At 42.1% G+C, this 144,179-nt stretch overlaps 1 protein-coding gene across 7 annotated transcripts; it reads left to right on the top strand.

Annotated features, from left to right (window-relative positions):
• Window positions 1-33,428: 33,428 nt before the first annotated feature.
• Window positions 33,429-132,455, top strand: LOC140131432 (transducin-like enhancer protein 4). 7 transcript variants are annotated; one of them, XM_072150894.1, is made up of 22 exons: window positions 33,429-34,104; window positions 35,050-35,147; window positions 36,685-36,748; window positions 36,950-36,994; window positions 65,350-65,412; window positions 68,743-68,817; window positions 78,094-78,295; window positions 78,413-78,429; window positions 102,897-103,064; window positions 107,218-107,337; window positions 108,864-108,917; window positions 109,055-109,207; window positions 109,888-110,017; window positions 111,014-111,204; window positions 113,143-113,219; window positions 114,079-114,328; window positions 115,719-115,966; window positions 121,035-121,182; window positions 122,176-122,326; window positions 122,970-123,046; window positions 124,628-125,116; window positions 131,694-132,455. In XM_072150894.1, exons 1-21 carry the CDS (start codon window positions 34,060-34,062, stop codon window positions 124,733-124,735), a joined length of 2,484 nt encoding a protein of 827 aa, XP_072006995.1. In that variant the 5' UTR covers window positions 33,429-34,059; the 3' UTR covers window positions 124,736-125,116; window positions 131,694-132,455. The 7 variants fall into 7 exon arrangements, with proteins under 7 accessions (XP_072006995.1, XP_072006994.1, XP_072006996.1 ...); XM_072150893.1 differs by having other exon boundaries at window positions 78,091-78,295; XM_072150895.1 differs by lacking the exon at window positions 68,743-68,817 and having other exon boundaries at window positions 78,091-78,295.
• The last annotated feature ends 11,724 nt before the right edge of the window (window positions 132,456-144,179 follow it).

Here is a 144,179-nt window from a genome sequence, read left to right as displayed (position 1 = left end):
TGAGTTTTTACTCACTAGAACAAGTCAAATATAAAAAGCTATATAGATGCCATAACCGTACTGACCCATAGAACATAAGTAACATGTTATCTATACTATCTGGTGAATAAAACATACACACAAAAATTAAAAATCAATTACAGAATATATTTTGCACCATCCACAAAATAGCTAATAAAGGTTAAACAATGGGGTTTTGCATCCCCAAATATAGTGTTGTTGCAATCCTCGAGGGTTCTAGTTTTAAAAATAGGAGAACGTTTTTACTGCCCTACTATCTTAGGTGTTCAGCAAATAAGACATAGCACCTGAAATCTGTTCCAGCAAAATCCGCCAAAAAACGTTCATTCCCTTTTAAGCTGCATTGTGCACCCATATAGAATTTTGTAACTATGGTGTGCATTTTTTCTTTAATCCCTTATAAAAATAAAAATTTAGGGGGCAGAGCAAGTTTTTTTGGAAAAAGATTTTCACTTACAGGAGCAAATGTAAATACTCTCTATAAAATATCTTTGGTGGTAAAAAGCTCAATATAAACTTTGATAAATTCTCTGGTGGTGTAATTTCCAAAATATCATTTCCAAAGGATCATTTCTACGAAGGGGGGGGGGGGGGGGTCACTGTTCTCATAGCTCAGGAACCTTTCAAATGTGTAATGGCATCTGAAAACAACATAATCAAAATCTGTCCTCTAAAAGCTCAATGGCTTCTTCCGTTCTGTGCTCTGCTCTGGGCCACTAAAGCCCCTAAAGCTGTTTGTGAGAAGTTTCTAATATATAAAACTTTGAAAACCCTTATGAAGAAGAATTGTCGTCGAAAAATTTGAATCTGTAATTTATTTAACAATTAAGAAAATCTCTGGTTGAAATGTAAGCCTCCTAATGTGCTAATAAAATAAATTAACATATAAAAAATTATGTCTGCATAAAGCTGACATATGGTTAGTGTTAGTTAGTAACCAATTTGGGTGGTAAGACTAACTGTATGATGAGCATAACATTTAGAAATCAGAAAATCCCAAGTTTTTCAAAATTTTCACCAAATTTCCATTCTTTTTATAAATATAAACAATGTTAAAGGGAACCTTTCACCGTTGTTCAAAAAAAATGGGCTAAGGACAGCTTCCAATAGAGTCCTCAAGTCCCACACTCACCCCTAGTTCAACTAGCAAGATCGATCCTCACAAAAGCAGAAAAACACTTTTTATCCGGTACCTGGTAACTATGGATGGAATCAAGGTAGTCCAGCGGGGCGTATCTTATCCGCCCGAGTCCAAATTCCTCCCTCCTCCACGTCCGTTTGTGCACGCCTCTCTAGTCACTCGGCTACTCGGCCGAGTTCTTGCGCATGCGCACTTCCGTCATGCGCAGCGAACATCGTAGTACCCGCCAAAGCCGCCGGCCTACTGCGCACGCGCGGCGATGCGCCCTTTGTTGCTAAGCACTGAGGTATACGCAACTCCCTACGGAGTTTGCGTATCTCTCGTCCGGCGCCTCTCAGTCTAGACACTGTACTCGCAATGAGTGTAAAACTTTGTTTGACACTCATTGCGGACTTGTCTTGCCGAGAGGTAAGATGTCTCATAAATGGGCAGTGTATAATGTATTTTCTGAAGCCTCTGCCGAGTTTATTTTACAATCGTGGGGGGGGGGGGGCAGAATTGTATATTGGCTGACATAATAATGTTTTGCTGTGGTGGGGGGGGCGCAAATTAGCTGGGATTACAGGGGGGGGCATTGGTGCTCATATGGGCTGGCATAGTAATGTGATGTTATGTTTGGGGGCATATTAGCTGGGATTACAGGGAGTGTGGACTTTGGGGGCATATGGGCTGGCATACATAGTAATGTGATGGTAAGTTTGGGGGCTTATTAGCTGGGATTACAGGGAGTGTGGACTTTGGGGGCATATGGGCTGGCATACATAGTAATGTGATGGTAAGTTTGGGGGCTTATTAGCTGGGATTACAGGGAGTGTGGACTTTGGGGGCATATAGGCTGGCATACATAGTAATGTGATGGTAAATTTGGGGGCTTATTAGCTGGGATTACAGGGAGTGTGGACTTTGGGGGCATATGGGCTGGCATACATAGTAATGTGATGGTAAATTTGGGGGCTTATTAGCTGGGATTACAGGGAGTGTGGACTTTGGGGGCATATGGGCTGGCATACATAGTAATGTGATGGTAAGTTTGGGGGCTTATTAGCTGGGATTACAGGGTGGGGGGTCTTTGGGGGCATATGGGCTGGCATACATAGTAATGTGATGGTAAATTTGGGGGCTTATTAGCTGGGATTACAGGGTGGGGGGTCTTTGGGGGCATATGGGCTGGCATACATAGTAATGTGATGGTAAGTTTGGGGGCTTATTAGCTTGGATTACAGGGTGGGGGGTCTTTGGGGGCATATGGGCTGGCATACATAGTAATGTGATGGTAAGTTTGGGGGCTTATTAGCTGGGATTACAGGGTGGGGGGTCTTTGGGGGCATATGGGCTGGCATACATAGTAATGTGATGGTAAATTTGGGGGCTTATTAGCTGGGATTACAGGGTGGGGGGTCTTTGGGGGCTAATGGGCTGGCATGGGATGTTATGTTTGGAGGCATATTGGCCATCATTGCATATTGTGTGTAAATTTGTTGAACATGGTGATAAGTTAATACACGTCCATTGTATGTGTGTGGGGGGTTGAAACTTTGCTCTTTGGGGGAGTGGGACAATATATCTTTTTTTTTTTTGTTAGCCTATTCATCATGCCTAGTTGTCTTATAAACCAATGCAATAGTAAGACTGGTACAAAGGGACAGCAACCAGGCGTAATTTTACATTCTTTTCCGCATGATTTATCACGAATCAGAAGATGGCTTGTCAGCACTGGACAACAGTTTTCTGATATTGATAAGCTAGCACAACGGATTAAAGACGAAAACAAGACCAATAAATTTCGTTTGTGCTCTAAACACTTTGCTCTTGATGCATATATTTTTAATGCTTCTCAAAGAACCCTCCGCCCGGAAGCTGTACCAACAATTTTTACAACTGTGGAAGAGGGGGAATGTCTTATTGAGGAGTCATTGAAAAAAGCTGTCAAAAGAAAGAGAATTGTGGAGACTTCTTGTCAGGTACCTACACCAGAAGCAAATTTGGAGAGTGCAGTTTTTGAGAAATACAGAGAAATATCTACCCAAACAGATTTTGATTTATTGAACTCAACAATAATGTATAATACAGAGCCACCCACATTATCCGAAGAGATGTCCGCCATTGCTCCTCTTATCCATCATTCTCAAAGAGGTAGTTTAGATAGAATTCTGTTGTTATCTACTCCAGATCCAAAAACTACAGATTCACCCCAAAAAAAAAAGGCAAACCGAAGTAGTGGCGATAAAGAAGATTCACAAACTTTGAATACCTTTTTTTTGGAAGGCATAGAACCACTCTCTCCTATTCAAGAGAAGGATACAGATATTGACTTTGCAAATTGCGACTATACTTGTGAAATGTCTGTAAATGATACAAGCTCATCATTTTTTGCACAAAGCAAAATTCAAGATGATATGAAGGACAAAGATTTTTGCCCTCTGGAACAGACATTAAATGAGTCAGAATTGAATCTAATGGATTCCATCATTGGAGACAACCAACAAATGCCAACATCACAATTTGGATCTAATCTGATTGAAGCAGAACAAGTTACAGAACGGAAACTTTTAATTTTTGAATCATGTCTGGACCAATTGTTATATAAAGTCAAATGTCAAAAATATATCAATTGTGCAAGCCTTGTTGAACATGTGACCAAAAAATTTGATGGGAGCTACTGTTTAATTAGGGCAAAGTGTTCGAAGGGGCATGCTTTCAACATTATGGAAACACAACCCAAAATTGGACAATATGCTTCAGGTAATCTGTTATTAGCCTCAGCCATTCTGTTCAGCGGATTGAATTTTCAGAAAATAAAAGAGTTCCTGACTTTACTCGGTGTTGTCAACATATCGGAGACTACCTATTACAGATACCAATCACTTTTCCTGTTCCCAGCGATCGATATTTCATGGAAAAAGGAGCAAAGTCAATTATTCAACAACCTTCAAGGAAAAAATGTATGTATTTCAGGAGACGGCCAGTGTGACAGCCCTGGTCACAGTGCAAAATACTGCATTTATACATTGATGGACTGTGTTACAGAAAACATAGTGGACTTTGAAGTGGTTCAACGCACCCAGTGTTCATCATCAGTAGCTATGGAGAAGTATGGATTTGGTGTTTGCATGGAACGGATTATTGATCAGGGATATAGGATAAAACTTTTTGCGTCCGACCGTCATGTCAGCATTCGCAAATTAATGAAGCAAAATTACCCAAAAATTATACATCAGTTTGATGTCTGGCACTATGCAAAGTCTATTCGAAAAAAGCTGACCCAGGCCAGTAAAGGAAAATTTAACAAGCAAATTTTCCCTTGGATCGAAAAAATTAACTTGCATTTTTGGTGGTGTCTACAAACATGTGACGACAATGTTGAGCTTCTCAGAGAAAAATGGCTGTCTTTGTTATACCATATTTCAAATGTCCATTCTTGGGAAGGAAATCTCTACACTGCATGTGCGCATGGTCCCTTGGAAACTCCTGATGCAGATGATAAAAAGGTGTTGTGGTTAAATCCTGATACCCCGCCATACAAAAATATTGCTAAAGTTGTGACAAATCAACAACTTTTAGATGATTTGCCAAACTTGGTACACAATTGCCACACTGGTGCCCTTGAATGCTTTCATAGTATGGCATTGAAGTACCGTACTAAAAGAATCCACTTTGGAGTCGACGCCATGGAAGCAAGAACTAAGCTGGCAGTACTTACACACAATTTTAATACTGGACGAGAGCAAGCAACAGTCAAAGTCCAGCGGAAAAACACTGAACTTATTGGCACCGAAAGAACAAAGTTGATTATCCCAAAGGGTAAAAAAAAATGGATAGTTCGTAATGTGTATGAGAAATTGTCCGTAGACTATCTAGAAGCAATCATGACTGATGTTCTAAGGTTGTGCAAGGGGGAAATTTCACACAACTGGCAATCCAGGGCTCCTTCACTTCCATCAAATTTGGCTAATTTGGAGAGACCAAATAAAGAGCTTATAAAAGAAATGCGAATCGCCCGTTTTCGGAAAAACAAACTTGTCAATAGTTTTGATTTCGAGGTAGATTTGACTGACACTAATCTTTTTGAATAGAAACTGTTGTATTCACAGCTGTACCTAAGAGGAAGTTATGGTGTTATCTTATTATTGTGGGATTGCAGGTTTTGTTATTCACTGTTGTGTTTATAGTCATTCCTATCAAAGTTTTTTTCCTATCAAAGTGTTTTATAAAAAATTATCTGAACAAGTAATGTAAAGCCAAAATGGTTCTTTGGATTTGTGATGATTGATTAAAATGTGTTGAATTTTTTAAAAAATAAATGTTTCATCCAGTGGTATGCTTGTTTCATTCAATAAATTTAATATGAACTTTTTAAATAAATGCAATAAGAAAAAATAAACATGTAGAATAATTTTACAGTATAAATTATTAAATATTAAAGTGACGTTGGATTTTTGAAAAACCTTCAAGTAAACAAATAATTGTAACAAATCTATGTCTATTACTAAAATTTTTGTTTCAGCCAGTACAGTCACTAATTGGGTTAATTATCATCTTTTTGTTGAGCAACACTCAATTTCAACATTATCATTAGCTACTCCCATACATTAGTGTTGTATCTTGTAAACAGATGGTTTGATGTAAGTTATCAAGCTTTTTTTTTTGGATAAACTATAACACAGAGGACAGTACTGGCTGAGACAAACATATCAATAGCAGTGCTTCATTCAAAAGCCATGAACTCGGCCACCCCGTCGTTGCTTGCTTTGTAACCCATGTATTCATTGTTTGGGTCTGGAAATGCTGAACGTACCAAATGTACTACACATGAAGGAATGGGTCATCTGTTTCCCATTCCTAGGTACCCGTGTACCCATGCAGTAAATGCACGGTAGGCTGTTTTTCGATGTAACCTGAAAGAAAGACATTATAAAATATTATATTCATAATATTTATCTAATTTTTTTATACATTTTAGTTTACTAAACAACATGTTTTTATATATTAAATTAGTTTAATACTAAACTCCAAAATATAATGACCGTTGCTGTACATTTCTATTATGAAAAAATTATGAAGATTACATTATACTGAACATTTTGCAAGAAGTAATAGACAAGATGGCTGGCTCACACAGGTTTCATAAACTAGTTATGTATAAATTATGTAACTACACATATGTCTCAAGGCATCTCAATCATTCCACTTACAGTCTGTGCTTTACAAGCTCACATATGATTAAAACCAGCACAATGGGAAAAGCCAAAACTAGAGATAGAAACTTTCAGATAGGCTTGTTTGACTATTATTTATAACAATAGTAACCTAACTTTATTTACAGATTTCAATGAATCACTTTGAGGGCAAAATTACTGTTCTAAAAAGTTCATTAGCAGCTCTTTTATATATGAATCACGGTATATTCTCCAAGTTATATGATGAAAAGCTCACCTATTTTTCGCTTTCTCCAGTGGGGGATTCATTACTTGTCCGATAACTCTTAATATAATATTAACTGTGTCAGCTCTCTGACAAAATATTCTAGTATTCATGATCTATAATACATGTATGATTAGTGACGTAAGGGATTGCATTCTCAACTTCAAGGCAGCAAATTGACTCAATGCTTGTTGACATGGGAACACAATTATTGCAATTACACCAATTAACATTTCCGATTCTCTCATTGTTTTCTTCTATTTCCAAATCAATATATTGGGAAAAATCGACTCGCAGAGGATTTGAAGGAAAGCATGGCTCATTTGTTTGGTTCCCTCCAAACTTGGATCTTAATTCGACCAGCAAATCGGAAATCTTAAAAAAAGAAAAAAGTTGTTAAAAAAATGGGGTTAATGTTAACAACAATCACATTTTTCAGTTTAATTTTTAATCAGTTTAATATTATGTAATTTTTAATTAATAGGGCATTATTACAGTCCCTTGAAAATTGGTAATTGTTGTAAGGGGACTGTATCCTTTATGTGGTATGGTTGTTTAGTCATCAACTAATGTGTAGTGCATGACAGCAATTGGATGACCACACTTGAGTAGAGAGACACAATGCATTTCTTTAGTCTAACAGCCCCTTGTGACAGACTGCTACAGAAGACCAGCAGAACAAATCTCCCCCAATGTGCTTACATCCTCTTCATCTTCAGTGCTTGTTGTATTATCCACAGTGTTTATTTGAGAGTGGCTACACCCTGGTATCTGAATGTTGCCAGTAGCAGCTAAAGAGATGGCCTCCTCATTGTTGTCCTCGTTTTCAAATAGTGCCTTTATCAAAAAAATACGATTAATTACATTTTTTTTATAATACGGGCTCAAAGTCTCAAATTTGGGAAGGTATTTGCTGTGGGGTTGTATTGTTACATTACTGTACCCTGGGGGAATACATATATTTAGGTTGTGGGTATCCATCTACAACAATTAGAGAAGACGTGTAGTAACAGAATTTTTGTCATGCATAAAGTTACTTACTTGAATGTTGTAAGATTCTCCATCATCCGATTCAACTATACAAGACAGAATGTTGTAATTGGATTCCACCATAATGCTAGAATCAGGCATACAGGTAAGATTTATCACCAAGGATTCTTCGACAAGATTATCTACCACCATTGGTATCTATATGGGATGTAGCAATGTAGAATATTAATCCAAAAATTAGTGTTAAATAATACAATTAAACAAAACATAATTATGAGACTTACATAATCTTGATCTGCAAAAAGGTTGCTGTCTTGTTCATTCTCCATTTTATTGATATGAATGTTTGTTTCTGATACTTTATTAATCTTTTATGAAAAATAAATTTAAAAACACATATGAGAGACAAGTTGGTCATTATAGACCAGCAACATTTACCACTACCACACAAACAATGTCAATCCTGATAAATTTCCAACCACACTAATTGCGATATCAGCCACTATGAACCCCCAAAGTTCCCACAACATTCGTTGCTAATATGCCCCCAAACATGCCATCACATTACTATGTATGCCAGCCCATATGCCCTCAAAGTCCACACTCCCTGTAATCCCAGCTAATAAGCCCCCAAAGTTACCATCACATTACTATGAATGCCAGCCCATATGCCCCCAAAGTCCACACTCCCTGTAATCCCAGCTAATAAGCCCCCAAACTTACCATCACATTACTATGTATGCCAGCCCATATGCCCCCAAAGTCCACACTCCCTGTAATCCCAGCTAATAAGCCCCCAAACTTACCATCACATTACTATGTATGCCAGCCCATATGCCCCCAAAGACCCCCCACCCTGTAATCCCAGCTAATAAGCCCCCAAACTTACCATCACATTACTATGTATGCCAGCCCATATGCCCCCAAAGTCCACACTCCCTGTAATCCAAGCTAATAAGCCCCCAAACTTACCATCACATTACTATGTATGCCAGCCCATATGCCCCCAAAGACCCCCCACCCTGTAATCCCAGCTAATAAGCCCCCAAACTTACCATCACATTACTATGTATGCCAGCCCATATGCCCCCAAAGTCCACACTCCCTGTAATCCCAGCTAATAAGCCCCCAAACTTACCATCACATTACTATGTATGCCAGCCCATATGCCCCCAAAGTCCACACTCCCTGTAATCCCAGCTAATATGCCCCCAAACATAACATCACATTACTATGCCAGCCCATATGAGCACCAATGCCCCCCCCTGTAATCCCAGCTAATTTGCGCCCCCCCCCACCACAGCAAAACATTATTATGTCAGCCAATATACAATTCTGCCCCCCCCCCCCACGATTGTAAAATAAACTTGGCAGAGGCTTCAGAAAATACATTATACACTGCCCATTTATGAGACATCTTACCTCTCGGCAAGACAAGTCCGCAATGAGTGTCAAACAAAGTTTTACACTCATTGCGAGTACAGTGTCTAGACTGAGAGGCGCCGGACGAGAGATACGCAAACTCCGTAGGGAGTTGCGTATACCTCAGTGCTTAGCAACAAAGGGCGCATCGCCGCGCGTGCGCAGTAGGCCGGCGGCTTTGGCGGGTACTACGATGTTCGCTGTGCATGACGGAAGTGCGCATGCGCAAGAACTCGGCCGAGTAGCCGAGTGACTAGAGAGGCGTGCACAAACGGACGTGGAGGAGGGAGGAATTTGGAACTCGGGCGGATAAGATACGCCCCGCTGGACTACCTTGATTCCATCCATAGTTACCAGGTACCGGATAAAAAGTGTTTTTCTGCTTTTGTGAGGATCGATCTTGCTAGTTGAACTAGGGGTGAGTGTGGGACTTGAGGACTCTATTGGAAGCTGTCCTTAGCCCATTTTTTTTGAACAACGGTGAAAGGTTCCCTTTAAGTACAAGATGAAAAAAAAACAGTCTGATAATAAGATAAAGTAAGATAAGTAACAATAAGATAAAGTGTTCCAAAGTTATAACTGCATATCGTGACACAGACAGATTTGAAAATGAGCTGGATCCTTAAGGGGCTAAAATGGTTTTCCAGGCTATAAATGACATACAGTATCCATAGGTTTGCCATGGGTATTTCATCATTTGTGGTGCAATACCTGGAACCACCAGTTGATTGCAGCAGTGCTCATGGCACTCGTAGTAAGAGTAAAAGTAGCAGCTTACTCCACAAGAATGAAAAGAATTTCTACTAAGAAAAAAAATGCTATTCTGACATAGAAAAGAACAATTAAAAGCCTTTTTCATTTTAATTTGCAAAATGTAGGAATACATCAAATGACAAGTACCACAGACACCCGAGTATTATAAAAATGCCTGTCTGAAAAATAAATGGGTTTAAAACTAGTTCAAAACTGTAAAATGGGTGAGACAATGAATTTCATAAAAGTTTATGAGCAAACATAAAAACATATGTCATGTAATTGTCATACTCAAGATGAATCCCAATATATATCCACATGACTTGTGTGTCTACCTTTGAAAATTCTTCATACCCTAAGGTTGCATACCCTTCCCCTCTCAATAGGGATGGATGGAGTCTGGCTGTACTTAGAAGAGAAAGAGCGTTTGTGTGCCACGGTACCATGGTCGGGTGCCATAGGCGTCAATGGGGAAGTATATTTGTGGCCGGATAAATGTCCCCATAATGTTTGTGTGTAATGTAGAAGTGGCCTGGAGACCATCTATGGAAATCGTTGGTGTTTCAGATGTATGGTCAAATATAGAAAAGGAGACAAGAAAGCGCTATCCTAGTGTAGTAAGTAGAGTGGATTATCAGGCTATTAACTGGTAAATGCTCTCACTTTGTAGCACTTATAAAGCGCTTAGTCTCTCCAGACTATGGTTGCTCAGCAACCAACCAACGCCAAGGCTCCCATCGCGTGGCATCACTTCCGTTTAGCGGCAAACCAGTGAACGCTGGTAACTACCCCCCGACCTCCACTTCCGCTCAGATTAGCGGCATTAGACTGGTTGCCTCAAAACCAAGCGCTCTCCACATTTCATACTAGATTGGGCCTATATATTTTATTAAATATCTTTTTTAAATATGATTTTGTAATATATATGTTTTTTATATAAAACCCTTTGTTTTATATGTTATCCGGTCAGGAATCAGGAGTTTTTTGATTTCTTCCGGATTTTAAAGTTATTTTACTCTGCTCCTCATGCCTGACGGAGGCTCGGATTCTGAGCCGAAACACGTTGCAAAAATAAGAAATCTTTGTAAGAAACTGATTCGAAGGATTTTGTATGCCTGAGCACAAGGAACATCTGATTCCTAAACCATATTTGGGTCTTTCCACTGCATAATGTTTGTGTGCAGGGAGCCTTCAACTTTTAAACATATTGCTACTAAAATTAAGAAAAATCAAGTTTTACCGGTCCAATTCAAACTCAATACCACATAATGAACACATGAAAGTAGAATGTTAGAAATCTTTGCAAATTTATTAAGAATGAAAAACTAAAATATTGCATTCTTTAGTGATTCCAGCCTTTAGTTTTATTGGGTATCATGCCAAAAGGTTTGCACACCCGGATTTGGAGATTTTCTGCAATTCTCAGCAGATCTTCTCAATCTACATATTGGTGTGGAGAAGGTCTCCATTTTACTGTCTTTAGAGCTGTTTGACTGGTCCAGGTCAGGATTCTAGCTAGGCCACTCGGGAACGTTCACAAAGTTTGCTGTGAGACACTTCTGTGTTGTCTTTGTTGCGGCCATGGGATAATTGTCTTGTTGATAATTGAACCATCTACACAGTATGAGATTAAGAGAATTCTGGATTAGGTTTTCATTTGGAATATCACTGCACTTTGCTCGATTCAGGTTTCCCTCAACCCTGGCCACTCTCCCATCCCTATAGCATGATCCTGCCACGACCATGCTTTACTGTAGGAATGGTACTTTTTTTAATCATAAATTTGAAAAAAAATCTATTATTCTTTAACATTCCTAGTCCAGAACCTTGGATTGCGGCCGTACCTGCTACCCGACAGAGACCAATGGGCACTTTCATCAGTGATGGCAGCGCTCATTGGTCCAGGGGGACGGGTAGCAGTGAGCACATAACAAGTGCTAGCAGCTGTGGACCTCTTCTGCTGCTCTAGATCCTAATGCTGGTTATATGCACCAGCGTCAGGAGTAGGTGCCCGGAGCAGTAGAAGAGCCAAGAGCAGCTGTACTCAGTACTCACTGTTACTAGGTCATCTCCTGTTTAGGATGGTCTGGGTTCTGACGCAGGTGCATACAACCAGAATCAGTATGCAGAGCAAAAAGCTGCAGTGTAACCAAGCGGGGAAAGAGGAGCAAGTGGAAGTTGAATATTACATTTTTTTTTCCAGGGGCTCTCCAATATTGTTAGGGGTGCACTGGGGGGTCTACCATATTATTAAAGGGCTCATGAGGGTCTCCAGTATTATTTGGGGGTCTCTTGTATTATTAGGTGAGCTCTTGGGGGCATCAATATTATTAGAGGCTCTTGGGTGTCTCCAGCATCATTAGAAGAGAACTTTAAAGTTCACCACATTTTTCACAAATGCAACTAGTGACAAGTTCCCATAATGCCATATTAAATGACACTTCTTTTAGCTAAAAATTGTTTTCTTGGGGTCTCCATTACTGTATGCTCTGGGTTCACTATTATTCATTTTCTGGTTTAGTTGTATATATTGTCTGGTCTATTTTATTATTATTTTATTAATTTTATTATCTTGTTGTGGTAAATGTTTTCTAAGTTTGTATATGTGGCTGTACTGTTGTATTAACATTTGGGGTCGCTTTTTAAGTTGTATTGTGGTTGTTGATGGGTATTTGTTTGGCCCCTTGCCTAATATAAGTCAGTTTCTGACAGTATAATACAATCCACTACATAAAGGTTGTGTGTTAAATCATGAAAGCAGTCAAAGTTTTATTTAAAAAAAGTATATATTTTTATTGTGAGAAAGAATAACCATGCCAAATGAAAATATGCTTATGCTACCATCATGGACACACAAGATATAAGTTGTTCATATTCTCTTTATTGATAGATAATAAATGGATAATTGTGAGGAAAAGAATAGCTAAATGCATCTGAATGAACGCTTCATATTCAGAAAAAAATTATATTACTGACTTTTAAGCTGACATTTGATAGTAAAATCACTTTTATAGTAGATGCACTAATAGAAAATCATTTATGAGGATAGCTGCCCAGCATAGAATAAGCCTGGACCTTCATCAAGTGCCACAGCTGCTGCCTTGCAGCAATGCAATTTCTGCTAGCACGTTATATATTACTGCACGTGGAACATAAGTAAAAACTTAGCTTTACAAATGTTAAAGTGAATACCATGGCAAACAATATTAAAATATGTGGGTTTTCTTTCATTGGCAATAGTAAGGACAAATCCACATATTTCCATATAACAGAGGTATAGCTTACCTCTGCTTATAGCTTATAGTCTCTGCAGCACATTCTCAAATATGTGGCATTTCTTAAACTGTAATGAGTTAATAATAGTAATCAATCTCAACTTTAAGACTGATCACTGTTTTGCCAAAAAAGCAACAGTTATAAAAGTAATTTTCTCGCCTACCCACAACTTCTAGCATGGGCAGACTGGGAATTTACAGTGGCCCTGAAAAATAACTCTAAAAGTGTCCCCATTCTGCGGGAGGGTCAAAAGATGTAGGCGTGGCCACATGACATGTACAGAGCAAAGAGCAAAGAAAGAGAAGACTGATGCCGCCTCCATTGTAGAGGAATAAAACTAATATATCACTATTAGAAGTGATACAATACACAACAAAATATAGTGCCCCCTATGTACAATAATTTATTATAATACTATTATAATACTGCACCTATGTACAAGAATCGCACTACTATAATACTGCCCCCTATGTACAAGAATAGAACTACTATAATACTGCCTATGTACAAGAATAGAACTACTATAATACTGCCCCCTATGTACAAGAATATTACTACTATAATACTAGCTCCTATGTACAAATAAATGACTACTATAACACTGCCCCCTATGTACAAGAAAATAACTACTATAATACCGTCCCCTATGTACTAGAATATTACTATCATAATACTGCCCCTATGTACAAGAAAATAACTGCTATAATCTTGAGTTCTAAACACAAGATTAAGCTCAAGCCACCACACAATAGGACGCTGTGTGCTCGTAATCAATCCAAGAACCAAGGGTGAAAGCAGAGCAAAGAAGGAGGAATCCGGCACTCCAAAAATCCATTAAAATAATAATGCCTCTCTATGTACAAGAATATAAATACTATAATACTGCCCCCTATGTACTGCAATATAACTACTATAATACTGGCCCCTATGTACTGCAATATAACTACTATAATACTGGCCCCTATTTACAAGAATAGAACTACTATAAAACTGTTCCCTATGTACAAGAATATAACTACTATAATACTGGCCCCTTTTCCAAAGACAGCATGTTACCCCCAGTTTGCCTCCTCTCTTAGGTAGCCCCCATGTAAAGCCATTCACCTTTCGTAAGCGGAAGGACCTGAGATGGTTAGATAGGGCATGTAAAAAATTTCATATAATGTGTAGGAGCACCTTAGTATAGCACTGCCTTCACTTATGCATATTTTTACATTTCCTTACATTTTTGATCACCACATTTTCATCTGAATAGGGCAAAGAATTCAATATTACATAACCATATATTCACAGATTTCCACTGTATACAGCAAAATCGTATAGCATTCTCTCTACCTTGCACAAATATGCAGCATTCTGAGAGACTGAATGGTGTGCACTCTGAATGCATCCAGTGTTGCGGTAGCCATCGTTTTTTTGGCTGACCTGAAAGTGCGGGTGGACCTAGAGATATAGAACATTCACCACAGATTGAAGTCCACCACAGATTAAAACAAAGGAAATAGCCAAATTGGGCGCTAACTAGGGCCAAATGCATAGTGGATTCAAAAAATATAGCAATATAGTATAGCAATCAATTTTCCCAGATTAAAAGGATTGTAGAACAGAACTTACCCATTCTTATGGATGATATCAAATTAGCTAAAATTTTACAGGGTGGATGTAAAGTAGTACCACGTAGGGCACCGACATTAGGCAATTATGTTTCCCCAAGTCTATTTTGTGAACATACAGGTCATAACAGCAATCCCACGTGGCTGACCACTAAAGGCTTCTACAGATGCGGCACACACCCATGTACTACATGCAAATTTGTTAAAGTTACAAAAAAATTTTCCAATACGGACAATAAAATAACATATGACATTAACAAATATCTCAATTGCAACAGCAATTACGTAATATATGTCATCAGATGCAGCACATGTGCAGTCATGTACATTGGGTGCACCATACGGAGATTTAAAGAGAGACTGACTGAACATCTCAAAGATATTACCAATATCAGAAAAGGAAGTTTCCATACCAAACACATGTCAGGAGCCGTTAAACACTTTGTTGAGGTACACCAGGGTAACGTTTCAAGTCTAGAAACTTTTGCAATAGAACAGATCCATAAGGGAAGGGGGGGGGGGGGGACAGACAGAAGACACTGCGAAATAGGGAAGCATTTTGGATCTTTTATTTAGATACAAGAATACCAAAAGGCTTAAATTACAGACATGAATTTTTATTTCATTAATGATCGCTTCCTCATTGGTGTTCTACTGTCATCCTCCTCCCTACTTATGAAAACATTTTTATATTTTTATACTTACATGCAAATAATTGAATAATCTATTGGATCTGTTCTGCCATTCATCATTCATTTTTTATGAGGTGCTAGTGGTGCGATCTGAGGGGTAATTGAGTACAGTTTATTCCGTGGGTGTATGGCCGCGTGGTTTTTAAATGATACGTACCTGTTGTTTCATTATCTGGGGCGGCAACTGTATCGAGCAGAAGGATATGTGGTTTCCAAGGCACCGCAAACAAATGGTACATTGTAACACAGGCGCAGTGGACATAGCATTGATTGATCCGCTGTGACCCGCAGTCCTCTATAGGAATGTTAACCATGCATGTTAATGGAAAGCCTTTTGGGTTCACGCATTTCCTAAATTTAGATTTCATATTTTCCATTATCTATAATGTAATAAACAGTGGGTATACCTTCATCCTATTCCATGCATTGTATTTTATTGTGATGTTTTTAGGGTCGACGTGCCGATTCCGGATGTACGTGTTTTACGTCACCCGGTTACCGGCATATTAGACACACACCTTATTCCATTCAGTATGCCATGACTAAGGCTACATTCACACGAACGTATGGGGGACGTATATACGGCCGACGTATATACGGCCGATATACGTCCCCCATACACTCCTATGGGCGCACGGCACCCTACGGGAGCGGTACGGTGCAGCACACGTGCGGCACCGTACCGTTCCGTACCCGGGAAAAAGATAGGACCTGTCCTATCTTTTCCCGTAATACGGGGCCGTGCGCCATTAATTCCTATGGAGAGGGGCGGGGGTGAGTTGCGCTCACCTCCTCCTCCTCTCCCCGTACACTGCCGTTGCCCGCTACGGTACGGTACGGGCGGGCAACGGCAGTGTGAATATAGCCTAAGGGTGTAGTACACACCTGAAACGCGTAGGCTCCGTTATTTCCACATTATTTGTACTTGGTGATGCGTTAATGGATGTTTGCAACTATTTTTATATATTTTTAGATTTTTGGACAAATAAAAAGATTGGAAGTTTTAAAGAAATCCTCTGTGCCGGAGTGATCAAAGAATTTCTTTTTCCTCTAAACCCACGTCAAGGTCCGGACGTACTCCTGAAGCACGAGTAAGGATGCAGGTGAGCGGCTAACTTTTTTCTAATCTTGCTTGCTCTTGATCTATCCGTAGGCCAGCTGTGCATCCGGAAAGATCTACGCCAGGTCTCGCCTAGCGCCCCAGCCTCTTGATCTATCCGCGGGCCAACTGCACTGCCAGAAAAATCTACGCCAGGTCCAGCCTTGCGTAAAATTGCTCTATGACCTGCAGCAGGAATGAACACAGGCTATAGCTAGAGCGCCAGCCCTCTTCACAGTCCGGCAGACTCACACAGTCCACTTGGTATGGAGTTGGCCTCATGCTGAAAATAGTCACAATTCCTGAGTGTGTCTATTATATACTCTCCAGTGTGACTATGAGAGATTAGGAATTGCATGTTTGCTGTGACACCAGACTTTCCTGTGTGGAATCAGCAGAGATAAGTCGCACACTACTTACCTTTTTGGCTGATTTCTTCTGAAATTGGGCCAAAATCAAGCAAAATTTATTTCAATGCATGTCGCAGAACTTATTCGTAGACTCAGTACCAAAGTTAGTGTTTAATAAAGGGCTGTGCAGTCAGGTAAGCAAAATCAGCAAAACCTCTATTTTAACAAATTTCTTCCTAAAAAGCAATAACAAATTTTCTTTATTGTAAAAGTAACATTCAGGTATTACATCTTTTTGCATACTACAAAGAAATTCATTATGCTATAATTATAACACTGTATTTTTACAGTTAACCTCTTCATGACCCAGGTCAATTTTTGCCGTTCTGTTATGTGCTTCTTTAAATGACAATATCGTTGGAAAACACATCAAACAAATTTTTACTTTGTTTTTTTTCATGACATGTGAAACTTTAATAGGATATTTTTTTAATTGCATATTTTTTCTTTATATATAAAATTACTATATGACTACACATGTGAAAAAATGCTTTTTTGTAATTTTTCTGATTAAAGGGAACCTGTCACCAGGGACCTCATTTTCTCTAAAGATAGATTGTAAAAGCCAATGACACCTGCAGTGCAAAAATGCCTCTCTGCCTTTTTTAAGCATTTGCATTACAATATAATTGTATGTTGAACTTACTCTTGCATCCTGACAAAACCCTGGGGTAGTCATAGAGGCTAGGCTTTGGTTTGGATGCATTTCAAAAAACAACATGTGATTTGTCTGTGCTGCAGGTTGCCTCCATCTTTGTGCTCCTGTACAGCTCTGTCCCTACCCCACTGATGTCATCTCACCAGGCTGTGACCTCTGAGAAGGAGCAGGAGGTGGAGCTGTACAGGAGCACAAAGGTGGGGGCTAAGATCTGAGGAGTGAGTAACACAGACAAGGCACATGTTGTTTTTTGTAATAAGCTTCTGCAACATGTCTTTAGTGAAAATGAGGTCCCTGGTGACAGGTTCCCTTTAAAGTTTAAAATAATGTAAGAATAAACTAAGAATAAATAAGAATAAACTTTTACCAAAGTATGTTATAAATATGTACAGCATCATTCCATCACCCTTTCTGCAAGTTCAGCTATAGATGCAGGGGCGTAACTAGAATTGATTGGGCCCCATAGCAAAACTTTGGTAGGGCCCCCATCCCTTACTGTGCCTATTAAATGTAATATCCTATCTTTATCTTAAACGGGTATTCTCACGAATACAAGTTTCCTTAATGTACTCAGGAAAACAAAATGACACATACTCTTATTCAATCTTATTAACAAAAATACAGCATTTCACAAATGGAAGTACAACCTGTCTCTATAAGTCCTTGTGCACACAATTTCAGTTGCCCCTAGACACAACCCTGTAACTTCTGATTTTAGGGTCGGCAGCCATCTTGCCTGAGGCTTCACTGAGCTTCTCTCTCTGTCTGCTCCCTAGCCATGCTCTCCTGCTGGCACTTTAGCCATGTAGTCATGTAAGAAATGCTAAATATTTGGTGGTTTCTGCTGATCGCATAGGTTTCCTCTGAAACGCTGATGCAATTGGCACAAGCCCCTCCCTGTTCCGTTTGCAATGCTTTCATTCGGAACATGTGTCCACACTTTCAAAGACCAATCTTTCTCCTATCAGTAGGAGAGAAGTGTTGGGGATAAGCCAGGCCCCACATTATCTCTGTACTCTACCTTTGTTAATAAAGGATTTTGCACACATCGGTGAGTGCTGCTTTCCTCTTTTTGCTTGATGTGTTGGGGATAAGTGATGTGGGAAGGGGAGCAGGGCACAGTAAAGGAGCTGGAAGCACATTACAAAGCCATACCTTAACCCCTTAATGACCGCGGGACATCAGGTCCTGCAAGTGCCGGTGTCGGGCTGTGATATCACAGCCCAGACCCAGCACTAACACCCGGGATCGGAAAAACTACAATCCCGGATGTTTAACCCCTTACACGCCGCGGTCAAGCATGACAGCGGCGTACAAGTGTCCACACCATGGATCGGACCCCCCCCCGGAGTCTGTCGGCTCCTCTCTGTGCCGGATTCCGCTTCCTGGACGGACCCGGTTGTGTGTAACTGAGCATGCTCAGCATACTCAGTTACTTACACAATACAAGTGTATTGCAGTGTAAGGGCTTGAACAAGCGATCAGATGATCGCTTGATCAAGCCAAATAGTAGAAAATGTAAAGTTTTAAAAAAAAGATTTAGTCATTTTAGAATATAATTAATTAAATAAAATAAAAGTCCCATAATCTCCCCAGTTACGCATAAAATGCAAATAAAGTATATAAAACACAAAAACACGTACATATTTTGAATCACCGAGTCCGTATCAATCTGTACAATAAATCTAAATCAATATTGAACCCACTCGGTGAACGACGTAAAAAAAAAACTCGAAAAACTTCCCGTAATATACAATTTTTCATCGAACACCATCACTAAAAATGTTCTAAAAAGTGATCAAAAAAAGTTGCATACCCTAATATGATACGACTGAAAAGAACAACTCTTTTTGCAAAAAGTAAGCCCCCAACCAGATCTGACAACAGAAAAATACAGAAGTTATGGCCCTAAAAAGTTGTCAGTAGTAAAAACAATGCGATTTTCTCCAATATTTGTTTTGCTCAGGAAAATTGAGCAAAGATAAGAAAAACTATAAAAATGAGGTATCACTGTAATCGTAGTGAACCAGAGATAAAGATAAAATATTATTTTTCATTACGGTGAGTGGGGGCGGGGAGGGGGGGAATGCTAAAAATCCAAAATAAAAATTGATGATTTTGTTTGTGTCCCCCTTGAAATAGTTAATAAAATCTCATGAATAAGCTTTAGACTCCCAAAATGTATTATATATACATTGTATCTCATCCCGTAAATAATAAGCCTCATATGTTTGCATTACCAAAAAAATAAAAATTTATAGGTCGTACAATGTGACAATACAAATCTGCTGTGAAGGGCGCCTCCATTCATTCTATGCCCGGCCGTGCGCCCATACAGCAGTTTACTACCACATATGGGGTACCAATACACTCGGGAGGAATTGGGCATCAAATGTTGCAGTGCGTTTCATCATTTAATTTATTCTGAAACTGTCAGTTTTGGCCTAAATGAATGTATTTTCCCAAAAAAATTGAAAGTTTCTAAATCGCAGGTCCATATTGTTTTAACCCATGTGAAACACTTAAAGGGTTAATAGACTTAATAGAAGTTGTTTTACAAACGCTGAGGGGTGAAGTTTCTATAGTGGGGTAATTTATGGGGTTTTACTATTATTTAGGCCTTTCAAAGTCACTTGGTAGCTGAGTTGTCCCTTAAAATGTGAGTTTTGGCAATTTTCAAGAAAATGAGAAAAATCGCACCTAAAGTTCTGTGCCTCATAACATCCTAGAAAAATGAGAGGATGCATAAAATATCATCCCAACATAAAGCAGACATTCCATAAATGTTAATTATCAAGCTTTTTGGGTAGTTTTGCTTCCTGTCTGGAAAGCAGAATATTTCAAACTTGGAAAATGAAGAATTTTTACAAACTTTTGCCAAATTTTCACTTTTTTTCAGAAGGAAACGCAAAACTTATCACTTAAATTTTGTAACTAACATGAAGTACAATGTGTCACGAGAAAACAGTCTCAAAATCACCTGGATACGTTAAAGCGTTCTGAAGTTATAATCAATTATCAGGAGCACAAAGGTGGGGGCTGAGATCTGAGGAGTGAGTAACACAGACAAGGCACATGTTGTTTTTTGAAATGCATCCAAACCAAAGTCCAGCCCCTGTGACTACCCCAGGATTTTGTCAGGGTGCAAGGTAGGTAATAACACACAGTTATATTGTAATGCAGAAAAGGCAGAAATGCGGAAAAGGCAGAAAGGCAGATTTGCACTGCAGGTGTAATAAGCTTCTGCAACATGTCCTTAGTGAAAATGAGGTCCCTGGTGACAGGTTCCCTTTAAAGTTTAAAATAATGTAAGAATAAACTAAGAATAAATAAGAATAAACTTTTGCCACAGTATGTTATAAATATGTACAGCATCATTCCATCATCCTTTCTGCAAGTTCAGCTATAGATGCAGGGGCGTAACTAGAATTGATTGGGCCCCATAGCAAAACTTTGGTAGGGCCCCCATCCCTTACTGTGCCTATTAAATGTAATATCCTATCTTTGTCTTAAACGGGTATTCTCATGAAGACAAGTTTCCTTAATGTACTCAGGAAAACAAAATGACACATACTCTTATTCAATCTTATTAACAAAAATACAGCATTTCACAAATGTAAGTACAACCTGTCTCTATAAGTCCTTGTGCACACAATTTCAGTTGCCCCTAGACACGACCCTGTAACTTCCATAAATGTTAATTATCAAGCTTTTTGGGTAGTTTTGCTTCCTGTCTGGAAAGCAGAATATTTCAAACTTGGAAAATGAAGAATTTTTACAAACTTTTGCCAAATTTTCACTTTTTTTCAGAAGGAAACGCAAAACTTATCACTTAAATTTTGTAACTAACATGAAGTACAATGTGTCACGAGAAAACAGTCTCAAAATCACCTGGATAATAACATCTAATGTATATATATGTTACATATGGCACATTAATGAAACTGAATGTGAATGCCCAGACGAGAATACCCCTTTAAGGGTTAGAAGCCAGAGGGTCTTTCTTGTATATTTTACTTCTCATCCTTTCTCTCTCCCTCCTCTAACTCCAGCACTTGTCACAACTCTACACAGTGGGGGTTGAGGGCCTCTCACTACAGCCCAGCACCTACCTCTGCCAAAAGTTGCTTGTGAGGGAGCAGGGTTTGCTGTGAAAGTTCTCCGGAGGAAGAAGGAACTTGCAGAGGCCCAGCATGCAGCAGATGGTACCTATAGGTAAGTGCCTGGCTGCATGCAGGAGCTCTGCTAAATAATACTGTGCCCTACACGCAGATCTGCCCTATCCCCCTAGCTCTCAGCCTTTTCCTTCATGCTACCCACTCTCTCTGCCACTAGAGGTAAACAGACAGTCCTGAGCGGACCCTCCCTCTGTGCGGGCACTGCAGCAGCTGCTACAGTGGTAGCTCCACCACTGAGTGCATGTACTTCTACAATTCTGCAAATTGCAAGCTAAGTCTTTCCTGCTGAGTCCTTTACATTTAGCTTACAGGATGGAGATGGATCTGACATCTCAAAAATAGAAAGCGGTATATAAAAATCACATTTCTTTACTACAACTTTAGAGTGGATATCTCTGGTTCTATGAAGCATTCCAGAATACACATTCCAGATATCATATTTAAGATTCTCCTGTTTAATTTGACACCAGAATTGTGTCACTAGGTGCCAGGGTTCTGGTGGTATAGGCGTTTGAATTTGGTCACTGTCATGGCATTTATTAATATCCTTTCTGTATGGGGCATGTGCAAATAGGACATATATAGCCATGTGGCAACCGTGAAGGTGTTAAAGTTTGTATATTTCTCCAGACCACACCCAAAACTGACAACTCAATCTAACAATAAGGGCTGAAATACTTAGTGCGGCCAGCCTCATCCAATTAACACATTTTGCCGATAATCCCTTACACGTTGATTTGGTGACTGATGTTTACAATACTTAATACAGTCACTAAATGACAATTTTGTAATGATGTGATGTGATGCTAACTGAACGATTACAACCATCACATGACCACAAACATAGAGCCTGCCTTGCTTGCTACAAAGTAAACCCCTTTTAACTTTCTATTTTAATCTTATGTTGATAGGAGGGATTGTGGCTTTAGTTTTCAACATTTTCTAATGCACAAAACAAGAAGTCAAAGATGGTGACCAAATTAGACATGGCTTAAGGTTTCAACTGGTTAAGGCAATCTTCCTGGAAACCACGGTCTATGTAACAGGCAGCTTGCGAGTCAGAAATGAACACATATATAGACTTCTGTTGACAGCTGTCCTCTTACACATTTTCTGTTTTCCTGGCTGTCCTCTATTGATCTATTAATCCCAAGACTCTATATGACCAAGTAGCTGAATAAACAGCAGCATGAGAGCTAATATGGCTGCCCATGTAAGATATCACACATGTACATGCTGATAAAATAGCTAACATAGGGCTAAAGAAAAGACTGTGCTCAGCTAAGTCATCAGAACACTTATTTGCTGTAAATAGATTGTCACCGACCTTTTCCGTCTTCAATTTTTCCTACACACTTTTGTACTTCGAGTATCTTCGGGTCAAATTTAAAATATACCTAGCCCATTAGGAACCTGCCTATTCACCGGTTTAGTGTGGATATTAAAGCTTCAACTCCAATTCTGCTTCCAGGCCTACGTACTTGAATTTGCCGCATAAAAAGAGATTTGTGAAGCAGTCTAAATAGTTAAATGAGGTATCTGAGAATTAAAAGAAAAGTTGTATATGGCTTGGGTGGGTGGGATAAACAATAAACATACTTACCTCCTCCGGCGCGCCTGTTCACTCATGCCACTGTACATGACTCCCACGCCTTTGTTTCTTTACAGAGGCTGGGGAAGCTGTCCCACCTACAACCGTACACCGGCTACAGCATTAGTTTCAGGCTGTAGCAGGCATACAGCAGTGGTCTGGACCACACTGCCAGCCCCTGTAACCAAACAAAGGTCTATCATCAAAATCAAGCCAGGAACACTTACTCATAGATCCAGGCATTGTAACTGTGGTAATCTTCTTATATTTGTTATAATCAACTTTTCAATTATGCTAATGAACCTAAAAGGCTACTAGGGTGGATCCGGGAGCCCCTACATGCTGCTGATTCACAGGCTGTTAGACTGTATTACCCTCAACACTCCCCTCTCCCTCTGCCTGTTGTAATCTCATCGCAAGACAAGATGTTCCAACACATGAGGGGGGTGGGGGGAAGTACTCTTTACACAATGTAACAGCATGTGAATCTGTAGCCCCTTCAGATCATTATCATTTTAAAAGTTGAGTTTAGTGGGATGCCATGAATACTAAATAGAATTATATTACTACAGTCACCACAGTATTGCCTGGATCTATGAGTAAGTGTCCCTTTATCATGCTTCACGATTTCCTATAATATTACCCAAATCATATACAGCTTTTTTTTAAAAAAAATCCCAGACAAACCTTTTAAAGGAAAAAAGATGTTATGATCCAAAGGGTTTTGGATATTCACACCCCCTTTCCCTAGAATACATAAACTGTATAACAATAAACGTTAGGTATCCCCATGCCCCAAATGCTCAATCTAACAAAAAAAAAAAAAAGCAATTATCCCATGCCAAAATTCCAAGAAGGCACAAATTTCAAAGTTTTATCATTAAAAATGTCATCTCATTGCACAATGTCACCTTGCTCGTCTCTAAACACTTAGGTATAAAAAAGTTACGAGTGTGAGATTATGGCAACGCAACTATGTGTAACTATGTTTTTTTCAGAGTATCATAGTTTATACTGTTGAAAAAAGACACATATCCATCAAGTTCAACCAAGGAAGGGAATGGATTGCATGAGGAATGGATTTATGGGAAACAACTCTTTATAACATAACCATCAATGTTATTAAAGTGTAAAAAGGCATCTAGACCCTTCTTGAAGCTCTCTGCTGTCCCTTCTGTGACCAGCGTCTGAGGCAGGCTATTCCACAGATTGACAGTTTCATAAAATGTTTAATTATTTTCCAGCTTCCCAGTACATGTCACATAATACTAATTGGTTCCACTAGAAAACCCAACATGTCCCGCAGATAACATGCCCTCAGATAGCTTTGTAAATGGAAAAAATCTTTAAACTATGCAACCATGCTAGTGATATTGCAGGCTTGTGATGTGGAGGGTGCATAGCTCCAACAGCTGATCAGCGGGGAACCTGGGTCTCAGACCAAGCGATCCAATTATTAAAGTTACAGAGGGTTTGAGCACGACTGGGCCCTGATCTGCCAGACAGTTGATCACTGGTCAATGGGGAAGGAAGAGAATCAATTGTATTTGTATCTCTAAGACACACACAGTTGATTATGCGAGCATTGTGGGCAGACTTCTGCATCCACGCTGTATATATCACAGGTGGCGCAATGACATCATTGGCCACCTGTGTTCTTTACTCGAAGAAGCCAGACAGAAAAGGAAGCTGTGGGATCCTTGCCACACTGGCGGTAAGTAATAAAAAAAAGAGCTGCTGAACACTTCATAAGGGTACTGCTGAACTCAGTATTAATAAGGGAGGCTGTTATGCTACATATTAATTACTGAGATGATTGTGTGCTACATTCTCTTTAATAGGGGGTGCTACTACACTACATTTAATGTGTTTATATTAATTAACGAGGTGGAGTGCTGTTGTGTTACTTATCAATTAATAAGGGGGTTTTGTGCTACATACTGATTACTGATGAGGTGCTGCACTACATAATATAATAATAATAATAATCTTTATTTATATAGCGCCATCAAATTCCGTAGCGCTTTACAAATCATAGGGGACATATACAACTATATTACATTACAAAGAACAAACAGTCATATGGAACAATAGGAGTGAGGGCCCTGCTCACAAGAGCTTACAGACTATGAGGATGAGGGGGTGACACAAGAGGTTGTATAATGGTCCAGCCATTCTTTATAAGGGAACAATATAAAATATTTTAATAAATAATTTACTAAACAACGATGTTGCTGCTTGAACCAGCCATCAGCCGCCATCTTATTTACAGAGTCCTAGGTGAAAAAGACTGCAGAGAAGCCTGGAGCTTGGTATATATCTGCTGTTTGCCAGATAACAGATGGGAGATAGGACATAGGATGGATTAGTAAAGTGGAGTTGACATTTCATGCAGTTAGCGAGTGTGATAGGCTTGCCTAAAGAGATGGGTTTTAAGAGCATGTTTGAAGCTTTGGAGGGTGGATACGTGCATGGGAGGTTCGAATTAAGGTAGAGATTAATCTAATGTCACTGGCAGATCGAAGAGCACGGGAAGGGCGATAGACTGAGATGAGAGAAGAGAGATAGGGAGGTGCAGCATTATTCAGAGCTTTGTGTATTAGGGTTATTATTTTAAAGTGAATACGGAAGGAGACAGGTAGCCACTGCAGTGATTGGCACAAACTGGAGGCATCCGTGTAGCGTTTGGCCTGAAAGACGAGCCTGGCTGCTGCATTAAGAATAGATTGAAGAGGAGAGAGTTTAGAGAGTGGAAGACCAATTAGTAGGGAGTTACAGTAGTCTAGTCAAGAGTGAATCAGAGCAACAATTAGCATTTTAGAAGTCAGAAACGGACGGATTCTGGAGATGTTTCTGAGATGCATACGGCAAGAGCGAGCAAGAGATTGAATATATGGTAAAAAGGAGAGGTCAGAGTCCAGCACAACCCCAAGACAGCAGGCCTGCTGCCTCGGTGCTATAGTGATCCCACAGACCGAGATGGAGAGGTCAGGGTTGGGTTGGTTAGTAGATGGTGGAAAGACAAGAAGTTCAGTCTTAGAAAGATTAAGTTTCAAGAAGAGAGAGGACATGATGTTAGAGACAGCAGAGAGACATTCACTAGTGTTCTGGATTAAGGCAGGGGTGATGTTACGTGCAGAAGTATATAGCTGGGTGTCATCAGCATAGAGATGATACTGGAAACCAAATCTGCTGATGGTTTGTCCAATGGGGGCAGTATAGAGAGAGAAGAGGACCTAGGACTGATCCCTGAGGAACCCCGACACTGAGAGGAAGATGAGAAGAGAAAGATTCAGAAAAGGAGACACTGAAAGTGCGGTCAGAGAGATAGGAAGAAAACCAAGAGAGTGAAGTGTCCTTAAGGCCAATGGAGTGAAGCATCTTAAGGAGGAGCTGGTGGTCCACAGTATCGAACGCTGCCGATAGATCCAGGAGAATGAGGAGAGAATAGTCACCTTTGGATTTTGCAGTGAGGAGATCATTGGAGACTTTAGAAAGAGCAGTTTCATTGGAATACATAGAGCGGAAACCAGATTGTAGGGGGTCAAGGAGGGAGTTAGCTGAGAGATAGCGGGTTAGTCGAGAATAGACCAAGCGTTCCAGGAGTTTGGAGATGAAAGGGAGGTTAGAAACTGGTCGGTAGTTAGTAGCATTGGATGGAGGTGGGTTATTGCTGCACTACAAATGAAGGACTGCTGGCTCTGCATTTGAATTCATGTGGGAGCGCCAATGCTGTACATAAATTAATTACAGGGTTGCATTGCTGTATAAAAATAAGTGGATGTTGTATATAAATTTGGGCATAATTGTTAGCCACGAGACACTATACTGTAAGTCACTGTGGTAACTTTAGGGGTACAGTGTGGAGTCAGATTTTTTTTAAAGAGCTGAAGACACAAGGGTAGAAAAATTATCAGTAGTATATTGTGGCCACTATATAGTTAGTGTGGTATAATCGTTTATAGGATACTGGTAGTGTTTTACATGTATATGAGTATCGTATATAGGGTGTCGGTGTGGGAGGGGAGGGGGGAAAGAGTCTTGATGAATTCCTTCCTATAGTCTCATACAGACAAATGTGTAGTCCTTGGGATTGGGATCACTGCTTCTACACCAGCTTTCCAGCGTAAAGACAGTGATATAATTGAAAATTCTTTCGCACTGCATGATTTTTTGATGAAAATAGTGAATACACTACCTGCACACCATGTGGGCGTATAAAGGTCGTAGAGGGGGGTCCTTTTGAAAAAACAGCAAACTTTCATTCTCTGGTTTTTACACAAAACTACACCAGGTGGGACCTGGCATAGGTTTGCTTGTCCGCCAGCAGATGCATCAGGTGTGGCACCGCTGCGTATAATACATCTAATAATAATAGATCCTTAATAAATACAGCACACCTAAACATATACACAGCTCCACTCAGAGCTTGCCAAATCAGTCCCTGTCCCGATAGGGGCTCACAGTGTAATCATCCTACCGATGTGTGTTTGGATTGTCGGAGGAAACCCACGCAAACATGGAGAGAACATACAATCTCTTTGCAGATGTTGACCTGGATAGGAATTGAACCCAGCGCTGCTAGACTGTAGTGTAACCACTGAGCCACTGTGCTATAGCTCCCTCTATGTGTGTTTAGGTCTGTGCAGCATTTATGTGTAATCTTATGTATGACTTGCTGGGTGGAAACTGCATTTGGGATTTACAGATTTGCACCAGGGCCCACTGAAGTCATGTTACACCTCCCCTTCCACTGATTGTAACTGCATGCCCCCCTCCCTCCGCTGGCAAGTCATGAGAGGTCACCAGAAATACTCCTGCTTCTAGGGCAGTGATGGTGAACCTATGGCACGGGTGCCAGAGGTGGCACTCAGAGCCCTTTCTGTGGGCACTCAGGACATCGCCCCAGTACAGAGTTCACCAAACAGGACCAAATCCATCAAATCTTCCTGCAGTCCCAGGAAACTTAAGAGATGCTTGAAAAGTAAGAATGTGTTGAAAGAAGTGCATTCTTCCTGTACAGAGAGACCCTGGAGAGAAGCTACAATGATAATCTGAATTTGCCCTCCTTCTTTCATCTGTATTGGTGGCCGATACAATTGAAAGATGTGGAAGAACAGGTAGCAATAAGTTACTGCTTAAAATACCATGTTGGCACTTCACGGTAAATAAGTGGATTTTGGTTGTACTTTGGGCACTCTGTCTCCAAAAGGTTTGCCATCACTGTGCTAGGGGGTAGTGTGACCCATCTCTTCCAGCTACTACACATGGTCTTTTTTTTTAAATAATTGTATTTTTATTTTCATTTTCAAAACAGTATAACAAATAATTTGCACGTATTTCACATTAGAATTTTTCAATAATGGTACAAACAAAAAGAAAAAGAAACCAAGCATTGTCCCCAATGATAATGACAGCTCAGATTCTCTATTAACATAAGGGGGTGTAAAATTTAACAGTGTAATATTATCCTAATGATAAACTAATTACCAAAGACCTCTGAGGCCTCATGCCCAGTAGGTCCAGAAAAAAATGGGGGGGGAACTGACAAAAGACATTCAGACTGACTCACCACGACAACAGTTAACATCCGGGTAGAAACAATAGGGGTGACCATTTTATTCTCCTTCTCCTGTCCGCTCCTCTATCCAGTATCGATCCCAACATTCCCAGGTTTTGTCAAACAATGGGAGACGATTGTTCAGGGAGGCAGTCAAGTATTCCATACTTCTAGTCTCCCTTATCCTAGCAAGCAGGTCCATTCGGGAGGGGGGGGCTTGTCTTTTCCAAAACTGCGCTATCAAGCATCTTGCTGCTGTTAGTATGTGCAGGCTCAATTTTGTGGCCGTCTTAGCCATGGGCTGGGGGGAGACATTTAGTAAATAATATAGTGGGGAGAGTGGAATGTCCACTGCAACAACCTCTCGGAGAAGAGTCTTTACCTCCTGCCAGAAGGGCTGCACCAATGGGCATGTCCAGAAGATGTGTTGAAGAGTTCCCCCGGGCGAACCACATCGCCAGCAGGTATCCGGCGTGTCTGGAAATAATCTGTGCAACAAGGACGGGGTATGATACCACTGCAACATCAGCTTGTACTGATTCTCCTTATGTGTAGCGCACAGAGAGGTTTTAGCTGCCCTATTCCAAATCATCCGCCACGTATCTTGGGATATTGGACCCCCCACTATACTTTCCCACTTGGCCATATACGGATGTGCTATGGGATCATCTGATCTGGGGTGTAATAGTATCATATAGATGTCTGATATAAGACCAGAGGTGTGGGTAGCAGTTTTGCAAATGTGCTCAAACGCAGTGGGCACCGAGACCATTTCAGTATTGCTTAGGGATTGCAGGAGGTGTCTAATGCGAATGTAGTAGAAGTTGGCTGTGTGTGGAAGATGGAATTTATCCTGCAAGGCAGGGAACGGTAAAATCTTCCTATCTCTGTAGTCTACTATGTCTGCGAACCTAAACAATCCCTTCTCGTGCCATGGCTTAATTTCCTGCCCAACTCCAGCCTGTTGCATTAGAGGGGTGTGTAAGAAAGACTGCATAGGGGAGCATTGGGATACCAGCGGAAACCTGGTCACACAGGTCCTCCACAATTTGATCGTGAATGAGATGGGACCCAATTGGGGTTCAGGCAATGTAGGCGCCTCCTCAGGCCATAGGTAAGAATTGGGGTGGAAAGGAGCCATCCATAGTTTCTCAATCTCCATCCATTTGGAGAATGCCGGCAAGGTGGACCACGCTGGAATTCGTCGCAGGTGTGTTGCCCAGTAGTATCTGGTGAGGTCCGGCACCGATAATCCGCCCCTGGATTTATGGGATATTAGCACAGACTTGGATACTCTGTGTCTCTTTTTGGCCCAAATAAAATGTAGAATTGATGCTTGCAGGGATCGTAGGGCTCCCAACGGAACCGGCACCGGCAGGGTTTCAAAGAGGTAAAGCAGCTTAGGTAAGATGGTCATTTTTACCGCTGCTATCCTGCCAAAAAGGGAAAGGGGAAGACTATTCCAGTTGTCCAACAGAGTCCTTATTTCTCTGAAACTATCAGGGAAGTTCTGTCCATAAAGTGTGTTATAGGAGGGGGTCAGGAGTATCCCCAGGTACTTAATAGCTTCAACTTTCCAATTATATCGGAATGTTGCTTGCAATTGATCCACCAATGGTTGGGTAAGGTTAAGGGGTAGCGCTTCTGTCTTTGAGGTATTTACTTTGTAACCAGATAGACGACCATACTGCTGTAACCGCGCTTGTAGGTTAGGCAGAGAGATTAGGGGTTGAGTTATAGTGAGCAGGATGTCGTCTGCAAATAAGGACAATTTGAATTCCCTATCTCTGACCATAATACCATGAATATTAGGGTCTTGTCGGATAGCGGAGGCCAGGGGTTCAATGCAAAGTATGAATAAGAGAGGAGAGAGTGGGCAACCCTGACGAGTACCATTCCTTATCTGCAGAGGTGGGGAGGATGCGTGCGGAAGCTTAATTTCTGCAGTAGGGTTTGAGTACAACCCCCTCAGAGCCTGGAGAAAGGGGCCTTTTATTCCAATATGTTCTAGCACTTGAAACATGAAAGGCCAGCTGAGGCGATCAAACGCCTTCTCAGCGTCTAGACTAAGAATCAAGGCCTGGTCGTTTTGTTTGTTAACTATATCAATAAGATCAATTGTTCTCCTCGTGTTGTCGCCACCCTGACGCCCCGGCACAAAGCCCACTTGGTCTTTATGGATAACCTGGGGGATCCATTGGATCAGGCGATTGGCTAGCAATTTTGTGAATATTTTCAAATCAGCGTTCAGAAGTGCAATCGGCCTGTAATTAGCACAGTCAGTCGCATCTTTCCCCGGCTTGGGGATAAGGGTGATATAGGAGTGGGTAAACGTTGTAGGCATGGGCTCGCCTTGTAAGAACGCATTAAACACCTTTGTCATATGCGGCAACAACACAGGGGAGAAGGTCTGATAATAAAGATATGTGAGTCCATCCGGACCCGGAGATTTCCCGTTGGGCATTCCTTTAATCACTTCCTCTATCTCCTCCAATGTTAATTCTGAGCCAAGTGCCTCAATAGCCTCCAAGGGGAGACCCGGAAGGGAGCAAGAGTTCAAGAAATCTACTAGCAGCTTTTTCCTACTGCCCTCATCCAATGGCAGGGTATTTGGTAAGGAGTACAGTTTGGCGTAAAATTCTTGAAATCGAGAGGCAATAGCCCTCGGGTCATGCAAAGAGTTGCCTCCAGAGTCTCGTATAATATGGGGAATTTGGTGATCTCTTCTCTCCCTCAGCTGCTTTGCCAGGAGTGAATGGTGTTTATTTGCCTGCTCATAGTACCGTTGCTTAGTAAACACCAGCAGTTTCTCTACCTCCTGGGTCTGGACCTCACGCAACTGTTCCCTAACCTCAATTAGCTGTTTAAGCCTTCGCCTTGTTGGTTTGGCCAACAAGGCTGCCTCCTGCTTATCGATTTCTTTTCTTAGCTCTTTCTCTAAATGGGCCCTATTCTTTTTCAACCTGGACCCCTGCTCAATGTAGTGGCCTCGGAAGACCGCTTTATGAGCTTCCCACATCACCGGAATGGAGGGAATCGACTTCTCGTTAAACTGAAAATACTCCCGCAAGGCCCCATTTAACTCATCTCTGACCAAGGGCTTCTTAAGGAGAGATTCATTCAGGCGCCAGTGACATACCCTCGTTGTAGTGAGGCCCTCTCTAAGCTGCAGGAGGACTGGCGCATGATCTGACCATGATATGTCCCCCACCTCTGCAGTGTGCATCATTCGTAAGAATTGTATATCTCCTACACATGGTCTTATACGTACTCCATTGGTGCCCAACATTTCACCGGATAATACCATGCAGCATGCTGGGTTATGTAGTCCGCCTTTTTAAGGAATTTATGGAATTCTCACTACAAATTCTCCCTTAAGCTCCATTTTTAGGTTTTTTTTTTTTTTTTTTGCAGTGTAGTTCGTTTGGCCACTAGATGTCAGTATAATTTTTTTTGATTTTTATAATTTACTAAAACAAAAGAAAACATTTTCTCCTAAGAGGCTGTAGTCATTAGATGTGCCCCGATAATACCGCAGTGCAGTGTGAATGGAAGCGTATCGTGTGAAGGGTCAGGACCTGAGATGTGCTGCCAGTGCCCGGGCACACAGGGCCACACGCATCCAGCCGTACAGGACGAGGCTGGCAGCCGGTGATGCGTGCAGAGCATGGCACAGCGAGTCAATTGAGCCCCCCTCGGGCGGGTTAGGGGCGCAGCCATCCGAGCAGCTTGTTGGGGCTGTAAATAGCACAGAACAGCTTCTCCCTCCTCCCCCTCTTTTTTTCACAGGAAAATTATGGCAGCTCCAGTGGCGCGTAAAATTGGTATGAGCCAAGGGAAGTGGCTTCTACCGGATCCCTCCGCGGTGTGTGCGCTTAGCATGGATTTCTCAGCACGCTGCACAAGGCTGCTCTTGTCTCTTTAAGGAGACACCGGACTCTAATTAGCCAGCATTCCTTGATGTGGCTGATAGCTAACATAGGACAAGGGAGGAGGACGTGCGGTAATGGAGGAGTACAAGCCCCCTCCTCCCCTGCTCCTCATGCCTCCATGCTTGTTTTCACCACAGATTGCCACACAGAGCAGCAGCAGCTCATCCACACACTAGCAGCGAGAGCGGCCCCACGTTACTTTGATTGACAGCCGGACAAATGTTTCCCCTGTTCGAAGGCTCGTTATGAGAAGTTCCAGCCCTCGTCCCACTTATCACACCGCCCAGGGAGGGGCTTATGTCAGACTCCGAAGCCCATTGGACTAAGGAGGTAGGCCGAAGAGGAGAAGGATAAATTGGATTCGTCTGTACCCCACGTGGGGGTAAGCCACTGACAGCTGCTCCTCGCCTTCCTACTATTGGAGCAGCTAAGAAATGATAGGCAGTCATTGGAGAGCGGCGATTAACGTTCCTATGCTTCCAATTGGTCAGCGAGACTAAGTGTTGAGGTCCTTGGGCGGGACTGATTGTGGCAATGAATCTTGGGAGTTGTAGTTTAAAGCACGTATTACACGTATACTAGTCATAGCGGAATGGCCCGTCTGCGAACTACAAGTCCCGGCAGGAGTGGGTGTCTCGCCTCAATGTTGTGAATATGTATCAGAATGTTAATGATTTGCTGCTGCTAAATTTGGTCATAGAAGTCACCTACACAGAGCGTGTTGTTGGAGCTGCTGAGAGCGGTAGCCTGGCTTGTGTGGGGCTTTTTTTTTTCCTCCAGGCGTCCCCCCTCCTCCTCGCCTTCATTTTACCTCCTCTGCTGATTTGTGTGTGGCTGGGGCTGAGCGCTCGCGGAGACCTGGGCTGAGTTGGAAGAGAGAATAAAACAAGAGAGATTTCAGCCGATGATTGGGATTTAAGGGTTGGAAAGATCGGACGACGCTCCATCTGCTGCACACGGGAACGGACGGGAGGAGAAAGCCGTCAACTTGGTCGCCGGAAAGTTCTCTGCTTTGTTCGGGATCTGTCACACGGAGCAGACAATGAGAGCGGGGTCGTCGTGAGCGATCCCTCCCCCGTGGAATGTGGAAGGTTTGGCTCGGGGGATCCTCCGGCTGCTGGGCAGTAACATCGCTATTAAGCCGGGGGCAGCTGTGTCATTAGCCGGATCACACGCTCCCTCCTCCGCCTCCTCCTCCCTGTGTCTCTGCTCCCTCTCCCCGCTGGGGATCCCCCTCTCCTCTCCGCCAATTAGTCAATGAACCTCCGTGCTCCTGGGAGAGGCACCTAACCAGCGGCTTGGATGATTCGAGACCTGAGCAAGATGTACCCCCAGTCCAGGCACCCGGTGAGTAGCTGCCTTTGTGTAGTCGCCGGTGGTCCTGTGTGCAGTCGTGACCCCTCCCCTCATGTCCCTCATCTGCAGCCATTATGTGACAGCAGGGACGGGACAGAAGCCATTGTGCCCCGCTGGAGGGTATGGGGCAGCTCTGCCCCCTCCCCTGTGCTCATGTTGGCTTGTGTGCTTTCTCATCTGCCACCTCATTTCCATTGGAGTTTACTTTCCATCTGGTAGAGATGGGCACCTGGATGCCAGGGGCAGGAAGTGAATTGAGTCCAATAGCCACAATGGAGGCCGCGTCCTAGCAAGTTGGGTCCGTGCGTTTCCGGCTATTGCGTCCAATGTAATTGAAACATAGAGTGATCCTTTAATACACTATTGTGTAGCCAGGGAGACGTCCCCCCGCCCAAATGATCTGATCTTCTCTCTCTGGCAAATGACCTTAGAGAAGGAATGAGATGCCCGCTTGTAGCCATTTTCATCTGAGACAGGAAAACCTTTCCCCTCTTAGTGTATCTCATCATTACCTATGACAGGTGGCGGACTTGGGTGTATGTACACATCATTTATATAAGTATATCGTGTATGAAATCATGGGTGAGGTTTTCTGGTAGAGAACAGGTACATCTTAATTATTTGAATACTTTTGATACGTAGATTCCAATATATTTTTCATACGTCCCAGGCTGCCAATCTTTATTGGACTCTCCAAAATCATTACGCCCCCCCAAACATCTGTCTCTTCCATATGGCCTTTTATTCATTTATTATATGGTTATGATGATGGGGGGGGGGGGATGGAGCTTTTGTGCTTGTAATCTCTTTACAATTCGTGGACTTTGGTTCTGTGCAAAGCGTCTAATCCTCTGGTTTTTATAAGACATCCCCACGCCTTCCTGGCAGAGAAGTAGCCTAGCCCGATCATTTCATAATTAATATTTATTGTTTTAGGCTCCGCATCAGCCAGCTCAGCCCTTCAAATTCACCATATCCGAGTCGTGTGATCGGATTAAGGAGGAGTTTCAGTTTTTACAGGCTCAGTACCACAGGTAATACTGTTTACTTTAGCTGATCCTTGTATTTGCTTAGCCCTTGTTGTCAGTTTTTTTTATGTATGTGTACTTAAGGCGTTAACCGTTGAAAGGGTTTGGCCTTTTCCTATAGGAAATACGAGTTAAAACACCTTCACTCCTCAAAGCCAAATATGTGGTAGAGTATAGCTATTATGTGCTATTATAAACTGCTGAACTGTTACAACAATGGGACAAATGCACTGCTGAAGTTTACCTGGAGGTGATCTCACCTGTGTGGATTACCTCCTCCAGTGCTTAAGATCAGAGGTGAGTGCTTTAAAAGGCTCGCTGGCTCTCCATGGTAAACATGATTAAGCAGCCTTTGGCAACATAAGAGTGGGATGTAGTTGATATCCTGCTGAGCAGAAAAAAAAATCCTTGGCATTCAATACTGGATACTAACTGGAATTAATAAATAAGTTACATATAAGCAAAGGGAAAAAAAAATCTGCTTTATGGCACTTGGGAGTGCAATGTAGCATAATTCCAGATTTCTGTGGAATGCCATATATATGCTAGAATAATGATGTAATAACAGAGATCCCCTTTATTGCCTGTTTCCAAGCTGTCCAGCGTAAGACGAACGATTAGGATTTCATGTAGGTCAATCGATAAACTGATCTGATGAAGACGATAGTTTACACATAGATATAACTCCATAAACTGACACTCCTTGATCATTGGGGAAATGGCTACATGTAAATCCAACCTATTACACTTGTCAAATGATGACAAAGGTTAACATCAAAGTAACTACCGGCAGTGGGAGGCGAGTATTATCCTGACAGGTAGTAGATTAGCCAAGACTTGTCATGATAATCTCCCACATACACACAGAATGGCGTTAATTACTTTGATGTTATTCCCCGCCTCCAATGGCCCAGTGTAATAAACAGGTCTCATAGACCGTGCCATGATCTCATGGATATTATGCTCATGATGGGTAGATGGTGTTCCTTATGCTTTCTCTGTCATTGGGGGAGGGGGTATTCCAGCCTAAGAAAGGTTACCTCAATCAGTGAATCTTTCATTCCTTCTTCTGTTTACAATGTTGGATTACATAGTTTAATCCCCTTTGATTTGAATAACATGCAATACATGCCACAGCAATAGTGAAAGGATTAAAGGAATTGGGACGTGCTGGTAAGATGCTCCAATGAGATAAATATAGAGATGGATAGAATGTGTATATGTTACCCTTCTTTACAATTGTAGGGCCATTTACCCTTCTTCAGGAGTGGCTGTTAATGGTGGGTGGGTTGTCAGTTGTCGATACCCACAGCCAGCCTGGACAGCTTGTTGTCTGAAACCCCATCTCTATGGCTGTCTGTAAGGGACTTGAAAGAAGAAAGGGTTAATTGCATTTTGATCATAGAGGGAAGACGTTTGGAGCCAGTACTTGACGGGAACATAAACCAGCCCTAGTTCTGTGTGGTTGATGGCAGCGCTCAGATCGCTGTGGTAAAAGTCAGTGCCGTGTAAATATGACCATTTTTGTCATTGCTTTGTGTAGCTTAAAGCTGGAATGTGAAAAACTGGCCAGTGAGAAGACGGAAATGCAGCGGCATTATGTGATGGTAAGAAGGAATATGTCCTCTTCTATTTCTCTTTTAAGCTTTTTACATACCAGACTCGTGTTGCTGGAGGCAAGAGCTGGATTATAGGTTAAAGGATTGTAGATTCGGTGTGGTCCTCTGTCATATCCTAGCACTTCTAAGAAGCCGTCGTCACTCCAAGGTTGTCTAATGGGCTTTCTCTTTCTTCTCTCCCCCCTGTAGTATTATGAAATGTCGTACGGGCTGAATATTGAGATGCATAAACAGGTACGTTGATCTACTTCCACTTCCTCTGGCTGTGAATGTATTCCCCGCACATTCCTGTTAATGGACAATTTTAAGAATTTGGGAGAAAAAAAACCAGAAGGTTGAAACTTTAGTTTGCCTTGTGGGCATCCTGTAATATTATCACAGGTGTTAAGAGACTGCACTTGAGGTAGATTACGGCTACTGTGGAATGTTGGCGTTTCGATTATTCTATGGAGACGTGGAGCTACCCTTACCAGCGCGCCTCATTTGCATCCCTGTAAATTTTGGGTGACGCGTTTTTTGTGTTGTGGCGAGCTCCGTTCTGTTTGTATGTCTTGACAGCTGGATTGCTGCAACGTGGGTGAAGAAATGTTTATGAAAAATGCATGTGTTTTAAGGAACGGAAATAGAAGAGCGTCGCTTAAAGGGCTAATTGTGCTGAAATCAAAGCAATCACACCCCATTGTTGATTCCGAATTTGTGAGATAAATGACATTTTAATTCCAAACATTGTAAGAACAATTATGTGAAGGGTTTGCGCTTGCACTTTAATGGGGAAGTTGTATGTGTAATTATGATTGGAATAGAGGATTAGCGCGGATTAAGTTTAATTAGAATATAATTTTCCATTACTGTCGTTTTTGTTCAAATTAGTAATGTAAACAAGGCGGTAATACTTGTGGACTTCATCAATTCCTGATGGCCCCAGTGAATTGCTGCATCAGACCTGCTTAGTAATTATCAGTGTTTAGCCGTGATACCCGCTCTAAATTCTCCGTGTCACTGTTTGCAGCCGGGAAATTAATTAGTCGCTTTAAGGAGTTTAATGATTTAAGATTTAGTGGCTAATGTCATGTTGAATCTTGTTTTTCCAAATATGTTTTTAAGACGCGGCGCAATATCATTTCCCTTTATTTATTTATTTTTTTCCCCCTTCCTATTTCTTTATGAGGGAATTTGCTGAATTTTATGAGGCAGATTATGCTGTCATATTTCCACCCTGCCTTCTTGCTTTGCCTTGATTTTTACAGCTTAAAAGAGAAGCTTCATAATCTCCCTTCTACTCCAAAATTGATCTTTATACAGCCTTCCTTAAATGCAATCTTACACAAAATCCTGCAGGCTGTTTATCGCATTAAGAACTACAGACAGCCCCGCAAAACCACCTACTTACTATATTCCTTTTTAATCTTCGCTTCCTCCTCTTTTCACCAAAGCCGAAGAGGGAAGGGAGGGGACAGAGGGGGAAGGGAGGGGGGGTTATATCTGTCTTTGTTTTCTTCCACTAGACAGACGGCCTTGGTTCCTCTCAGGCACTCATCCAGATGTACTTACTCGATACCCTTGTAATAGAAAGCAGGTTATAATTCTGTGAAGTTGCCCTGCGGCATAATTGGACAGAGTGCTACAGATCGGGCCAGGCTTATTAGATTTATGCCTCTCAGGGTTCAAGAGCAGGGTTCTCCAGAGACCCCCTAGTAATTGGTGACCCTGCTATTTTAAACCTATTGCGTCTTGTGACTTATTTCTTTTCTGTGAATTGTATTATGAGGTTATATATATTTATTTATTTTTTGTTCCTCCTCCCTTATTTATTTATTTTTTGTACTGATGGATATTATTTCATCAGGACTGAAAATGAAGCCTCGTGATTGAGACTTGGCAAATTGATGAAAGGATAACCGCGCGGCTGTGGCTATGTGGGGGTCGATGTTTTGAGCTGAGCCCTCCCCTTGTTTTGATGCTCATCATCAGTCATCCAGTGTTGATTTTGATAGAAGACTATTAAAGCGAAACCTATGGGGAATTTGTCATTCTGAAAGGAAAGCTAATGCAATTAGTAGCAATTAAAGTACATTTAGTAAATTGGATTTAATCTTAATTAAGCCTGTGTAATGTTGCCAATTTTTAACAATTATGTTTGAGAACATAATTAATTTAAATTTTGGAAACTGAGTAAATAGCAGCAGCCCTGAATGGAAAATGCACGTAAAATATATATACGTAAGGCTTGGTTGTGTCTGTGTCCTGGGATGGCACACCTCCCTATAGGATTATATAAGGGATACTGCATAGAACCCTGTATAGCAAAGGAGTCCTGTCCGTTTACCTTCTCAATATGCCTGCAATAAATAGTTAATGTGCGGCTTCGCTATTCTGGAAATGTCATACCCTGGGTCTGACATGCTGAGTGCAAGGGGTTAAATGCAGCCGTGCCTATTGAAAATGAATCTGTTGCTCTTGCCATGTAAATTTTATTGCTAGACCCGGGCAACAGCCATTTTGAAGTGCTGCTGAAATATTAATTGGGCAGACATGAAAGGGCTCGGCAGCCTGATAGGATGTCATAATTGTAGATGCAGCAGTCGATGGCAAATGATGATAAATGGCATTAGAATCCTTTTAGCAAACTGTAATAACTTGAAGGAGGGAGGCTGTATGGATTTGCTTTATATCTGATACCCTCTAGTACCAAGTGGATTGCCAATACTGCTTGTTTAGCATTTTCTAAGGGCTATAGGATATTGATTTTTGACTTACAAGGAATAGCTCTATTTTCACCATTGAAAAGTATTGCAGGTTGTTAAGAAGAAATTGACTTGAAGAGGGCTGACTGCTGCCCATCATGGAGCAAATAAAGCAAAACTGCCGAAGCATAGTGAAGCAGCGAGCTGGGCCCTCAGCAATTTGTTGCTATTAATTTACCATGCTCGACAGCAAATCAATCGGCATCTACTTCATCTGCTGGAGAAAATGCTGTCCAGGGCAGATAAAAGGCCCTGCGTCTTCCACTGAATAGACTGGATTTTCCAAAAGGAGGCTGAAGTTAATGTGTAAATAAGCTAAATCAAAGCCGCGGCTGCACAAGGAGCTGGTTTTAATTAGGTTGGGCTTTTTTTTAGTGAGGATTTTTTTTTTTTTTTTTCTCTCCATTTCCTTTTCTCTGTAGAAGCAGCCTGATACATGAGTCCAGTTAACCCATGCAATGTAATAACTTGTTTCAGGGTTTGTAATTAGAGATGAGCGAGCACTAAAATGCTCGGGTGCTCGTTACTCGAGCCGAACATTTCCAGATGTTCGAGTGCTCGTTTCGAGTAACGAGCCCCATTGAAGTCAATGGGAGACCCGAGCATTTTTCAAAGGGACCATGGTTCGGGAATAAAATGTGTTAATTAATTTAAAAAGAATGTCTTCTGATAAGTTAGCAGATGTATGCAAACATCTGCAATCTATTCTTCACTGTTCCGCGCGTATATTATCTCCCGACAAGTTAGCAGATGTGAAGAACAGTGAGGAATAGAATAAAAACAGTGAACACAGGATCATTTAAGTGAAAAACACAGTGAAGAATAGATTGCAGATGTTCGGCACATCTGCTTACTTGTCGGGAGATACGCTGTCTCCGTGCCCCGCTGTCTCCGTGCCCCGCTGTCTCCGTGCCCCGCTGTCTCCGTGCCCCGCTCTCTCCGTGCCCCGCTCTCTCCGTGCCCCGCTGTCTCCGTGCCCCGCTGTTTCCGTGCCCCGCTGTTTCCGTGCCCCGCTGTTTCCGTGCCCCGCTGTCTCCGTGCCCAGCTGTTTCCGTGCCCAGCTCTCTCCGTGCCCCGCTCTCTCCGTGCCCCGCTCTCTCCGTGCCCCGCTCTCTCCGTGCCCCGCTCTCTCCGTGCCCCGCTGTCTCCGTGCCCCGCTGTCTCCGTGCCCCGCTGTCTCCGTGCCCCGCTGTCTCCGTGCCCCGCTGTCTCCGTGCCCCGCTGTCTCCGTGCCCCGCTGTCTCCGTGCCCCGCTGTCTCCGTGCCCCGCTGTCTCCGTGCCCCGCTGTCTCCGTGCCCCGCTGTCTCCGTGCCCCGCTGTCTCCGTGCCCCGCTGTCTCCGTGCCCCGCTGTCTCCGTGCCCCGCTGTCTCTGTGCCCCGCTGTCTCTGTGCCCCGCTGTCTCTGTGCCCCGCTGTCTCTGTGCCCCGCTGTCTCTGTGCCCCGCTGTCTCTGTGCCCCGCTGTCTCTGTGCCCCGCTGTCTCTGTGCCCCGCTGTCTCTGTGCCCCGCTGTCTCTGTGCCCCGCTGTCTCTGTGCCCCGCTGTCTCTGTGCCCCGCTGTCTCTGTGCCCCGCTGTCTCTGTGCCCCGCTGTCTCTGTGCCCCGCTGTCTCTGTGCCCCGCTGTCTCTGTGCCCCGCTGTCTCTGTGCCCCGCTGTCTCTGTGCCCCGCTGTCTCTGTGCCCCGCTGTCTCTGTGCCCCGCTGTCTCTGTGCCCCGCTGTCTCTGTGCCCCGCTGTCTCTGTGCCCCGCTGTCTCTGTGCCCCGCTGTCTCTGTGCCCCGCTGTCTCTGTGCCCCGCTGTCTCTGTGCCCCGCTGTCTCTGTGCCCCGCTGTCTCTGTGCCCCGCTGTCTCTGTGCCCCGCTGTCTCTGTGCCCCGCTGTCTCTGTGCCCCGCTGTCTCTGTGCCCCGCTGTCTCTGTGCCCCGCTGTCTCTGTGCCCCGCTGTCTCTGTGCCCCGCTGTCTCTGTGCCCCGCTGTCTCTGTGCCCCGCTGTCTCTGTGCCCCGCTGTCTCTGTGCCCCGCTGTCTCTGTGCCCCGCTGTCTCTGTGCCCCGCTGTCTCTGTGCCCCGCTGTCTCTGTGCCCCGCTGTCTCTGTGCCCCGCTGTCTCTGTGCCCCGCTGTCTCTGTGCCCCGCTGTCTCTGTGCCCCGCTGTCTCTGTGCCCCGCTGTCTCTGTGCCCCGCTGTCTCTGTGCCCCGCTGTCTCTGTGCCCCGCTGTCTCTGTGCCCCGCTGTCTCTGTGCCCCGCTGTCTCTGTGCCCCGCTGTCTCTGTGCCCCGCTGTCTCTGTGCCCCGCTGTCTCTGTGCCCCGCTGTCTCTGTGCCCCGCTGTCTCTGTGCCCCGCTGTCTCTGTGCCCCGCTGTCTCTGTGCCCCGCTGTCTCTGTGCCCCGCTGTCTCTGTGCCCCGCTGTCTCTGTGCCCCGCTGTCTCTGTGCCCCGCTGTCTCTGTGCCCCGCTGTCTCTGTGCCCCGCTGTCTCTGTGCCCCGCTGTCTCTGTGCCCCGCTGTCTCTGTGCCCCGCTGTCTCTGTGCCCCGCTGTCTCTGTGCCCCGCTGTCTCTGTGCCCCGCTGTCTCTGTGCCCCGCTGTCTCTGTGCCCCGCTGTCTCTGTGCCCCGCTGTCTCTGTGCCCCGCTGTCTCTGTGCCCCGCTGTCTCTGTGCCCCGCTGTCTCTGTGCCCCGCTGTCTCTGTGCCCCGCTGTCTCTGTGCCCCGCTGTCTCTGTGCCCCGCTGTCTCTGTGCCCCGCTGTCTCTGTGCCCCGCTGTCTCTGTGCCCCGCTGTCTCTGTGCCCCGCTGTCTCTGTGCCCCGCTGTCTCTGTGCCCCGCTGTCTCTGTGCCCCGCTGTCTCTGTGCCCCGCTGTCTCTGTGCCCCGCTGTCTCTGTGCCCCGCTGTCTCTGTGCCCCGCTGTCTCTGTGCCCCGCTGTCTCTGTGCCCCGCTGTCTCTGTGCCCCGCTGTCTCTGTGCCCCGCTGTCTCTGTGCCCCGCTGTCTCTGTGCCCCGCTGTCTCTGTGCCCCGCTGTCTCTGTGCCCCGCTGTCTCTGTGCCCCGCTGTCTCTGTGCCCCGCTGTCTCTGTGCCCCGCTGTCTCTGTGCCCCGCTGTCTCTGTGCCCCGCTGTCTCTGTGCCCCGCTGTCTCTGTGCCCCGCTGTCTCTGTGCCCCGCTGTCTCTGTGCCCCGCTGTCTCTGTGCCCCGCTGTCTCTGTGCCCCGCTGTCTCTGTGCCCCGCTGTCTCTGTGCCCCGCTGTCTCTGTGCCCCGCTGTCTCTGTGCCCCGCTGTCTCTGTGCCCCGCTGTCTCTGTGCCCCGCTGTCTCTGTGCCCCGCTGTCTCTGTGCCCCGCTGTCTCTGTGCCCCGCTGTCTCTGTGCCCCGCTGTCTCTGTGCCCCGCTGTCTCTGTGCCCCGCTGTCTCTGTGCCCCGCTGTCTCTGTGCCCCGCTGTCTCTGTGCCCCGCTGTCTCTGTGCCCCGCTGTCTCTGTGCCCCGCTGTCTCTGTGCCCCGCTGTCTCTGTGCCCCGCTGTCTCTGTGCCCCGCTGTCTCTGTGCCCCGCTGTCTCTGTGCCCCGCTGTCTCTGTGCCCCGCTGTCTCTGTGCCCCGCTGTCTCTGTGCCCCGCTGTCTCTGTGCCCCGCTGTCTCTGTGCCCCGCTGTCTCTGTGCCCCGCTGTCTCTGTGCCCCGCTGTCTCTGTGCCCCGCTGTCTCTGTGCCCCGCTGTCTCTGTGCCCCGCTGTCTCTGTGCCCCGCTGTCTCTGTGCCCCGCTGTCTCTGTGCCCCGCTGTCTCTGTGCCCCGCTGTCTCTGTGCCCCGCTGTCTCTGTGCCCCGCTGTCTCTGTGCCCCGCTGTCTCTGTGCCCCGCTGTCTCTGTGCCCCGCTGTCTCTGTGCCCCGCTGTCTCTGTGCCCCGCTGTCTCTGTGCCCCGCTGTCTCTGTGCCCCGCTGTCTCTGTGCCCCGCTGTCTCTGTGCCCCGCTGTCTCTGTGCCCCGCTGTCTCTGTGCCCCGCTGTCTCTGTGCCCCGCTGTCTCTGTGCCCCGCTGTCTCTGTGCCCCGCTGTCTCTGTGCCCCGCTGTCTCTGTGCCCCGCTGTCTCTGTGCCCCGCTGTCTCTGTGCCCCGCTGTCTCTGTGCCCCGCTGTCTCTGTGCCCCGCTGTCTCTGTGCCCCGCTGTCTCTGTGCCCCGCTGTCTCTGTGCCCCGCTGTCTCTGTGCCCCGCTGTCTCTGTGCCCCGCTGTCTCTGTGCCCCGCTGTCTCTGTGCCCCGCTGTCTCTGTGCCCCGCTGTCTCTGTGCCCCGCTGTCTCTGTGCCCCGCTGTCTCTGTGCCCCGCTGTCTCTGTGCCCCGCTGTCTCTGTGCCCCGCTGTCTCTGTGCCCCGCTGTCTCTGTGCCCCGCTGTCTCTGTGCCCCGCTGTCTCTGTGCCCCGCTGTCTCTGTGCCCCGCTGTCTCTGTGCCCCGCTGTCTCTGTGCCCCGCTGTCTCTGTGCCCCGCTGTCTCTGTGCCCCGCTGTCTCTGTGCCCCGCTGTCTCTGTGCCCCGCTGTCTCTGTGCCCCGCTGTCTCTGTGCCCCGCTGTCTCTGTGCCCCGCTGTCTCTGTGCCCCGCTGTCTCTGTGCCCCGCTGTCTCTGTGCCCCGCTGTCTCTGTGCCCCGCTGTCTCTGTGCCCCGCTGTCTCTGTGCCCCGCTGTCTCTGTGCCCCGCTGTCTCTGTGCCCCGCTGTCTCTGTGCCCCGCTGTCTCTGTGCCCCGCTGTCTCTGTGCCCCGCTGTCTCTGTGCCCCGCTGTCTCTGTGCCCCGCTGTCTCTGTGCCCCGCTGTCTCTGTGCCCCGCTGTCTCTGTGCCCCGCTGTCTCTGTGCCCCGCTGTCTCTGTGCCCCGCTGTCTCTGTGCCCCGCTGTCTCTGTGCCCCGCTGTCTCTGTGCCCCGCTGTCTCTGTGCCCCGCTGTCTCTGTGCCCCGCTGTCTCTGTGCCCCGCTGTCTCTGTGCCCCGCTGTCTCTGTGCCCCGCTGTCTCTGTGCCCCGCTGTCTCTGTGCCCCGCTGTCTCTGTGCCCCGCTGTCTCTGTGCCCCGCTGTCTCTGTGCCCCGCTGTCTCTGTGCCCCGCTGTCTCTGTGCCCCGCTGTCTCTGTGCCCCGCTGTCTCTGTGCCCCGCTGTCTCTGTGCCCCGCTGTCTCTGTGCCCCGCTGTCTCTGTGCCCCGCTGTCTCTGTGCCCCGCTGTCTCTGTGCCCCGCTGTCTCTGTGCCCCGCTGTCTCTGTGCCCCGCTGTCTCTGTGCCCCGCTGTCTCTGTGCCCCGCTGTCTCTGTGCCCCGCTGTCTCTGTGCCCCGCTGTCTCTGTGCCCCGCTGTCTCTGTGCCCCGCTGTCTCTGTGCCCCGCTGTCTCTGTGCCCCGCTGTCTCTGTGCCCCGCTGTCTCTGTGCCCCGCTGTCTCTGTGCCCCGCTGTCTCTGTGCCCCGCTGTCTCTGTGCCCCGCTGTCTCTGTGCCCCGCTGTCTCTGTGCCCCGCTGTCTCTGTGCCCCGCTGTCTCTGTGCCCCGCTGTCTCTGTGCCCCGCTGTCTCTGTGCCCCGCTGTCTCTGTGCCCCGCTGTCTCTGTGCCCCGCTGTCTCTGTGCCCCGCTGTCTCTGTGCCCCGCTGTCTCTGTGCCCCGCTGTCTCTGTGCCCCGCTGTCTCTGTGCCCCGCTGTCTCTGTGCCCCGCTGTCTCTGTGCCCCGCTGTCTCTGTGCCCCGCTGTCTCTGTGCCCCGCTGTCTCTGTGCCCCGCTGTCTCTGTGCCCCGCTGTCTCTGTGCCCCGCTGTCTCTGTGCCCCGCTGTCTCTGTGCCCCGCTGTCTCTGTGCCCCGCTGTCTCTGTGCCCCGCTGTCTCTGTGCCCCGCTGTCTCTGTGCCCCGCTGTCTCTGTGCCCCGCTGTCTCTGTGCCCCGCTGTCTCTGTGCCCCGCTGTCTCTGTGCCCCGCTGTCTCTGTGCCCCGCTGTCTCTGTGCCCCGCTGTCTCTGTGCCCCGCTGTCTCTGTGCCCCGCTGTCTCTGTGCCCCGCTGTCTCTGTGCCCCGCTGTCTCTGTGCCCCGCTGTCTCTGTGCCCCGCTGTCTCTGTGCCCCGCTGTCTCTGTGCCCCGCTGTCTCTGTGCCCCGCTGTCTCTGTGCCCCGCTGTCTCTGTGCCCCGCTGTCTCTGTGCCCCGCTGTCTCTGTGCCCCGCTGTCTCTGTGCCCCGCTGTCTCTGTGCCCCGCTGTCTCTGTGCCCCGCTGTCTCTGTGCCCCGCTGTCTCTGTGCCCCGCTGTCTCTGTGCCCCGCTGTCTCTGTGCCCCGCTGTCTCTGTGCCCCGCTGTCTCTGTGCCCCGCTGTCTCTGTGCCCCGCTGTCTCTGTGCCCCGCTGTCTCTGTGCCCCGCTGTCTCTGTGCCCCGCTGTCTCTGTGCCCCGCTGTCTCTGTGCCCCGCTGTCTCTGTGCCCCGCTGTCTCTGTGCCCCGCTGTCTCTGTGCCCCGCTGTCTCTGTGCCCCGCTGTCTCTGTGCCCCGCTGTCTCTGTGCCCCGCTGTCTCTGTGCCCCGCTGTCTCTGTGCCCCGCTGTCTCTGTGCCCCGCTGTCTCTGTGCCCCGCTGTCTCTGTGCCCCGCTGTCTCTGTGCCCCGCTGTCTCTGTGCCCCGCTGTCTCTGTGCCCCGCTGTCTCTGTGCCCCGCTGTCTCTGTGCCCCGCTGTCTCTGTGCCCCGCTGTCTCTGTGCCCCGCTGTCTCTGTGCCCCGCTGTCTCTGTGCCCCGCTGTCTCTGTGCCCCGCTGTCTCTGTGCCCCGCTGTCTCTGTGCCCCGCTGTCTCTGTGCCCCGCTGTCTCTGTGCCCCGCTGTCTCTGTGCCCCGCTGTCTCTGTGCCCCGCTGTCTCTGTGCCCCGCTGTCTCTGTGCCCCGCTGTCTCTGTGCCCCGCTGTCTCTGTGCCCCGCTGTCTCTGTGCCCCGCTGTCTCTGTGCCCCGCTGTCTCTGTGCCCCGCTGTCTCTGTGCCCCGCTGTCTCTGTGCCCCGCTGTCTCTGTGCCCCGCTGTCTCTGTGCCCCGCTGTCTCTGTGCCCCGCTGTCTCTGTGCCCCGCTGTCTCTGTGCCCCGCTGTCTCTGTGCCCCGCTGTCTCTGTGCCCCGCTGTCTCTGTGCCCCGCTGTCTCTGTGCCCCGCTGTCTCTGTGCCCCGCTGTCTCTGTGCCCCGCTGTCTCTGTGCCCCGCTGTCTCTGTGCCCCGCTGTCTCTGTGCCCCGCTGTCTCTGTGCCCCGCTGTCTCTGTGCCCCGCTGTCTCTGTGCCCCGCTGTCTCTGTGCCCCGCTGTCTCTGTGCCCCGCTGTCTCTGTGCCCCGCTGTCTCTGTGCCCCGCTGTCTCTGTGCCCCGCTGTCTCTGTGCCCCGCTGTCTCTGTGCCCCGCTGTCTCTGTGCCCCGCTGTCTCTGTGCCCCGCTGTCTCTGTGCCCCGCTGTCTCTGTGCCCCGCTGTCTCTGTGCCCCGCTGTCTCTGTGCCCCGCTGTCTCTGTGCCCCGCTGTCTCTGTGCCCCGCTGTCTCTGTGCCCCGCTGTCTCTGTGCCCCGCTGTCTCTGTGCCCCGCTGTCTCTGTGCCCCGCTGTCTCTGTGCCCCGCTGTCTCTGTGCCCCGCTGTCTCTGTGCCCCGCTGTCTCTGTGCCCCGCTGTCTCTGTGCCCCGCTGTCTCTGTGCCCCGCTGTCTCTGTGCCCCGCTGTCTCTGTGCCCCGCTGTCTCTGTGCCCCGCTGTCTCTGTGCCCCGCTGTCTCTGTGCCCCGCTGTCTCTGTGCCCCGCTGTCTCTGTGCCCCGCTGTCTCTGTGCCCCGCTGTCTCTGTGCCCCGCTGTCTCTGTGCCCCGCTGTCTCTGTGCCCCGCTGTCTCTGTGCCCCGCTGTCTCTGTGCCCCGCTGTCTCTGTGCCCCGCTGTCTCTGTGCCCCGCTGTCTCTGTGCCCCGCTGTCTCTGTGCCCCGCTGTCTCTGTGCCCCGCTGTCTCTGTGCCCCGCTGTCTCTGTGCCCCGCTGTCTCTGTGCCCCGCTGTCTCTGTGCCCCGCTGTCTCTGTGCCCCGCTGTCTCTGTGCCCCGCTGTCTCTGTGCCCCGCTGTCTCTGTGCCCCGCTGTCTCTGTGCCCCGCTGTCTCTGTGCCCCGCTGTCTCTGTGCCCCGCTGTCTCTGTGCCCCGCTGTCTCTGTGCCCCGCTGTCTCTGTGCCCCGCTGTCTCTGTGCCCCGCTGTCTCTGTGCCCCGCTGTCTCTGTGCCCCGCTGTCTCTGTGCCCCGCTGTCTCTGTGCCCCGCTGTCTCTGTGCCCCGCTGTCTCTGTGCCCCGCTGTCTCTGTGCCCCGCTGTCTCTGTGCCCCGCTGTCTCTGTGCCCCGCTGTCTCTGTGCCCCGCTGTCTCTGTGCCCCGCTGTCTCTGTGCCCCGCTGTCTCTGTGCCCCGCTGTCTCTGTGCCCCGCTGTCTCTGTGCCCCGCTGTCTCTGTGCCCCGCTGTCTCTGTGCCCCGCTGTCTCTGTGCCCCGCTGTCTCTGTGCCCCGCTGTCTCTGTGCCCCGCTGTCTCTGTGCCCCGCTGTCTCTGTGCCCCGCTGTCTCTGTGCCCCGCTGTCTCTGTGCCCCGCTGTCTCTGTGCCCCGCTGTCTCTGTGCCCCGCTGTCTCTGTGCCCCGCTGTCTCTGTGCCCCGCTGTCTCTGTGCCCCGCTGTCTCTGTGCCCCGCTGTCTCTGTGCCCCGCTGTCTCTGTGCCCCGCTGTCTCTGTGCCCCGCTGTCTCTGTGCCCCGCTGTCTCTGTGCCCCGCTGTCTCTGTGCCCCGCTGTCTCTGTGCCCCGCTGTCTCTGTGCCCCGCTGTCTCTGTGCCCCGCTGTCTCTGTGCCCCGCTGTCTCTGTGCCCCGCTGTCTCTGTGCCCCGCTGTCTCTGTGCCCCGCTGTCTCTGTGCCCCGCTGTCTCTGTGCCCCGCTGTCTCTGTGCCCCGCTGTCTCTGTGCCCCGCTGTCTCTGTGCCCCGCTGTCTCTGTGCCCCGCTGTCTCTGTGCCCCGCTGTCTCTGTGCCCCGCTGTCTCTGTGCCCCGCTGTCTCTGTGCCCCGCTGTCTCTGTGCCCCGCTGTCTCTGTGCCCCGCTGTCTCTGTGCCCCGCTGTCTCTGTGCCCCGCTGTCTCTGTGCCCCGCTGTCTCTGTGCCCCGCTGTCTCTGTGCCCCGCTGTCTCTGTGCCCCGCTGTCTCTGTGCCCCGCTGTCTCTGTGCCCCGCTGTCTCTGTGCCCCGCTGTCTCTGTGCCCCGCTGTCTCTGTGCCCCGCTGTCTCTGTGCCCCGCTGTCTCTGTGCCCCGCTGTCTCTGTGCCCCGCTGTCTCTGTGCCCCGCTGTCTCTGTGCCCCGCTGTCTCTGTGCCCCGCTGTCTCTGTGCCCCGCTGTCTCTGTGCCCCGCTGTCTCTGTGCCCCGCTGTCTCTGTGCCCCGCTGTCTCTGTGCCCCGCTGTCTCTGTGCCCCGCTGTCTCTGTGCCCCGCTGTCTCTGTGCCCCGCTGTCTCTGTGCCCCGCTGTCTCTGTGCCCCGCTGTCTCTGTGCCCCGCTGTCTCTGTGCCCCGCTGTCTCTGTGCCCCGCTGTCTCTGTGCCCCGCTGTCTCTGTGCCCCGCTGTCTCTGTGCCCCGCTGTCTCTGTGCCCCGCTGTCTCTGTGCCCCGCTGTCTCTGTGCCCCGCTGTCTCTGTGCCCCGCTGTCTCTGTGCCCCGCTGTCTCTGTGCCCCGCTGTCTCTGTGCCCCGCTGTCTCTGTGCCCCGCTGTCTCTGTGCCCCGCTGTCTCTGTGCCCCGCTGTCTCTGTGCCCCGCTGTCTCTGTGCCCCGCTGTCTCTGTGCCCCGCTGTCTCTGTGCCCCGCTGTCTCTGTGCCCCGCTGTCTCTGTGCCCCGCTGTCTCTGTGCCCCGCTGTCTCTGTGCCCCGCTGTCTCTGTGCCCCGCTGTCTCTGTGCCCCGCTGTCTCTGTGCCCCGCTGTCTCTGTGCCCCGCTGTCTCTGTGCCCCGCTGTCTCTGTGCCCCGCTGTCTCTGTGCCCCGCTGTCTCTGTGCCCCGCTGTCTCTGTGCCCCGCTGTCTCTGTGCCCCGCTGTCTCTGTGCCCCGCTGTCTCTGTGCCCCGCTGTCTCTGTGCCCCGCTGTCTCTGTGCCCCGCTGTCTCTGTGCCCCGCTGTCTCTGTGCCCCGCTGTCTCTGTGCCCCGCTGTCTCTGTGCCCCGCTGTCTCTGTGCCCCGCTGTCTCTGTGCCCCGCTGTCTCTGTGCCCCGCTGTCTCTGTGCCCCGCTGTCTCTGTGCCCCGCTGTCTCTGTGCCCCGCTGTCTCTGTGCCCCGCTGTCTCTGTGCCCCGCTGTCTCTGTGCCCCGCTGTCTCTGTGCCCCGCTGTCTCTGTGCCCCGCTGTCTCTGTGCCCCGCTGTCTCTGTGCCCCGCTGTCTCTGTGCCCCGCTGTCTCTGTGCCCCGCTGTCTCTGTGCCCCGCTGTCTCTGTGCCCCGCTGTCTCTGTGCCCCGCTGTCTCTGTGCCCCGCTGTCTCTGTGCCCCGCTGTCTCTGTGCCCCGCTGTCTCTGTGCCCCGCTGTCTCTGTGCCCCGCTGTCTCTGTGCCCCGCTGTCTCTGTGCCCCGCTGTCTCTGTGCCCCGCTGTCTCTGTGCCCCGCTGTCTCTGTGCCCCGCTGTCTCTGTGCCCCGCTGTCTCTGTGCCCCGCTGTCTCTGTGCCCCGCTGTCTCTGTGCCCCGCTGTCTCTGTGCCCCGCTGTCTCTGTGCCCCGCTGTCTCTGTGCCCCGCTGTCTCTGTGCCCCGCTGTCTCTGTGCCCCGCTGTCTCTGTGCCCCGCTGTCTCTGTGCCCCGCTGTCTCTGTGCCCCGCTGTCTCTGTGCCCCGCTGTCTCTGTGCCCCGCTGTCTCTGTGCCCCGCTGTCTCTGTGCCCCGCTGTCTCTGTGCCCCGCTGTCTCTGTGCCCCGCTGTCTCTGTGCCCCGCTGTCTCTGTGCCCCGCTGTCTCTGTGCCCCGCTGTCTCTGTGCCCCGCTGTCTCTGTGCCCCGCTGTCTCTGTGCCCCGCTGTCTCTGTGCCCCGCTGTCTCTGTGCCCCGCTGTCTCTGTGCCCCGCTGTCTCTGTGCCCCGCTGTCTCTGTGCCCCGATGTCTCTGTGCCCCGATGTCTCTGTGCCCCGATGTCTCTGTGCCCCGATGTCTCTGTGCCCCGATGTCTCTGTGCCCCGATGTCTCTGTGCCCCGATGTCTCTGTGCCCCGATGTCTCTGTGCCCCGATGTCTCCGTGCCCCGATGTCTCCGTGCCCCGATGTCTCCGTGCCCCGATGTCTCCGTGCCCCGATGTCTCCGTGCCCCGATGTCTCCGTGCCCCGATGTCTCCGTGCCCCGATGTCTCCGTGCTGCTCCGTGCCGCTGCCTGATGTCTCCGTGCTGCCGCTGCCCCATGTCTTCGTGCTGCTCCCCGGTGTCTCTGTGCTGCTCCCCGGTGTCTCTGTCCTGCTCACCGTGTTCTGCAATGTCTTCTTCACACATATATATTGTTCTTCACATACTATTTTGTTCGCACGGTTCCGCGCGTATCTTCCGACAAGTAAGCAGATGTGCCGAACATCTGTAATCTATTCTGCACTGTGTTCTTTACTGTGTTTTTCACTTAAATGATCCTGTGTTCACTGTGGTCACTGTTTTAATTCTATTCTTCATTGTTCTTCACTGTGTTTTTTTAATTAAATGCTCGATCTCGAGCAGGGGAAATACTCGTCCGAGCAACGAGCCGTCTCGAGTACCTTAATGCTCGAACGAGCATCAAGCTCGGACGAGCATGTTCGCTCATCTCTATTTGTAATCCATTTCTAAGTATATGTGACTTCTTCAAGGTAACGAGTCACGTGACAATACTGACATTGTGCGCACAGTATAAAAAGTTATTTGCATTCATATTTTGATGTTGAATTGGTGCTGTTAGATGAATGTCGGCCATTTTGCAGCAGGACCCACACAATCATTTGTGTGGGGTTGTTCTGACTCTGTGACCGTAGATGTTTAAGAAAAGATTGCATGTCTTGGATTTGGGAGATAAGTCGGTGTCATAGGAGCCTTGTTGCGACCTATACCACGTCACCCATTCAGAACATACACACTTGTCTAAGCAAAGGGGCTGTTTGTCCATTACTAAATGGTGTTTCCTCCTTTAGGGGTGCGTACACTTTTTGTGTAAGGGTATAGCTGTATTTTATTGCTTATATAGGGGTGCGGCCTATTTTGTGGTTTGTGTACATTTTGTCAGGAGTATAGGGGTGTGGTCTCCCTTAGGACATGTCTACGGAGCGCCGAAATGTAGCAGAATTTTCCTGCAATGAAGAAAAAAAAAAAATCTGCTGCAAACTTTTCATGTTATACATTTTGGCTTTGAAAATTGAATGTCCTTTTATTCCTTTGTGATTCCATAGTGGGAAATACACCACATATGGACATGCCCTCACACTCGCATGAACCCATTAGGCCGCTTAATAACAATTCTGCAATTTTTTAATACAAATATAGGAAATGTATGACTCTGCTTGCTCATGCTATTCTGTAAGACTCTGCACAATCCCATCCTCTCTCAAAATCTCATGCTATTTAAACCCGGCCTAGTCGGAGCTATAGTTAGACTTGTGGTTTTTAAGTTGTCTTTAGTTAGGAGGATTTTCTTTCCTTTTGACACTGGTGACCACAAAGCTATTTGCTTGTGAGTAGGTTATAGAAAAACCCATAGTTAGTTTGTCGGACTACCCTTTCACCTCTCCACAGTTTGTCCTACTGTTGCTGTGTGCATTACATTTTTTCTTAAATTGGTGGTGGGGTTGGGGGCCTAACATACTAGTAGTCTGTGTAGTCTGTCTCCTTGCCAGCAGTGTTCGGTAGGCCATGACAGAAGAATAGCTGTACTGTATTTCTAAACTGGGAGCTTCTATGGGTGGCAAAAGGGTGCTGAAAAGTTTCACTTCTGTAGTGGTTCAGTAATGCTCACAACAGTATTTCCTGGAAAATAGGAGAAATGAAAATTGCTTACATTTGCTGTGGTTTTGTGCGAAAAGATTTTTGTCAATCTGACTGAAAAAAAATTAAATGTGATAGTTTACAAAATGGCTTTTTTTTTCATTAGTGGTGTGAATTTTTGGAGGAGACTTGTAATTACCTAATTTTAATTTTTGACCAAAATTTGTCGTATGTGTTTTGCAGTCTTCTATGGACACCTCATAAGTTAAAGCAGATGTAGTGTTTTTTCTGTTCAATAAACTTTTATTGAAATTGGCAAATAACAAGGTTCAAAGTAACAACGGTGAATCGGGTACTCATCATATCAGCATGTATATCTTAGAGTACATAAGACAAGTGTCATACAACCAATGGTACAACTAACATAGTATGGATAGCCGCTTCATGGAAAGCAAAAGCATTGTATGAGTGCCACAAAAGAGGCCATCCCTATATGAAGATCCATATTTAAGGGTATTTTGAAAGACCAATTTTGATTAACAAAACTAACAACATTAACAAAAAAAAACATAAAACGAACATATACTGGGAAAACACATTAGGAACAATGGGAGGGGGGGGGTTAAGGGGTACGAGGATTCGCCCACTTGATCCTAAGTTTTACCTGTTCAGTCTATACTCCCTCTGTCCAAGAAGCAAATTCCATTGAGCTGCGGAACTCTATCCAAGGAGACCAGACCTTGGTGTACCTATCCAGATGTAGTGTTTTTTATATTTTGTTTCCCCCCTACTGTAGGGGAGGTGTGCATTACCCTCCAAGACATTGATCTTATTGGGGGCATGATCTGGCTGCACAAATTGTAGCTAAATCATGGCCCCCCCCATATAGATGTATTACACCCAGTCATGGTGTGTTGAGTACAGTGACTGAGCCTGGCTGCTCTGTGCTGCCCCCTTTCTTCACTTGGTTGTGTTCTTGGCATGGGCACAGTCCCTTTTAATAGAAGTAAAATAGGTTATAATAGAGATTAGACCCCACTGCGTATCTATATCTGTTAATTTTGGTGCATTCAGCTTTTTGATGCATAATTCCTATGCACTTCTGGGATTTTGGATGGAATCTGCGGTGGATGCTCTTGTACGGACCTGAAGTATTTTTTTTTTTATTGTAATAAAGTCTTAAGTCGAGAGGCCCTTCCAGTGGGTTTATTGGGCATCGGGGTATCCAGCTATTTTAGGGTTAGTCTGCACTTCTGGTTAATGAAGATGTATGCTACTTCTACCTTACCATGACCAGCCCTTTATTTCCAAATGTTCAGTCTCGCTGCGGGTGAATGATGTTGGACTGTGTGACATGGTTGGCCTTCTGCGTTTCAAGTTTTATATCTGTGTGGGCTTCCTTAAATAGACCTACGCTATGTTAATAAGCAGCGGTTCGAGGATTGGAGCACACAGTTGGTAAACCAAAGTGACCATGGATTTGGCCATGTTTCTTCTGAGATATTTGAGGCAAGCTTGGCTGTGTAGTCTGCATTTGGTTTCAAGTAAAGGTTTCTGTAACCACAGCGGAATGCTAACTATAGGCTATGTGTTATTCCTTTAACTCAAATCTAAGGGAAGACGACCACACAGATAAAACATTCTGTCATCATTTTATTTTATTTTTTTTTTCCCTTCTTTCTCAGTTATAAATTGACCCACAAAATTATGGAGTCATGGTGAGGATCCTTCTTTTTCTCAGTTTTTTTTTTTTTCCTGGAGCAAGTGCAAACAGCAAGTGGTGATTATCTTGAAACAACTTTGTAAATGAGTAGTTGAGCGAGTGTACAGCTCAGTCATTGATATGCTGGCAACCTTCTTAGATAAACATACTAGTTCTAATCTTCCTCTAATTGTCAAGCTATAGCATTGCCAGCATTATACACTGAAGCCACCTTTCATCTGTCGGTTGGCTTTCTACTATATTGCCCCCTCCCCCTGTTTTTTTTTTTTTTTTTTTTTTTTTTCAATTTCTCACAATTTAAGAGGTCTGGAAATTTTAAGAGACCCAGACAAGACTGTTTACTGCATTTTGGTAAACCAAAGTATTACTCAGTGGCTTTGAGCCACATCCATTAAACTGTGCAGAACTGTGGTTTTGCAGTCTTCAGCAACCAAGCAAAACATGTTGTGTCTTCAGATCTTGCTTTCAGTTCCTTTTTTTCTTCTTCTGTTGTTCAGCTTATGAACCTGTATCATGTATAATTTTGAGTAGGTACAGAACTGAAACTAATTTCTAATTATTTTACCTGTGGTTTGTAGGCAGGCTGAGATAAGGTTTTAATCTTCCACATGCCAGAGAATTTAACCTTCAGTGTAACAATAGATGTTAAGAGGGTTTCTGGGCTAAAAATATGGATCCACTTATAGCATAGGTCATCTTTTGAAAATGACCTAAGCTGCAGTGACTCTGTTCAGCCACTATACTGAAAATGGGGCTTCCTGCTGTATTCTGTGAACAGGTGAGTGGTGGGGGTCCAACACCTGGAACCCCTAAAAATCTGATATTGTGGACCTATTCTATTATATGTTAGTATTTATAGCCCAGAAAACCATTTTTTATGTCCATTTCAGGGTTCACTTTTTCAAGTGAATTCTCAGCTTATTCTCAATTTAATGTAGATTTTTCTGTAATGTGTATGCACTGTCGCGGTGAGTATGTATATAGACATAGGCTGCCAGTGATGAGTGACATCACACTAGATCAGATGTTTGGAGAGCTGTTCAGAGAAGTATAGGTTCTTTGTTACATAACCACCTTGGGCTAATATAATCCTAGACAACCTCCTTTGGTGTTGCTGCCAGACATATTACATACCAAGTTTTAAGATTTCCAGTTGAGTTGCTGCCAGTTTTTAGGTTTGCAGAAACTCAACATGTACCTACATCAACTAGAACAGTTTTCTATAGACCTGCTGTACATGAGCGAGTTGGTTCTAACAAACTTTGTCTGTGGGATTTAATGGCCCAAGCCTGCTATGTGCAGTTTGGTTTACCAGTTCTATTGGGGAGATTGATCGGAAGTGTCTGAGAGCAAAACTGTTCTAGTTGCTCACCGAAGCATATAAAATGAAAGCTGAGCTCTGATTGGTTGCCATCAGTAATTGAAACCGCTTTGCTTCCAGACACTTCTGATGAATCTCCCCCAATGCTCTCACTGGTGAATCCTGAAGAGAAATGGATTTTTTGTCTGAACTAACTCTTTTGTATAACCGACCTAAGGCCTCATGCACACTTGCATAGGGTGTGAACTGACTGCATAAACTGTGGCCCACTCACGGCCCCCAGAGCAGCCACGGTTAACTGGTAAAGTGAGGTGCATACGCCATGACTGAGCCAGGTGGTCGTGCTGCCAAAGATCAAGCAGTTCCTGTACCCTACCCGTATAGCGATGCCCTTTCTGGGCTGCCTATGGAGATTTGGCAGGTTGTGGGCTGAGGAGGGCCTGCCACTTCCACCTGGGTGTGGGCTTTGCCCAGCTTCCAGCCCGGGTGAAGCATACAACCATCTGCTTCGGGCTTAGCATGGTTATAGTGCTATTAACTTGGTGGTGCATGGTGCTGCCATTGATTGTGTCGATGGGTATCCTTGGGCTCCTTGTACACGAACGTATTCTCGCCCGGGTGAGCGTACAGCCACACGCTGGTGACAGGGAAGAGTGCAGCCCAGCCATACATGTGGGCAAAGAGAAGGAAATAAAAAGACAGAACTAGTTCTAAGGTACAGTGGACAATACATTCATTCTTTGAAATGAATGTGGCTCTATGTTGCCTGTACCAAAAAGGTACTGTTCGGGTTTCCTTCAGCTCAAAATATCCGTTTGTGTGCAAGGGGCCTTAATGATACTGCGTTATAAACAGTTTATGAAGAGCTTTTTCTTTAAAATGTATTTTGAATGTTGTTCCTTTCTAAAGTTTAGTAGTCATAAAAGCCTGCAGAAAGAAGTTGGCACAATACCAATAAGGTTCTTAATACTGTCATTGGGATTTTCTGACTGTCAGACTAGAGGTGAAGGAGTTTCTTATTTACTGTGTCTGGGTGTTCTCGAGACAGCGGGATTTTTCTGTTTTATAGCGGTGTGACATGGGCGAGACACTTCAAGCCATTCTCTTGTAGCTCTTGTTGCCGCATTGCCAGGAGGACTTGTAGATGCTTTGCATAGGTGGAGGCGGCATAAATCTAACTATGACAGGTTCAGCTAGTTCCCATTCTCTTACATTAGTCTGTGTGCACTACAGGCAATTGGTATGTAATGGAGCATGATGCTTTGTATTTATTGTAAAGCTAACAGGACCGGTATAATGTAACATGGATTTGTACGTTATATATGTATCTGACATGTGATAAATCTTTTTATTTAAAGGGAACCTGTCACCAGGAGACCCATTTTTAGCACTCCCTCAGTCCCCACAGAGCATAGTACATACACTGCCAAAGTGTTTTTGTATAAAAAATAGGTTTTACAGAAAAAAAGATATGTTATATTGTATTTTTCATTAGCATCTGCTGTGTGACTAGGCAGTTGCCCAATAGGAGGGGCTCGAAAGGAGCAGTTCCCCCCACCCTTGGGAAACATGTGACCTTTTCAAATATATGAATAACTCCCCACACTCGGGATTGGCTGTAGAGGAGCAGGGGGCGACGCTAAGCCAGGTGATGGGTGTTTTCATATACGGAGTAGCTGTTCCCCAAGGGTGGGGGGGGACTGCTCCTTTTCAGTCCCTCCCATTTGGCAACTGCCTAGTCACACAGCAGATGCTAATGAAAGGTACAAATAACGTATCTTTTTTTTCTGTAAAACCAATTTTTAATATAAAAACACTTTGGCAGTGTATGTACTATGCTCTGTGGGGACTGGGGGAGGGCTAAAAATGGGTCTCCTGGTGACAGGTTCCCTTTAAGTTTCTTCTTGCAGTCCCTGTTGAAGCTCATTCCTTTTACTTTATGCACATTATACAATTCTCGGCAGTGGAGATATTCTATACAGGAAATGTCGATTTCTGAATAATCTTGGTAAGAAATGAGCACAGTGACATTCAGCTTTCTTCCACTTGCTGCTCCATCTCTAGGTTACTGTGATGACATTGCCTATGCATTCTTCATACTTAAGTGTTCAGCTAATTTGACCTTGCATTAGGAAGGCTGGCACCAAATTCTGTAGTTCTTAACCTTGGTAATGCTCTGTATTACATTCAATCATTCTTAACCTTTTGTAGTAGAAGAAAAGCAATGTTCCTCTACAGTTGAAGACGTCCAAAATGATAAAATCTGAATGTTCTATATTTCAAGTTGTATTTACAGCTGGTGAGAAAATAAATATACAATAAATTTCCTATACTTCACTTTAATCTTGAATGTAATTTACTTGTTCGGTGACTAAACCTACAAGAGGAAAAACTCCTTATACAAGTGGGTTGTGATCTCTCATAGATGCTAACCCACCACCCATTTTATGATGTTTTGGGTGACCAAAAATTAACCTTAATTCTTCTACTGGTGAATTTGGGGAGCCATATACTTTAGATGACACTTGGTTGAGCACTATACCTCTTTACCACCATCCACATTTGCTTTGACGATCGGAGGGACCCTTTTTTATCAGGTAGGATAGACTGCCCAAAAACGTACAGTCATATATTTGGAAATCCATCTCTACAGACTTCTGCCTATATTCAGAGTAGGGAGGGATCCCAAATAACTGACAGATCCTCACATAATTGACCAGATTATGTTGTCAGTGGCCGTCTCTCTTCAGTAATTGAGCACTGATCTTTTACCTCTTGGTTGTCTGAATGTTTGTTTAAGGAAATTGTTGACCTTGTGAAACATACAGTATATATTTTTATTGCATTTCTTCTGACATTGCAATAAATGTTGATTTTTATGTAATTTTTAACTGATCTTTATGACTTGTAAATAACTGTCCATATAAGCATTGACAAAAGTAACTTGGCTTACGTGTACAGTTTACTCCGGCTTATCAGCTTTTATGGTATGTTAATCTTGTGCGATTAAAGGTATATGTATTTTTTTTCCTCCTTGGACATTGATTGACTCGTAAGCAAACAAAGACAAAAAGCACTTGAACACTCTTGGTTTAATCAGTTTGCTCAAGCACTTCAACAAGCTGTCAGATTAGAAAGTTTAAGTTCAAACGTTTGTCCTTCAGTTTCCTTTGCAACTCGATCCTGACAACACGTTTTACTGACGTGTAGGAGTGAGGTAGCACATTTACGCACATGGCAGGGTTGGCCTCCTTGGGGTACGTCTTCAGCCTCTACATTAAGTCAAGCCCCAAATCCTAGAAACATGTGAAAACACTGGCAAACTATGGTAAGCTGAACTTTCAGTGAAGCCCAAAAATTTCAATGGTCCCTCCCCAAACATTGAGGTGACTGGAGACTTCATGGCTGTCAAGGTGAACCAGAATCTTTCTATTCTCTCCTACAGAAATGTCATTTGAGTATTGTAGGCATAGGAATAATGCCTACAATGTTGTAGGCTTTCATTGGGATGTGTGTGTGTGTGGGGTTTTTTTTTTTTTTTTTTCTGTTTTCTGGCCATATAATTGGGTCCATTTAGCTTCCTAGTCCATAGACCCAACAGACTGGAGATTCATTGAGGACCTTTTATAGACACGCCCCAAGGACCTGTATGATTGTAATCCTTGTAATAAAGATAAAATAATTTATTGAAGTGATTACCATAGTGTATGTTGATGTCCATTATATGTCAAACTGTTTTTAAGCTTGATGGTCATTGTGAAAACTGCAGGGCACTAAGGATATTTAAAGATAAATACAACATGGCAAGATAAAGTTCTTAATAATATTTTGCTTAAAGGGGTATTCTCGTCTGGGCATTCACATTCCGTTGTCATTAATCTGCCATATATAAACATTTCTTCAATTAAATGTTAAAAAAATGTTCCTGTGTGAAAATAATTTCTCAGAAATGTAGCCATGTTGTCCCTTAGAAACGAGATAGCTTCCTCAGATATGGCCACCTCTGCTGGAGGGATTGCGCAAGGAAACAAAAAGTTTTTGTATATGAAAAGACCCGCAAGTTGCTGTGGATCCCACAGCCGTCCTGTGGCAATAATCGCTGAATCCAGGGGGTCAGGCAGGACTCAATAACACAAGTCTGGCCATTGCTGCCAGAATGTGAGGTGGTTGTAACCGAGGAAGCCATCTCGTTTCTAAGGGACCACATGGCTACATTTATGAGAAATTATCTTCACACAGGAACATTTTTTTTAATAACATCCAATTGAAGACATGTTTACATATGGCAGATTAATGAAACGGAATGTGAGTGCCCAGATGAGAATACCCCTTTAACATTGGTCATCATGACCTACTTCTTTTAGAGGGGTTTTCCAGGGAAGATAATCTGCCCATTATTGAATGGTGTCCCATGCTCTAGAGGTGGGTCCCTTTCTGGTGCTTCAGGATTGAAATCTGATCATCCATATGTTGTCCTGGCTTTTTATTGAGGGGGGGGGGACATTCTGAAGGTGGTTGTTTGATATGAGAGCTGCGAGATGCAATTGAATATTTTGGGTTAACTGAAATATATGCTAATTGGATTACTGATGAGAAGTCCAACTGGTTGGTATATAGGTTGCATCTATATGTAGATATATATTTAATTTTAATTTTTTAAATTAAGGTTTGCATTATACATGTGGTTTACAGATTGCGAACAGCAGTAAGCACAAAATGGCAATGGGGCCATCATTTCATGTACTTGGACTTGGCAGTGAAGTATGTTGTTTCAGCCCTCTCCAGCCTCTTGGTGACACGCCAGCAGAAACATTCCTTGTTAAATGAAGATGGTCCTTATCGATTTGACCCATGCTGTTCTCATCCTTTGTCACATTTAGAGGTGTGAGGATCAGGGTCTGGATGGTTTCAGTAGTATATGTAACAGCATTGCCATTTCCTCCTATTGATTTTCTTTCTCTTCCCCCCCCCCTCCCCTTCCCACACCTTGTATTATATATTTTGTTCTCCTTAACAGACTTGCCATTGAGCAGTGATGTGCATTTTCAAAGCAGAAATGGTATATTGATTGAGCGGTTGACAATCCTTTTGTTTGATTTTTCATATTTGAATGGTGTAAGGTTTTTCTTTTCTTTTTTGTAAAATATGTGCATGGTGAAATACAATATAAAAGGGCTGCAGTTGGAACACCTAACATCCTATTATTTATTTTTATTTTGTCCCTAGCGATGGAGATATAGATGTAGATATAATTAATAATATTATTATTATCAAAATAGATTATCTATTTTTTTTTTGTGTGTGTTACACATAGTGTATTGTGAGGTTTTCTACCATCACACCGCATTTAGCAGCAATAATTTAGCAGCTGTTGTTACGGAAGGTTCTTAATGCTTTGGCCGGCTTTAGAAAATGTAGCAAGGCCTAATAGCTTTCTGAAATTTGGATTGGGATAAACGGAATCTTTATGAATGTATGTGTTCAGAGATGCATGACCCACATAACCTACAAATTTGATTGGGTTGGCATCAACTGATGGATAGCAGATTAGAATCCCGTGGTTTGCAGGCTACAGATTTGTTGTCAAGCAAGATTTATCAGATGCAATCAGAATTTCAAGAGGGTAGACAGGAATTCCTAGGCACGGGTGTTTTTTTAATGTGTTTTATTTTTTCCTCGATCACCCCCCTCCCCACCTGTGTAGATGGGTAGTAATGTATTATATGAATGGTGGGAGAGAAAAATGTATGTATATTGGATGAATCTTCTCTCCCTAAAGCTGTCTGTCTGTTGTTCATCAGAAAGCAGGTCGCAGCTCAGTGAGCAGAAGAAAAGATTTTAATAGAAGTTGTGCCAAGGGCTGTAATGCATCATTTTAGGGCCCTAATTACATTACAATGACAAATATCAATGGTGACAACAGCAATAACCTACATCCTTTAATGGCTGTTCTGGAAAAGCAGTTTGGGCTCTGCGCCATTAGTTTAGACTGGCTTTCAAAATCATAGACCATTATAAACACGTTTCCATAGTGTTACTGTACAATAACTTAAGCTCAGTAGTATGAATTGTAAATTTCTCTCCATAGCGGTGTCTCTTGGGACATCAAAGTTGCTAAGGCAACATGTACTCTGTGATGAAATAGTATGAGGTTAAAGGGCTTCCAAGATGAAGCTACAAAATGATGCATTATTAAAAGGTCTCTCATGCCAATAAACATCATGCCAATTAACAACTGTCCCTAGTGCATTGTCTTGCACCAAGATTCTCGTCAATCAAATGGATGTAAATCCATCATATTGCAACAGATTCCCAAAGGAGAAGTTTTGCATGGATCCTCTGCAAAGTAACCCTGCTGGTTCCCCATATCAGTTCTAATGTGTCTTCTTAGTCTGCCTAAAAATCTATAAATAGATAGACAAATGGGTGTTGACAGCAGGGTTAGCGTTCTTACACAATATATTGGTGTAGACCATATAAAACTAGTTTGAGATAAACCAGTATAAAGTTGAATGGAAGCGGACTCCTGTGACAAAAGACATGGCAACTTCAATATGTCATACTATGTGAAATTTACCATAATTCTAACCAGGAAATGTACAAAGCAAAGAGAAGATGTAGTTGATATATTGAGAATACAAGTATTTACTAAAAAGGATGTTGGGAAAGCTACATGCATATCTCGAATTTTAGCCAGCATTTGTAAGGATGTGTTCGGCAGTTTTCTAGAGTGTCCGTTCAATGGAGGAATAGAGTGTCCGTTCAATGGAGGAATAGAGTGTCCGTTCAATGGAGGAATAGAGTGTCCGTTCAATGGAGGAATAGAGTGTCCGTTCAATGGAGGAATAGAGTGTCCGTTCAATGGAGGAATAGAGTGTCCGTTCAATGGAGGAATAGAGTGTCCGTTCAATGGAGGAATAGAGTGTCCGTTCAATGGAGGAATAGAGTGTCCGTTCAATGGAGGAATAGAGTGTCCGTTCAATGGAGGAATAGAGTGTCCGTTCAATGGAGGAATAGAGTGTCCGTTCAATGGAGGAATAGAGTGTCCGTTCAATGGAGGAATAGAGTGTCCGTTCAATGGAGGAATAGAGTGTCCGTTCAATGGAGGAATAGAGTGTCCGTTCAATGGAGGAATAGAGTGCATCCCACTGTATGCTCACACAGTAGGATACACTGTCCTGCTCCTTTACCCTCCCCTGAAAGCGGTGGAAAAGTGAACATCGGCAGCAGCCAGTTATTGACTGGTACAGATGTTCAGGGTGTTTCCCCATTGATGTAATATCACTACGGTCCTCCCAGAGCATAAGCTTAGCGGCCAGGGCCGGATGCAATACTTTGTTTGAATCCATCCCCCCATAGACTGTTATAGCCTACACTCAGCTTCGCTAAGCAGGAGGGTACAGGATGGAAAGTAGCTTGCTACGGCTTTGCATCCTGTGTTTACTGCTGGATTTGATGGAGGTGAAAAGGATGCCCTGACCTGCCAGTATATGCCTGGCAATATTCTCTGAACATATCTGTAAAATGAGATGTGAATGTAGCCTTAATGTATTCTTTAGAAGAGACCCATACTGTAGCACATGGTAAATATGGGTAGATCTTAAAGATGTTTCTCTAGGTTTCGTTCAGGAAGTGGTGAAATCACACACATGTAGACACCGGCCTAGTTTATTTTTTTCTTTAACCTTTCTTTCTAGTTCTGTAAAAGTGTAGGTGTGTAGAGTGAAAGAATGACACTTGAATAGGCCTTGCGTGCTGCTCAAGTGTTTCAAAGGTGTTTGTGGCAATATGACATGTTAGCTGTGGTTAGCTGTAGGGCTGAAGCTGTTTATAGGCCTTAGTGCTGAAGATGAATATCCACAGGAACTGAGGAACGGTTCGTGTGAGGATGTTCTGCCAGAATTTAATACTTGCGGTAATCACATAGAATTGAAAGTACAGGGTTCCCCTAATTGCTGGGTTATAACATTTTTTTTTTTATTTTAAGTAGTTATTTAAGCTATTAAAGTATAAATAATGTAAACTCCATTCATCCTTTCTAAAAGGAAATGATAAATCTACTAGTTTACATAATATATATACTCGAGTACAAGCCAAGTTTTTCAGCACAAAAATTTGTTGAAAAACCTCACCTCGGCCTATACTCGAGTCAAGAAAAAAACAAACTGTGTACTCTCCTTCTGAGGCCCCCCGCAGGTCCTATTCTATACTGTAATGCTCCGGCATCGGCTCCGTGTCACAGCGCTGTCCGTCACAGCCACTTGCTGACATTCTACTATGTGCATTGGCCCACACTATGATGGCAGCAAGCTATTGACATTGTGGGGCCTGCAACGTACTGCGCGGGGACACAGAGCCGATGCTGGAGCATTGCTGTATAGAAGAGGACCTGCGGGGGGGGGGGGGTATAGGGAGAGTCGTCTGAAGTAGACTGTTTGTTTTTTCTTACAGGCATTATATTGGGGGCAGAGGCTCTCAGGCTATATACTGGGGGGAGGCTGTGACCAATGCATTTCCCACCCTCGGCTTGTACTCGAGTCAATAGGTTTTCCAGTTTTGTGTTAAAATTAGAGGTCTCGGCTTTTACTCCTGTCGGCTTATACTCGAGTATATACGGTAATTTACTTTTGTTCTATATTGCCATAGACCTATGTGTGACCTCCTCTATGGTTTTCTGGGAGCTAAAAGGGGTTGTCTCTTCTATCAGTTATTCAACATAATCTGTGGATGTGTCATAAATACCTGAGGTCGGAAAAATCCCTTCAATTTGACTAGAAAAGTAGTTTGTCTTAAGAATAGAAAAGCAAAAAATATTTTAACCAGGAATAAATAAAGTACAATTTTTTAATGAATCTTGTTTAATCTTCTTTTTAATCTATCTAATAGCCCTTTTACCGTATGATAGCCTATTGTTTACATCAGTGGGTATATTTCTACCCTTGATCAGGCTTAATAGTGCTGTATTCTGCATTGTTTATCACTTTTGTATAATATCTTCTATGCTTCTGATGGTGTGCTACAGGGAGATGGTGAAAATGGATGTTTTTCTCTGTTTTGTAACAATTGGAGAGGGAGGAAAGTCGTGGAAAATGGTGTTTCTCGGATAGGCACCCATGACCTCTTTAAATACACGATTGGCCTAGGAATGGCTATATTGCTCATCATTTCTCTATTATAATGGAGGATTGTTGGATCCTCACAAGGTCATAGTATTGACAAAAGAATAGAACCTGTAATATTCCTTCTACCCTTGAGTTGTGTTGAGTTTGTAAACAATATTGTGCATATGACTGCATAGTATACGTTATGTTTTGTGTGTCTTTAAAAACCACCGGAGTCGCAACAGATGTGTTTATGTATTTTTGTATTTTTCACTGGTCACAAGTATTAGTTTTATTGTCTCTGTGTAATTCCTTCTGTGCAGTTTCCTAGCTGCGTGCTAGATGAGCTATAGATACTTGAGCCACTAACTCATTGGATGGTGTCAAATGCCGTGTGGATGTGCTCATTAATGTGTCACTGTCAGGTTTCAAGGCTGACTTGGCAACCTCTGCAGTTTTTTCAATGGTCTACTGATTTAGCTGTAAACACGTGAAAAAAAAATGCAAATTTATCAATCGAAATTTTGGCTGTTCTTTTCATTGCAACTTTTGAGAACTGGTCTTATTAACATACTGCTGAGCTGAAGATTTTGGACCTACTGCAGATTTGTGGCTCCTCTCACAGCTCTGGGTTCGCTTGCTTTTCCTTCCTAGGCGTTTATTTAGAGGCTTCGTACTTGATATACATATTTTAATATATCAAATGTTAATACTTTCTATCCGTGGGAAGAAAGGGCCTGTGAAATGCGTTTCTTAATGAAATGCTCTTATTTTTTTTCTTTCTCTGCAGGCTGAAATTGTCAAGAGACTGAATGCTATCTGCGCACAAGTCATTCCTTTTTTGTCCCAAGAGGTAAGCGAGCTTCATTTGTAGTCACCTAGCTAAGTAATGCCATTTAAATGACATGTGAGTTATAAAAAAAAAAATCCTCTAAGTATTTTCTCCTGCCTCGTATCTTGTGGTGCTTGTATTTCATTTTCTTGCTGCTCCACTCATTTCTAGCGCGGCGTCTTATTAAAATTCAAAGCAATATAATTTAAATGCACTTATATAGTGGAAAATGTTATAATGTGCTAAGCGTAATGCAGCTGTTTTCTTGTCATGTACGCGCAGTGTTGCTCAGAATTATGACTGTTTGTCAGAATGGCATCTAATAGACTAGATTGAAAAATTGCCAGAAGAGGTAGAGAATTGTTCTCCTCTCTTGATGATAGGCATTAAAGGCTTGCAGAGTTGAGGTTAGGCATATCAAGTGCTGCTAAAAGTAAACAAAGTGAATGGCGTCTTGGCTAACCGGTGCTGGAAGAATGCAAAGTTGTCACCAAGTAGGAATTCTTTTTTTTTTTTTTTTTTTTTTTTTTTTTTTTTTTTTTAAGCCACAATTTCCTTACCCTACAGTTACTAAAGGAGAACAGTCTTCACCTTGTTCATGTGTTTACTTTGGAAACTCCACTAGAAGCCGGTCAATGTGTCAAATGGTTGTTACTTGTTCCCAACTTTGTCCCTAGTGGCGCTGGTGTCTTGGATTATGAGATGAATAATCCATGGCAGATATGTTGGATCCAGCCAGGATTATAACAAATCCTATTGCCTTGCAATGGAGCCCTTGCTCAATGATAAACCAGTGTAATCTGCAGGAAGCATGTTATAGAACAGGGGTTGAGTGGAGTGATTTTGCAATGTATTCACTTTCTTTGCTGAGAAGTCAAGGAGGTGATCCCCACAGAGATCAATGTCAATCACTGATGGTAACACCTGCATCAATTTCTAAGTAGAGATGGATGGAGAAGTAACAAGTTGTTATACAGACTCTTTCCCAAATTACTCTGTATAAATATGCTCGGCTTCTCCTGCTATATACTGTGAACCATTTCCCATGTGACCCGTAAGGAATTTCCTAGACTGTAAACCTTTCTTTTGGGTCAGTCTTTCAATATGTGACTCTTGCTCCAGAATTTTCTATTACATTGTTACATCTGTAGTTCTCTTAGCTTTTTCATCTTGGTGTGGCCTTTTGATATCTGTGTAGTCAACCATGGCATATACACTTCGATAATGAGCACTATGTGGGGATACATCTATGTACTAGTGCTATGGGTGGCATGGTGGCTGAGTGGGTAGCACTTCTGCCTTGCAGCGCTGGGGTCCTGGGTTAGAATCCCACCCAGGTCAACATCTGCAAAGAGTTTGTATGTTCTCTCCGTGTTCCTCCGGTTTACTCCCACACTCCAAAACATACTGTTAGGTTATTTAGATTGTGAGCCCCATGGGGACAGGGACCAATTTGACATGCTTTGTGCAGTGCTGCTAATCTGTAGGCGCTATATAAATTAATAATAATAATAATAATAATAATAATAATAATAATAATAATAATAATATTATTATTATTATTATTATTATTATTATTATTATTATTCACAGCAATTTTCTGATCACAAGATTAAAACCAATAGATGGTATTGATTAAAGCTTTATTTCTTTAGCGCCATCATATTCTGCAGCTCTACAAATCATGGGACACGTGATTACTGAGTACAGTATTTTTCGGACTATAAGGTGCACCATCAATAAATGCCTACTAAAACATCTAGGTTCATATACAAGGCGCATCGGATTATAAGGATGAATGACCAGCAGGTGGCAGACCTGTGCACTGTTCAAGGCAGCTGTTGTCTGTAAGTTCATATATATATGGCGCACCGGGCTATAAGGCGCACCTTTTTATTTCTGAGAAATTCAAAGAATTTTTTTGTGTGGCTTATAGTCCGAAAAATACGGTAATGGCATGGTCATATGAAATAATAGGAATGAGGTTCCTACTCACAAGAGCTTATAATCCATAAATATTGCCTTCCTTCAGGCCAGAATTGCAGACGTGAACTTGGGCCCTTAGTGTTGGGAACCTGTTACATGTCCGTTTCAGGAGATCACTGGCCTTGGCGTCTTGTAATACAAGTTTAATGTGTTGTTGCATTCCAAGTTCTAGCGCTGAAAGTTAACCAGTTGCTGTCAGGATGATTTCTATGCCCCATAGTCATGGGGACAGCAAATATAATCTGGGGAATGCAAGCACAGCACTTTGAGGACATGCATAGCAGACCGCCTTTTCCCAGGACCAGGTCTTTTTATGTATTGATATGTATTTATTCCTTTTTCCCTTTTTTATTTTTATTCTATTCCATTGAACAGATTGTACCATAATTCTCCTAATTGGCCCATGCTGACTTTAATTCCGCCTCATTAACCAATACTTCAATCCTGTTGCTTCCAACTCTGATATGCCTGCAAAGAGAAAAAGTACCTAATTAAAATGACAGCAAATGTTATATATATATTTTTTTTTATTTATTTTTTTAGATTTTAGTTTAACTCATTAGTTCTTGATCTGTCATACCACCCTAAACAACTCCATATCTGGAACGGTTACTATGCGAGACCAAAGCCTTTCCGTTTCTATTTATTCTGCGTTTTTATGGTGGTTTACACTGTATCACTAAACCCACATGCCTACATTTCTTGCCAACCATATAGAAAATCCCTACTTTGTTGATGTATTCCTTGTGTAGTGTTTTGTTTGAAGTTTGCCCTGCAGATCTGTCTTAAAAGGCAATTCTAGAACATCCAATGGTAATCCATTATAGGAGCAATTAAAGCATTTACACTCTTCCCTGCTGATCTGTGGTAAACCACTTATAGCCCTGCTATTTGATGAGGTCATGAAGGAAATTGCCCATGCAGGGACCTGTATACTCAGCATAGAGCTCTGTATATGCGCAGCAGGAGGATGTTTACTTTGGGTACTTGTTGGAGGAAAGGTTGAGGTTAATGTTGATTAAAGTTCTCTAATTATTTCCTTATGGCAGGATCTTTCCCCACACCTTGTTAACTTGTGCACTATCTGCAATGAAAGCATAAACCAACATGCAGTCCCCAGTATGTTTACATATTGTGGGGAGGAATTTCGAGTAAACGCTAGGAAGTGCTGCCGGGGAGCATACAGTAGCCGTACTGTGTTCTACTTGACATAGAGGCTTTCTGAGAGCTGGCAGCTGGGTAAATGCCCATTCATTTACCACACTGTCAATAGAACTGAAAAGTTATATAGCTGTGTGCAGAAATCCATTAGGGGAAAAAAAAATGTCCAAAAAATTCTAAATTGCTTTGTTTCTCTCTTGCTAGCACCAGCAACAAGTGGTACAGGCGGTGGAACGTGCCAAACAGGTGACAATGGCAGAGTTGAATGCAATCATTGGGGTATGTCGTCTTTTCATCATTTCCGTGGTTTATTTGTTATATTTTCATTTATTTATTTGTTCTTCTCGTTTTGATGCATTTTTACCACTTTAATTTGTAAAATGTGTCGCCATGAAAATCTTGTTGGATGAAGCTTTTGATTGACTTGGAGCTTGGAATAGTATGGCGCATACTTGAACTTCACATGTATTGGTCACTAGAGCCTGGAGGAAATGCATTTATTAATCAGCTAAATTTATTCGACCTATTGCCCATTATATACAGCTGGATATTTTGGATTATAGTGTGTACTCCTTCCTTTTTAGTAGAAATCTCCCTATATATTTAAGCAAAAAAAATAGTTTTTTTTTTTTTTGACATAAGGAAAAGATTAATTGCATCCCTCACTGTTACCATGGCTCTTCATTTCCTGTATGTTCGAAGGAACCAGGAAGTAATCTGTCACTCACTGCCTGCAGTGGTTACTCACAATAACAGCAAATGATCAAGGAGTACTTCATACATTTTGGAAGAAACTCTGAAGTAGAGGGAGGTGGGTAATGCTCAACGGCAGCTGGGGGTGTTCCACATAATGCACTTTAGGGCAAGCTTGCGGCTTGGCCCCCATAGACACAAGCGGATGTATGTGAAATATAGGCTATATTAACAAGCTATATATGTCTGTAGCACGGTGGGCACACGTAGTCGCTACTCACCCCCGCACTTTTCCATAGATATATGGTGCACCGCGCTGTATTCTCTGGAAAGAAGGAAAATGTCCGATCTTTCTCCCGGCTACGGAAAGGTACCAGTCCCGTACGGTGCTGTACACCCATTGCCGTCAATAGGGACGTATTTATGGTGTATATACGTCAGCTATATAGCAAACAGTCTGATTGTGGAGCAGTACAGCGAGTATAATGGATCAAGTCCAATGGTGGGTGCACACCTCCAACAAACCCAATCCACCGGTTTATAAGGTCAGATATAAAAAAAAATGCAATGAGGAAGCACTCCAGTAAGTATAAAGGTGATCTTTATTCACCCATAGAGCCATTATCAAGCATGGCTTGAGCTGAAACGTTGCACCTTGTATTGCCATGGGTGAATAAAGATCACCTTTATACTTACCGGAGTGCTGCCTTATTGCATTTTTTTGGATACGTCAGCTGTACATATGTCCCCCATACGGCTGTGTGAATGGAGAGATGCATCTTTCTATGTTTTTCCTCAAAGATATGACCTATAGTAGCGCCTCTGACAGGTTTTGTATATGGATACATTTAATACGATGGGAGCTTTTCTGGCGTATACAATGAGCATATCCAAAAAGATGGAATTGGAGTAAATTCACACAACCACTTTATCATAGTGTAAGAAAAATACAAAAAATGCAGAATAAAATATTAAATATATATTTGAATAAAAATAATGGTACACATTTTCTTCGGCTAATGTATTTGGTGTTTTCATGAAAATAAAAAAAACATTCTATTTTTTTTTTTTTTTTTTTTTTTTTTCTCCCTTACTCTCTCTCTTCTTAAAAGTGAAGAGTATCTAAAAAGTACAATTCCTCCATATGTTGGCATTGGTAATGGCAGCTGCAGTCACGTGTTCTGTCACTGTGGAACTGGGCAGTCATTTTGTTTACATTGCCTCTAAAAGCGAAGGAAACAATGAAATATTGTCTGTTTCGCATCACAATGTGGAGGTGAGAAATCATAGTTTAATAACACATTATTCCCATCTATAATTATACAGCTGGTGCAAGCCGCTAAGTTATTCTAATGAAGGCACTACAACTGTACTTTTCTTATTCGCCCCCTCCCAAATGCTTTTTCTTTTGTGTATAGATTATACATAAAAGTCTTTTCCTCTTTTATTCAGTGTATCAAACACACTTTGAAATGCTAATTATTCCATTTACTTTCATTAAAATTCAAATTGCTGAGTGAAGATGTGGATAAGGGTCGCCGAATAATCAATCTGAAGTGAAGATATTGCCTCAATTATGCCTCTGTCTTTTAACAAGGAAATCAGCACTCTCTGATCCTTGCTGACGGAGGTAGAGTGCAATGTTCTGATTGTGGCCTGCATTTAATGGGCTATTTCTTATTCTGTTTTGTGCCCCTTTGACCGCAGGAGAATACTGGTAGTCAATTAAGGGTTATAAATGGAGAAAAAGTAACCTTTTATTTCCTGTGAAGTTCCCCAATAAAAAAGACAAATCTGGGAAGCTGTGTTCAGCCATGAATAACATTTGCTGCAAGCTCTTCAAGCACAAGGGGGAGGTGAAAAGGCCATTCCCCCTTTACTTTCCAGACGCTGGAAATATTTAAATAAAATGTCTTAACTCTGTACTATCGTGGAAAGATTTCCTGAATCCAGGGCAGCATAAAAACAAGAGTAAATTTCTTGTTTTTAATGCACTCATTTCTCTTGATCTTGTGATGTAAAGATACGTGCTTACACAACTGAGGACAAATGTGTCTCCATAGTAACAGACTACAATCTTATAATGTGTAGTCAGATGCTGCAGTCCCACTCTCTTGTCCACTGCTTCTTGGTAAATGTTGTAGGTAATTAAGATATAGGAACAAGATGGTGCCATGTGAATTAGCGAAGTGGGAAAATTTGATTTTTGATTTATCCACAAATTATAGCTAATAGGGATCACCGAAGAGATAGATTTGGTAATGATTTGTGGCTCACTGGCAAACATCGCTTGAACTTCCACCTGAATAATTTTGTTACCATTAAAACGTGTTGAGGTTCATAGTTTTAAGTTTTTTTTTGTTTTTTTTTTGTTTGTTACAATAATATATTTTTTTCCCATAATCCAATCTCTCAAACTGTTTAATGGTTCTTATGCCTCCATACAGACACCATCTCTGATTTTGTTTTATTGCAGAAAAGGGTCATAAATTTGCTCAAGCACCCTTTTGCTTTAAAACTCCCAATTGTGAGCCTGTTTGTTTTCATTTCTATGCACTTTTTTTTCTTTTTTCCTCTTCAGTCTGCAATTGGAACAGATTGCATGTTCTGCACGGTTGATTTTCATAGTGCAGATCTTAAACAACAATTTGTTTGCAGGCGGTGAACAGTCTGAAAACAGAATGTTTTCCTGCAACCTGTAAAGGTTCTGTTGTAATAAACAGTTCTGTTTGAATATTGGCATACAGCTGTCTGAGCAGAGTAAAAGCACAACCTGTGTGTTTTATCTTCCCTCCTCCGGTGTTTGTGTTTTGAGAAATTCATTCTTAAAATCTTATTTTTCCAGGCAAAACCTGTTTTAACATTTTTGAATGTTATTCATTTTTTTTTTTTCTTGATTGAAGGGTCACCAGTCTATTCATTCACATGATACATACCATTGCCTCTCATAGAACAGGTCTGAGCTATCAGTAGCTCTGCTGCTCCTGGGTCTTTAAGCCTATTGAGCTTTCTGCTCTTCTCATTAAGTTGCTTCACAGCCCCTTTCCACTGCTTCTGGTTGTATACTACAGCAGTGGTCATGGAATATGAACAGTATATTACAGAAAGTTTTTCAGCACCAGAACCCTTGTGGGAGCCATTGACGTGGGTTAAAAATTCACTCCACAGTCCTGCTGTTCCAGTTCCAATACTTTACACTGTTGATAGTTTTGACTGGTCAAAACTGCTGATTGTTTCCCTTTTTTTCCCCCATTTTTAGTCAACATCATACAAGCATGTCATTGCTGCGAAATATTGCATGGGCAAAATTGAATTGTCCTCAACAAGGAAGTCCAAAATACATTTTAGGTCATGGTTCCTTTTAGGCATCCATTAAGTAAAAGCTATTAGTTCAGTAATGCACTCTGCATTTGGGGGGACATTGATCATGGCCCGTTGTACTTTACTTAGTCTTGGTAAGGTTTGCGTATGTAGGAACATATGTTTACTTTTATGATCTCTCTTAAAACACAAATTTTGCTAATGATGTTAATTTTATTAGTGTTCTTTTTTTTCCTTTTGTAAGTAATGCTTTGTTTTTCCAGAATGTTCTTCCATTCTGCCTTTGTTCATAGAGCAGAAGGCAGCCTTCCAAGCACTATCCTTAGTGAATGGGTCTTTGTCATTATTTTCCCATCACTAATACCAGAATTACTGTTGGATTTTCTAGGTCTGAGCTAATGTCTCAATCAGAACGTTTATAAATCTTTATATACTTTGAAGCAACTGCTGAACAGACAGAAATCGATCAGATGCGTATTATATCATTGCAGGGACTAGTGATGCTATTCATTAGTTCCAGATATGTGCCTAGCTTCTGCTTCTAATATATTTGACCTTGAAAACTAGGCTTTGTGTGGGTTGCTATATTTTTCTACAACCCACAACTGTTCAAAAAAGAACACTAAAATAAAGGTTCTGATTCTTGATCAAAGCAAAGGCTATTTTAAAAGCTCCCTGCCTCATATGTAGAGGATTATCTGTAGAAGCCATTGCTTTTGCAGAAATGACTCTGCCCTCCCAGTTTTTTTTTTTTTTTTATACATAAAGGAGCTGTCCCACAGCTGGAGGCAGCCATCTTGGAAGCACACTTTTCCTGTGTTGTTGGGCAGCATTTGCTTTATGCCAACTGCAGTAAACATTCTTTAGTTGATACTACAAGCTCATTACATTTGTCTGTGAGTGTATATATTCACGCTTGTACCTCAGGAAAAGATGAGAAGATGTATATAGAGTCTTGTCTGTCTGTAGTCCTATTGTAAAAATCTTATAATTCGGTGATGGTTAATGTAAAATTCCAGTGTGTGAGTGTGGACTCTAAGCAGAAACTTCATGATCCCTCTAGTGCTGTGAGTTTATCTGCACTTATTTAACTTCTGAACATTCTACTTATAAATGACACCTAGAAAAAGAGTTGAGAGATCAGATGCATGAGATGGATATAATGCACAATGACACGCTGAGCTCTGCTCCCTCACCTACTCAATACAACAGTCAATTCTACTTATCTATCTGTAGCTAGTAGAGTCTCTGCACACTGCTCCTTGCTGGAAGGAAGTGCCTGTGTCTGAGCTGGGGCAGGGAGCACTGCAGTGTGCAGATAAAAGAAGCTATTCATGAGGAAAGTCTAACTTTAGTCAGAAGATTTTAGTCTGATCCAGGGACAACCAAAATTGTAAACAGCAGGACTGATAGACAGGTTGGAATTATATCTTTGAAATTCTGTATCTTTTTTAATAACTATAAATTAGAGTGTTATTTTGTTATTCTGAGCAATTTTAAGAATCTTGTCTTTATGGGAATATCCCTCTAAAAGCTTTGAAATCACAGCCTACAGCCACATTGGCCAATGGAATGCCAGCATAATCTGTCTGGTTTATGCATTGCCTTTTATGCATCTATGAAAAACCTTTCTGAACAAGCGGGCTGGCCGAGTTGGGGGGGAGCTAGACATTTTAGTGCCACATATGCTCAACCTCCATTTTTAGCAGTGACATTTTAATGATAGGAAGTCTGCAAAATTATTTGCCATCAATTGTGAAGGCAATAACAAGCCTTGGTGGTTTTTCACACTCTCTGTGTTAAGTGCTTTCAGAATGACAGCGTAAACTGTGTTAGAGAACTCCAAGGAAGTAAAACTGATTAAAATGTTCATGCTTGAATGCGGCTGATGGAATAGTTCATTTGGACTTTCCATACCTCCTGCAGCTCAAGCTGAAATATTAAAATTCAGTGGATTTAAATCTCTCTCCCCTCAGCTCGGGAAAAAAACATTACATTTTAATAGGTTTTAAACTCATAATTCATTGGTTTGGAGCAGCACATATTAAATCTATTTAAATATTACTTAGGTGGTGACTTAAATGATTTTTTTTTTATGCTTTTCAACATTCTTTGTTCAAAATTACAATTTTTTTTTTTCCCCCTCTACTGTACTGAAGAAAATACTATTGCCATTAAAATGTTTTATGGCGCTTGCTAAATAATTTTTCTTTATGTATTTTTTTTTTTTTTTTTCTCTTTTTAATATGTGTCCATTGACACGGAAATGTTTCCAAGATACACTAGATTACCCTGAATTATGCAATGGATTCATGGAAGCTGCCACCTCCAGAAAGAGAAATGTTTCCCTTCACAGCAAATGTTGCATATTTATGTCCAAAATGTATTGTTATGTATAAACTACTCTAAGTACGTTATATGAACACATAAAATAGTGTGATTGCCTATAATATATTAAGGCACACATTTAAAAAAATTAAAAAAAAAATCTGTAATTCATGTATGAATGCACATTATTCTATATATTGTCTCCAAAATGGCTCTATTCTTCTACAATAAGATTTTCTGACAGTAGGTTTTGAAATAGAAACTATTTCTACCAATAGAATTATATTTCCTACATTGTGCATCCCAAAATCAGACACATTTGAGCTGAGCTAATTGATTGGTTTGGTTTCTTTTAGACAACAGTGCCAGTAAGGAGGTGTGTATGTTGGCAGTACATTTCCAAAGTGTTTTTCAAAAAACATGTGACTTGTCTGTGTTTACTCACTCCTCAGAACTTATCCCGCACTCATGTACAGCTCCTCCCTCCCCCACTGATGTCAGATCACCAGGCTGTGAACTCTGTGAAGGAGCAGGAGGGAGGAGCTGTACAGGAGCATAAAGGTGGGGCTAAGATCTGAGGAGGGAGTAAGGCAAGTCACGTGGTGTTTTTATATAACACTATTTTCATATAACTTGTGTTCTCTTCTGTTATCATACCTTGTTCCAGGACAGGATTTGTCCATAGGTAATGGAACATTACTTTGTCCGCACTTACCCTCCAGTTATATGCTGTCATTTCTTGTTATATTTTCTAACAAGGAAATGGCTTGTCTGCTTGCTGCATTTCAGGCATGTCATTGTGCTAGGTGTCACATGTCTGTGACTTACGGTCTTCATAAGGAAACAAAGACTGGCTGTGTTCTCACTGACCTGCTGCAACACAAACTGTAACAAATGGCATTGTCAGAAAGCTAATATTTCTTTTAATGTAATGTGCCAGCTCCATGTGTCGCTACTCAGTGTATGGCATCGATGGATACATGTTGTTAGTTAGTAATAGCTTGAAGAATACAGAAGTTTCACTTCTGGTCTTTTCCTTTTCTATTCATTAGAGCTGGTCTATTTGCTGTTTGGAATTTGATTACCGTAATTCTTTTTAGGCCAAAATATTCAATGTGGACTTTTGCAGACATTTAAATGTATAAAAGTTTATCACAAGGTGGTCACTGTTGGAGATCATGAGATAAGCTTATCACAGGGTGGCCCAATGTTCAGTTTCCCTAAAGCTGCACCGCAGGAGAACATTACAGTAGCCCTTCAGATATGATGCTCTTTGTAGACAAGCTTATGGTATTTGGGAAAGTACACAAATTAACAAGGTTTGTTGCTCAATATTTTGTTGCTTTTCTGAAGCTTTTAAGTCCTTGATAAGACTATGGTCACGCTACAATTTCAGCCACGGCACTGAAATATTACATGGTATTCTTTCACTAATTGCAGCTAATAAATGTGAATATATACCCATTGCACTTTGTGTAAATGCCACAAATTGATGCAGGTGATGTCCCAACAGGACGACACTCTGTTTCATTAGCTGCCATAAATGGATCAATGCCCTCCAACCGTTGTCTGAAGGCTGGGTAATGTCCCAATGCTAGGGTTTAGCATAATTGTATCTATACATGATTGTCTCTGTATAAAAGGGGCTTCTTGGAACTCGGATGTTCAAATAAACTTGACAACTAGTTACCAATGGGGGCTGTGTCCTTGCACAGTCATGTGCCTTGTCTGGTGCCTTTGCCAGACTGTATAGAGACACACCGATCTGAGAGTGTATGGTTGCACCCAGTTGCCAACCTATTTATAACTACTTGGGAGTAGCAGAAAAGGCTCAATACAGTTTCTAAAAAGTATTTAAAGTATTTACCTACTGTAACATAAAATTGCTAAAATTCTGCACCAATACCTAAACATTATTTACCCCAGTAAAATTCTACATTATTGCTTATACTTCACAAAATTTTCGATTCATGCATTTGGTCAATAGTGTTTCAAGAGACATGCAATACAAAGGGTCAACGCATATGTAGAATAATAGAATGTATATATTGGTGGGTGCTGAGTTGGAGACACGAGTCGGTATTGGCTGAGGTCAAATGCTCCCTACTCTAACCTCTCCAGGGCTTTCTGTATGTGTTGCCAGTATGCTGGTAAAAATGACTTTAAACTCTTGTCAGCACAGTTACTGGTGCATGCATCACAGTCCCACTCAAATAAACCTGTCACAACACAGAGTCGGCAGCAAGAGAAGAGTACAAGGGCAGGCCTCTAGCTTTTCATTCGAGCATCACTAAACGTGCACAGAGTGCCCAATTATTTCAGCATTATTGAGCAAGCCTACAGGAGAACCCATGCCTTGCTACATTAGATTTTCTTTAGTAATTTGCTCAAGTACCGCTGAGGACACTTAAAGAGCTTAAAACGGTGGCTGCAACCAGTTCCCTTTCTGAGTTGTTAATTCAGGTTTTTGCTTTCAAATTAACTCTCTCTGCATGCTGTGCAACAGGGCGAAGACTGTTCAGCACTAATTTTCTCAATTTAGACGTTTCCTCTTTGCCATCGCTACATCTGCAATGTATGCGTTTCCAAAATTTACAGGTTTCTTCTGTTCAATATTTTAGGTGAAATTGTACTAGCTTAATATATCAACTTGTTAAAGGTCAGCTTTGCTGCTATAGCCAATCCATATCCACAATTACACTAGGTGCTGAGAAATCTGAAACTTTACTAGATCGTGCCTTCACAGTGCACCACTATTATGCTCACTAAATTGCCCATCAACTCCAGTTTTGGTGGGAAGCGGGAAGAAAGTTGAGAAAAAAAACATTTCACTCTTGTTTAATTCGCCAACTTTGTTGGTTGTCGTTATGTTTAATAATTTGAATCGGTTGTGCTAATTTGGGTTTAGGAGAAACTGATGGCCCCTTAATTTTCCTTTATGAAATGTAAAATCTATGCTTTATTTTATTATATTTTTATTTGCATATATTTTTGTGACCTACAGTAGAGTACCATGGCCTTTGTCTTCTGTAATGTGCAATCTTTTGTCAATGAAATCTAGTGCTAAACTCTTTTTTATAGTGACACTTGGCCATTGATTCATACAATAATCTAGTCTAATGACGATATCCATGATTTATTTTATGTAATTTTTTTTTTTTTTTTTTGTTCTATCGAACAAGTTCAAGATCTCTGTTTACTTTCTCACAGCAGCAACAACTCCAAGCTCAGCATTTATCTCACGGCCACGGTCTCCCAGTGCCTCTGACTCCGCATCCCTCTGGCCTGCAGCCTCCTACCATCCCGCCTATAAGCAGCAGTGCTGGATTGTTGGCCCTTTCCAGTGCCCTCTCTGGACAGTCCCACCTTCCAATCAAGGATGAAAAAAAGCATCACGACAGTGACCATCAAAGAGGTCAGAGAGGGAAGAAATGTGATATTATTACAGGTGCTAAGTGGTTGTATACATCTGTGACCTAACTTTTTTCTCTATTTCATTTTATTTTTTTATACTGTGAACATCTCCTTGCAGACAGAGATTCCATTAAGGTAAGTTCTCTTTAAATATTGGCAGATTTATCATCAATGTGTAAATAAGTTTGTTCTAAGGCCCATGTACAGTCATCCCGTTACAGATTTCAGTCTGTCTAGTTTGCTACTTTCACCCTTCTCTATTAGGACTGAATCAGTAGGTGCAGCTTAGAACTAATTTCCAGTCTACCACAAACCCACCAGGGTATATATAGGAAGAACAGCAATAGTGGTAAAAGGTATTATTTGTAACTACAGCAAAAATCTCTTAGGCTGCATTCACACTAACGCAAAGGGGGCGTATGTAAGGCCGACGTATATAGCAGCACCCTCCTCCTCTCCCCGTGCGATGCTGCCGTGTGCCCGCCGTGCTACAGTACGGCGAGCAACGTTAGTGTGAATGCAGCCTTAAACACATTTATTCAGGGAATTGGATAGCAAGTAGTAATCTGTATTTCATATTTTCTATAGAAAATTACATCCCATGTAGGCATATTCTTGATCTTCACATAGGGGTCAGTAATGACATCTAATTGGATCTGTAATATTTTCCAGCGCAGTAGAGGTTCCTTATCTGTGTGCCACAGTATTGAGGCATGTGTTGGAGGGGAAACTGTGCTTATGGCATGTCTTGTAGTATATGTTGCTCCTACTGCTTAAAGCCGATAAGTATGTACACAGTGAATGGCCAATTGATAGTAACTCTTAACCCTAGTGCTTCCCTATATGGAAATTTTGTGAAATGCGTATGGCTGAACTGTATCAATGTTCGTGTGAATCCACCTTACAATGGGAAAATCTCACAATTTATGCAGCTTCAAAAGAGGCATTGTCATAATCTTGCTAGAATAACCAGGTCCACTATTTCTAAAACGGACAGACGTGTGGGGTTTTCTAATGTTCTACTGGCACAACCTATATGAAGAATGAGGTAATGCAGAAAAATGTCCAACCAAAAGGGAACCTGTGGATGTAAACCTCTTTACCTGGAAGGAGCCAAAGGAGGATGTCAAGAATCATTTTGAGCATTATTCAGATAATTTTTGCTAAAATCCAATTTTGGTGCTCAAAGCAACATGTCTGAATGCATATCCCATGATTCCATATCACAGGGAGGCAAAACTCCAACAATTTGAAAAAAAATCTTACCTGGGCATATGAATCTAGATTTCCGGTGCACCACGCTAGTGAAATGGTCAGAAGTTGGCAGCGTTGATGAACCAATCCCATCCAGTTTCGGGTTCGAGCTGTTGGGATGTATATAATGCTGTTTTTTGGAATTTTTTTTTCTGCACACCTTTTGGATCATTTTTTTTTGGGCATCAGCAGTTATCTTGGCATCCTGGCTGCTCAAGTTCATCACTTTTTTTGGAACAAGGACACTTTGAAGACAACCGAGAACAAGCAACAGGAGTTCTGGTCATGGAAAGAAAATGTTCCTCTCTTAAATTTGTGAGGAACTATAATGTCCTCAAGGGCTGGTAGAATCATTCCATACCACAATGTATGCCTGCCACACTTCCAGATACAGGTCTCTCTATACAGCAGTAGTTGTCCTTGCAATAGGAGGCGTTCACCTTTAAATCTGGGCTGTATCATTGTAATAATGTATTCTGTTTCCTGTTCTGCAGTATAAATGTTTTAATATGAGTACATAGTTTCGGCTTATAACAAAAATAGCACGAACGGAGACAGATGTAGCTGCAGATAATGACCTCGGCTCTGAATCCCGTCTGCTTCAATACACAGTGTTTGTGCTGCTATTAATGGCTGGAAGCTTCCCCCTTCAGTCAGTTGGCGGACTTGATGGAGATTCATGTGGTGATTGGGAAATTGTGGTTTGACAGATTTTCTGCTGTATTGTAGTTGGGTTGTGTCAACATCTGAGGCCGGCTGCCAGCTTTACAAGGTGAACTAGTTTGCTAATTTCCTTAAATGTTTGCAGCAATGCCCGGAGTAGCAGTTAGCTGCTTGTTCTATTGATCTGCACTCCCTTAAGTGTCTCCTTGTTAAGAGGGTTCTCTGCTGATGGAATTGTCTGTGAGCGACTCCCGGTGAACTAGTACTTGCCTGCAACCCGGGCCGATCAAGCGTTTCCTCCACGGAGGAATCCTTTTCTTCCTATAGACGCCTGTTCCTTAACATTTAGCAGGTAATGAACGTGCCATAAATTTACCTCTTTTAATTTCTCCCTCTCCCATCCTACTAATGTGCAAACAGACAGTTTTAGTAATCTAAATAATAAGTAATTTTTGGCCATCTGTCAAAAAGGAAACTTCAACACAAATTTAAATTAATGGTGCCTGAAATTTTTTCATCGTTTCTCTAAAAGCCTCTAATGTGCAGAAAATTCCGGATCTGCTGGTTGTAATTAGTGTTGCATGTAATGAGAATATGGGCAGTGTTTTGCGGGCCCTTGTGTAACGTTTTGTTATGGTAGCAAAATCTTGATTTATACGCGGCGTCGGGGCTGGTTTAATTGTCGGAAGCGCTTAAATGTAATTTTTTTTCTCTTTTGACAGTGTAGATTATTAAATAGGGCAGTATTGAAGAAATCTTGTAAAATGGAAATGTAAAGACCCTGGATGCTCAGGCAATTAAGCAGCAACGCTCATTGGTGAAGTGGGGGCATCGCCTGGCAGCCCCTGCAAAACTACTTTTATGGCTTTCCTTAGAGATTACTTTTCAGTAACGTTTGTAATAAAGATGCTTTTTTAGACTGTGTGGTTTTCATATCAACATCTGCCTATCTTCTTTTGGTTTTGCTTGTGATTTCCGGAGAGAGCAGATGAGTAGCGAGGTCACAAGGACTTATTTGTGGCTAGAAGAGGAAGTGGTGTTCATGCGTTCCTGGGGGCTGAGTGCAGTTGGAGACATGATCATACCATTATCTCTGCTGTCTCCCGATGCCCTTTGCTCATGAATTGTTACTTCTGCTTTAAGTTCTGTTACTAGTGGCTTTTAGTGTGTCTTTATATATAAATTTGACATATTAGATCACATTATAACCTACAGTATTGTGTTCCGTCTTTGCCCACAGACTCTATAGTATTATCGTATATCATTTACAGAGTTGCATTGCTGAATGCATACAATACAAATATGTTACATTGCTTGAATGCCATAACCTGATGAGGTAGATGATGCTTAAAGGGGTATTCCAGGAATCAGCATAATTCATATACAAGTGGGCACTCAAAATATAAGCTAATGTGTAATTAGTTGTTATTTAAAATTTTGCTCCCCTTAGCAGAAAATGCTGATGACATAGACTGTAATGAAGAATTAAAATGCTACTGGCCCTTTAATCAGTCCGTTAATTTCCTCCGTGCGGTCCGTCGCAGAAAAGAAGATGGCCGCTGGTCACATGTCCACATCACATGTCCTGTACCTGCCTGGGCAGGGTCATGTGATCACCACTATGTTTGGCTGTTTGTCGGTTGGTTGCAGTGCATCCAGTATGGTCAGTGTTGTGGTGATGGCAGTTACACATAATTACTATGGTAACAGAGCAAGAAAACCTGTTAGATCATCACTGTTAGCAGAGCATAAGTGGTAGGAGGAGTTACTGAGAACTAAAGGATCATGGAACTTGTAGTTTCCAGTGGCGGCCATCTTAGTGATAACCCCACCTACTTTAGAGAGGACATACATTTTGTAAATCATAAAATCTAATTATTTAAGCTCTGTTTTGTGACTAATGACATTGAGTATTGTTGTATTCATTTATTTATATCATCATGGGTTTTTGTGTCAGACGTTCATATTCCCGGAATACCCCTTTAAACAGGGTTTTCGGGGAGTCAGAAAAATGACTGCTTTGTTCCCAATGCATTTCAATGCAGTTAATACATCGTTGATAATAAATCTTAGATGGGTCCTCATATGCAGCAGCCCTTTAAAGATCACGGGTTAAATATACACAAAATAAAAAATTAAAGAACTTAAAATCTGGAAAGAAAGGGTTGACAGAGGAGGGGACAGTGATTGATTGTATATTGCTCCAGCCATTCTTTCTTTGGTATCAGAATAAATACATATTGCATGATTGGTCACTAAAACCTAGATTTAATAAATTTACATGGGCCTGCAGACTATTATATTGTGGAATTTCTCTGCTTTATACCGATGGGGCTCTTTAGGGCAATTGACCTATGGTTTAGTGTTTCAGATCGCCCTGTTAGACCTCTGTGGCCACTATTTAAAATATAAATATATTTAATAAATTAAGATACTGTATATACTGGAGTATAAGCAGAGGTACCTAATTTTAACATCAGAAACTGGGAAAACCTATGGACTCGAGTATAAGTGTAAGGTGGGAAAAGCATTGGTCACAGCCTCCACTGAGTATTAAGCTTTCCAACCCCAAGTTTATAGCCTGCAAACCAAAAAAAAAGCAACTATGGGGCGTATAGATTTTATTTTATGACTTGAGTATAAGCCCAGTTTAGTTTTTCCAGCACATTTTTTGTGCTGAAAAACTCTGCTTATACGGTACTTGCTTAGAGATGGGTCCAATACGCACATTGGACTCCTCTCTGGTGCTACTCACACCTGTTTTTCAACGAAAATGGATTAGTACTCTGCTTCATAACGCTTGCACGGTACCTATGGCACATGTGTAATTAAGCTGGAGTGCACTACAGAGGCAGCACTGCAATGGCACTGTGGTCAGTATACAAGTTCTGTCATTCTTTTTCTTTACAGCACAAAACTAATGGGCAATTTGGGATACAAAACTACTGATCCAAAAGGACCAGGGGTGGTTTAGTGTTGCAAATAGTTTTAACTTCCAATAAACTTTTTTCTATCCCTAAAGTGTTTTGTTTTTTTTTGTTTTTTTACGATTTGAGTATATTGGATAAAATATCTGTCTAACATGACTTTTATGGTTGTTAACTTGTGATGTTTATTGCAACATAATGAAACTTACCTGTAACACAAGTGTTGGAAGAGGACAACCTGTTATCTGATTGAATACACGGAGACAACAAAGGCAGCGTATGGGCAGACAGCACTAATCTAGTCAATCCTAAAATGGGATCCTGACCTCTAAGCTCCTTATGTACTCTGAAAGCTTTTCTATTATCTTATGTTTAATAATCCTCTGATAATACTAGGGGGTGGCTTTACTTCATTGGTGTTGCAGCATAATGACTGACCTATTTGGGTACATAGAAAAGTTCTTAGGCCTGAGATGAAACTTAAGGGGTAGGTCATGTTGCTGCAACTTTACTCCCAGTCTGAGAGAGCTACTGTCATTCTGACCAATTATTATATTACTCTAAATTCTTGTGTAAGTCATGTCATATACATTTCCCCACTAATCTGCCCATCTCAATTGCTGCCCATAAGGGTTGTGGCCTTGTTAATCATCAACTGGACTGTAATATTTTTAAATCTTAAATGGGAACCCCCATTTTTAAATTTAAGATTTTTCAGGAAAAATAGCATTGATCCAACCAATGATTTCATGTAATTTCCATTGACAGATGGTGCTGTAATTGCCGAAAATCAAAATGTGTAAAAAAATTGTTAAAAACGTTGACCCTGTATTTTCACCTCCCCGGGGCTGAGGTTGGGGAAATCTATTATTTTTTTATTTTATTTTTTTTATGTAGAAACTACATTCAGTGTAAGGGTGCATTCACACGGATGGCGAGCTGCATAGGAGGATGGATGAGTGCTGCTCACCCCTCCCTTCTGCATAGGAGATTGTACATGAGATTTTACATGTGTATTTTTAGTCTTCCAACCTGATGTGTATTTTGCAAGATATCCCACCAACCTATAACCTTTGCGTGTGTATAATGTGGCAATATAGGAGAAGCATCACTAATACTAGTATATTTATTCATTTCAATCTTTAGTTTGTGTGATCTTTGGACTCTTGGTGGTGGTCCTTCTCCTACTGGACTCTTAAATCGAAAATAATCAGGAATTTAAAAAAGTCTTTTTAGTACCCCCTGCTCTTTAACCTCCTGCGTCAAGCATTTTCAAGTTAAAACAGATTGTCACAGCATCTGATTCACAGCAAAAGATTATTCCTGTGACAAATCACATTTTCCTTCTCAATACGTCAAAGTTACCTTTGGGGGATATTCCCACATTTGTTTGAAACCGAAAATTGTTTCCCTTCATGTGAAGGGGGTTGTTTTGAAAGCACAGGGGTTTCTGCAATAATTTAGTTGAAAGGGAATAGTCCCATTTACATGATTTTAATTTTTTTTTTTTACTTGTTCCTGATTCTTGGTTCTGTGCTTGAGTTGTTTTCCCTGTATGCAAATCTAATATAAATTGAGCAAGATTATGATCTCTTCATGTCAGTTAGTTATAGATTTTAGTTATGATTATGCAGGTATTTGTTTGTCATATGGCCATTTGGCTGCCCACTTCATTATAGGGAAGTGATTGCAAATTTTTGAGACTTAAAGTGTGTAAACTGTAACCCAAAACCTTACTTCGCAGTGTCAACAGTTAAGCGGTAACGTATTGCTCCCTGCTTGCCACCATATTCCTGGGGACACCGATGCCATTGAAAAGAGAAATTCCATTTACCATTGTAGCTTTTCTCCATGGCCCATGAACAGGGCACACTGCGCATGTGTTGTATCTGGTGAACTGTGCTGTGGAGACTGTCCCTATGCCATAGGTCATCCTGTTTTTATATGGCTAAAAAATATAAAAGGATCATTGCTGTGTACAGTAAATCAATTTTTCTGTGAGGCTGCAGAAAAGTATGTGCGGGAGGGGCTTTACCCAATCATAAATGCATTTCCCCTGAAATACAAAACACCCTGTCCTTGTTCCTGATTGCAAGCATTTGCTAGAACCGAATCTGCAAACGGGCCAAGCCCCTCCCCTTCAGCCCCTTCAGCCTTTGCATTGCATTTCAAAATGTAACACGAACACTATGGGAGAGATTTATCAGATTTATCATTAAGTTTCTGAGGTAAAACTGTTCTAATCATCATCTTGTCCATGGAAACCAATCAGAGCTCAGCTTTTATTTTCTAAACTGCTGTGGGAAAGTGAACGCTGAGCTCTGATTGGTTGCCATGGGTAACTAGAACAGTTCTGCTCGAAGAGACTTGTGATTAAATCTCCCCCATTATGTGTCATGCAAGTAACTAACCAGTGGCACTAATTGTGGAATAGTTACAGGTGCGACATTCAAGGGGTTGTCCACCGTAGGCTACATTCACACGATGTATTCCCGCCGTACCGTAGTACGGCGGGCATACATCGGCGCTGCGGAGAGGAGCAGGGGATACAGCGAACGGCGCCGTAATACGGGAAAAGATAGGACATGTCCTATCTTTTCCCCTGCTACGGAGCGGTACGGTGCCGCACGTGTACAGGGCCGTGAGCCCATAGGAGTGTATGGGGGACGTATATCGTCCGTATATACTTCCCCCATACATGTGTGTGAATGTAGCCTTAAGCAAATAATTGATATGGTTTGTGTAAGGAAAAGTTATATCATTTGCCAATATACTATCTGTATTGATTCCTCAGTCTATATCTCTGCTTGCTGTCCTGCTATAGAAAGCTTTTATGTTTACTAACAGTAGATAGAAATCTGTTCATGGTGATGTGATGGTCACACAGGTGCACAAGTAATCAGCCGTGTGATACTGACAGCTCCTGCACATGTGACTCCATCACATCACATGGACAGATTTCTATCTTCTGGAAGTAAACATAGAAGCTTTTTAGAGCAGCACAGCAAGCAGAGAGAAATTGTTAAAGGAAACCTACCACTTCGGGTAGGGCTTATAAGCTGGACATGCCGTGCACCAGCTCAGGGTGAGCTGGTACCGGCGCTCATCTCCGTTATGTTTTTAAACAGTTTGAAAGTGTTTTAACAGTTTATTAATGTTTATATCCTTACTAGCTTCCCCGCACCGGGGGTCGGCGCACCATGCGCGCGACCGTGCGTGCATCTGAATAGGAAGTGGTAGTGTGCATGGTGCGCGGACCCCGGTGCGGGGAAGATAGTAAGGATATAAACATTAATAAACTGTTAAAACACTTTCAATGTTTATATCCTTACTAGCTTCCGCGCACCATGCGCGCGACCGTGCGTGCATCTGAATAGGAAGTGGTAGTGTGTATGGTGCGCCGTGCGGGGAAGACAGTAAGTATATAAACATTAATAAACTGTTAAAACACTTTCAAACTGTTTAAAAACATAACGGAGATAGCTCACCCTGAGCTGGTGCACGGCATGTCCAGCTTATAAGCCCTACCCGAAGTGGTAGGTTTCCTTTAAAGGAAGTATATTGGAAAATTGTATAACTTTTCTTTCCACAAACCATAGCAATTATTTGCTGAAAGTGGACAACCCCTTTCAGTGCCAGGGACTTTGGAAAACTGCTAATATTGTGATTGCCATGTTTGGTCAATCACCCAAGCTTGTGAAGACTTTTGTTTTATTGCAGAGCACCAGTACTGTGTACCCAGTAAAATCTTGTTAGAACATTTGTAGCTGTACAGAAATTGACTTTTGCTGTTGACTTGACCCTAGAATATGAAGAGAGACTAAACCCAACCCCTTATTTGCAATGTAGCCCGCTCTCCGCATTGTCGCCCTCCTGTTCTGTACACTGAACGATTTGAAGCCGTTTTTGCAGGTAATACATAATCCATAATTGTGAGCCCTGTGTTGCATATTTCTCTGGGCTCCCTGTAGACTTGTATGGTAAAAGGAAAGGTATTATTTAGCGCTGTAGAGCTACATTAAAGATTCCTCTGGGAACCATCTTGTGCGCTCCAGTTCAGAGATGGAGCTGGCGTTTATTTACATTTTAACCTATTGTTTACTTTCCGTGGAGTTGAGAGATAATTTGGTTTGAACAAATTCCCAGTTTAGACTTTGTTGCTGAGAAAGAGCTGTTTGCTTTGCTTCCTCGGTTCTGATATTTTGGGTAGCTTTATCGAAGAATAATTAGAGGCTCCCATTCCACTGCCGTGTGATGCAGTAATTTGTTAGGTGTTAATTGATTTCCGCCTGTGGGCATGCAAACGTTGTGGCATCTAACAGGTGCCTGTATTGCAGAGAATGGCTTGTAATTGTTTACAAAGAGGCAAATTAATATCTTTAGGGCTTCTCTTAATTCTGAGCGTTTACATGGGCATCTACATGTGCCTAGTAGAGAATGCATCATATCCCAGCCTGGGAATTTGGCTAGAATGATGGTCTTATCTGAGTTTTGGGCCATTAGCAAGCAAGTCCGTTTAGTCCACTTCTTGTTTGACTCCATAGTGTGGTTCTAACCCCCCTACACCTTACATTGAAGCTCTGTTCAGATTGATTTGAAGATCTCGTACTAGGAAGAGCATAGGCCACGATGTATAATGGGATGATATGGACGCTAAGGGGGGGGCTGGAGTAAGACTGTGATGGGCCCTGGGTTGTAGAAATATAATAGCCCCTAGAAGTATGGAAATATCTTCAAATAGTACTAGAATCCTACTACTTGGGGAATGATGATGTGTCTTTCTGCCTTCTTTCAATCTGTGGTTTCAGGATATTTTTGAAGGACCTTCAAAGGTCCTGAAATTTCTCTGGTGTACATGTGTGTTGAGAACAGGAGCATATTTATAAGGATTTAATGGATGAAGGCCCTTCTTAGTATAAAATTTAGTGCATGGTTTGGGTGGCCATGGGCCTCCTAGAAGGTGTAGGTCCTGGACTGCTGCCCAAACCGCTTCTACAGGCAGTCCCCGGGTTACAAACAAGATAGGGTCCGGAGGTTTGTTCTTAAGTTGAATTTATATGTAAGTCGAAACTGTATATTTTATAATTGTAGATCCAGACAAAAAAAATTTTTGTCCCCAGTGACAATTGGAGTTGAAACATTTTTTGCTGTAATGGGACCAAGGATTATCAATAAAGCTTCATTACAGACACCTTACAGCTGATCATTGCAATCTAGGACTATAGTAAAACATTCAGAAAGCTGAAGCTGAAGATTAATATTCCATAGTTTGCCAAAAATTATGCACATGAGACCAACTAATAGATGGTGGACCAGACATTCACACATTTTCCCTCTCAAAGTCGCGTCCCTTTCAGAGGTCACGTCCATTTAGTGTGAGGGTGTCTAAAACCTTCCTAAATTAATTTAGTGTAAGGCATTTTTAGACAGGTTTTTTTTGTTTTTTGTTTGCCCACGTTACCCTAGAATTCTGATGTAAACACTATTTGATGTGTGCCATTGTGTGTATTCATGTGAGCGCTCAATGGGAAGTCTCGTGTCTAGCTTTATTGTAGTTCTATCAAGAATGGCTAATCAAATTATAATATTATATTATATTCTTATATATAATATAATATATTATATCTCTATTTACAAGCAAAATTTACAGACATGGCTGGTGAAAGATGCTTCATCCAGCATCTGTAATTACGAACCTTTCATGATAATCGCTAAAGCCATTTGTTCTGATGATCCATTCTTGTACTGTATTACAACAGCAGGACTGTAAATGGAGCACTTGGAGAGCACGCAGGTCTCTCTGCACTTGTCTGATGTGCTCATTTGAATGCATAGGGAAATTTTGCCTTGGTTATGCAAAGTGTCCCATTGTTTGCAGTAGTGTGTTGTCTTTATGGAAAGAACACACAAGCAAAGTACAAGGGGAGTGGTGGCCTTTCTGTTTGAACAGCACTAACCGCATTGACTCGGCCTCTCTCCAGTCCTCCCTCTACTGATCACTTAATTGATTTAGCTCCACTTTAACATTCCTGTTTAGGCAATCCAAAACTTTTTTTTTTTTTTTTTTTTCTATTTTTCTTTTTTTTTTTTTTTTTTCTATCCACCTTCATTTTCTTTTTCTTGGCACTTATTTATTTTTTTTCACCTAAAGCCACTCGGCCTACTGAATAGCAAAATAAAATTGGAAATGTTAATGTGTGGCAGGCAACTGGGAGAGAATGGAGTCGCCATGGTAACAAAGCTACTTTCTCGATGCTTTCCTAAGATATAGCTGAACTGGAAGCAGATGTCTGATCTGAGTATTTTGCCTCCTTCAATGTAAACAAATAACTTGTAGGCAGGTGTTAGAAATAATATGGAAATCCTATTAAGAGGCACTGGGTTCCTGTCAGCCAGGAAGGCCCGACCACAAAGGGGCCTGTTGTCTGAATGAGCAGCAAGTCATTTCTCATTAGTGCTTTATCTTTTCCCAGGAAATGGCTGCTGCCTCTCTGTGTGTTCATTCTCCTGCAGTCTGAATGTAAGATGTTATTCATTCTGCCGTCATTTCCCCCACCTCCCTCCGTCTTTGTCTAGGGAGAGAAAAAAAAAAAAAAATCAAAGCTTGTGCAATATAGTTTGATGTTCTTTTAATTTATTTTCTGCGTCTTCCATTTCCTTGGGATTGTATTTTGTTGGGGGGAAAAATGTAATCTGTGTGAGGTTGCTAAAGCTTACAGCTCGGTGGTGAAAAGGTTAAAAATAAAAAAAAAGTGCAATGTATGTCTGTGTGTGTTCCGCAGTAAAAATGACTTATTGTTCCATTTTAATCGGGAGGCCTATTAACTGGCGTGGTAGCGCTCCTTTGGCGGCACTGAGGGTACAAAAGTTCAGCAGCTCCACTTCATTTGCATTTTAATGTCTTTTGCTGGACATTACTTGGGTATATAGGATGCGCTTTTATTTCGTGAGCACATAGCCGCCTCACTTATGATCGGAGTATACAAATTGAAGCAGTGTTTTAATCCCAATGTGGCGTTTCTTAAAGACTTGGAAAGTCGTCTCTTTTATATATCTCTAAATACACGTAACATGGTTGGTAATTTCTGCTCTTGTATGCCAATGGCCCCCGAGACTTACTTTATAAAGCTAATAATGCGCTCACTGGTGGTCTCCTGTTGCCCTAGCAACAGACCATAGGGCACAAGGTATGTGAAATGCATGAACATCTGTGATTTTTATTTTTTCCCCTCTCAAACATTTTTCTATCTTGGCACTGATTAGGGTACTCTGGTTTGTGCCTATGACATTGCGTGAGCAGGGCTAAGCAGAATGGCTCCCCTGGGCCCTGCCCTAAGTGGTTGGCAGAATGGAAAGTGAAGTGTGATTTATCCAGGCAGTGCTTTCAGTGGTTGAGGGATTTGGCCTGACACTACTCTCGCTGGGATGTTACTAGCTTGTCTGCTACGCTTTGATATGAATAAAAAATGATCTGGTAAATCATGGAATTATTAGGTTTATTGGTGTGCCGCAGGATGAATAATCTAGTGAGTGAATGGAAGCCATCGCTTTTCAGTGGCATACAATTTTATGGTCATTTATGCTCCTTTTGCATTCCAGTTGGATGTAACTAGACCTACTAAGCTATGTGTAATGAATACACATCTTAAAGTAACAGGAGAATCTTCCACCTGTATCAGGAGTACAGGCTGTCCCCTACTTAAGAACACTCGACTTGCATACGACCCCTAGTTACAAAGGACCTCTGGTGTTGGTAATTTATTGTGCTTTAGTCCTAGGCTACAATGATCAGCTGTAACAGTTATCACAGGTGTCTGTAATGAAGCTTTAGTTTTAATCCTGATTCTTATGACAACCCAACATTTTTAAAATCCAATTGTCACAGAGATCAAAAAAGTTCTGGCTGGGGTTACAATAATAAAATATACAGTTCCGACTTGCATACAAATTCAACTTAAGAACAAACCTACAGACCCTATCTTGTATGTAACACGGGGACTGACTGTATATGTAGTCAGATTTTGTTACGAGGGTCTTTGTGCTTAGACCTCATGATGTATGTGTTGGCCGTCCTGTGATGGCAGACAAAATTACGCTGGTTCCTACCTGCTAATATTCGATGGCGAACATGCCGGCCCACCCCACTGGTGGCTGCTATCCTTCATGCCCATGTCGCTTAGAGGTGGCGTAGTTGTGAGAATAATTGCAATTTCTTTCAAGAAATTGTGATTATTTCATTGTTTCCATGCCAAAAAACTGCCGTAGAAGCGCAGATGAATTTCACACAGTACAGACTCTAAATTCTAGTGCAGATGTTATGCAAAAAGTTAAGTAAGTTGCTTGCACCTGATTTACTTCTGCACTTGTTTCAGAATGGCTGTGCGATTTACACCAGCAGTAATCCAACAGCCATTCTGCAAGCTTCAGAAATCAGCCAAAACAGTCTAGTGTATAATGGTCCTGTTCAGCCATGTAGATAACTGAGCTCAATCTTTACATTACAAACATTGGTCTTTTTAATAAATCTGGTGCATTCTACCAATCAGTTATTTGGCTGCAGGTTGTTGTACTGTACGTGTACACCGCCCGAGAGGTGGTTTAATGAATGCTACATCTATACAAAATATATGTATGTGCTCTTGAGATCTGCCAGTCCTTCCCTGACCTGTCTCTTTTGACCTACAGTAACGTCTAACAACCACCCCTGTAACAGCATTTTTTATTATTATTTTTATCTATTCCTGGCAACAGTCAAAAATATATAAATAGGCCTATAGGTGATGACTGAAAAATTTCAGACACTCCTGTTCACAGAATAAGTCCTAGAAATATGTTACAAAGTTCATCCATTTTGATACATTAATGTTCTGAGCACAAATATTTTGAGATTGGTACCTTCAGGGCTATGTATTGAAAATTCTCACAAAACTGATAATTCGACATTCTTGTTTTTTATTCCATATTGCAGTCTCTGGCTAAAATGCATATTTTGTACAAAAAAAAAAGTTGTAAATGTCCCTCCTTTTTAAATGTGCTCCTAATAATATACTAAAGATACATCTACCAGGTGTAGTTGTTCACTGTCAAGTGTCGGTCCACTAGTTTTACCTGATGTACCGGACATTGGGTATTATTTTTTTTTACAATTTTTGATATAGTAGTTTGCCAAGATTTACATAAAAATCATATTTGTGTTACATGCAGATGCACAATCCTGATTTTTAACGGGCTACGTAATATGTTGATGCTATGTAAATAAAGATTATTATTATTATGATGTGATCTAGTGTAATATTTATCACTCCAGTCAATGCCCCTTTTATGGAACATTCATGTGTTTTAAAGCTTTCGCTTTGTAGTAAATGTAAACGGGGGTCAGCGGCCTGCAGTAATAAAGCACATTAGTCTCCCTCATTCATGCCTTGGAAAGGTCAATCTGCTGAAGGGCAGATGGAGGCTTCAACCCTGTTACCTCCTATAGGCATGTTTCCCAGGAGAGAGTTCAGTCCAGTAAGCTTGGTCCATAAACTGGAGGAATTTACCGAGCTGAATCATGAATCTCTGGAATGGACTGAATGGAGTTCAATCCATTGATACAAGGTTCAGTCTAGGAAATCTCTGTGCATGAACCAAGTTTCTTTGAGTGAACTCGCTCATGGGCAAGGGGCTTTACTCTGACACTGATGTCATTATAGATATATACGCTATTCTAGTTTAAAAATTTCAAATCCATGTGTCATATCTTGCAATGCGTTTGGCTGGCGCTGTAGTTTTTGCATTCAACCTCGCCAAAGATGGCCACTTTTTTTTTTTTTTTTTTTTTTTTTTTGTGCATATGGGAACATCCTACTCTCCTCAAACCCCGGTTCTGCTTAAAAGCATGTAACTATGCTTCAAAAAAGCACCACATTTTTCCTTTCTTTTTACATGCCTCTTTTAGGTAATGGGGCCATTTTATAGCCCTTTCCTATAAAAGTCGCTTGTCCTTGCTTATTCTCCCCTTGCAGTTGTAGGACAAAGGACTCCAGTTCTTGCTAGAGATAGGAGTCACAATACCAGGAACCTAACTATCAGATATGTTAAGCCTTATATAATGCTTTCATTTTTTTTTAATTATATTGCAGTGTTTATACATCTTTGGAGATTAGATTTCCATATAGTCTAGAATAAAAAAAATTTCCTCTGAACCATTTTGTTTCTCTTTTAGTGATCTAATTTCTATTTGATGCGCTCTGTTATTATAAAAATCTGTGTAGTAGAGTCTATTTGATTATTTCTCCTTAATGTCCTGTGCAGAGGATGCTTTTACCTCTCTCCCTAATGTAATAGAGTTTAATCAATAGGATATTTTTGTTATATAATATCAGTTGCTGAGTGTCCTCAGTGTAATGTTGGTGCATCAGGGCATCTCCGTCTCAGAGAAACTATTAGTGACGTTTAAATGTTATCGGTCTTCTCTTTAATAAAACAAGTGGTTTACTTTGGCAGAAATTTGATGCATAGAAAGATAAGTCATGTGTATCATATTATTTTCTGCTGCATACAATGTCACTAAAAAGGTTACTCCGAGGGCAAGGGATAACCTTGTTTGATCACAACTCAAATAGTCATTGGTCATTAAATCACTTGGCAGAGTTCTACTTTTCAGATGATGTTGCAGTCTGGCTGTTGGTAATGAGCTCTGAGCAGCCAGATCAATGAGAGGTTTGACCTCCACGTTAACAACTAGGTTGTGGCGCTTTGCATGTATGGCTGTGCCCCAACTGAAATGATTTGTCTTTAAGTTTGATAAGCACTGCGTATCCCCGGGTGGAAAAGACATTTGGAGGGCAATACCTTCCTGCTGTCGTATAATATATCGATTTTATGGCAATAGTATAGAAAATAAATCTAAAAAATATATGTTCATCTTCAGTAAAGTGAGAATGACCCAAACATTTTGAAATTGGCTGAGAATGTTACTAATATACTATTCAGTGTTGGACTGCACTACTTCCTTCTTCTAGTACACGCTACCATAGCTTGCCTTTTGTTTCAGTCCCAATATGGCTGCTGACATAAGTCACGTGAGCTCTCATACATAAATGTGCACACCGCTACCTATTCCATGCACAATGGAGACGTTGTTGATGGGACCATGATGAGATTGGAGTCCCCATAAAGCAGAGGAACTAGCTGTACCCCTTTTGAGTTCCGCTGCTCAATGGCATTTTTTTGGCTTGTGAAAGTGTTTTTGTAAATGCTCATAGATCAGTTTTTTCTTTAGCACATTTGCCAAAGTTGATGTAAAAGATGTCCTATAGGAGCTCACTGGCCATGTTGGTTTTGAATAAACACTTTATAGTTCTTATTGGCTATTTTCTTGCAACTGTTGGTATCTCTGCATTGTGACCATTCCAGTAGGTATTGATCAGACTGAGGACAAATCCTTTTCATCAGGAGAGTGCTAGTTCCTAGATATCAGACTTTTGTAAATATTTCATTGGATCAATAGAGGAACTGTGATTTTCTAGGGAAAACTAATCCATCTAGTTACTTTTACGTGATTATTCTGAGCTGCCTTCTGTACATACAGCATATGTGTTAATTCAGTGTCTGTAAACTTTGTCACGTCATTATAACTTTCTTATTAGTTGGAGTGCATTGGGCAGCTACTTTTTATGGACATGTCAAACTCTATAACATACTTGGTAAGATGCAGAATAGAGCATGCAGCTGTGATTTACTGTATTATACAGGCAATCCCCGGTTTACATACAAGATTAGTTATGTAGGTTTGTTCTTAAATTGAATTTATATGTAAACTGTTGGAAGTGTTTATTTTATAATTGTTTTCGGGTTTCTGTGACAATTGGATTTTAAAAATGTTGGGTTGTCCTAAGAACCAGGATTAACGATAAAACTTAATTACAGACACCTTTTATAACTCCTACAGCTGATTATTATAGCCTTAGGCTAAAGTACAGTAAATTACCAATTACCAGAGATCTGTTTGTAACTAGGGGTCGGGTGTTCTTAAGTAGGGGAGCGCCTGAACGGATTGTTGCATGGTGTATACTATATGAAAGCTTTTATTTAAAGGTAGAAGATGAAGAGGAAGGGAATCTACGTGTTTGATATTTATGTCATGCTATTATTCTTACATGGAGAATGGTACAAATCTATCTGCTGTTTACATAGACTCCAGACTACAAGCTGCCATAAAACCGTGCTGTTTGCTGATGGGTTGATGGGAAACCTCAGGGAGTTGGATCTCCCCCAGCTGCACTGCTGTATTATTGGAAGGCAAAGCTTGTAGAGGGAGGCGTTGTGATAAGACTATATTATGTAATTACCAGTTATCCAGTTCCCTAAGGCGTACATGTAGATTCGCTGAACCCTTTGTGGCAGGGAAGCTGCGCCTTATTCTACAGGTGTATTTCTGACCAAGGTCTCCTAAGAAACGACTAAACTTGTGAATGCAGTTCTCGGAGTTGTGTGCAGCCCACCCCTCCCAGGCTAATGGTTTAGAATAACTATCTGTCTTTACTGAGCCAACATGTTTTTAGCCCTGTGCTTATCCTCCTCACCCTCTTAACCTTGTCAGTGAGGAGTCTGAACAGACATTGAGCAGCTGGAATGTGAGTGAGCGATTCACACTCGCACCAGTCTGTTTGTAGTGGCTTGTTTGCTTTTGATTCTTGTTGAGCTGTTGACAAAGGCTTTAGGTACAAATGGGAACAAGCTGAAATGACGCGGTGCCAGCCAGGCCTGGCGATAGATAGTGGCCTACTTTCATTTTCCAACTGTTGAAAAGAAAACACATTGAAGGAGAGCATCTTGTCTTCACAAGGCTCCCTTATCTTCCTCTTCAGTGGATATGATAAATTCATGACGCCCAGTCAGGCTGTGCTTAATGTAGGAAGTATAATTAATCCTTTTACTGGCTCCCAGCTGCCAGGGTAATTGAGATATAAAAATCCCTCACTCCGAGGACAACATAAAGCGTCCTGGTTATATGCTAATCAATATTTCCTCAATTACCTGAAATGCTGTTTCCTTTTATCACGTGTCTCATTTTGCTTTATTGACTGATGATGTCATTGGACAGTAAATTATGGTTCAATAGAGAAGGCCTTTGTCGTAGGAAAAAAAAATCTGATCTCTATATAAATACATATGTGTATACTTAATATTCTGTGCCCAATAGAAGAAGCGAGAGCGAGGCAGATATGCATCATTCTAAATATCAGGTTGTACATTTCATTAAGGGAAATGTTCTCTCATTAACTTCCCTGAAATAAAGGCTGGCTTTCCCAGGCACAAAAATACTATAGGCAGTTGTCAGAGTAATGAGTGACTAAGGATTAAATGAAATTGTATACCCTGAAATAGAATAGCCATCTGAATTAGAAGTCATTTACTGGAACATAATTTAATTTGCATTAAGGGAAACTGTTTTCATACAATAAACTCCGAATGCTTCAGCCGTTAGGAAACAAAAAGGGGAGGGTGGAGGGAGAAAAGCACCTAACATTTGGTAATTGTCGCTGGCAATTAGAACACAGCTTTTCATTATGTTGTTGGAGGTTGGAACACGTCTTGCGCTGTACATTAATTGCTGTGTGTATATTCTGCCCATAACAACCATGTATTATAGGCTTGTAATAGGTGGAGGAGCATTCCCTCTAGTCGAGTCATCCACCTCTCTTGAGCTTTTATAGGTAACCTGTCGCCACAACCATGTTGTAGAGCACAAACAGCTAAGCAGTTTATAGAAAATCATTGAAAAGGTTCAGTATAACTTATTGATCTGAGCCTTAGATGCAGGAGTATTGTACTATTTAGTTTTTTGGCAGTTATATTCATGGTATCCTGTTGGTTCTAGAGTAAGAATTACCATTGGACTCCCAGAATGCCCAGAGATTTTAATGAATTGTAATAGAGCTACGCTAAAGGGCAGGGGTCGTTAAAAATATAACAAGCTTCCTGTTATCTCCCCTTTTCGCTCTGGTTCAGCAGCGCAGTGGCCCTCATTGCCGGCCTCTGTATATTGTATAGACCACTGATGATGTGGCTTTGTGGCTGATGATGCACCATCACCACTAAGATTCTAGATGTAAACAGAGGCCAGTAAGAGGAGGGGTGAGTATAGTACACTTTGATATTTTTACTCTCCCCTTTAAAGGGGTATTGCCACGAAGACGGGTTCTTAAATATACTTTAACACAGTCTCTGATTTTAATGTTAACAAAAGTACATCATTTCACAGAAATAATTCCAACCTATCTCTATTAGTCCTGATGTTTTACAATTTGGATGCCAGGTCAGGTTGCTCTGGCATGGATATCTTCTCTTGTACTGCAGGTGGAGGGACAGGAGGCAGAGCACTACAGACAGAGGCACTTCCTGTCCGACTGCTGCAGCTCTACAGACAATATAAGCTCTTGATTCTATGTGTCAAATACTAGTAGAATGTTCAGAAGCTAAATGAAAGTGTATATAAACCCTGTACCCTGATAATTTAACCAACTATCTAAACTAATCTAATCTTGTCGGCACAAGGCATCCGCCGCACTAGTGGAATAATGAAGTGTCTGCTCAGAGTCCCCTACCCTACTACTAACACTACTACTTACACTAACCATCAGTGAGTGATGGGTTAAACTGCAATAAAACTGAATAAAATTGTAACGTAAGGGGGCTTAAAAAAATCTTTTATTGTGTAAACATTACTAGAGGATGATTAAAATTTGAACTTTTCTTTCATGGGCAAACCCCTTCAATATATGGATTGAAAGGGCCCCAGTAGCAGTTTCCATCTAAAAAATGTGGCACTGTTTGGTTTGCTAATGTGACTGCATTAAAGGCCGTTGGTGTCAGTTTGTGTATGTCACATAAAGGATCTGTCCTTGTCGGAAGTTCTGTTCCAAGAACTGGAACTGGAATTCTAGTTGGATGTAAAACTTATTCGGAATTTTTTTTTTTTTTTTTTTTTACCACAAACTATGTTAATCTCAACTGCTGCTTCTCCAGAACATTCATTCAGATTAGACAAAATGTACCCTTTAGTATTATATACTTTTTATTATAATTAGTGAGTGTTTGGTGACAACGGAATCCAAAAGTTTCCAAAAACATCCTTTTGGGAAGAGGTGGATGTATTTCTGCAGAACAGATTCCGGCCAGTCTGAGAAAGGAATAAATGCGCAGTACTAGGGCTCTGTTGCCCAGTTCTTGGGCTGACACCATGCGGTTCATGTGTTTTCATAAGGTGCCGGAGGTGATGGCAGCATGGCCGCTTCTTTAATTTCACTAAAAGACTTGAGCATATCTCATTATAGCCACCACAAAGCTCTCGGCAGCAAGGCTCGGAGGAGCAGTGTCAGCTTAGTGTGTTGCCACCGGGGAGCAGAGTGTGTCCTGACATGTCTGGATAACATGGCACAGCAGCTCATTGTAATGTGATAGGCTTAGCTTTGTTCATGTTTTTGAGTGTCCTTTTGACACTGCTAATGAGCGAGAATATAAAACGATACCATATTGACAAGCTTGGTCTACTCCCAGAGTAAATTGCACACGTTATTTGAGACGCTTGGATAATTCCTCCCCCTGCATTTAATTGCTGGTATGAAAATTTGTATTCATTTTGTAGGCTGCTCGGGGTTGGAGCGCAGATTGCAGATGTAATATGCTGCTTCCAGTTTTCCCCATCCTCCCTGCTAACACTTCTGTTGACTAAGTGGATGTTCCTGAATTACAGGCCTTCAGTGTGATGTTACCTCCCACATCTCCTATTGAAAGGCTGAAAGATTTCGGGTGTGTTGCAAGCTGCCAGTGTATGAAGTGATGCAATATCTCTGATTATGTTGTATACATTGGAAACCGCCCCCCAGGAGTAATTAAATACTCTGTGTATTAGTAAAACATGTATCATATACTAAGAAGTTTGTCCCCCCCCCCCCCCCCACACACACACACACACTTCATTAATAATACAAAACTTTGCAATTATGCCTGGCATTCTGCTAGGTTGTTATTATTATTATTATTATTATTATTATTATTATTAATGAGTGATATATAATTTTATTTTTATGAAAGTGACAACAATACGGACATATTAGTTGTCACGTGTGATTTGGGTGGTAATATGTGACAGAAACAATCACTCATCACTGTTTTAGTTTGTAGTGATGCTTGAAAAGGAGATGTGAAGCAGGAAGATGCTTTCATTATTATTGATGTGCACCGTTTATTGGAACCTATGATCAGCAGTTATGGGGTTTCGCCATGTAATTTCAGTGAAACCTCTTTTTGTCAAGTTGGTCTTTTAAAAGGGGAGGCTCCTCATAAGGTAACAGCTTCTTTTAAAGTATAATTAGAAAAAAAAAATCGTACACTGAAAAAAAGTTGGTCTTTTGAGAACAGACTTGCCCTCAAAGGGGTAGTCTCCTGGAGCGATTTCACTGTGTGTATTAGGATACAGGTGGGTCCCCTATATCCAAATTGCAGACGACCCCTAGTTACAAACGGACCTGTGGACCAGCTTTGTTAATCCTGATTTTTATGACAACCCAACATTTTTTTTTAAATCCAATTGTCACAGACCAAAAATATTTTTGTCTGGGGTTAAAATTATAAAATAGTTACGACTTGCATACAAATTTAACTGAAGAACTAACCTACAGAACCTTGTATGTAACATGGGGACTGCCTGTATAGGTGCTGTCAGACACACACATGAGCACTTTGTGTACATTGATGAGGAGTGGCCCTAAGCGCTGAGCTGGTAAGTTCAATCCCTCAAACCAGAGACTCCGGTACCGTGATTGTGGTTGTCTTATATTCGTCATCCATGGTCACCCCCTTTTTAAAATCAACTTTTACCAGTCATCAGGAGCCCTTTTTCTGGCTCCCCCATGTCCCCATAGTTTATGGTGTGCACATTGCAGAAGTGCTTTTATAATAAAACAGAGTTTTTCCGATAAAAGAATTTAGATGAAAGTTCACCTTTGCAGAGCATACATCACAGAGATGGTCTCCCAAGGGGTGGGGGTCGGGAGGGGGCTTCTTGCTGGCCACTCACATAGGACAAGGCAAACTATCATCTAACTTTTTTATCGAAATAGCCAGATTGGCTCCTTTGCATCATGTTTAAAAGTTGGTTTTAGGAGGAAGTTTGAAACAAATATAGGATGATTATCTGTCATGGTGCCTGGTAAATGTGCCTGGTTTATCATGCTTGGTAATAGAGTTCCTTTAAAAAACTTCCTACCCCTAAAAAGGGTTACAAAAATTATGTACATAAATAGCTGTATGATGCAAAGCTGACACATTGGGCCACATTTACTAAGAACAATGTAGACTGTACTATGTGCAGTTTGCCTGTGTATAGTGCAATGTGTGCCAGATTCAGGATTTCTAGCGACTGTTATATTAAAAATAATAATTCTTAATTTATATAGTGCACACAGATTACGCAGCGCTGCACAGAGTTTGCCAAATGGGTCCCTGTCCCCATGGGGCTCAAAATCTAAACGGCCTACCTGTAGGTCTTGACTGTTATGCATGAATCTGGTGCCTTCTGCACTTTCTTGGCAGAGTGCATTGCTTGGGTTCTTTGAGTGTGTTCTTAAGGTGAATTTGTAAGTTGGAGCTGGTATAATTTATAATTGTTACTACGGACCAAAACTTTTTTTTTTTTTGTGTCCCAGTGACAATTGGATTTTCAAAATGTTGTGAGAACAAGGATCATAAATAAGAATTCATTACATACATCTTACATCTGATCATTGTAGCCTGGGTCTAAAGTAAAGTATCCAGAGAGCTTCACCAGGGGTCACAGTGTGCAGAGAGATCCATCTGTAACTAGGGGTAGTCAGTAAGTCAGTTGTAGTGGTAGAAGTTGGAAAGGTAACACAACATGTGCCGATTACGCTGTTTTAACACTTTTTTTTTGAGAATTTTTTTATGATAATGGATTTTCTTTAAGCAATGTACTATAGTGATAAGATGGGGGGCGGTATGTCGCACTGTAGCTGAACTGTATTCAAAGTTCTCAGCTGAGTTGTGACCTACTTCATGGTTAACCCAAGGTGCTCGATATAGTTTGTAGACCTTTGGAGATATAAACCTAGCACATTTACCTAGAATTGAAGCAAACCATAAACATACATAGTTGTTTGTTGGTGGACTCTTTCTAGCTCATAAAATGCTGGTTCACATTTTCACTATTTAATTGTTCTGTATAATTGTGTATTAAACCGACAATTTCTGATGGACATGATCCATCTCTCTATTTGGTGGTAAGCTGTAGATTTTTCTTTTTAGAGTCTTGTGTTACAATTTCTAGTGTTTTTTTTTAAATATATAAAGTACTGTGGTAAAAAAATGTACTTATTCAGCTTGATCTCTTTACATTAAACTTAATAACCCTCTTAATGTGGAAGTGCAGCTTGCATTGAAATTTCAAGTATTGATATTGCTGTCCCGCTGTCTCAGGCAAAATGTAATAATCTGTTCTCCCAGGCATTTACATCTTGATAGCTGCATTAACCATGTAATGCTGTAGTGCTGTGATATTATGCCACTTAAATGAATTATAGATAAAACTTAGAAATTTTCAAGGTTAAAAAAAAATACAAAATGGCAAAGCTATTGTTATGGTGGCCGTACTGGTTGGATATTTTCAGGAACAGGTGACCATACACATTGCATGAAAACTGTACGGCCATCTAATGTGTCAGACTTTCCAATTCTCATCTGATGATATGTAATTTAATTACCTGATCCTCATTGCTGTCTGGAGGTAGGGTACTACCAGAAGACTTTGGGAATAGCTTTCTATGTTCATTCATGCATGAGAGAGGACTAAATAAACCTTGTACAAACTGCTTTCTAATGTATATAGAGGCTAGTGTACAGTATATTGGCCTCTGAAGGCTGATGTTAGTCAAGTGCAAAATAGTTTGATCCTTATGGCCCCCATGCACAATAGATACCCCACCCTTCCTAGCAGCACCAACAAACACATGGCCATAGCTGGTCTATGAATCCCAGTTCATGCATTGGCCGCATTTCTCAGAACAACCACAAGGTATTATGCAAGGAATCCCTTCTTCCAAGCTGTACTTTTTATAAAGGGTCGGTAAATGTTTGTTGGGCCATCTGATCCCTCAGACCATTTCTGATTTGGAGCATAGATGGATCTGCTATGAAATATAAATACCTAATCTTTCTATTCTCCCTGGATACATCTTGAACCAGTAATGGCACCTTACTGGTACGCCCAGCCAAACCACATGTAAGGAGTAAACAGTTGGGTGAAAGTATATGGGCATCTTTTATAATAAGACATCTTGTGGATAATTGAACCCTTTTACTCCACCTTTCCTCTTCTCATTCCTGGTTCTTCAGATTGTGGCAGGCCTACCTAATGATAATTTATAGGTGCAAGCTGCCTGTAGAATTTGTCACTGCTGGCAATAGTATAATACAGGTACTGGTAGTCCGACATGAGAACCGACTTGCACAGCAAGTTTTTCTTCTGCATTTTGTGTGTGGTATCCTTGCAACATAGTCTGGTTACTTGGTTCCCCTTTCTAGTCTCAAAGTAACGTATCATTTTGTAGTTGACTTTTAAAGTATATGCAGAATTGGATAAAATCTGTAGATATACCCTGTTTAAACAAGCTGCATATACAAATGATATACGTGGATATAACAAAATGTAATGTTTTTTTATTGGAGAAAATTGCCTCTTTCTCCTTTTATTAGGCACCATTTCTCCTGCCCTACTTCCTAAATCCTTCAGTCACTCAGTTTACTGCTAAATCCATTGTGAGAGAAGTGACGGACAATCTGCTTAATGATGGGTCAGGTAGGAAGCAGCTGCAGAGTGAGAGAGAAGTGAGGACATGCACAGAGGGGCTGCTGAAGACTCTAGTAAGTGTTCTATCTTTTTCCCCAGTGCTGGGTTTATAGAAAAACTCAGTACTGCTTCTATTATGTCCTTTTATGCTGTTTATAGAGCCTGCAGAAGAGGCTTCTTTTGTTTTAAAGAAACAAAAATGCACAAAATATTACTTTTTGGATGGCTCTAATGTACCCTTGCCTTGTTAATAGGTACAGGCAGTACCGGGTTACATACAATATAGGTTATTTTAGGTTTAAGTTAAATTTGTGAGGACAGGTATTCTTTGTAAGTGTAACTCCAAGCCAAATTATTTTGCCTTGGACTAATGTAAAGTAAATTACCAGCATCCAGACAGAGCTTCCCCAGAGGGGTCCATCTGTAAGTCGGATGTTAAGTAAGGGACTACCTGTACTGTAATTGTTGAGTTATGATCTTCCTTGTTCTAGAGTCGTATATGCCACAGAGTAGATTGGAGAACACAAGTACTGTACATATTTGTTGAATGCCTGCTTGTAGTTAATTTTGTTACCTTTACTTTGTCTTCTGTGCTGTATCTCCTATCTTCCTTTGCAATATTAAGCTGGGCGGTATATGTAGTGCTTTGTTTTAGGTCTGGCAGCCTGGTGCTGTTTGGAGTCTGTTTTGTATATATTTTCTGTTCTCCTGGAAATTTGTTTTATTCGTGGTTACCTGAATCTATGGTTTTCTGCTGTTCTCCGGAGAAAAGGCATTTGTTAATTCGATGTGCGGTGCATACCAATTAGACGTGAACTATGATTATGTTGTCTGAATGGCACCATGCATCTTTTCCCTTTTCTGCTACCGTGCCCGATGCCATTTATTTGGAGATTGTGAACTGAATTTCCCCTATGCAGCCGCTTACGGCTTTACTGCCTATATGTCCCTAGGCACTTTACAACATGCTTTAATCTTAACTGCTCATATCTCTCTGTTGCTAGTGATGAACCTTTATCGCTTTATACCTCATTGTATAGTGGGAATAAATATTTCTCCGCATGTATTCGAGTTGGTCTTACCGTGGAAGAAAAGGTGCACCACATGCGCTTTAACAGTCTAAAACATTTTATAGGTCACGTGGTAATCTATATTGCTGATATGTGACAGTGATGGTCCCAATCCAAGCATCATGCTTATGGAAATGGAAAGATCTGACAAAAGTTGGCCAACCTGCTAATATACAGAAGGAAAGTGAGGACTATGAAATACAACATGCCTTATCCTTCATTCTCATGGAAGATCACTTGCCACCAGTTGTCTGGCAGAAGCGTATTCCCTATTTAGAACACTTATTGAGCCTTGAGTGTATGTGTAAGGATCATAAGGAATTCCTGCCAGACAAATAAACCTTTTGCCAACTGCTAAGCTATATAATACTGGTCATGTATGCTTATAGAAAAGAAAAATGCTTTTGTTATTCTTAGCATTTAAAGAAAATCTACCATCAAAAGCAAGCATAATAAACCAGGGGCACTTAAAGGACACCTGTCATCAGGTCTGTGTCACTTGTCCTGTCACCACTACCTGTTGGAGCAGCTCACAAGGATCCATCCCAGCCTTTATCTAGTCATTTCATACATTATTCATTGTAAAATCTATTCTTTATTATGTAAATGAGGCTGGTCACATGGTCAGAGGCAGTGATGTCACCCCTGTTACCCCTCCCCTCTCCTCCCCCTGCTCATGTCTGTGTGTAATGTATAGTAAAGCATGGCTAGTGTGAGTGCTCTACCTGCTGACATGCTGCATCCTCCTAATATACAGGTGAGAGACACAGACATCAGCTACACATGAATCTGACATGTTCTGTTGTAACATGGCTGCCTGGAGCTGTTGTATTTCTCCTAAACACACACACATGCACACACAGGCTGCAGGGGGCGTGGCCACCAGCACCAGGAAGCACATCATTATACAGGCTGTCAGTCAAGCACTGGGGGTGTGGCTGTGCCTCCCACTCATGAATAGAGTGGACAGCTTGAATATGCTAATGCTCCATTGGACATTTCACAGGTCATTTGCATACAGCTTTAGGACCTCATTGCTTAGGTTTACAGGCATGTAGAGGGACAATAAAGGGATAGAGGCAATGCTCTCTAATGGCAGATTATGAAAATATAGTTAGTTTAGGGGGGTTATTTTGCATGACGGGTTCTCTTTAATCCTAGATTGGTCGGAATGTTCTTATATTTGTTATCAATTGCATCCTTCTAAAATAAACTTTTCAAATTGTGCTAATGAGATGGAAGAGCTCTGGGGGGTGTTCCCAGAGCCACTCAGGTGTCTTTTCACTGGTCACAATGAGCAGAGTAGGTGTCTTCATCCCCTGCACTTTCTGGTGCTGTTACATCATACAGGCAGAGGGAGGGTGAGACTTGTTTTGCTCATTATAACAACCAGTGAAAAGTCTTCATCAAAGGGCCCTATAACTCCCACCCCCCACCGCAAGAGCCCTTCAGACGGATTAACATAATTTTAAAAGTTTTATTTTAGAAGGAAGGAGACTGTGGATAGTAAATATAAGAAGGTTAACACAGTCAGTGCCTGGATCTATAAGCAAGTGTCCCTGGTTTATCCATGCTTGATAACAAAAACTTCACTTGTTTGTCTTCATCCCAAAATGGTTTTCCCTACAGACAACTGTGGTGCTGTTTCTAATAGAAAGTGTATCCCAATGTATCCCTCTTAATAAAAGTCCTTTTTGCCCCCAAAGTGGTGCAGCTACGTTTTGGTAGCTACCTTTTGTGAGTAATATTAAATCAGACTTGTTATACCGTGTGTAAAATGCTCTCATGTATAGTCGCATGGATGGTCATATAGGGATTGTTGCCTTCCTTTTTCAGAAACTGATGTGATAAAGACTTTAATGAACTGTAACATTTTGAAGTAGACTGCTTTTTTAATGTTTATTTTTATTTTATTTTTTTTAATTCGCTATTGGTTAAAGAGAACCTGCCATGCAATTAACCCACCCCAAATAAATACTTTTATTAAAATAAATAACTTTGTTATATAAGTGGACTCTTCATGTTATGTGACCAGGGTGGGATCATCTAAGGTCCTGTTACATGTGTAACTTCTAGCCCATGTATGTATCTGATCACATGAAATCACAGCATGCCTCCATGGACTTCTAGCTCTGCCCATCTCCTGACGAGGTACGCTGTGATTTCATGTGATCAGATGCATACTTGGGATGATGTTGAATATATCATCACCTTGGTCACGTGACAGGGGCAGCAGTAGATGGGGGGGTGAGAGGGCTGGGTGAGCAGAATACACCCCCTTTGATGCCAGTAAATACAAAATAAGGAAACCTTTTTTAGCTAAAAGAAGAGTCAGTCGGTTAATAGGGCTCTATGGGAACCTGCCACTAGCTGCACATGTTAAAATATAGTGAGAGGTTCCCTTTAAGGTAAAATGTTCTTAATACTTTGTGTTTACCCAGCCGCCTTTTTAGTACAAGCCAAGATGATTATTACATTGGCGTTTTAGTGTCTTAACCTACGTTTTATAGTCCACATTTACAAGCTGCACCTGTTTTTCGTCTGTACTTAATGAAGTATGGGAGATATTGCTTAACAAATTGGAAGTGGTCATTTTACTGTGATATTTCTTCATGTTAAATGGAACATTGAGACTTCTTTCTAACATGTCAACTTCACAATCTCTCAATCGAAGCAATTTGACTTTTTTTTTTTTCTTCACTCCATTATGAATAACATTCCCTGCTGAATTTGTTACGATATCAATTTTTTTTTCTGTTAAACTTGTAGAGAGAAGCGACAGGACAAAATTATTCAAAGAATGCAATGTTCTAAAAAGTCTCCATAACTTATATAAAAAAAAATTGCAAAGTGATAGTGCCCCAACTATCGCATCAGACATAGGAAGCATCAGGCGTGTTTGATTTAGCCAATTCTTTTGTCCTGAAGAGACTACAGTAGAGACCTATTACTTTCTCAATATTGAAACCACTGGGCTAAGTGGTGCTTTACATGTAGAAGGAGTACAGTAGATGTTTGTTTTTCTTTTTGGGTAAAAAAAATAATAAGAAAATTAAATAATATACTTTTTAACAGCATCAATCATTCTATAGAAGTGCATGTGCAGTTAGATCTATTTCTTGTACTTTGCTAAGGGCTGCTTTTTGGTTTCTTTCAGAGCTCATCAGTGTCTCCGTCTGCAAGTTTTAGAGCAGCAGAAAAGCACAGAAATTCGGCAGATTATTCCTCAGACAGTAAAAAGCAAAAGACTGAAGAAAAAGATATAGCTGCCCGTTATGTAAGTACTTCCAAGTCGTTGTAGAATATGGCACCAGCTTGCCATGGCTCTTGTTCATCTACATGTTCAGTGTACCTGACTCAACGGGACTCCAGACCTCGCTATTTATCTTTGACAAGTAAATATGCTTAATGGTTCATAAAGCAGCATAAATATTTCCAAAGGGAGTATTTGGTTAGGGTGAATACAGTCAAGAGTTTGTTTAGTGAGAGGTACGTCCAGTTCATATGGTTATCTGTTTACTTGGTCATCAGCATGTTGCTATGGACTATGTTGTCTAAAACATGATTAGAAAAATATATATATATTTTTTTTGTTCAGTAAAGTTTGAAGCATTTCTTTAAGAGATCACTTCCCAATCAATATCCAGCATGATAAACCGGGGACACTTATTGATCCAGGAACTGTGACTGTGGTAGTCTTCTATTTGTTATCCATCCTTCCTTTTAAAGGAAATCTACCACCAGGTTCAAGGATTGTAAGCCCAGCACACTAACATGCAGATGTGTGTTAATGGAGCCTGCACCCCCCCTTCAGGATCATTTCCATAAGGCTTTTCTTTAAAAGAAGAGCAGAAGTGTGCTTGGTTTACAATCCTTCAACCTTAAAGCTCTTTGAGGTGTTACCAGTGCCCCTCTGTGCTGCACCTGTACCCGCTATTGCATGGTCTAGTCCTGCTCCCTCAGCACATCCCCCTCCCTGAGCCCAATGTAATCTCACTGCAGCGGAAGTGCTCTTCTGGGCCATTACATTACATTAAAATGTAAGAAGGCCATAAATACCAAATATAAGAAGATTACCACAGTCATGGTGCCTGGATCTTTGAGTAAGTGTCTTTGGTTTATCATGCTTAATTTTGTTGGTATATTTCCTTTAGGGGGAACCTGTCCTGAAGATTTTTGCCCTCAAATCCAGGTTCACAATGATGTCCTCCAATATTTTAGGAGATTAAATATTATGCAGAGCAGAACTTGTGTATTTAGAGATTATTAAAGAAGGCTGAGGGTCATGGAAGGATGTCCTCTGCTTCACCAATCGCCAAGTTTTTTTCCAAGGATTTGGCTGTGTGCTTGATACAAATTGTTCTCTAGAGCTGGCAGGAATTGCCTGCGTCTATAAGGGACAGACAGACAAAACTCTGTAGATGTTAATGAGTGCTCCAAACGATTGCTGCCCATGGCCATGAGGCTGCTGTAAATGCTGTAACTCTAATTGACATGATCTTGGCCCCCACGACAATAGAGTATTGGGCCTTGTCTGATGTAGTCCCAAAGGAGTCATGTGATGTGTTATTATTTTTCTTGTAACTGTTATGGAGTAGTCTAAATAGGGCACTCTTTGACCTTTGACTCATAGTAGTGAAGCCTATGAATTCTCTTGAGGTGTAAGTCAACAGATCCCTAGGCCCATTATTTACATTACATGGGTTTATTGGATCTCAGAAACCCCTATATGCCAGGGACAGATGAGAAGTAGTTGTGTTATATTTGTTGTTTGATTACAAACTCTTTAATTTCTCATTTCAGGACAGCGACGGTGAAAAAAGTGATGATAACCTTGTGGTGGATGTTTCCAACGAGGTCTGTGTTCTGCTTATTTTATTTTGTTTGCTTTGTCATAGTTGTGCTTCATGTAATATCAATGAGTGTTATGAAGACCATTTAACCCTTTAATAACTTTGAAATGGCAACAACTTTTTTTTTTTTTTCTCTCAAAGGATCCTTCTTCACCAAGAGGAAGCCCTGCACATTCTCCGAGGGAGAACGGCCTGGATAAAGCCCGACTTCTTAAAAAAGATCCTCCTATCAGCCCGGCCTCCATTGCATCTTCAAGCAGTACACCTTCTTCAAAGTCCAAAGAACTCAGCCTTGTAAGTCACGCTTGAAGTGGAAGAATTCTTTTTATCTAATTTTCAGATCACGAATAACCAAACGTTGTGGGTGGAAAGCTGGCTCACAGCCAGGACCCTCAATAAATACCCCAGCAAACAGTCAGTAAATTACCTGTGCTGTGGATATGTGATGGCTTACTGTAAGCACTGGACTCTTCTTCTGTATGAAGGAGTTGAGTCCATAAGCTCTCCTGAACTTTTTCCCTTTTGAAAATTGAGAACAAATTATACATTTTGAGGACTGTGCTCCTCCCTGACATGACCCTACAGGTGTGTTTCCATTTTTGCTGCTCTGGTTACACTGGTCTGCTGTACACTCCTATGTTATGAATAGATACTTGAAAGATCTGATTGTGAAAGCACATATGTTATGACTCTTCCATTAGGGATGTTGACTTAAGCAGGGTGAGTATTTGAGGTTTTCAGTCGAGTAAACCATAAAGTCAATAAGTTGTTTACTTTTGGGAGGATTCAAGTCATTTAGCATGTTGTATCCTTTGCTCCAGCCAGAGATTCTTTTTGTTAGTGGTTGTGTAGTGCTGATGTAACTCTTACATGTTTGTTTTATCTAAAGACAAGCATATTTGCACTTTGGAATTTGAATTGAGTGCTTTATAAAACCTACTTCTATCTCTCCCTTTATATTTACCTCCTGGAAGAATGAGAAGTCTACAACTCCTGTTTCCAAATCGAACACACCCACTCCACGTACTGATGCCCCTACACCTGGCAGCAACTCGACTGGACTGCGGCCTGTGCCTGGCAAGCCACCAGGAGTCGACCCATTAAGTAAGAGCAATATTTCTATTTAAAGGGAATGTTTTACCAATTGTGAAACATAATTATAGGGGCTGCCATCTTGTCTGAGCTGTTCAGAATTTAGTGAGAAGTGTTACAGCAGCCTAATGGCTTTGCTCAGTGATAGAACGGAGCAGACTCATTGTGGGGTTAAGACAACCTCCACAAAACGGTGCCGTTCTCGGGCTGAGAGCCTTTTTTGCATTCTGTGTGTCATCATGGGCATTTTGGTGCTGATCTGTATGTTCATCAGAAATGGTCTTTGTGTCATCTGTTGATTTAACAAATCTGCAAATTCTTGGGTCACACAGATCACACCATTTGGCAGTGATATTTTTTACATTCCTATTGACTCCTATGGGATGGCCTAACCCACATACATGGGCTATGACCTGCTGTGGGTTTTCCACAGCCTGCAAATGGATTTGTGCAAAACACGTTCATGTCCATTCAAAGTATTGTGGTGTTGTGCCATTGGGCAGATTTTTCTAGGGGTAACCTGTAACATAGTCTATTGTCTGCAAATAGACAAACCCTCTATGGAATTAGCCAGTGTTAATTTATTATAATTATTTATTATTATAAAGATCGATTTTATTTTTATTTTTTTCAATTCCACTTAAATCAATTCCCTTTAATTATTCATTTTATAAGCTGAATTTTCTCTGTTGGCATTAGATTTAATTTAATATAGATCTTATGCATTCCTTATAATGGGATATATAAGGGTAGGGTTGTATATCTGCATGATTTGGATCTTTTATTCCCATCCATGCACCCTCTTAGGCACTGATAGCCAGTTAAGGAATGACAATGACAAGTGGTATGATGATTCAGTAGCCCTTTTAGACTTGTGCTTATGGAGCCACAGTCAGATGTGGATGAGATGTGGATGCAGCACTACGCACAAAGTCTGTTACTGATGCAAAAGCTATGAATTTCAATTACTATTGTAATTTACAACCTGTCTATACATGTTCTTTATAGCAGGTCTAAGGACTCCAATGGCAGTCCCTTGTCCTTATCCAACACCATTTGGAATAGTCCCCCATGCTGGGATGAATGGAGAACTGACCAGTCCAGGAGCTGCCTATGCTAGTCTACACAACATCTCCCCACAGATGAGCGCTGCTGCGGCCGCAGCTGCAGCTGCTGCAGCGTATGGCAGGTCCCCAGTGGTAAGTCATTTGTTATATTTTGACAATGTTTTTGTGCATTTCAAAATATTTGTCTATTGGCGGTGCATACATAATACTTGTCTATGCTGAGAGTTTGCTATGATATACACAGGCTACACAACCTAATGTGAGCTAAATCTATCAAGCAGTATATGTAGTGTGCCATTCTTTTGTCTTTTCTCTTGTACTCCAGTAAGCAAAATGAGTTAGTGGTTTTCCCAGAAAAGTGATCTGCAGTAGTCCAAGAAACAAGACACTGGGAGTAGGGTAACCTTACCAGAACAGGGCTTGGATGGAAAAGTGATCGTACCTGCACATTGCTGCAGATTTTGATATATTTTCTGGTCCCATAGACTTGGAATGGATTAGAACTTGGTGTCTCTGTACCTATATACGGTTATGATTCCTGAAAATAATTAAGTTGGGCATGATGTGTGTAAATCTACTAGCACACTGGACAATCTACATCCCACCAAAACAACAAAATGCCAGATTTCAAACACCAATGTGTCCAAAAGTATATAAATTGCATTTAATTCTCATAATAAAGGGGGAAAAACATTTAAAGGAAACCTACCACTTGAAGTGGCAGGTTTCAGAAGAAAACACTGAGCACCAGCTCAGGCTGAGCTGGTGCTGGTGCTTATTTTTGTTAGTGTTTTAAACCGCGGTATCGCGGTTTAAAACACTTTTTAAACTGTATAGCCGGCGCAGGGAGGTACGCGCTCGGCGCTTACCATGCGCGCGGCTCTCCTTCACTTCCTATGTAGCCGAGCGCGTACCTCCCTGCGCCGGCTATACAGTTTAAAAAGTGTTTTATACCGCGGTTTAAAACTCTAACAAAAATAAGCACCGGCACCAGCTCAGCCTGAGCTGGTGCTCGGTGTTTTCTTCTGAAACCTGCCACTTCAAGTGGTAGGTTTCCTTTAAAAAGAAATGCACTGTACTGAAGGAACACACAGAAAAACATTGGGATGACGCTAGCATAATGAAACAACTCATTCTGGTGCTGAATTCATATTTGTACAACTCCACAATGTCTCACAAAAAGTTGGTTAATAGGTTTGATATTGTCATATATATAGTCATATAGTCTGCAATACACTCAGTGAGGAACTTATCAAATACCAAGCCTAAACTATAGTAACAATAGTTTAACGAAAAGGAGATAGAGAGGATGCCCTCTAATGTACAGAAACCTCAAACGATCTTCTCATTTGAGAGGGTTTAGGTCTGTTTTGATATTACAACATAGATGTAGGTATGCCCTTACTGATCCCAAAGGGATAGATTTGTACTTGTTGTTTTGTAGTAGCAATAAGAACAGAGCTTGTACTTAATATTGGCAGGTGCAATAATCATGTGCAGAAAACTTTTTACCTGTATCTGAGGAAGCCAGCGTCTACTCTGTGACACCCTGACGCACGTTTTGCCACGCTGCGTTTCATCTGCCTTTAATTTTATGCAAATATTATGTTTTAAGAAACTTGCCTCTTTTTAGAATAAAAATCTGTCAAACCAATGAGTAGGTTAGCAATGTTTGTCTCAATGGAAGAAGAATTGGGTCATGTTCACTGTTGCAGCAAAGCCTCCTTTTAGATAGTGTCAAAAATCTGGTTGAAAAGTCTTCCAAAATGTGATGGACACTTGATAATGCCTTCATAGAGAAGGCGAAACATCTCTTGTTATGAAAATAATGTTGCTTTATTCCACCATAGTAAATAAGTGTTGCTTTATTGCTATTTTATGATTTATAGTCCAAGTGATTCTCTTAAGAGAAAAATCAGGAAAATACCCTGCACACATGTGAACATATACACAATTTTCTATACACTTGCATATTTGTATGTAGCAGTAGATGTTCCTCCACCCACAGTATGTTATCTTAAAGATCTGTAGACCTACAATTGTTCTCATGTTTCCCCACTTTTTATGCAGGTTGGCTTTGATCCCCATCACCATATGCGTGTTCCAGGAATCCCTCCAAACCTGACAGGCATCCCAGGTGGAAAGCCGTGAGTACTTAATAATTCTCATCTTTCTGACAGATAATCTTTGCCGTTTTACTCCATTTTATGTTTTTTAAGATAAAATTGAATTGTCCAAGAGAATTATTTTTCTTGGGCCTTATGTTTTTAGTCGATTTAATTCTCTCTTGTTGTTCTTCTAAAATGTCTTTTTAGCTTTTCTGCTGTGGTTTACGGCACAGACTACAGATGCAGTTTTTATGTATCTTTCAGAATACATTGTTTCAAGGATAATTGCTTTGTGAACACCAATAGATAACTTCTAAATCAAAACAAGGCGGCTGGAAATGCTCAAGAGGGTCATAAAGGCTAAACTATGATTAGGGATGAGTAGAGCAGGAAGCCGAGGTGTGGGGATGAGGATATGCTTCCTTTAGTGCCGATGTAAAGTTTTCATTTTGTCTTTTTACTTATATGCCTGTTGTGGTGTTTGTGGAATTATACTTGTAAGATTACTTAGTGTTAGGGTACATTCACACGTGATATGTCTGCCGTGCGGGCATACCGCCTTGTGCGGACTCCTCCTCCCTCAATAGAAAACAGCGGCGCCTGGCTCCACACTCTCAAAAAGATGGTGCGTGCTCTTTTTGCGGTGTACAGCGCGGATCGGGCCACACATATGTGGCACCGTACAGCCGCTGGGACCCCATTGGCGTCTATGGGGCGTACATGCAGCCACAAATTTGCGCCCGCATGTTTGTCCCCCAGACGGCCTTGTGAATGAGCCCTTATGACTTGTTTTATTTTACATATAATAGGAAGAGAGGAATAGTTTACCACTTGTGGAATTTGACAATTTAGTTTTATCTCCTGAATATGTTTTAAAATTATTTCTTTTTCTAATTAGTGCATATTCATTCCATGTAAGTGCTGACGGGCAGATGCAGCCAGTTCCGTTCCCTCCTGATGCCCTGATCGGTCCAGGGATCCCTCGGCATGCACGGCAGATAAACACACTAAATCACGGGGAAGTGGTTTGTGCCGTCACCATCAGCAACCCCACAAGACACGTGTACACTGGTGGAAAAGGATGTGTAAAAGTCTGGGATATTAGTCACCCAGGGAACAAAAGCCCTGTCTCTCAGCTGGACTGCTTGGTAAGTATTTTTGGAAATGTTAGAAAAATGGCAAGTGAAACAAAATATACCTTTTTTTTATATGAGAATTTCCTTAAGAATAAATATATATTTTTGGACAGTTGTGTGTATTAAATTGTGTGCTAAGCTACTGTTACTACTTATAGGTGGAAGCTGCATATTTTATTAAAACATGGACACGCACACAGAGCTTGTGGGCAACCAGCTTTTATGTTCTGGATTTACCAGACCAAACCTGCACAGCTGAAGTGAACTTAGCATTTCTACCTGTTGGGGTGCTCTAGCTCTGGGACCTACGTTTAAAGAGAATAATCTATAGGATTGAAGCAAACCCCCTGTATTGGGCCTTCTCAATAAGCTCATGAAGAGAGAATGCTGTAGCAGCACCGATGTGCAATTGTTGCTTACTTAAAACTTGGGATACTGGACTAAGGTTATTTTGGATTAGGAGTGTTTTTAGAAGTGGACCCCCAAGTAATCCGACACTATCTTATGTATTGGTGATGTGATGTGGAATAACCCCATTTATTGTTGCCAGCTTTCTCTCTGCTTTATACTGCAGCTTTTTAGGTGGGATTTAAATAAATAATTATGAATTAAATAATAGCACATCACATACCTAAGAAGGAAATGTATGCATAGAGAGCATGTTCCCATACTGAAGGTCCTCTTTATGTATTAGACACTATGGAGAAGTATCATGGCTCTTTATTATACAATTAGTAAATTCATAGCTTATCAAATAGAGATTCATGAGCAAACCCTTCTTTAAAACACTGCTTAAAGACATGCGGTGGAGTGATTAATAACTTATTTTGGCCTGGAGCCACCATAGACATTCTCTGGAGGGTGGTAACCTTCCATGTAGCAGAAAATAATGCCATTAATTTACCATTCATTGAGGATTAATAGTGGAATGTAAAACAGTGCAGGCGATATTTTATCTATTAGCATATTGACTTCTGCACTGAACTATATATCATGTAGAGCCAAGTTGTTCAGCATTCGAAAGTTTGGGTTGACTTTCCAGCCTTGGATTTTGATGTTAATTAAGATAAATTATCTTCCAACACTGAATTTAAGATCAAGTTTAAGTAGTTGCCTAATGTCATATCATTTTCTGGCATGAATCCACTCTATCATTGTCATAACAGCAAATGGCTCATTAAAACCAGGAGGGGATGTTTGCGCTCTAAGAGCTTTCCCGTGTAGAGTTTAACCCAGCACCCATGAGGTTTTTATTTTTCATGCATTTTTTTTAAGTTGCAAAATAAAGTACAAATAGCAATTCTAATATAACAGCTGTTTACGTAGAACAATGAATAACTCAGTGTGACTGTTACTTGCTGGAAGTACCTATTTCATATCCCAATGGTTTTTGTCTCTGCAGAACAGAGATAACTACATCCGCTCCTGTAGATTACTCCCTGATGGGCGCACTCTTATTGTTGGAGGGGAAGCCAGCACGTTATCCATATGGGACCTGGCAGCACCCACCCCACGTATAAAGGCAGAGCTGACATCATCTGCTCCTGCCTGCTATGCCCTGGCCATCAGCCCCGATTCCAAAGTCTGCTTCTCCTGCTGTAGTGATGGCAACATTGCCGTATGGGACTTGCACAATCAGACCCTTGTAAGGTACGTACGTCGTCTAAAGGCCACCTACATAACGATGGCTTAAAGAATTTATAATGTTTTAAATAAGACTGGCTTTGTATGTCTGGCATTACATTGCACAACTACTATACACAATCAGTTTATCTGTCGTTTTGGTGTATTTCTTTGCATCTCAAGGTCAATATACTAGACATTATCTTCAAAAAGCCTTATGCTGCTATCTCATGACCTCAACGGCCGCAGCAACTTGTTATCTACTGTCTGCCACGTTTCCTAGTATTCTCTAGGCTCCAGGAGAGAGCTCTCTCAAATTATATCAATGGATCTGATGAATATTGGCAAAGCCTGCATTTTGTAAGCTATAATCTTGATAAGAAATAAATACACTATCACAGTAGTTGACGCTACATTGAAAAATCAAAAATACATGGGTGGAGGGAATATACACTCACTGGCCACTTTATTAGGTACACCTGTCCAACTGCTCGTTAACACTTAATTTCTAATCAGCCAATCACATGGCGGCAACTCAGTGCATTTAGGCATGTAGACATGGTCAAGACAATCTCCTGCAGTTCAAACCGAGCATCAGTATGGGGAAGAAAGGTGATTTGAGTGCCTTTGAACGTGGCATGGTTGTTGGTGCCAGAAGGGCTGGTTTGAGTATTTCAGAAACTGCTGATCTACTGGGATTTTCACGCACAACCATCTCTAGGGCTTACAGAGAATGGTCCGAAAAAGAAAAAACATCCAGTGAGCGGCAGTTCTGTGGGCGGAAATGCCTTGCTGATGCCAGAGGTCAGAGGAGAATGGGCAGACTGGTTCGAGCTGATAGAAAGGCAACAGTGACTCAAATCGCCACCCGTTACAACCAAGGTAGGCAGAAGAGCATCTCTGAACGCACAGTACGTCGAACTATGAGGCAGATGGGCTACAGCAGCAGAAGACCACACCGGGTGCCACTCCTTTCAGCTAAGAACAGGAAACTATGGCTACAATTTGCCCAAGCTCATCGAAATTGGACAGTAGAAGATTGGAAAAACGTTGCCTGGTCTTATGAGTCTCGATTTCTGCTGCGACATTCGGATGGTAGGGTCAGAATTTGGCGTCAACAACATGAAAGCATGGATCCATCCTGCCTTGTATCAACGGTTCAGGCTGGTGGTGGTGGTGTCGTGGTGTGGGGAATATTTTCTTGGCACTCTTTGGGCCCCTTGGTACCAATTGAGTATCGTTGCAACGCCACAGCCTACCTGAGTATTGTTGCTGACCATGTCCATCCCTTTATGACCACAATGTACCCAACATCTGATGGCTACTTTCAGCAGGATAATGCGCCATGTCATAAAGCTGGAATCATCTCAGACTGGTTTTTTGAACATGACAATGAGTTCACTGTACTCAAATGGCCTCCACAGTCACCAGATCTCAATCCAATAGAGCATCTTTGGGATGTGGTGGAACGGGAGATTCGCATCATGGATGTGCAGCCGACAAATCTGCGGCAACTGTGTGATGCCATCATGTCAATATGGACCAAAATCTCTGAGGAATGCTTCCAGCACCTTGTTGAATTTATGCCATGAAGAATTGAGGCAGTTCTGAAGGCAAAAGGGGTCCAACCCGTTATAAGCATGGTGTACCTAATAAAGTGGCTGGTGAGTGTATATGTCTAAGATTGGAATACATGCAAGCTTCCTGTCACCTAGTAAGGAAGGACTTTATTAATACTGCAATGCCGATAACAATGCTATTATGGCAATAAATTGTTGTAGAATAAGCACAGATAAAGTATACAAGGATTTTTCCCTGGAACAGTAAACTATCTCAATAGGACTTTAACCCAAGATCATAAGGCTGTGATTTCACAAATTTTAATAACCTGTATCATTGCCTTTCAATCCATAAATGTCATCTCTCATCTAGCTTGTCAATAGATAGGTTTGTGTTTTCGCCTTCCCATCCACTCTGTATTTTGTGGCTTTTTGCGATGTATTCTTGAGTTGCAAATCGATGAACATCACAGTAATTTTCCAGAACGTTCAAAGCCCAAAATGGTGTCACCTGATGAAATGGATGATTTGTCCTCTCCCTTTCATGTAATGATAGCCCTTAGTGAGAGTCTAAATGACACTGTGTCTGATTAATGAAGACTTTGGCCTAATACTGTCTGGTTCGGTCTCTTACATACAAAGGTGGCTGAACCCTGCAGCCAAATACATGTATAAGCCCTTTATGCTTCCATAAGATGTTATACAGTAGGTTGAAGAGCTTTAGCGTTCATGTGCTTATCCTATTTTGGCCAAAGTACATATTGTAAAGGGAATCTGTCACCACAGTTTACTCATCCACACTAACTGCTATGTTATGTAGCAGTATGCCCACGCATGTCTTTCTTTTTTAGCTGCTCCTTTCACACCAAAACTTCACTTTAGAAACATGCACTTGAGCCCGCAGTGCTGGGGCAGAGCACCTCAGGGTTCTAGGTGTTTTTGAAGGTGCTGTGTGGTGGAAGTGTAGCATGGGGCATTGTTATTGCTGAGGTGCTCTGATAACACCACCCACAGCACTTCTGGTTTCTCCAGTTGTCATACAAGTGGCATCCAAGGAATTGGTTAAGTTTCTCTCGCTATAAGGAGGTGCGCTGAGAGATTTATGACATTGAGATGCTTGCATGCTTTGAAAGGGCTAATCCCACTTGCTTCTGGATTCTCTCGGTCGGCTCAAACCTGTTTTTGTTTTTTTTCTTCATCAACCTGGAGATCAAAAGATGGTGTGGGTGAAAAACTGGTTCTCAACCCTTTCTACAATATGTGAATTTCGGCGTGTGAATAATCTCATTGTTTTTCTCAGATGAGAGCGGTCAGGATTTCTTACTTATGTGCTCCTTATATTTTTGTCTGTATAGCGTTATGATGGGTATTGTTTAACAAGGTCCCTTGGCAGTCAGATTAGCGTTACACTGACGCCATCGGCTTTAGGTAACCTGTGTTGCTTTCAGCTTTAATTGGTAAGTGGTTTTGCTTGTAGGAGCTTTGTTTGGGTTTTGACTAAACTGCCATGAAATTGGATATCATGGTAATGGTGCTAACCTAGCTTTGTAAAATGATATGTACAGTTAATTCTCTCCCAAAGACCATCTACATTAGAAGACCGCTCCCAAATCCAGACAGGCTTTCAGGCTGCCATATATGTGGCATGCTTTTTCATGTAAATTTTCATCATATAAGCTATGGCAGAGGGTTACCATTTGAGTTAAGTCACCATCCGAAGATCATATGATCTGTGTCCCTCATTTGGTTTAATTGTTGCTGTTTGTATATTTACTTCTTTTACGCCTCAGTAATTGAGTTATGCATGCTTATATTGTAGTCAGGAATTCTCCTCCAGTAAGTACTATTTGTCACTAGATAGTGTGGAGTTAGAAACATTAAAGGTTATTGGTGGAGGATCAGTGTATACTCAAACCACTTTGCTTTTTTGTTTTTTTTTATACAGCCAGTATATGTATTTGTGTGGACTTTTATCCACCAGTCCAGTCCAGCCGTAAAAAAAAACTATAAATAAAATAAAGATTCTCTTAGAGTACATTGTGTCAGCTCAGAAATGCCACACTATTGGTCAATTCAGCAGTAATCCGAACCATCATGAATTAAAAACATGGTAAAGGCAAATTAAAGGAAAACTCTTTTCACTTTATTTCCCAATCTGTAAGATATTTTTGCAGTTTTCAGTAACATTTCTAAAAACATGAATTAAAGCAATGATGTAGTTATGTTCTCCATACGTACAATGATTCTTTAAAGCATTACCTGGCTCTCTGCCAGCAGTGTGTAGTAAGTCCCAGTTGGGAGGGGGTAGCTGTATCAACTTTTGTCCCCTCCTCATGCATTCTTTTTCTACTCCACACCCCCCCCCCTGCCTACTCAATGCACATTACAGAAAGTGGGATGGGTGCTGGATTAGTGTGGAGGAGACTGAGACAGACACACACGGGCTGCAGCTGCCCTTCTCTTCCTAAAACTCGCCAACACGCTGCTGCCAGGGAGGCAGGTAATGTGAACTAGTTTTCTAAAGTACTGAAATGGTATTCAGAATGCTGACAAAGGCATTTTTAAAATCTGCTTAGTGTAGGCGATTGGTACTGGTAACCAGCTAAAAATCACATTCCTTGGGACTGGTTCCCTTTAAATGTAACTTTGTATTTTGTTTTTCCCCTACTTTTCTTTATTTAAAGGACATCACTTTACTGTTCCTCAGGACTTTTTAATAAATAACTCTATATGCAGATTGTGGAAATAGCACCCCAGTTATATCTTTTATAACTCTAAGGCTACATTACCCGAGCGACTCGGGGAGCCTCATATTTTAATTGATGCACTCCCCCCTGACCCATTGTCATTAAAAAGCAGTCAGACCGTTGTAATTTGTCAGATGCAGTTTTGTGAGGAATGGGAGAGAATGGTCTGTGTAACATGTATAAAAATGATATCCTATTTGTAGGTACTTTTGCTTTACTTTCTACATTTCTGTAATTTCCAAGACTTTCAAGTAATTGATTTATGGGCAAAGAGAAACCTTGGGTATCGGGCACAAGGCCTAAAGACACAAGTGGAAAGGGCCAGAATATAGCCTTGTGCAATAAATGCAGATTTTACCGCTTGCATAATTCTGTTCACATACCTATATATTTTGTGTACCACAAATCTGCTTTGCCTGAAGGTTTCCATCACTTCCTATTTTTTCTCTTTCTGAAATGTGTACACAAAGGAATATGTGCTGGTGCTCGGAAGCAGTCTGGGAAACCTAATTGGTGCAAATTCTATTTTGACAATAATAGAAATGTTCTGTTTTGAAATAACTGAAAACTTGCTCCGTGGAGAGGAATGTGTATAAATGTAGAATTACTCTGACATCTCCATGTTTGTTTTGACAAGCCTGAAGAGACAAGTGTGTTTGCTGTTTGGGAAAACATGTTAATAATACTAATCATTTTACATTGTAGCATATGTGTCTTTAGTTGTCTTTGTGTATGTGTTTGCATTTCATCTTGGTAAAGAAGTCTTTTCTCCTCTCTCCCCCTCTCCAGGCAATTCCAGGGCCACACAGATGGAGCCAGCTGTATTGACATTTCTAATGATGGTACCAAGCTCTGGACTGGAGGGTTGGACAACACTGTACGATCGTGGGATCTACGTGAAGGCCGACAGCTCCAGCAACATGACTTCACTTCACAGGTATAATGATATCAAAATCTACTGGGAGGGTTGACGGTGCAGCCAGGTTTTTCATGTTACCCACAGCTTGGAGATAAAAGTTGTAACAGCACCTTGCTTTGTAACACTGTTTCCCTTTTATATTGGCTAAAAGGCTTAATTTCCTTTATTCAAAAAGATTGGATTTGTGTCGCTTCCACAGATATTGCCTGATTTTTGTTACTGAGCCGCATTATTTAACTTAGGCCATTGGTGGCGAACCTATGGCACGTGTGCCAGAGGTGGCACTCAGAGCCATTTCTGTGGGCACTCAGACCATTGCCCCAGGACAGAGTTAGACAAATCTTCCTGCAGTCCCAGGCAAAAGATGCTGCTCTCAGGGCTGTTTTAAAGTTGTTTGGAACTGTATGAAAAGTGAGAAGGTTTTGAAAGAACTGCAATATCTTTGGAGGTCCTCCTGCTGGACCCACTATTCTTCCTCTAGAGAGACAGTCGTTGTAGCTTCTCTCCAGGGTGAGTCTGAATTTGCCCTTCCTTTTTCTATTGCAAGAACAGCTAGCAATAAGTTACTGCTTAAAATGCTATGTTGGCACTTCACAGTAAATAAGTGGATTTCTGTTGTAGTTTGGGCACTCTGTCACCAAAAGGTTCGCCGTCACTGACTTGGGCCATCCATAGCCACAGGCCACTTCATTGCATATGTAAGATTAAAATCTATTAGCAAGAAAACTGACCATATATAGAAAGCGGGTAAACTGCCTTAAATACAATAAATAGTAAATGATACGTTGCTGAGCTATTTATTATTCTCTAGGTACTGCATTAGGAAATGCAGAAAATGAATATTACAAAGCAGGTTTACCTTTCCATGTAACAGCTGCATCATATTTGCATTTGTGGACTATAAAGTAGCTTTGTGAATAGAAGTATATTTCATTATTCTATGTGGGACTTGGTCGTTTTTGGATGATGATCGCAGCAATGGAATTTATCTTAAATCTTTTTTATTTTCAGATTTTCTCATTGGGATATTGTCCAACTGGTGAATGGTTAGCTGTTGGCATGGAGAACAGCAATGTTGAAGTTTTGCATGTCACTAAGCCAGACAAATACCAACTACATCTTCATGAAAGCTGTGTACTCTCCCTGAAGTTTGCCCATTGTGGTAAGTGGCTCTGGTTTAGTTCCCTTCATACATGCTGCTCATCCCCGGTGTAGGCTACTGATTCCAGACGGTTGATTTCTTGCTCATTAAAATTTCAGGGGATTACAGGGGATAAGGTAGCTTGCCACAGGATACTGTAATACTCTTCACCAATTACCTTAAAGGCCTTTTAACACCTCATGGTCTGATTGTCACATGTATGCTTGTATACATACATACATGCATGTATATGTGTGTAAGAGGAATAAATATCGGCATTTTATATGCTAGGGATTTGGAAGAGTGTGGGTTGTACAGCTGTAGATGTATGCAAGATGTCATGTTATGGTTTGCTGATTTGTAAGGGACTAAATAATATTTTCCTTCAATTGATCAAATATTTCACTTACACTCTGCAAAATTTTAATACATTCCATACAAAATAAAAATACAGACGTGCTGTCTTCAGTCCTAACTGAATATGCAGGTAGGAATGAGCAAACCAGCTTGACTGAATCTTGCTGTATAAACAAGGAAGTCCATTTTACAAGGTCCAATGATCCACTTCTCCATCACTGCAGACTTCCATACATACAGACTGAAGGTCACACTGGTGCATATATGAATAATATGTACCTTAATCTAATCTATGCTTTGCTTTCAGGAAAATGGTTTGTTAGCACCGGAAAGGACAACCTACTGAATGCCTGGAGAACACCATACGGAGCCAGTATATTCCAGGCAAGTCGACTAGACGTTACATTTTCTACTTTTTTTTTTTTTTTTTTTTTTTTGATCTGATTCTGTAAAATCCGAATTGTTAAAAAAGACACAATTTTCCTCTACTGTTAAAGCTACTGTTACAAAATATATGCTATTTATAAACTGCATTGTAATGCGATTAGCTGGAAAATCTGGGGACATGATAGTTCAAAGCCCTTTTAGTAGCCTGCACTTTGAGAGAACGTTGCAGGTACTGGATAGCAGTAAGAAAGGAGGCCATAAACTAATCATTCTTGGCTAACTATTTTTACTTACATCAGTTTCCCTCCTTAATGACCGCCTTTTAATATGTCTTTATTTTTACACATCAGGAACCAAACATTAGGTAATAATGTACCTCTTCTAAGCTTGTAGCTTTACCCACAAATGAGTGTCAGATTTCTCCCTATACAGAGTAAGTACATTCATACAGCTGTGTGCCCACCCAGCCGCAGCCTAGCGGGTATACCACGGTGTGCTGGAGAGGAGGGGACCTCCTCCATTGAGAACAGCGGCGCACGGCCGCACACACTGGGAAAGATGGAGCCTGCTGCCACTGGCCGCCACTGCAATCTATGGGGACATATCTGCAGTTGGAACTTTGCGTGCGCATATACCCTATAAATGTACCCTAATGGAAAGACATCTGTCAATCAGCAGCAACATTGCTCACAGCTCAAGAATACACAAGATTGTAGTGTAGAAGCAAACCTATAGCATAATGTCTTATAAGAATTACATGGCTTAAAGAGGACTTGTCACCTATTTAAAAAAAAAAAAAAAGGCACTAGGATCTGCTTGCTAAAGTAAGCAGCTCCTAGCGCTACCCTATTTTTAGCAGTGATAAACTGCTAGCTTTGTCGGAGGGTTCCCATACAGCTAGCAGACACTGTACAATAGGTACGGCATATTCATGAGGGGGCGGTCCGAGGCGCTACTTCTTCTTCGGACGGCGCTCCTACTCTATAGGCTGGGCGGTTAGTGTCAAACTTCATGAGGCAGTCACCACCTCCTAGACCTGCCCCCTTATGAATACGCCGGACCGTTGTGAACTTGGTGCAGCTTTCCTATTGTACTTTTTGGCAGTGACTGCTAGCTTTATCAGAGGCTTCCAATAAAGCTAGCAATTTATCACTACTGAAAGGGGCTAGTGCTAGGAGCTGCTTACTTTAGCCGTTTTTTATAGCTGCCAAGTACTCTTTAAGTTTCACATAATTACAAAAGGCTTTAAGGATTTTCCAATAAAGACATTTATCCTGTATCAAAACAATAGTGCATAAGTGTCTTTGAAGAACTTGTGGTCCTCTATTCTTGACATTGCAGGGTGTCGAACATTACTCCCATGTGGATTGGTCATGTATTTCCTGGAAAGGAAGTTTTATATGGCCGTCTGATTAGTCAGCACCCATCAGATCTTAAAACCCAGATTACATTAACTTGGTGTCATCTTATCTTTTCATAACACATGTCTCTGAATGTATAAAACAACTTTGCGTTTGTTTGGTCCTGTTTTTAGATTTTAGCTCCAGATTTCTCATTCTTCTTTATCCTTTCCCACAGTCCAAAGAATCCTCATCGGTGCTGAGCTGTGACATCTCTGTGGATGACAAATACATTGTCACTGGATCAGGGGATAAGAAGGCCACAGTCTATGAAGTCATTTATTAGAGACAAATTCCAACTGCCAATGAGACGCCTACTAGTAGCACTTTTCTGTCTTTTTTTTTTTTTTTTTTTCTTCCATCCTTCTTGGAACCAAGGGCCTGACATGTCAACCTCAGCAAGTTATTTTGTTTCTTTGCCAAATGCGCTCCTCGATTTTTCCATTTTTGTTGTAAATGCTTACTAGAACTTGAAACCAAAACTTTAGATGTGCAGGCGGAAGACGCACAGAAGACCTAAACTTGTTCTTTACGTTGGACTTGTTCATGGATCGTGTATTATAGTTGTAACATATTTATTTTGTGTAAAGAAGACTTTGTAAAAAAAACAAAAAACAAATGAAAAACTGTACTGACAAAGTAGTCTGTACCGACCAAGGAAAATAAGGTAAGCTTGTGTTTTGTACATTCTATTCCTATTTCCTGGTGTAGCTTTAATGGTTTTTGTTTGCAGTGTAAAGGATTAGAAACTAGTGTGCCGTTGTATTTGCTCCAAAAGTGTTTTTTTTTTTGATCATTAGAACATTTAGGGAAAAATTTAGTTGAAAATGGTTTGCTAAACTACCTGGATCAGGTTGTCTTATGTCTTACGTAGTCTATTGTATAATTGCTGCCCCCTAACTGCATTTCTTACATCAGAGGCAACCACAACCTAAAGAGAGCTGCATTTATTCTCCCCCAATGCCAGAGGGAATGTGCAGTTCAGCAGGGAATCAATTTATCTAGTTCTTTGTTTTCTCTGATCAAAGCTTATACTGTATAGCACAAACCTGTTTAACATAAACATAAAATGTTATCCCTTATTTTAGTCCCAATACTGATTGACCTGACACTATGTCTTTTAAGTACAGGGTAAACTCTGATATGTGATCTTTTTAATCTCTCTTTTTCTGTGTTGGATGATATTAGAATGTTCAGAAGCTAAATAAAAGTCTAGATAAACCTGGATCCTGATAATCTAACCACATTGTTAGCATCATCTCCTAGCACTAGATGGATTATAATGTGTCTGCTTAGAGAGTCCCCGCCCATATTCTAGAATTTTATACTAACCATCACAGAGTTATTCAAGCTAAACCAGCAATTTTAAAAAAAAAGTATTGGGGTTAAAAATGATTAAAATTTGCGAACTTTCTTTTATGGGCAAACCCCATTAACAGCTATTTCACATGGTTATGGTTGTTCTGCGAATCATGCACCTGTGGACAAACAGACCACCATGTACAGGATGGGACTCTTTGCATTACAGTGATATCTGCTTCCTTGTGGAATATCCGTTCTGAACTGTTATCATGATTACAATTTGGCGCTTCCATAATTTAAACTACACACTCATATAAAAGTACATATCTGCAGCTTACACACTAGTTCAGAGAGCAAAAGAGTTCTGAAGCCTGGCTAATAAGGGGGGAGAGCAGAGAAAACTACTTGGATTGGTTAAATTGTATCTGGTCTTTAGTGTGAAAATCAGAACTACCTTATTCTATAACTCTATTAATTGTATACTGAAATGCTAAATATGCTAAAATGACAAAACAAAATCCATCAAGATTGTATGGGTATGCTGCAGATTGTCATAAAGCGAATGGGGGGCGGGCTCCACAGACGTACATAACTTGTGATCTACCCTATGTTTTCTCAGTCAGTGCGTCATGCTTTCACTATGTTTGACAAAGGCTGTTATTCAAAAAGTTTTTTTTTTTTTGTAATATATAGCTGAAAGCATAATTAAACACTGGCTGTACACAAGACACCCTGTGATCTGCTTAGCTGCCATGGGCAATCTCGTGTTTTGTGTGCACTAGTTTTTATAGTGGGAGGCAGATCTTGTCACTATGTATGCACCCAGCTTCATGTGTGTGACGCCACTGCTCCCAGCGTCTATAGAACATGCTGCTGTCACTAGCTTTCTGTTTTATGGTCTTTTGTTGGATTATTAACGCATTCTTTGTATTAAAGCAGATGCTTGAAGTTGTTAATTTATTTAAGGCACCAAGCTTATTAGTGGTAAATGAGAGGGAATGAAACATCAAAGCCGCTTTACTGCTTGTACACCAACACCACCATTTTTGACACGTTGCTTGGATATAAGCTCTTTGAAAATCTTGCACTGCTCAGAAATGAATAAAGAAGATTCTTCTACTCGTAGAAAAGCTTAGAATTGGCTTTTATAAATTAAAATGTAATTGTTGTTACGTCTGAAATTGCACATCTCTCCCTTTTGCTTCTGCTTTAATAGTTGCTATTAATAATTTAAAAATGCCTCATCAAGCTTTTTCAAAATTTCAATAAATAAAGCTAATGCGTTACTTAAAAACGATTGCTTATTTACAATTTCTTATGCACTGACCTAATAAAAACTTCTATTTGGGCCCCTTCCACACAAACAGATTTTTCAGGCCATACTATTTCACTACTGGTAGCACATACCACATGCAGTTTAATGGGCAATATCGCTATCCATTTGAATGGCAGATCGCCCAGCGTACTGTACAGTCGTCAGAAAAAAGTTAGTGCAAGCTCTAGCTTTTGCCACATATATGGCCCAGCAGAAAGGCTCCCTATGGTATGCTGATACCTGGGTCCTGTGCATGAAGCTTAATAGAGGATTTCAATACAATTGTGTACATTGGGGCAGATTTATCATTAGGCAGACATCTTATGTCTCCTAGGTCACTGGTACATGAGGATCCAAAGGACGAAGGGCTCTGCCTTATTACATACAATGCACCTGTGTGATGGTCATATGAAAACTATAGTTTATAGGCAGATATTTTATAAACTATATAATGCAGGATCTAAATATTTGTCACACAATGGGGGGAAGTTAACAATGTGTCTCAGGTTCTGCCAGTCTCTAGCTGAATCTCTGCTGCACCAGATTTATCAATGTGATGGTTCCTACTTTACACATACTTTTAGTTAGTCTACCTGCTCCAGAATTTTGGCCAGGCGGATGATTTGCTGCAAGCCACGCCCCTTTCTCTTGAAGGGCACGCCCATATCCTGGGGGTCATGCTACCTTAAGCGGACAAGTCGGGAAAGTGCCAAAAAAGTCTAAAAGACTTGATAACTGTGGTGCAAGACATGTAATACTTGCAAAAAATAAAAATAAAACGCATGCAGAAACTGCATAAGATTAGGATGCCATATTTTGTCGATCAGCAATTCCAAAGGTTTCCTGATCACATAGGACTGAATCCTATCCCCCACCCTTTTAAACATTTGGGCTGCATGTACTGTCTGTTTATCATGGTTATTCATAAACTATAGTCTAAACTCACAAAATTAATGCACAGACCATTAAAATAGGGAATGTGTGCATTTGTTAAAAACATAGAATCTAGAGCAACCATGTGATGCCCCCTTCAAAATGACGTGGCCATTTTTCACTGTGTGCGTCTAGCCTTTTATAGGGCCGCTCATGTGTATATGGCCTCTACTAATGTCCATCAAGTGATAATGAAAATGCTTGGAAAAATCCCCATTACAGAGGTTGTTTGTAGATTATAAAACATGGCTGGCTGCCTCCCTCCAAATACAGCGCCACAACTGACCATGGTTTGTACTTGTATTGCAGTTCAGCTGTACAGGTAGTCCCCTACTTAAGGACACCCGACTTACAGACAACCCACAGTTACAGACAGACCCCTCTGACCTCTGGTGGAGCTTTCTGAATGCTTTACTATAGTCCCAGACTGCAATAATCAGCTGTAAGGTGTCTGTAATGAAGCTTTATTGATAATCTTTGGTCCCATTACAGCAAAAAATGTTTAAACTCCAATTGTCACTGGGCCAAATTTTTTTTGGTCTGGATCTACAATTATAAAATATACAGTTTCAACTTGCATACAAATTCAACTTAAGAACAAACCTCCGGACCCTATCTTGTACGTAACCTGGGGACTGCCTGTATAGAGATGAATGGAGCGTAATTGCAATACTACCCATGGTTGCTGGTACATTTTTTTTATTTTGTTTTTTAAGGGGGGAGAGGGTGGGTTGCAGCAATGTTTTACCTTTTAAATGAAAGGCTCATTTCCCATCCCTTCAGAGCATTTAATCAGGCGTATATATTGGGAGTATTGCCGGATGTACACCTGTGAGTAATAACTATAATAACTTTATTGTCCTCCAAATAGGAAATACAGTTGTTACAAGCTACTCCATAAAAAGATGATACATTAGAAAACGGTGCAATGAATAAAACAAACATACACGCATATACAACAGTCATACAAACATAAAAACCTAAACAATCCTTAAAATAACCATAATAGTTTGTCCGTATACATTAAAAATAACTACCTATAAACTATACCATCGCTGAGCAGCCTAATAGAGAATGGGATCAAACTATTCTTCATTCTTTCTGTTTTCCAATTCCAATGATTTTACCTCCCGCTAACCTTGAGTCATAAGGTTTTTTGTTTTGTTTTTTTTGTTTTTTTTACAGCAGCTAGCAGGAGAAAGATCTGCCAAATCTGTAGTGTTATCCAAAAGTTTCAAGAGCTAACTCTTACAGGGAGGCAACATCAAACCATGACCCAAATAGTTCCCACTGTTTAAAATGTTTAGTGTACATAGTAGAAAATGAAAGCATTATATTAGTATCGGACAAGAGTTCCAACGTGTGACCTTTCTCCTCCCAGCTAACTACCACAAATTCCCCTCTGGCCCATTCACTCTGCAGTTGGAGAAACCACTGCTGTGATGAAAGCTCCTCACACTGGTTATTACCGAGGATTAGAGGCTAGTAGGGACGGCTAGTGCACAAAGGCCACATTTCAGCCATGCCACGCTTGTCAGATTGTTACTGTGTTTAGCTGTATTTCTAAAACAAGAGAGGCACTAGGCTACAATTATGTAAATACACAATCTGCAGAATGTGGAGTCATTTGTAGCCCCTGTCAAAATAGATTCATTAGTCAGTTTTCCCAAACTAGCATGGGGTGACCTCCTCTATGTATTTTCATTATCAACAGTCTCTACTACTCATAGGTTTTCATTATCATTGCTGCTTTTTACTTCATTTTTTTTTTTATAGCAAGTTTTTCAAAATATGTATATAACATCAACAACACTGAAAATGCTTTACACCAATGAATTGCTCCAAAATGAAAAAACTCATAGCCCATCATATTATATGGGGCACATTTACTTACCCTGTCACCAGAGTTCACAGAAAGTGCATTGTCCGATGCATTGTGCCGCGATTCACGAAGATCATGCGCCCGATGTGTGTTCAGGTACAACAGAGTTCACCATCTTTTAGTGGTGCTTCTAAGTGCTTGGGGTTGCGACAAAATTTGAATATTAAATCCCATGCTCAGTCGGAATTATTCGGATCGTCCGATGGCACGCCTCCCAACTTGGTCGCATGTAAGCCAGCGCAGCTGCGCCAAAGAAAAGGGTCGCATGCAACACATTCGCAACGCAAGCACTACTTATATACCTGTGCAAGCCATTTTTCCGTTGAAGATAGGGCCCTTCTGAAAAAAAGTGTGTTGCAAAGCCTTATTAAATGTGCCCCTATTTGTTGTTCAGTCCTGCACTTCTTAATCTATTCTCTCTTCTTCCCTATAAAATCTATCTCTCATCCCCCTACTCCATATATAAGCCTCACTTTGGGGGGGTGGCTTAACAGTAGTGTGAATTCACGCTTTTTATGCTTTCCAATCCTAATTTCTTTTTATTGGACAGGTCCTAGTCACACAGTTATAAATAAGGAACTCCCTGCCCCTAAGCTTATTTTTTCATTTTATTTAGGAAAATATAGCTGGGGGAGGATAATAACAATAAACAGAAACTAATGTATGAAATTAATGAGTTTCTGGCAAATAATATTTAAAGTGAAGGCCTCAGTCCTCTACTGCTGCTATCATTTTTTTTTTTTCTTTGTCCCAGGTCTCTTCTGCGGCCCAACCAGAACCTATTAAAATTTGTAAATAAGAGGGGGGGTGCTCTGTGTATGAACCATAAAATTTGTGGAAAGGACGTTTTCTTAATAGTGATGGGCAGACTCCGACCTACAAAATTGTGTCCATGCCGAACATTTCCGGTTTTTGTCTCCTGTACTCTTACTGAAGCATTGGTAATTGGCTGAAGCATTTTAAGAATTGGGGATGATTGGACCTGTGGAAGTTTAGGTTTGGCCAAACGCCCAGGTCGGATGAATCTGTGGCAGCAGCTGGGGGTTCTAGTTCAGCATAGCCTGAACTTTCACAGGTCCCCTCATGCCTCATGGGCTAAAACAAATAAAAGCCTCAGTCTAATTATCAACAAAATGCTTCAAGAAACATCAATCCTTGGCTAAAGTGTTAAAAGTGGTTGTCCAGAAATCCAGTTCCAGCTTCTCAGCCAGAAGTCTCACATGAAGGTTTTTTTTTTTGTGCATGTTCCTGACTTGCATGGCTTGCATTGGACTGCTTGTTTTCAATGGGTTTTTATCAAACCGGTTGAAAACCCTACACAAGTCTATGGAGACACATTAAATGGGTATTGCACTAAGATACCTTCAAGTATTTTTCACTGATCCATTGTTATATAAAAGATAGATCTGTTCATGCTTGTAAAAAACGCAGTAAATACTTATCACAAATATGCATTTGGCACAAAAGACTTATATAATGAACAAACTCTGACTGAAAACGGATTAAACTTTAATGTAAAATGTCACTTTTTTTACTGACCAAACTCAACAACTCTTGTGTGAAAGGGGCCTAAGAGCGTAAGGGGCCTAGTAAGCAGCTCCTAGTGCTGTTTTTGTAGGTGATAGGTCCTCTAAGTCAATATGTGATGTTTCTTCATGTGATACCTTTAAAACCAGGAGAAGATTTATAAATACTTGTGGGAATAAAAAACATTCAAAGATTGGTTTTAAACCCCCTGTGTAAAGAGGCTTGCATAGTGCTATGTTTGTAATGCATAGAGGAGAAATTCTAACACTTTTCATTATTTTGCAGACAAAGTCCAAACATCACCCAAAGCAATTCAGCCTTTCTGCTCCTGGACATATATGAAATGCAGTTTACAGAGAAATTAACTTGTATTCTGTCACTGCTGGTCCACTGAATGAGATGTGCCACAGCAAACCCAAAGGGATCATTCTCATCATCTGCTTAATGGAAGCCAACAACTGGTGATACACAAGGAGATGCAATGAATGTAACCTCTGCAAACAAGACCTTCACTTCAAGACTTCTCTTTTCTGAACGTCCCAATTCCGAGGCAAACTGAGCCACCATGCCTCAGACAATACTTTTAACCTTTTATGTCATTGTTGCTGTTTAATTAATATGTGATTCTTTTGTATTTTTACTTTTTTTCTTTTCTTTTTTTGTTATTTTAAATGCTTTAACTTTCTTAAAGTCTGTGGATCTGCTGATGTACAGTGCCTTTGCTGCTATGGATCAAAATCAAAAGGACATTGTAGATAAATCTTATCGTATGCGTAGAAAATACTTAATTTCCTACTAGAAAAGAATCAATACTGAAAGTTGGACTGTTTTACTAAAAGTTGCAAAATGTGGTAGCAAAAATGGTGTTTTAAGTACACAGTGTTTGATGTCATTAACAGTTTCGTAATAATCTACAGTGTAGAAAGATTTTGATACTAAATTGTGTCATTGTACAGAATTATATGACATTGTTGACCATAAGTACATATATAATACTAGATTGTTTGTGCATTCAGACTTTTAAGCATTAAACTTAAGTAACTTCTATTTTTTTTTCCCCTGAGTATTCAGTTATTATCAAAAATTCTATATATAACCTCCTGTGAATTGGTTATTACACTGTCTTTTGGACATTTTGTAGCATTGGAAGAGTCACCCATAAATCCTTTACTAATTGCACTTTTTTCCTTTGACATTATCTGGATCTTCTCCCAGGGAAATTTTGTCTTAATTTTTTAATTAGGCTACATCATTAGAGTCCATCTGGACATTGCAAAACCCAATCATTCTAAATTGTTGATGTAGCTTATAACAATGTGTGACAGAAGGCATACGTCAACTAAAAAAACTGAATCAGTTTGCTTCATATAATACAACTGTTTCCTCAGCCAAAATGCTGTTACCAAATTATGTAGATTTATCATTTCTTTCTTTTCGTAATGAAGTGTCCTGAGTAACAGATATTATAGAGATATTGGTAGACATTTTGTACATTTTCACATGTGACCTTGACATGATTCGTTGCGACTTCCATGCACCTGCTGCTGAAACATCCCCTTTGAAGGGAACCTGTCACCAGAAAATACTAAAACCTTATAGGTGACTCTGATTGTGTTGTAAGGGTGTTTGTGTACTGGCGCTTCAGCCCTTTTATTCTCCATGATTATATGATGCAGTCAACGAAACGGGAGAGGCCAGGTCCTCAAAGCTGCTATGGCTCGTAAAATTTCTAGCACATGTGCTATGCACCTGACGTGTTGGTGCGAGGTGGCCTGTCCCCAGTTGGCTGCAGCAGTACACTGTGCATGTGAGTGTTATGTGTGCAGCTCCGGCAAGATGGCGCTAGGTGGTTGTGCTTTTTACATGCACCAAATCGGTTAGCGCTCTCTCATCAACATGTCATACCCATGCGCTACAGTTTTCAAATAGCTTGTAGTGACATGGGGCTAGGACATTGGGAGGGTGGTGGGATGGATTTTACAAGCCACAGTGGCTTTGAGGACTAGCTGCTCTCCCTCCTCCCTGACTGCACCTAAGAAGATTGGCACAAAAACACTTATTCTCCGTGATAAAGTACCAATGCACAGGATACACACAGATGCCATTACAACACAATTAAAGCCACCCATAAGGTAATGACCTGGGTTCATTTTAGGGTTTCCATTTAGCATTCATGAAACTGTTACTATCTGCAATAATTTTGCCACTAGTGAGAATGAACTTTGGGGGATTTTTTTTACACACCATGGATATATTACAGTAATTTTTTGCTACTAAAAAAATCAATGACACAAATTTTTGGTTGTAAGTGCATGAATTTCTGCAAACCATATTCAAATAAATGAGACCCTGGCAAAACATTCTACAACCAAATCCACCATGTGGGAACTTTCCCTTAGTCATAAATCCTATTGAAGGTGAAAATGCAGCCTAAAATTTACATAGTTTCGTGTCATTGTCATGCTGGAAGACCCAGCCATGACCCATCTTCAATTCTCTTACTGAGGGAAGGAGTTAGTAGGGCAAAATATTGCGCTACATACTTCCATCCATCCTCGCATCAAACTGTCCTGTTCTCTTTGCAGAAAATCTATTTTGCAGAAAATTCTACATTTACGTTTAAATTCTACATCTATGTGCTTTCCTCTCTGCAAAGTTTCTGTCTACTTTGAGCAGAAAGATGTAGAGCTCACAGTCCTCCCTCTCCTCCGTGAGCTTCTGTCTGTGTTGCTAGCAGAAAGGAATTCAGGATACATTAAGATTAGGAAGAATGGAGAAAAGGTTGATAAGAGCCAAAGTACCATACTTTTCAGCCTATAAGGCGCACCTCTAATAAATGCCTGCTAAGACATCTAGGTTCATATATAAGGCGCACAGGAGAATAAGGCGCAGGATCAAATGCAGTACCTAAAGATGACCAGCAGGTGGCAGACCTGTGCACAGTTCAAGCCAGCTACACTTCCCGGGAAACTTGTCTTCAGCGTGTCAGAGAGCTCCGATCTCAGAGGTATGGGCTGCTGGGGGTTAATGCAGGGTGATGCAGCAGGGGGTTAAGCGGTCTCCCTCTGCCCCTTCTCCTTCCCTCCTCAGCCAGGGTGTTATTCCTGTGGGGTTCCCTGTGGCTCCTTCTCTTTCCCCTGTTACAGGGCTGTCAGGTATGGGGGATTGTTTACCGATGATGATGATTGCCTGTGGTCGGCACTATGGCGGCTCCGGTCTCTCTGTGCTAGGGGAGGGCAGGATGGGCACAATGTTAGTTGTGGTGCCAGGGCACTTCAGGAGCTAGGGACCCTGTATACTGTGTGGGAAGGTGCAGGAAATTTCTGGGGATGGAGCTATTAAACCCTGGTAATTGTACAGTACATCTTGTCTGTAGTACATTTCTGTATAAGTTCATATATAAGGCGCACTGGCCTTATCCTTTGATTTCTGAGAGAATTAAAGGATTTTTGGTGCGCCTTATAGGCCGAAAAATACGGTAAGTGAAAGGAGATTCTTGTTTTCACTTTTACTATTCATACTTGTTAAATTCGTCACCACTTAATAACTTAAGATGTTTATCATTAGTATTCATAGCATTCATGAAAAATAAATGTTGTACGATTACTATGTAAGAGGGAAAACTTTCCTCCACACAAATAAACTTGAAGAGTAACCGTCATTTCAGGTTATTTTTGATATTGTGTGGAGGGGGTAGTTGTGAACACTTTTCTGATATACTTCATTAACAAACTTTCCTTAGTTTGTAAAGTAACAGGCTGTAAAGTGCCCCCTAGTGACAATGTTACTTCTACGTTGCTAAGGCACATCCGTCTACAAGACAGATCTCTCTTCTCTCCTGTCTTATACAGTGTTAACCCTTTCTGCTCTCCCTGGCTGCAGTATGTTTTGAGAATAATTTTCAATCAAGCTGAAAGTGAAGGGTTTAATCCTCCCTTCCCAGAGCTGTTTAACCAAACACAGGGAGATTAGACGTGATCTCATGCCACACTCATAGACGCACACTATGGATGGTGGAATACACCTCTCTATGGGAGGGAGCAGCTTATGTGTTTTGTTTTGTTTACAAAGTAAAATTTGTTAATAAAGTGAATTAGAAAAATGTTCACTACATCCTCCCATACACAATATATAAAAATATTTTAAATTATGGTTACGCTCTAAGCAAATGTTAGGATTGTAGTAAGAAAGAATTTGTATATGACCAACCCTATGTTCCACTCCTGGTTTGGGCTTATAAATACTAATGCAATGTTCTGATAAAATATGCATAAAAACAGCCATAACCACTTCCTGACCAGACATATTTTTGACTTTTAGCCACGCGTCAAGTTAATAGCAACTGTTTTATTCCTCTGCCAATCTAAATGTATTTGGTTTTGTTTTTCTCAGAATACATAGCGCTTCCAAACTGTAAAGAGATACAGTTGTGGTCAAAATTATTGGCACCCTTGAATGTTTAATATAAAATACTTGTACATGTACCAACTTTAAATTGTTGACTTTGTTGTCAACATACAAGCAAGAAGAAAAAGAATAACAAAAACTAAGGCTTAAATATGCCTCAGTTTTCTCATGTGTACAGGTTATGGCAAGAATCGCAGTTTTAAGTGCATGTCCCTATTTCCTACAGATATTATTATTATTCCCCTGGGTGAAAAATGCTCAAAAATAGACCAAAAGAGAGAATATCTAAATCCTGATGGTTCACTTGTTACTTTCTTTTACCCAGTAACCTAGCAGCCCCGTCTAGTAGGGTATGAACTATTCCTTGTAGTATAGCCTCAGTTATGTGAAATCTTGACAGTTTACTTATTTAAAAAATCACCTTCAAACTTATGAACAAATGAGCAGAAAATGGTCATGAGTCATAAACGGTCAAAGATGAGTCAGACTCAGAGGTTGGAGCATTGTCCAGGTATAAAAAAAATGTTATATGTGGCTGGGGGACTACCAAAACAATAAACCATTTTTCCTCAACTCTGCTACCATGCACTAGGGTTCTGCTTGTATACAGAGTCCAGTGGTGCCATACTGACCACAGCTGGCACACCTGCTACATCTGGAGTTGCAAGCTATAGTAGGCAGATGGCTGTGGTCCCCCAGGCCTTTACTGGAGGAGGGGACAATAAGAAGGTGTTTGGACTCTCAGTAGTAGAAACTATAGCTTCCCTTGTCCTTGCTCGTCCTGTCTCTTCTCTGCAAGAATTGATGCAGTTAGTGTGTAGGTCAAAATGACATCTGGCTTTAGAGAATAGTACAACCCATACTCATGTCCCTTGGCACCCTTGTGACTCAAGTCTGCTGGCAAGGTGGCAGCTACTTTTTTATATTTAATAAAGATTTGAACTATTATTTTTTTTATAATTAAAGCTGAATAGAAAACCGAGAATACTTCTGTGGAAACCTGTGATTTAATGCTGAAAACCTGATGACAGCTTCCCTTTACCTCTAATATTCCTCAAATTAATTTTTTAGTTTAATACATTCAAGACCTACATTGCCACAAACAGCAGCAAAGCTACACCACAACACTGTGGAACAATCTCTGTGTATGATTTGCCTATGAACTTTAAGCCAAATCCAGTAGCTATAATGTATTTATTTAAGGCGAACCTGTCACCAAATTAGTGACAGGTTCCTATAACTGATGCCCTTCTTTTAGCTAAAAATTATTTCCTGTACATCCACATAAATTAACTTTATCTTATATTACCTAACATCAAAGGGGAGTGTGCTGCTTGGCCAGCCCCTCTCATCTACTCCTACACCCCGATACCTTATGCATCTTTACAATTAAAGGAAAGGTAATTGCAGCCAAGTACAGAGATATCCTGGATGAAAACTTTTTCCAAAGATCTATGGATCTCAGACTGGGCTAAAGGTTTATCTCACAACAAGACAATGACCCTAAGCACACAGGTAAAATAACAAAGCGGTGGCTTCACAACAACTCTGTGACTACTCTTGGCTGGCCCAGCCAGAACCCTGACCTAAACTTATTAGAGTATCTCTGGAAAGCCTCCACCAATGTTCACCATCCAACCTGAGGGAACTACAGAGGATGCCAAAAGCAGACTTATGGCTGTACTAGCTGAAAAGGTACTTCTACTAAATACTGTGCAAAGGGTCTGAATATTTATGACCATGTAATATTTCCATTTTTCTTGTTTAATAAATTAGCAAAAAGTATCTACATTTCTGGGGGTTTTTTTTGTCAAGATGGGGTGCATAGTGTACATTAATGAGCAAAAAACTTTTTTGATCTTAAATTGATCTACATTAGTATTGCAGTATTACAATGAACACAGTAATAAACCAGTAAAAAAAGTTTTAAAAAAATAAAATAATAAAAGTTCACTGAAGTCCCATCCCATTTAAAAATCAAATACTGAAAATAAAATAGTGAAAATCACCAAATAAACACAACATATCACCATGTCCGTAACAACCCATACAATAACATAAAATTGTCTTTGAGCCCGTACATTAAATAGCATGAAAAGTGATCAATATGTAACATTTACCCGATGTGATTCCAAGAAAAAGTACAGCTTGTCCTTCAAAAAATAAGCTCTAAAACAGCTCTGTAAACAAAAAAAATATAAATTCTATGCCCATTAATATATGGCTATGCAAAAACAAGCGAGTGCAAAAACCAAATGAGTGCTATTTTCTGCAAAACAAGTAATCGCGATTAAAGAATAAAGATAACACATTTTTATGGTACAGTGAACTTCTGGGGAAAAAAATGCTAAAAACCATCACCACCACCAAGAAAGAGTTAATAAAATCTGATTATTAGCTATTGAACCCCCGTAAATGATGTACCTGAAAAGTGGACCTCATCCACAAAAAAAATAACCCCCCAAATGTCCAAATTACAAAAAAATAAACCTTTTATATCCTGTAAAATGAGGCAGATCTGCTCTGAATGGCGCACCTTCAGTTCTATGCCCGGCCGTGTGCCCATACAGCAGTTTAGCACCACATATGGGGCATACTCATACTTGGGAGATATTGGGTATCAAACTTTGTGGAGGTTTTTATCATTTAATACTTTGTGACGGCTTGATTTTTGGCCAAAATTAATGTATTGTCTACAAAAAATTACAACTTGTAAATAACACCTCAATTTTGGTATTAACCCCCATGAAACACCTAAAGGGTTAACACACTTCTTAACCCCTTAACGACTTGGCCCTTTTTAGTCTTTTCACTGCCATTTTTCACTCACCACCTTCAAAAATCTATAACTTTTTTATTTTTCCACATAAAGAGCTGTGTGATGGCTTATTTTTTGCGTAACAAATTGCACTTCATAGTGACGGTATTTAAAGGGAACCTACCACCTCGATTCTACCTATAAAGGTAGAACGGGTGGTAGGTGGATGAATGGGACGTGAGGATAGCCCTTTTTTGGGCTAATCCTCACGTCCCAGCTATCTTTTAGTAAACTTTAATAAGCGGGTATGTAAATTTTTTTAAGCGGCTACTGCAACGTGGAGTAGCCGGACATGAGGCTACACGTCCCGGCTATCTCCACGCCCCAGTGGCCTCTTTTCTCCGCCTTTTCTCCTCGTAGCTGCGTGTCCTTGTCCGAGTACCTGGCGTTCTGTGCATGTGCAGTAGCGCCGGCCTTGCAGCTACCGAACGCTGGGTACATGGACAAGGGCACGCAGCTCCTCGTAGCTGCGCCCCAAAGATGAAATGGCAGGCGGAGAAAAGAGGCTACTGGGGCGGGGAGTAGCTGCGACTTATAGCGTCATGTCCGCCTACTCCACGCCCCAGTAGCCGCTTAAAAAAATTTACATACCCGCTTATTAAAGTTTTCTAAAAGATAGATGGGACGTGAGGATTAGCCCAAAAAAGGGCTATCCTCGCGTCCCATTCATCCACCTGTGACCCGATCTACCTTTATAGGTAGAATAGTGGTGATAGGTTCCCTTTAATATTCCATGCCGTGTACTGGAAAGCGGGAAAAAATTCCAATTAGTGAAAATGGTGAAAAAAAGCATTTGCAACGTTTTCTTGTGGGCTTGGATTTTACAGCTTTCACTGTGCGCCACAAATGACATGTCTACTTTATTCTTTGGGTCGGTACGATCACGGGAATACCAAATTTGTTTAGGTTTTATAATGTTTTCATACATTTACAAAAATTAAAACCTCCTGTGCAAATTTTTTTTTTTAATTTTGCCATCTTCATACTTTGGTGTACACAGCTGTGGGTGGTGTCATTTTTTGTGACTTTTGATGGCGTTTTCATTGCTATAATTTTCAGGACTGTGCAACCTTTTCACTTTTTATAGATTTTTTTATATTTTCCAAAATGGCAAAAAAGTGCCATTTTCAACTTTGGGCGCTATTTTCCTTTATGGGGAAAACGCAGTTAAAAAACGTTATTATATTTTGATATATCGGGCAAATTCGGTTTGCAGCAATATCTAATGTGTTTATGATTTTTACTGTTTATAAATATTTATATCAGTTCTAGGGAAAGGGGGGTGATTAGAATTTTTAGGGTTTTTTTATTAATACTTTTTTTTATTTTTACTTTTACTATTTTTCAGACTCCCTAGGGTACTTTAACCCTAGGTTGTCTGATCGATCCTATCCTATACTGCCATACTACAGTATATGGGGATTTTCCTCCTCCTTCTTTACAATGTGCTGAATGGGTAATTGTAATGAATGGGTAAAAACGAGACAGCCAACAAGGCTGTCATGGTGACGGATCGCTGCTCCATGATGACATCACGGGGAGCGACAAGCCCATGCGCCACCATCTTTTTTAAGCCACTGGCAGCATTGCCGGCGGTGATTTTTGGGAAAGCAATATGCAGAAAAAACTACGTGTACGGCGCAAGTCAAGAAGGGGTTAAAGTTGATTTTTCACAATTTGAGGGGTGTAGTTTCTAAAATGGCATAATTTATGGGGTTTTAGTGCTATTCAGGACTCTCAAAGTCACTTAAACCTGAGCAGGTGCCTCTAAATAAGGGTTTTGGCAATTTTCATAAAAATGAGAAAAATTGCACCCAAAATTTTGAACCTCCTAACAACCTTGAAAAAAGAGAGGATGCAAAAAAACACATGCCGATATAAAGAAGACATTTCAGAAATATTAGTTAGAAAGTTACTTGGGTGCTACAACTATCTGCCTGAATAGCAGAAAATGTAAAACTTTGAAAATGAATAATTTTCAAAAGTTTGTGGCCAATTTCTATTTTTTTCATAACTAAACACAAAGATATCATCAAAATTGTTGTATTACTTTGAAGTACAATGTGTGACAAGAATACAATCTCAAAATTCCCTGGATTTGCTAAAGTGTTACAAAGGTATAACCTCCTATAATAACACAGGGCAAATTTAAAAAATCCGGCCAGGTCATAAGGCCCTAAAATGGCTTAGACCAGAAAGGGTTAATAGAAAACACACCAACACAATCTTTTATGTAATGATTATAACAAATTAATCAGTATCTATCTTTGTATTTTTATATTCTATCTGAATTTATTGGACTGGGTTCCTCTTCCTTCTATTCAATAAACAAACAAGATTCATTTATTTGAAACTAATTGTGTTCTCTTGGTTTGTTTCATAGTTTCATAGTTTATACGGTTGAAAAAAGACACTTGTCCATCAAGTTCAACCAAGGAAGGGTAGGGATCGGATGAGGAAGGGATTTAGGGGAAACAATTCTATATACCATAACATTCAATGTTATTTAGGTGTAAAAAGGCATCTAGACCCTTCTTGAAGCTCTCCGCTGTCCCTGCTGTGACCAGCGCCTGAGGCAGGCTATTCCATAGATTGACGGTTCTCATGGTAAAAAAGCCCTGTCGCCTCCGGTGATTAAACCTTGATTTCTCCAAACGGAGACAGTGCCCCCTCGTCTTTTGATTTGATTTAATCTGAAACAACTTTCCACCATATTTTTTGTATGGACCATTCATATATTTATATAAATTAATCATGTCCCCTCGTAGTCGTCTGTTTTCCAGACTAAATAAATCTAGTTGTTTTAATCTTTCCTCATAACCAAGACCCTCCATACCCCTTATCATTTTTTTGGCTCTACGTTGAACCCTCTCCAGCTCCAGGGCATCCTTTTTATGGACCGGTACCCAGAAATGGACGGCATATTCCAGGTGTGGCCGAACCAATGTCTTGTACAGTGGTAATATTACATCCCTATCACGAGAGTCCATACCACTTTTGATACATGACAAGATCCTACTAGCTTTAGAGGCAGCTGATTGACATTGCATACTGTTATTCAATTTATGATCTACTAGTACCCCCAGGTCCTTTTCAACAAGGGACTCTCCCAGATTTACTCCCCCAAGGACATATTTTGCCTTTGGATTATTGGCCCCCAGGTGCATAACCTTACATTTATCCACATTAAACCTCATTTGCCAAGTGGATGACCAAACATTCAGTTTGTCCAAGTCACCCTGCAGCCTATGAACATCCTCCATAGACTGTATTACACTACGCAGTTTGGTGTCATCTGCAAAAATAGACACAGTGCTATTAATTCCTACCTCTATATCATTAAGAAATATATTAAATAGTAGTGGGCCAAGCACAGAACCCTGGGGTACACCACTCATAACTGGTGACCATTCCGAGTAGGAATCATTGACCACAACTTTCTGGATACGATCCTTCAGCCAGTTTTCAATCCAATTACAAATGATTTCTGCCAAACCAATAGACCTTTTTTTACCCATCAGGTGTTTATGAGGGACAGTGTCAAATGCCTTTGCAAAGTCCAAGAACACAATATCCACAGCTGCTCCTCCATCCAGGCACCTGCTCACCTCTTCATAGAAGCAGATAAGGTTAGTTTGACAACTTCTATTCTTAGTAAACTCATGCTGGCTGTCACTTATTATTCTATTTGATGTCACATACCCCAGTATGTAGTCTTTTACTAACCCTTCCAATACATTCCCCACAATGGAAGTTAAGATTACAGGCCTGTAATTGCCTGGCGAAGTTCTAGAGCCCTTTTTATATATTGGCACCACATTTGCCTTGCGCCAGTCACTTGGCACCACACCAGACATTACGGAATCCCTAAAGATTTTAGACAGCGGTACAGCAATAACAGAACTGAGTTCTTTAAGAACTCTGGGGTGTAACCCATCTGGTCCAGGAGCTTTGTATACATTGATTTTATTGAGCTTAGATTGGATAATGTCTACATTTAGCCAGTCTAGTATATTACAGGGTGCATGACCCGCACTGGCATCACCCAAGTCAGAAGTTTTCTCTTCTATTGTATAAACGAAGCTAAAAAACCTATTAAGTATCTCCGGCTTCTCTTGTTCTCCAGCCACTGATGCCCCATTTTCAGAATAAAGGGGTCCAACCTGTTCTGACCCATTTTTTTTTGCATTGATATACCTAAAAAATTTCTTGGGATTTGTTTTGTTATCTTTAGCCACCTGTCTTTCATTTTGTATTTTGGCTAATTTGATTTCCTTTTTACAGATTTTGGTAAGTTTTTTGTAAGTATTGAAAGCCTCAGGTGACCCGTCAGATTTATATTTTTTAAATGCCCTCTTTTTCTCATTAATTGCCCTTTTAACTGTAGCTGTAAGCCACGCGGGGCGTAATCCAGCCCGTCTATACTTGTTACCTATTGGAATAAATTTAGAAGTATAAAAACCCAGGATAGATTTGAATTTCTCCCATTTAACATTAGTATCATCATTTCACAGAATCTGATCCCAGTCTATATCCTGTATTGCAGCCCTGAATTTATGGAAATTAGCCCGCTTAAAATTCAAAGTTTTTGATTTTTCCACCTGTTTCTGCTTTTTAAAGTTTAAGAGGAAAATAATTATATTATGATCGCTGTTCCCAAGGGTTTCCCGGACACTGAAAATTTTGGACAATCTCCTCATTGTTAGAAATCACAAGGTCCAACAATGCGTCACCTTTTGTGGGATCTTCTATAAGCTGCACCATAAAATTATCCTGAAGAATGTTCATAAAATGTCTCCCCTTCACAGATGAAGATGAGCCCTGACCCCAATTTATATTTGGAAAGTCTCCCATTAACACAACGGTCCCCTTCTGTGCAGCCCGCTCCATCTGTTTATATAGGTGACCCTCTATTTCCTCAGAGATGTTAGGGTGTCTATAAATTACACCAAAAATAATTTTCTCAAAGCTCTTCTGGCTTTGAATTTCAACCCACAAATTTTCAGCCTCCTCACACTCTTCTGAGACCACTGACTCATTCATAATCGCTTTTAAGTCTCTTAGGACATACAGACATACACCACCTCCCCTACTATTTGCCCTGTCTTTCCGAAAGAGTGTAAAACCTTGAATATTAACACCCCAATCATGTGATGCATCAAGCCATGTCTCTGCTACACCAACAACATCTAACTCTTCCTCTAATATCAGAGCCTCAAGCTCGCCCATTTTGCCTCTGATACTTTGTGAAAAAATCTTTAATAATTGAAGGCACACATTTATGGAAATTTCAGAAGAAATGCTTTTTGTAGTGGTGATTTACTGTAAAGGAAAATGAACTTTGTACTCTATGATTTCACTTAATAGAATAAGTGTGCATGGAAATAGTATCCATGTAGTTATTCTCCTCCATCTGTGATATATTATTAAATAGCCACAGACAGCAGTCAAAAAAGCTACATTTTATTTTCTATACTACTATTTCCTAAATTTTTCTCTAAATGTGGTTTTATAACTTGTGCTAGTGGTAAAAAACACATCAGCCA

Source organism: Engystomops pustulosus, chromosome 1, assembly GCF_040894005.1.
Source record: "Engystomops pustulosus chromosome 1, aEngPut4.maternal, whole genome shotgun sequence".
Taxonomy (NCBI): Eukaryota; Metazoa; Chordata; class Amphibia; order Anura; family Leptodactylidae; genus Engystomops; species Engystomops pustulosus.
This window is presented reverse-complemented; position numbering and strand designations above follow the sequence as displayed.

What these genes read in the sequence shown, in the direction of transcription:
- LOC140131432 (XM_072150893.1), top strand. Translation starts at nt 34,060, where the DNA reads ATGATTCGAGACCTGAGCAAGATGTACCCCCAGTCCAGGCACCCG. An exon ending in ACCCCCAGTCCAGGCACCCG is followed by an intron (nt 34,105 to 35,049) that starts GTGAGTAGCTGC and finishes TTATTGTTTTAG; the next exon opens with GCTCCGCATCAGCCAGCTCA. An exon ending in ATATTGAGATGCATAAACAG is followed by an intron (nt 36,995 to 65,349) that starts GTACGTTGATCT and finishes CTTTCTCTGCAG; the next exon opens with GCTGAAATTGTCAAGAGACT.